Genomic DNA, 143,636 nt, shown 5'->3' with positions numbered 1-143,636 from the left:
GAAGTCAGCGTGCATGCGCCCGGCCGTCACAAGGAGTCAATGGAGCGCGATGGGACAAGGACATCCAAGCCGGCCAAACCTTCCCCGAACGATGCTGGGCCAATTGTGTGCCGCCTCATGGGTCTCCCGGTCGCGGCAAGCTGTGACACAGCCCGTGATCGAACCCAGATCTGTACTGACGCCTCTAGCACTGCGATGCAGTGCCTTAGACCGCTGCGCCACTCGGGAGGCCCCGTATCAATATGTTTTGCCTATGACTGTTTACAATCCAGGGTTAATCCTAGCAGTTTAGTCACCTGAACTTGCTCAATTTCCACATTATTTATTACAAGATTTAGTTGATGTTTAGGGTTTAGTGAATGATTTGCTCAATTTCCACATTATTTATTACATGATTTAGTTAAGGTTTAGGGTTTAGTGAATGATTTGTCCCAAATATAATGCTTTTAGTTTTTTAAATATTTAGTACTAACTTATTCCTTGCCACCCATTCTGAAACTAACTGCAGCTCTTTGTTAAGTGTTTCAGTCATTTCAGTCGCTGTAGTAGATTATGTGTATAGTGTTGAGTCATCCTTATATACACTGCTCCAAAAAATAAAGGGAACACTTAAACAACACAATGTAACTCCAAGTCAATCACACTTCTATGAAATCAAACTGTCCACTTAGGAAGCAACACTGATTGACAATAAATTTTCACATGCTGTTGTGCAAATGGAATTGACAAAAGGTGGAAATTATAGGCAATTAGCAAGACACCCCCAAAAAAGGAGTGATTCTGCAGGTGGTGACCACAGACCACTTCTCAGTTCCTATGCTTCCTGGCTGATGTTTTGGTCACTTTTGAATGCTGGCGGTGCTCTCACTCTAGTGGAAGCATGAGACGGAGTCTACAACCCACACAAGTGGCTCAGGTAGTGCAGTTCATCCAGGATGGCACATCAATGCGAGCTGTGGCAAAAAGGTTTGCTGTGTCTGTCAGCGTAGTGTCCAGAGCATGGAGGCGCTACAAGGAGACAGGCCAGTACATCAGGAGACGTGGAGGAGGCCGTAGGAGGGCAACAACCCAGCAGCAGGACCGCTACCTCCGCCTTTGTGCAAGGAGGTGCACTGCCAGAGCCCTGCAAAATGACCTCCAGCAGGTCATCGGTTGTGCAGCCAGACTTATTTGCCATTCCTTTTGCCTCATCTCTCTCAACCATGCAATTTTGTAATTCCTCATCAATCCATGGGGATTTAAGTTTTTACTGTCATTTTCTTAATGGGTGCATGCTTCATGCTTATTAGTAACTGGGATAAGCAATTTCATAAATGTATCACGTTCAACGTCTGTTTGCTCCTCATTACACACCACAGACCAACAAATATTCTTTACAACATAGAAATAGTATGGAGGCATTGTGGTGTTTCTTCTTTCTTATCACCTAAGGAACTAGTATCTATCATGCCTAAAAGTGTGCCATTGAGAGTAGGGTTCATATTAATCAAATCCATGCTGAATTTGTATGGTACAAAATATTAAAATTATATGGCATACAGAGGCGGTCTTTGAACCCCAAAACATGACAGAAGAACAATGTGCAACCAAAAGTGCATGACGTTAAACGTGCAACGGAGAATTATGAGATTTGACCTTTGCTTCTAGCGGTTTTGTACCATACAGTATGTACAACAAGTTCTTGTCCCTGCTACAGACTTACAATGTTGTCCTTGATAAGCTGCTGATAGCGCAGAAAGATCTGTTGGCGTGCCAAGATGGAGGTTTCAGACCAGGAGTGGTAGGACTGTGAGCAGGAGTCCACAGCAGCCAGCATCTCTTCCTGTGTAGCCTTGGGGACGTGTGCTATCACCTCGTTGGTGGCCTGTAACAGTCAGAGGGAAGAACACATTAGTGGGTGAACTGTAACCTGATTATAAAAAAAACATATTTGATTGGTATGAAGTGTGCTCAGCTTGAGCAGATAACTTCAACACATTATGATCTGACACACACTGACAAAACCATCAGATCGGGCCATTTCATCAAAAATATTGCAATTTCTTTGACTCTTGAGTGAGAATTAATCTCATTCTAAATCCCGATGATATGAGTAAACGGAAAGCAAAGGAAGGCCGAAGGAGCAGTGCCAGCTAACTGACCTTTGAACTTTAATGCAAAAGCATTCTTGAGAATTATAACAACTTGAGATGGATCTCAAGAAAACAGCACACCAATTTATTGCACACCTACAGTACCAGTCAAAACTTGACACAACTACTCATTCAAGGTTTTTTCTTTATTTTTACTATTTTCTACATTGTAGAATAACACATACGGAATCATGTTGTAATCAAGAAAGTGTTAAATCATGTAGTAATCAAGATTTTCTTTTATTTGAGACTTCAAAGTAGCCACCCTTTGCCTTGGTGACAGCTTTGCACACTCTTGGCATTCTCTCAACCAGCTTCATGAGGTAGTCGCCTGGAATGCATTTCAATTAACAGGTGTGCCTTGTTAAAAGTTCATTTGAGTAATTTCTTTCCTTCTTAATGCGTTTTAGCCAATCAGTTGTGTTGTGACAGGGTAGGGTTGGTATACAGAAGATAGCCCTATTTGGTAAAAGAACAAGTCCACATTATGGCAAGTACAGCTCAAATGAGCAAAGAGAAATGACAGTCCATCATTACTTTAAGACATGAAGGTCAGTCAATCCGGACAATTTCAAGAACTTTTAAAGTTTATTCAAGTGCAGTTGCAAAAACCATCAAGGCGCTATGATGAAACTGGCTCTCAGTACAGGAAAGGAAGACCCAAAGTTACCTCTGCTGCAGCGGATAAGTTCATTAGAGTTAACTGCACCTCAGAAATTGCAGCCCAAATAAATAATTCAGAGTTGAAGTAACAGACACATCTCAACATCAACTATTAAGAGACTGCATGAATCAGGCATTCATGGTTGAATTGCTGCAAAGAAACAACTACTAAAGGACACCAATAATAAGAAGAGACTTGCTTGGGCCAAGAAACACGAGCAATGGACATTAGACCGGTGGAAATTTGTCCTTTGGTCTGATGAGTTCAAATGTGAGATTTTTGGTTCCAACCGCTGTGTCTTTGTGAGATGCAGAGTAGGTGAATGGATGATCTCCGCGTGTGTGGTTCCCACCATGAAGCATGGAGGAGGAGGTGTGATGGTGTGGGGGTGCTTTGCTGGTGACACTGTCTGTGATTGATGTAGAATTCAAGGCACATGTCATGTTCCTGACCTTATTTGCCTTTGTTTTACTTTGTTTAGTTGGTCAGGACGTGAGCTGGGTGGGTAGTCTATGTTATGTGTTTCTATGTTGGGTTGAATGTGTTGCCTGATATGGTTCTCAATTAGAGGCAGGTGTTTGACGTTTCCTCTGATTGAGAACCATATTAAGGTAGGCTGTTCTCACTGTTTGTTGGTGGGTGATTGTTCCTGTGTCTGTGTCTGTTGCTCCACACGGGACTGTTTCGTTTGTTCGTTCGTTTGGCTGGTCTTTCCTGTTCGTGCGTTCTTCGTGTCTATATGTAAGTGCTCAAGTTCAGGTCTGTCTACGTCGTTTGTTGTTTTGTAGTTTGTATAAGAGTTTTCGTGTTTCGTCTTGTTTAAATAAATATTCCATTATGTCTGCATACAACGCTGCGTTTTGGGCCGACCCTTACTCCTCCTCCTCATCCGAGGAGGAGGCATTAGACAGCCGTTACAGCACACTTAACCAGCATGGCTCCCACAGCATTCTGCAGCGATACGCCATCCCATCTGGTTTGCGCTTAGTGGGACTATCATTTGTTTTTTCAATAGGACAATGACCAAACACACCTCCAGGCTGTGTAAGGGCTATCTGACCAAGAAGGAGAGTGATGGAGTGCTGCATTAGATTACCTGGCCTCCACAATCACCCGACCTCAACCCAATTGAGATGGTTTGGGATGAGTTGGACTGCAGAGTGAAGGAAAAGCAGCCAACAAGTGTTCAGCATGTGGGAACTTCTTCAAGACTGTTGGAAAAGCATTCCTCATGAAGCTGGTTGAGAGAATGCCAAGAGTGTGCAAAGCTGTCATCAAGGCAAAGGGTGGCTACTATATTTTGATTTGTTTAACACTTTTTTGGTTACTACATGATTCCATATGTGTTATTTAATAGTTTTGATGTCTTCACTATTATTCTACAATGTAGATATAGTAAAATAGTAAAAATTAAGAAAAACCCTTGAAGGTGTGTCCAAACTTTTGACTGGTACTGTATATGTATACTCATAAAAGTCTAGCTCTTTTTCTTTTACATAATAGTAATGGACCTATAACCTTGGCATTGCTGAAAACTTGGGACAATTTTGTGCAGAAACTGGATAAACTGGTCAAAACTCAGGTAACTGATTAACCAGCTAAGTAGACCTTAATTTAGAAGTGCATGCCCATCCAAGGTGTTGTTGGTGCATTATTCTATGCATCAACTAATAAAATGCGATGGGTAATAGAATTTAGCAGACTATATTTGAGCTCTTTAATGCCTAGTTACTTACCGGATTGTGAATATCTAACCATTCTGAAGTCTTGGATTCAACGAACTTCCCATTAATAAATAACTTTGTGGTGGGCTGCGGGGAGACATTTTTAACATGTTCAATTTCTATCAGAAATACAGATCTGTATGACAGTTAATCCTCTAGTGGTAAACTGTTTGTAGTCATATACAACCACCATAATTAAACTCTATTATTAAACTGTTATTACTAACCACTGAGGAGGAGTAACACATGTTCCTGACCCGAAGAGGTACCTGCTGAGAGGAAGCAAGTGGTTAGCTGTAAAGAATCATTAATCCATGAGTTCATGCATTTATTATGAATAGTATCATATCAAATGTCAGTTATATAGCATTAGAAGGTAAGGCCTACTACCAGGCCTTCTGTTAGGACGGAAGATTAATTTACAACTATGGCAATCCCAAATATCATTGAAGTGCAACTGGGCCGTGAAGGTGTACCTGGGGATCAATTTTACAGTGATTGTAGGAGGGATTACTAAAAGCCAAAAATGTATCAATTAAACAATGTAGCTGGAGAGCACACATGGGAGTCATAGAGCTGCACAAAGCTTGACAGGCAGCTGCATATGATAAGCACATACAAAGAGCAGGAGTCTAAGGAGGAATGGTTCCTTAAATTTAGTGACCCGGAGAATAGTTGAGAACAAGACAAGAGCCAAGCCATATGGCATCTATCACTTTGTAAACAATGTGAAACATTTTGAACACAGGAGGTTGGTGGCACTTTAATTGGGTAGGTCGGGGTTGTGGTAATGGCTGGAACAGAATCGGTGGAATAGTATCAAATACACCAAACACATGGTTTCCATTCTTGACATTATTATGAGCTGTTCTCCCCTCAACAGCCTCCTGTGCTTTCGAAAGCTGTTAGTGTCTTCATTAACTCTTGGGTAAAGCATTATAACATGAGTTCTTACCCCTTTCTTCAACAGTGATCTCATTACAGTCGTTGCCATGATGAAAATGTGTTTATTGTTTGATTTATCCCAAAAGAATGTCCCAAACCCCCTTGCATGACCGTGGCCAGGAGACGCACTTTAAACTTACTCTCTCACCTACATGGATTTCAAATAAGGAAGGGTCTAGAAATATCTGGTCACTTATTGGCTTAGAATAAGACCGCTCACAAAAATATACATCTTATTGGCTGAAACTACAACGGTATTAGCCAATCTCTATGTACAATTAAAGATAAACCGCCTTTATTAGAAAAAACGATCTCAAAGCAAGTATTTCATTGGATACAACGCGGATCAGTCTTTTTGACAACTCAACTGGTTCATTTACGTAATGTCTGTCAGAGTTTATCACCAAATGTTATAATATAGCTACATTTATGAAACACGGTGGAATTTATAATACGCGTGATACAGGAAACGGTTGCCAGTTTGTATCATTGCGCATAGGCAAAATCGCATAACTGCCAGCCGTGATCGAAGAATCAGAGTAGATTCTGTGACATGTCATTGTCAAAGTAGTTCATTTGCACAACATTAATAGTTTATTGTCTCTAGCCTACTTATAACCTGCAATGCGGCTCTCACTCGCATGCCTCACAAAGGTATGCCTATTCTATCAATTATTGCTTGCAATTAGACACGTGTGCGATACTAAAATGTGGAAATATTTGCAGAAAGTTACTGGGAGAGTGCTTAGTCATAGACCAAAAAAAAACAAGGAGGAGGGGTATTTGAGAAAGCATTCTATTGGCCGCTAGAAACTGCTTTATTAGCGTTAGGAACTTGTAATCGTTGAACACCAGATCTGTCTGAATACTATGGCAACTCAAACAAAGGTGAATCAATGAGCAAAGTTCAGTACGATATGATAATATTGTATTGTTATCACGTGAACTGATTTATTTTTCTCCCCTTTAGCCCATACTTCATGGATATTTCAGGAGTTCATGTTCTTGGAGGGTTCGAATTGGTAAGTTCCTATGTAGTCTTCTACGTCTCTGCCTACTTTACAGCATTAGAAAGGTGTCTGGCTTTGACCCTGGAAAGAAATAACCTACTTTGCTTCTTCCAGCTTTTGCTCTGAAAGGTATTGAATTTGACCAAGTTCCAGTCAATCTTATCAAAGATGGGGGTCAGCAGGTAACTTCGTCATACATCATGCTTTTTCATCGGGTAGAGGTAATTAACCTCTATAATGGTATATTAGATATAATGTCCTCACACTGTACCTATTGTATATTTCAGCTTACAGACCAATACAAGGCATTAAACCCTATGCAACAAGTGCCTGCTGTCCAAATTGATGGCATCACCCTGTCACAGTCGGTGAGTCCAATAATGTTATTGGTTTGTCACTGTTAACAGTTATGTACTTTTGAGATACTGATAAAAGTCAAAAGAACCTCAAATCTAGCTCCATATTCCCAAAATATAACATTGACTACTGACAATAATGATAAGACCTATCCACTCACACTCAGCTGGCAGTGATCCAGTACATTGAGGAGACCAGACCAGGACCCAGGCTTCTCCCTGCAGACCCAAAGAAGCGTGCCCAGGTGCGCATGATCTCTGACCTCATCGCCTCCGGGATCCAGCCTGTGCAGGTGAGGGAATTACAGCACAAAGAATGTGGGTAAACGAGAGAAAAGAATACAACAAATTGAAAGCACACCAGTCCACTGCAGATCTCTGACCTTGTTTGCAAAACAAACTAGGTTTACTGTATGGAAGGAAAGCAAAATCAAATGGCAGAACCTCAGACATGCTGACATCATGGTTGAATGACCATTGCAACAATTATGATGGTGAAGACTGTAGAGGTACTCAGTCATGACTGATAATTTTGTATTTCAGAATTTGTACGTGCTACAGAAGATTGGAGCAGAGAAGTTGCAGTGGGCGCAGCATTTCATCCAAAGAGGTTTTGAAGGTGGCTAGAATAGCCTTACATTCAACATGCCACTATAGCTCATCTCCAGACAGCCATTACAGGCCTGACTCCATGTCACTGTGTGTTTCTCCTCAGCCTTGGAGCCAATTCTGAAAGAGACGGCTAGCAAGTACTGCGTAGGGGACGAGGTGAGGGGACACTCGTTCATCACATAAAAACACAGTGGCAGTGTTAAGCTAAGTATCTCAAGTTAGGTTTTTTATTTTCACACGCACAAGTAGAGTGAAATGCCTTTCTTGCTTGCTCATTCCCAACAATGCAGTAATCATTATCAGTAGTACAAAAAAAAGTAGAACAAAAATACACGAGAAATAGAAATAAGAACACAAGAAAGTAAGCTATATACAGGGTCAGTGCCAATACCATATTTACAATGTGCAGGGATACTGGAGTGATAGGGTTAGATTTGTATAGGAGTAAGGTGACTAGGCATCATGGATATGATAAACAAGAGTAGCAGCAGCATACAGTGCCTTCAGAAAGTATTCATACCCTCTTGACTTATTCCACATTTTGTTGTTACAGCCTGAATTCAAAATGGATTAAGTAGATATTTTTCACACCCATGTACACACAATACCAAATAATGACAATGAAAATGTTTAGACATTTTAGCAAATTTATTGAAAATGAAATACAGAAATATCTCATTTACTTAAGTCAATACATGTTAGAATCACTTTTGGCAGTGATTACAGCTGTGAGTCTTTCTGGTTAAGTCTAAGAGCTTTGCGAACCTGGATTGTACAATATTTGTACATTTATTTATTTTTATTCTTCAAGCTTTGTAAAGTTTGTTCTTGATCATTGCTAAATAGCTATTTTCAAGTCTTGCCGTAGATGTTCAAGCTGATTTAAGTCAAAACTGTAACTAGGCAACTCAGGAACATTCAATGTCGTCTTAGTAAGCAACTCCAGTGTATATTTGGCCTTGTGTTTTAGGTTATTGTTCTGCTGAAAGGTGAATTTGTCTCCCAGTGTCTGTTGGAAAGCAGACTGAACCAGGTTTCCCTCAGGGATTTTGCCTGTGCTTAACTCAATTCTGTTTTTTTATCCTAAAAAACTCCCTTGTTCTTGCCGATGACAAGCATACCCATAACATGATGCAGCCAACACCATGGTTGAAATATGAAGAGGGGTGTGTTGTATTTGCCCCAAACATAACACTTTGTATTTAGTACATAAAGTTCATTAGACTTTTTTTGGGGCAGTTTTACTTTTAGTGCCTTTTTGTAAACAGGGTGCATGTTTTGGAATATTTTTATTCTGTACAGGCTTCCTTTTCACTTAGTATTGTGTAGTAACTAGAATGTTGTTGATCCATCCTCAGTTCTCCCATCACAGCCATTAAACTCTGTAACTGTTTTAAAATCACCAATGGCCTCATGGTGAAATCCCTGAGCGGTTTTCTTCCGCTCCAGCAACTGAGTTAGGAAACACACCTGTGTCTGTGTAGTGACTGGGTGTATTGATACACCATCCAAAGTATAATTAATAACTTCACCATGCTCAAAGGGATAGTCATTGTTTACTCCTGATCTTATTTAGGCTTGCCATAACAAAGGGGTTGAATACTTATTGACTAGACATTTAATCTTTTAATGAATTTCTAAAAATGTCTAAAAACATAATTCCACTTTATATTATGGGGTATTGTGTGTAGGCCAGTGACACAATCTCAATTTAATCCATTTTAAATTTAGACTAATAACAAAATGTGGAAAAAGTCAAGGGGTGTGAATACTTTCTAAAGGCACTGTATATGATGATTGTACTGTATGTGAATGTGTCTAAAGTCAGTATGGATGTGTGACGTTGTTCTACAGTAGACCTCACTAAGTTGAGGAATTCTTGATTTAACTAAATAATGTTTACCTCTTAGATCTCCATGGCAGACATCTGTCTCGTCCCTCAAGTCTATAATGCTGAACGGTAAGGCACCCTCCATCATTCAGTCAGAACTGGAACAGAAAAACACCACTGCATGAGACAAATTTTACACTGAACATACAACCCAAATGAAGAGACTTTTTACATTTGCCAAACAGGTTCAAAGTGGACGTTGATCAGTTCCCAACTATCAAAAGGCTAAACCAAACCTTAATGAAGGTAGATGCTTTCAAAATGAGTCATCCATCTTGCCAACCAGACACACCTGCTGACATATGTACATGAGAACCCCTCTGACATCTACAGGAACCAGTAGTGCCATCATCATTGAATACTTCAATAAAATTCTTTGATATGAATCATTTGGTTTCAATCTCGTGACTTGAAATAAGACTAAAATAAAGAATGTTTGGGTTAAGACCATGTATTACTTGTATGATGAGAAGTTGAGTTTGAATATGTACATTTTAACCTGATACAGCACGTTCCCCCATCTTGACGTATGCCCAACATGACACTGGAACATAGTGGATTTGTGAAGATAAATACAATAGAAAACATGAAAGTGCCCAATACCAGCCCACTGGTATACACATGAGGAAAGTGGAAATGGCTGTCTGCTCTTTGTTTAATAATTGGTTTAGCAAAATAGCTCAAGTTCAACTAATATCATGCAGAAGTTCATTAACCCATGCTTAAAAAATGTAAATGAAATAGAAAGTTCTTTGCTTTCAACACACATTGGTGAGAAAATATCTAGAACACAGGAGAGATGTTTGTTAGATCTGGTGCCTATACCATTTCTCAGATGGGGAGAATGCCACTTAAAAAATCAATATAAAAAAGTTAACAACCCATAATGTAATGTCAGACACCTGACAACAGTGTGATTAAAAAGCCATAACTTGCACCATAATTGACAATCAAAATCCCCCTCCAGGAAAATAGCAAATCAGGCTAGACTACAGCCTTCAGTGGCCACAATAAAACTGTTACTGAAGACTTAATTACATCTAAGCCTAATGTAACAGAGCCATTACACAGAAGAACAAATACAAAGGACTCAACAGTCCCTGTATTAGTTCTGCCCATGATACATTCACTCATATCATTCAGAATTTGTATGCCAGACACAGGGATAAAAAGTCAAATTTTCCCCTCTTATTCCCCATAAGGCTGTTATAGTCTCTCCTTAAGGGCCAGTCTCTTATCTCCAGAGATCTCCACTGTGCACTTCACTGTGTCATTGAAGAAAATCCCGGCGCAGTCTGAGCCCCCAAACACCAGCAGAGTGCTGTGGGTGTTGGTATGCTCGCCCTGCTTCTGTTTGACAGTGTCTGGGAGGACAGAACCTCCCAGGTTGATCATGCTGTGTCCGGCACGAGGCTTGGCGCAGAGCAGAGGGGATACCACTGAACTCCACATACTGGTGTCTGAAAAGAACCTAAAACAGATTTTTATTCATAGAATTTGAAAATGAATGATGCTGGATTACCATTTTAACTTTCTTGAAAACAAGATAGGGCTGGTTGAGGGTGTATTCACCCACATTGAAGATATGGATGTCCTGCAAGGCACCAATAGCACTAGAACCTCCACTGACCAGCATCCTGTTGTCTGATACTGGCAGTGCTGCATGATATCTGATCACACAGACGAGATAGGGCAACGTTATCAAAGTAAAAAGGCATTTCTACATCAATCTAGACATCATTTGTGGATTACAGTAATAAATATAAGATTAACAAATGGCATAGAATTAAATCAGTCATTTAAAAAAGAATGGTCACAATATTGGTCTGTGTGGCAATTTAGAAATTGTTTTTCCTCATAGCAAATACATGTTGATGTCCTAGATATCCAAAAGATGAAGAAAATCAGATAGGCATTGCGTTTACATATTACAAGGTTGAATAAATATGTTCTCACCCTCGAGGCAGTGATGGCATGATCTCATATTTCACAGCTGTGTACTCCAAAAAGCCTTTTGCTAAAATAAAGAAAATTGCATTTGAAGATTAAGTTGTAACTAGCTTTGTGTAGAGTAATCCAAATCACCACTCTTTGTCACAGCCTTACCGAGATGCAAAATGTTGAGGTTGTTCAGGTAGGTTGCAGTCTTCCTGCCACCAAAAATGAGCAACCGGTTGGACAAAAAAGTAAACATAAAATGTGTTTGTTTAAACACTGTCGTCCTGTAATGGTTAAATACATTAAGCAAAGTATTGTAATAGCCCAATGCCTCTACAGAAATATAATCAAGGAACATTGACCCAATCCTAGGTAGAGGTCAGATCCCTCCACAATGGTTTGGTACCAGAGCTCAAACTCTGGGTTAAAAATGTACAGAGCGTTACTGTAGGCCTTGTCTCCAGGACAGCAGCTTGGATGGCACGGGAGAAAATAGGGCATTTTAATAAGATGGCACAGGACAAAATCTGTCCCAATTGTTTTATACAAGTTATCAATATTAGGAAACAGTCGACTCATCTCACCTATTTCCATTTTCCATAGGGAGTCCTCACAGCGGGTTTGGTCATACGCTCCTCCAATGACAATGACCATCTCGGGATCACTCAGACACATGTTTTGGCTTCAGCGCTTTGATGGACAAACTGAAAATAAAATATCCTTAATGTTTTATATACAATATAATATCTGGCATTTGAAATAAATTACTTATTTGATTGAGAATTCTGACCGTCTCTGCAATTTGTCTTCATCATTCCAGTCTTCTCCACAACACTGTTCTCTCTAGATAGTTTCCTTTTCATGGGACTAGATGTCACGACTTCTGCCGAAGTCGATGTCTCTCCTTGTTCGGGCGGTGTTCGGCGTTGCCGGTCGACGTTGCCGGTCTTCTAACCATCACCGATCCATTTTTAATTTTCAATTTGTTTTGTCTCGTTTTCACACACACCTGGTTTTCATTTCCCAATTACTGGTCATGTATTTCACCCTCTGTTTCCACCATGTCTTTGTGTGTGATTGTTATTTGTTGAGGTCGGTACGTTTCAGGCTGGTTTTGTCTGGGTGCTGTTTTCACCCGTGTTTTGTGGCAACCGTTATTGTTCGCACATTGGTACTGTTACTTGTGCTATTTTTTTTAAGTAAAGTGCGTTGTTCACTCATCGCTGTTCTCCTGCGCCTGACTTCATGCACCAGCTACACCCACCGCCTGACACTAGATGCTTAAGCAGTGTCCTTCTGAGGGGTAATAACAGCTTCAGGGGTCCATCCGAAGCGACCCCTTCCCAATCACTATCCGTCTGGGGGTCTTATTTGTCAAATACCATGAAGATAAACGCACAGGTGCAATTTCTCTCCCCTACTTCATGGCCGTGGGAAGATGTTTTGGGTGCTGTCGACAGTCTGCTGATTAGTATTTTTCTCCACTCATACAGGAATAATAAATGCCTAGTGCACCAATTTGGTGTGATTTGTTTAATTGTATTGTTTTTTTGTTATATACAGTACCAGTCAAAAGATTGGACACCTACTTATTCACAGGTTTTTCTTTATTTTTACTATTTTCTACACTGTAGAATAACACATGGAATCATGTAGTAACCCAAAAAGTGTTAAACAAATCAAAATATATTTTAGAATCTTCAAAGTAGCCACCCTTTGCCATGATGACAGCTTTACACACTCTTGGCATTCTCTCAACCAGCTTCACCTGGAATGCTTTTCCAACAGTCTTGAAGGAGTTCCCACATATGCTGAGCACTTGTTGGCTGCTTTTCCTTCACTCTGTGGTCCAACTCATCCCAAACCATCTCAATTGGGTTGAGGTTGGGTGATTGTGGAGGCCAGGTCATCTGATGCAACACTCCATCACTCTCCTTCTTGGTCAAATTGCCCTTACACAGCCTGGAGGCTGTTGAAAAGAGATGTTACTCACCAATGTGTCCTGCGTCCTGTTGAAAAACAAATGATAGTCCCACTAAGTGCAAACCAGATAGGATGGCGTATAGCGGCAGAATGCTGTGGTAGCCATGCTGGTTAAGTGTGCCTTGAATTTGAAATAAATCAGACAGGTTCACCAGCAAAGCACCCCCACACCATCACACCTCTTTCTCCATGCATCACAGTGGGAACCACACATGTCGAGTTCATCCATTCACCTACTCTGTGTCTCACAAAAACACGGTGGATGGAACCAAAAATCTCCAATTTGGACTCATCAGACCAAAGAACAGATTTCCACCGGTCTAATGTCCATTGCTCGTGTTTCTTGGCCCAAGCAAGTCTCTTCTTATTATTAGTGTCCTTTAGTAGTCGTTTCTTTGCAGCAATTTGACAATGGCCTGATTCAAACAGTCTCTGAACAGTTGATGTTGAGATGTGTCTGTTACTTGAACTCTGTGAAGCATTTATTTGGGCTGCAATTTCAGAGGCTGGTAACTAATGAAGTTATCCTCTGCAGCAGAGGTAACTCTGGGTCTTCCCTCCCAGTGGTGGTCCTCATGAGAGCCAGTTTCATCCTACCGCTTGTTGGTTTTTGCGACTGCACTTTCAAAGTTCTTGAAATTGTCCGGATTGACTGACCTTAATGTCTTAAAGTAATGATGGACTGTTGTTTCTCTTTGCTTATTTGAGCTGTTCTTGCCATAATATGGACTTGTTCTTTTACCAAATAGGGCTATCTTCTGTATACCACCCCTACTATGTCACAACACAACGGATTGGCTCAAACACATTAACTTCTTATGGCTGCAAGGGGCAGTATTGAGTAGCCAGTTAAATCGTGCCCATTTCAAACGGCCTCGTACTCAATTCTTGCTCGTACAATATGCATATTATTATTACTATTGGATAGAACACACTCTCTAGTTTCTAAAACCGTTTGAATTATTTCTCTGAGTGAAACAGAACTCCTTCTGCAGCACATTTCCTGACCAGGAAGTGGAATGTCAGAAATCGATGCTCTGTTCAACTTCATGCCTATACATGGGCAATGAACGTAAGAGTCTACGTACACTTCATACACCTTCCCCTGGTTGTCAAGAGGCGATGAGAGAAGAAATTTCGTGTCTATCTTGGTCTGAGGTGGAATTAAAGCTCTTTGTATGACGTGACCGTCCATTTCCTGTTTCTGGAGCGCGCGAAAGAGGACATGGATTTGCCTTCTGTTTAGCTGTCGTTATGGAAGACTAACATTTCCGGTTTAGATTTTATTTGATACAAGTGACCATATCATCGTAAAGTATGTTTTTTCAATACAGTTTAATCAGATTATTGAAATTTTTTCGGGAGTTTTGCCGTGTTCCGTTCTCTGACTTTATTGACGTTGGAGAGATCCGTGCCACTTGGCAAGTGCCCATGCTAAATCAAGAGGGAAATTTGCCGTTCCAGATCCAAACAACGACTGTTCTGGACAAAGGACACCTTGTCCAACATTCTGACGGAAGATCACCAAAAGTAAGAAACATTTTATGATGCTATTTCTAATATCTGTCGTGCATGTGAACTGGTCGTCGGCGCCCAAGTGTTTCTGGCTATTGTGGCTACGCTAATATAGCGCTATATTGTGTTTTCGCTGTAAAACACTTGATAAATCGGAAATATTGTCTGGAATCACAAGATGCCTGTCTTTCAATTGCTGTACACTATGTATTTTTCAGAAATGTTTTATGATGAGTATTTAGTTATTTGGCGTTGGTGTCTGTAATTTGTCTTTCTGCTTTCGGTGCATTTCTGACTGTAGCTGCAATGTAAACTATGATTTATACCTGAAATATGCACATTTTTCGAAAAAAACATATGCTATACAATAAATATGTTATCAGACTGTCATCTGATGAGGTTGTTTCTTGGTTAGTGGCTATTTATATCTTTATTTGGTCGAATTTGTGATAGCTACTGATGGAGTCAAAAACTGATGGAGTAATAAAAGTGGAGTCTTTTGCTAACGTGGTTAGCTAATAGATTTACATATTTTGTCTTCCCTGTAAAACATTTTAAAAATCGGACATGTTGGCTGGATTCACGAGATGTGTACCTTTCATATGCTGTATTGGACTTGTTAATGTGTGAAAGTTAAATATTTAAAAAAAAAATCTTTTGAATTTCGCGCCCTGCACTTGAAGTGGCTGTTGTCATAAATGTACCGACGTCGGGCTTGCACGCCAAACAGGTTAAGAAGAAAAGAAATTCCACAAATTAACTTTTAAGACACACCGGTTTACTGAAATGTATTCCAGGTGACTACCTCATGAAGCTGGTTGAGAGAATGCCAAGAGTGTGCAAAGCTGTCATCAAGGCAAAGGGTGGCTACTTTGAAGAATCTCAAATATAAAATATATTTTGATTTGTTTAACACTTTTTTGGTTACTACATGATTCCATGTGTTATTTCAGAGTTTTGATGTCTTCACTATTATTCTACAATGTAGAAAATAGTCAAATTAAAGAAAAGCCCTGGAATGAGTAGATGTGTCCAAACTTTTGACTGGTACTGTATATTAATTATATTTTAATTGTGATTTATCAGGGGGTGCTGCAGCACCCTCAGGTAAAGAGATTGATTTCTGTCTTGTCAGCTTTGAGCTAGGCTTAGCAAATGCTGTCTCCTAGATGTGAGGAGTTGGGGGTGGTAATCTGCAAAGAGTGAATCATACATACACTTTAGTATCCTGTTTCATTTAATTACCATGCCGTCCCTAGGAGGGGTGCGTCACTGACATGATCTTCCTGTTCGGGTTGGCGCCCCCCTCCGGTTCGTGCCGTGGGGGAGATCTTCGTGGGCTATACTCGGCCTTGTCTCAGGGTAGTAAGTTGGTGGTTTGAAGATATCCCTCTAATGGTGTGGGGGCTGTGCTTTGGCAAAGTGGGTGGGGTTATAGCCTGCCTGGTTGGCCCTGTCCGGGGGTATCGTCGGACGGGGCCACAGTGTCTCCCGACCCCTCCTGTCTATTCTGCAATAGTTTATGTGTCGGGGGGCTAGGGTCTATGTTTATGTGTTGGGGGCTAGGGTCAATCTGTTATATCTGTATTTCCTCTGTCTTATCCGGTGTCCTGTGTGAATTTAAGTATGCTCCCTCTAAATCTCTCTCGCTCTCTCTTCTCTCGGAGGACCTGAGCCCTAGGACCATGCCTCAGGACTACCTGACCTGATGACTCCTTGCTGTTCCCAGTCCACCTGGTCGTGCTGCTGCTCCAGTTTCAACTGTTCTGCCTGCAGCTATTGAACTCTGACCTGTTCACCAGATGTGCTACCTTGTCCCGGACCTGTTGTTTTCGACTCTCTCTCTCTACCGCACCTGCTGTCTCTAACTCTGAATGATCGGCTATGAAAAGCCAACTGACATTTACTCCTGAGGTGCTGACCTGTTGCACCCTCTACAACCACTGTGATTATTATCATTTGACCCTGCTGGTCATCTATAAATGTTTGAACATCTTGGCCATGTTCTGTTATAATCTCCACCCGGCACAGCCAGAAGAGGACTGGCCACCCCTCAGAGCCTGGTTCCTCTCTAGGTTTCTTCCTAGGTTTCTGCCTTTCTAGGGAGTTTTTCCTAGCCACCGTGCTTCTACATCTGCATTGCTTGCTGTTTGAGGTTTTAGGCTGGGTTTCTGTATAGCACTTTGTAACATCGGCTGATGTAAAAAGGGCTTTTAAAAATACATTTGATTGATTGATTGACAATGTAGACCCCTATAAGGATAAATGCCACAGAAAATCAAAAGTAGTGACAGGTCTCGATAAATCCATAGCAAACTAGTAGAAACCCCTGCCTTTGGAACCCCTGTAACTCACCCTCTGACTCCCAGAGGTGTTGAGTAGAGTATGGGAGAAATGGCTGTTGTGCTCGACTGGGCTGGAGTGTTTTCTTGGTACAAGCTGAGTATTGCTGATGAAACTGGCTTCATTCTTTTTTAGGAAAGAATTGAAGATACTGGTACATTATGTAGGTACTGTTTTTATCATTCCACATACCTGCCAAGAGGAATGAAGTACCTGGTCAGTGTTTAATTCATAATGTGACAGGTGTCACAATAACAAAACTGAACAAAAATATAAATGCAACATGTTTTATGAGCGGAAAGAAAAGATCCCAGAAATGTTCCATATGCACAAAAAGCTTATTTCTCTAAAATGTTGTGCACAAATTAGTTTACATCCCTGTTAGTGAGCATTTCTCCTTTGCCAAGATAATCCATCGAGCTGACAGGTGTGGCATTAAACAGCATGATCATTACAGGTGCACCTTGTGCTGGGGACAATAAAAGGCCACTCTAAAATGTGCAGTTTTGTCACACAACACAATGCCACAGATGTGTCAAGTTGAGGGAGCATTCAATTGGAATGCTGACTACAGGAATGCCCACCAGAGCTGTAGCCAGAGAATTTGGCCTGGTGCAATTGGGACAATCTGGAGTTTTTTTGTGGATAAAAGATGGTACGCCAAACCTTTTTTGTCCTCTGGTCCTTTTGCGAGTCACCCCTTCAGTTTTTCAAGTAGCTATCAGGTTTTTGGTTGTTTCATTTTTTTTGTGGGCATGCAGCAAACCCCCAATTTCAGCTAACATTATTCCCAATCTTTATCCTTGCAGTTCACAGCAGAAATGTTTTCGGTGTCTTACCCAATATTAGACCTCTGAATTAATCCGAGGTCCTATATTGGGTTAACCCATCTGGACAAGAGGAATACCTATGTAAGAACGCTGTTTAATGACTTTAGCCCAGCATTCAACACCATAGTACACTCCAAAATCATCATTAAGCTTGAAGCCCTGGGCCTGAACCCCGCCCTGTGCAACTGGGTCATGGACTTCCTGACGGGCCGCCCCCAGGTGGTGAAAGTAGGAAACATCACCTCCACTCCGCTGATCCTCAACACTGAGGCCCCACAAGGGTGTGTGCTCAGCCCCCTCCTGTACTCCCTGTTCACCCATGACTTTGTGGACAAGCATGCCTCCAACTCAATCATCAAGTTTGCAGACGACACAACAGTAGTAGGCTTGATTACCAACGATGAGGAGACAGCCTACACGGAGGAGGTGAGGGCTCTGGGAGTGTGGTGCCTGCAAAACAATCTCTCACTCAACGTCAACAAAATAAAGAAGATGATCGTGGACTTCAGGAAACAGCAGAGAGTGCACCCCCCTATCTACATCGATGGGACCGCAGTGGAGAAGGTGAAAAGCTTCAAGTTCCTTGGCATACACATCACTGACAAACTGAAATGGACCACCCACACAGACAGTGTGGTGAAGAAGGTGCAACAGAGCCTCTTCAACCTCAGGAGGCTAAAGAAATTTGGCTTGTTACTTAAAACCCTCACAAACTTTTCCAGATGCACAATTGAAAGCATCCTGTCGGGCTGTATCACCGCCTGGTACGGCAACTGCACCGCCCGCAACCGCAATGCTCTCCAGAGGGTAGTGTGCAACGCATTACCGGGAGCAAACTACCCGCCCTCCAGGACAACTACAGCACCCGATGTCACAGGAAGGTCAAAAAGATCATCAAGGACATCAACCACCCGAGCCACTGCCTGTTCACCCCGCTATCATCCAGAAGGCGACGTCAATACAGGTGCATCAAAGCTGGGACCGATAGACTGAAAAACAGCTTCTATATTAAGGCCATCAGACTGTTAAACAGCCATCACTAGCACATTAGAGGCTGCTGCCTATAGGCATAGGCTATAAATAACTGGCCACTTTAAGGAATCGAACACTAGTCACTTTAATAATGTTTGCATATCTTGCATTACTCATCTCATATGTATATACTGTTTTCTAAACTATTCTACGGTATCTTAGTCACTTAACGTTTACATATCTGGAAGTGCTCCAAACAGGTCAGGGACAAAGTTGTGGAGAAGTACAGATCAGGGTTGGGTTATAAAAAAATATCAGAAACTTTGAACATCCCACGGAGCACCATTAATTCCATTATTAAAAAATGTAAAGAATATGGCACCACAACAAACCTGCCAAGAGAGGGCCGCCCACCAAAACTCATGGACCAGGCAAGGAAGGCATTAATCAGGGAGGAAACAAAGAGATCAAAGATAACCCTGAAGGAGCTGCAAAGCTCCACAGCGGAGATTGGAGTATCTGTCCATAGGACCACTTTAAGCCGTACACTCCACAGAGCGGTGCTTACGGAAGAGTGGCCAGAAAAAAGTCATTGCTTAAAGAAAAAAATAAGCAAACAAGTTTGGTGTTCCCCAAAAGGCAGAGACCCCCAAACATATGGAAGAGGGTACTCTGGTCAGATGAGACTAAAATGTAGCTTTTTGATCATCAAGGAAAATGTTATGTCTGGCACAAACTCATCAGCCCGAGAACACCATCCCCAAGGTGAAGTATGGTGGTGGCAACATCATGCTGTGGCGATGCTTGCCATCAGCAGGGACTGGGAAACTGGTCAGAATTGAAGGAAATGGATGGCGCTAAATACAGGGAAATTCTTGAGGGAAACCTGTTTCAGTCTTCCAGAGATTTGAGATTGGGACGGAGGTTCACCTTCCAGCAAGACAATGACCCTAAGCATGGTTTAAGGGGAAACATTTTAATGTCTTGAAATGGCCTAGTCAAAGCCCAGACCTCAATCAATTGAGAATCTGTGGTATGACTTAAAGATAGCTGTACACCACCGGAACCCATCCAACTTGAAGGAGCTGGAGCAGTTTTGAAGAATGGGTAAAAATCCCAGTGGCTAGATGTGCCAAGCTTATAGAGACATACCCCAAGACACTTGTAGCTGTAATTGTTGCAAAAGGTGGCTCTACAGAGTATTGAGTTTGGGGGCGATGAAGAGTTATGCAAGTTCAAGTTTTCTGTTTTTTTTTGTCTTATTCCTTGTTTGTTTCACAATAAAAAATATTTAGCAAATATTGTGTAAATCAAATGATACAAACCCCCCCAAAATCTATTTTAATTCCAGGTTGTAAGGCTACAAAATAGGAAATATTCCAAGGGGGGTGAATACTTTTGCAAGCCACTGAATATAAGGTCTATATTGCCTGTTTTGAAGGTGTATTACTTGGGAGGGAGATTGGAATGCTGACCTTGTCCAAGAGGCAACAGAGAAATGGAGGAGTGGAGTGTATGGGAAGATTTTGCTCACTGTTTGTGAGATATGGTCTCCAGCTTGTCATTCTATACATTTTCAATATATGCTGAACAAAATAAAAGTAACATGGAACAATTTGAAAGATTTTACTGAGTCACAGTTCCTATGAGGAAATCAATTTAATAAATGTATTAGGCCCTAATCTATGGATTTTGCATGACTGGGAATACAGATATGCATCCGTTGGTCACAGATACCTTTAAAAAAAAAAAATGGGCCTCAGAATGGACCTCAGGATCTCATCATGGTATTTCTGTGTATTCAAATTGCCTTTGATAAAATGCAATTGTGTTTGTCTGTAGCTTATGCCTGCATGCTGACCACCGCTCGTGTCGCAAAATAAATGTACACATAAATCATTGCACCCACTGCTTGCGCGTTTGAACGAGTGTTTGGGTAGCCAGGCGCTAAAATAGAACTTGGGTCTATTTGTGACACATGATGCGCTGCAAGTCCTGCCTCTCCCATCTCCTCATTGGTTTTGAAGAGTTTCTACCCACGTGGGTGATTGAAAGATGAACTTAGGTCCACACTTCACTCCAGTTGGCAGTGGTAATGCACCTCAAAATTAGTTGCCAACCGCCATATAAAGTCCAAAGAAGAAGCATGAAAGTGAGATTACTAGAAACATACTCAGTTTACCATTATCTGTGGATTAATTGTCAGAGTAGAGGACCTTGTTTATTTCAGGTAAAATAACAACCCAATGTTTATATCCCAGGACAAATTTGCTAGCAGCAGCAAGCTAGCTAGCAAAATTGCCATAAATGTTTAATGCTTTTCAACCTGTCCCCAAATTAATATAGTTGGTTCAGAGTTCGTTTTGATATTTCAACCTGCGTGTCCTTATCGTGTCTGGTGTGGGTGGACAAAATCAACATGCGCACAGTCTGGTCAGCATGTACACTGCTCGCACGAGCGTTGCAAAATAAATGTACACATACATGTTATTCAATCATTGTACCCACACTGCTCACACACGTCAACAAGCATCTGCGTAGCCAGGCACTAAAATAGAACTTTGTTCTATTTGTGATGCTTGACACGCTTACAAGTCCCGCCTCTCCCATCTCCTCATTGGTTTTTAGGAGCGAGGTCCATACAGAAATGGTTTGTTGAGATTGGTATGGAAGAACTTGACTGGCCTGCACAGAGCTATGAACTCAACCCAATCGAACACCTTTGGGATGAATTGGAACACCGACTGCGAGCAGGCCTACTCACCCAAAATCAGTGCCCAACCTCACTAATGCTCTTGTGGCTGAATGGAAGCAAGTCCCCGCAGCAATGTTCCAACAACTAGTGGAAAGCCTTCACAGAAGAGTGGAGGCTGTTATAGCAGCAAAAGGGGGGGACCAACTCCATATTAATGCCGATAATTTTGGAATGAGATGTTCGAAGTGTCCACATACTTTTGGTCATGTAGTGCATATGCTTTCAGTTCAGAGGGTTGTTGCACTTAGGTATACACCAATGCTTTCACATAAAGCCAGCCATTACTGTAACAAACATATGCACCCCAAAAGCTTTGATCAATATAATTGGCTGAGACCAAGCTCTCTATACTTGGCTACTTCATAGTACCATGACACAAATGAGGCAGAGCTGTAGAAATGTAACATACTGTAATGCAAATGAGACTCTTTATTGTGAAAACTTATAACAGAAACACATACTGTATAATACAAAGCTGAAACTTATTTTCAGTTGCCTTATATTTTAGCAGCACAATTCATTATCTTTGGAAACATGCACAACACAGACGGATGAGGTACAAACATTTTTGGAAATTACGTGTTGGCGGCTATAATCAAATTTAGAACATGATTAGGTGCATACAGCGCTACAACACATATGCACAACACAGAAACACTCAAAATGATCTTCCGTTACAGAGATTGGTACATAACATTTCACTCTAAAAAAGGGACAATCCAAGTCACACATACTAACAGATTCAAAATATTTCTCTATCTACAATAGTCTCATGTGATTGTCCACCAAGATTAACCCATCGCCTGACAACCTGCTAACTAAATAGGGCTTTGGCAATGTAAATATTAAATCAATTTTACATAAAATAACCTTTTGTGCTAGGGAGGGCTTTTATTTGTCAATAAGACAGGCGGTAACCATTTGCTTTAGGATTGGACTCAGAAAAACCTCCAATACACTTTCATTAACATAATTACTCATTCCAATCACAATATGCAGAAAAATAATGGAATTGTTGTACAGGAATATTGTTTAAGATACTGCATTGGGATCATTATACAATTCAAGGTGACAAAAAAAAAAAAAACTGTTTGGCAAAAAATTGACATACATGAAGTACACACCAACATTATATGATATCAAACAATGTGTAGACACAAAAAGAAAACCTCCCAGTTCTATGGAGCACCTCTCCTGTTTATGCTTTTGACCGAGCAAATCCTCTTTCTATCAGTGTTCCCTGATTGCTGCCACCACTGAAATTGTGTCTGAATAAAATCTATACTATATATATAGAATATATATCTTGAAAATATGGGCAATTTGCCTTAACTCACTGCACAAAACTTTTAAACACACCAGAACATGGCACAAACACAAAAGCTTCATAAAATATTGCTCTATAAACACAGTAAAACACATGAAAAAGTAAGTAAAACACATAATTCTCTGGTCCTCTCAGATTTTAAATGTAGCCTTAGAGCGAGCAACACCAGCTGATTGTGATAAAAAATATATGCACCTATAATTAACCCTAAATTATTCTATGGAATCAAAAATAGATATCATAATTATTTGAAGCGAAGTCATACATTCATATGCAATAGTGGACTGGATCCTCAGGCACTGTAATACACCCTATAGTACAGAGTCTTATTTCGCCATAGTGAGTAGGAGTTATCAAACTTCAGAAGGTAAGTGCCCTCGCCTGGATACTCATGACTGCCACCTTGCACTGCCATGTGACTGTCCTGACGATACACAGGTAAGATTTCCCCTAGGTTGGAGTTGGCCAATGATTTGGACCCCTTCTCAACATCCCCTGTGTTGACAGGTCCTGCAGGAGTCAACAAATAGTCTTCAAGACAACAACCTCAACTAGATAAATTACAGATCTGAGATCAGTTATCATCAAAGACATTGCCAAGACTTTCAGATTATGAAATATAAAAAAATGTGTTGGTAACTAAACAATTTCTAGCCAAAAGGGGAGATGCTTACTGACCTTCTAGCTCATCTTCCTCATCTTCATCATCACTGGATTCGCTGATGTGGACCGTGATGGCCCGGCTGGTAACAGGGGTCCAGTCAAAGTAGATTCCAAAGCCTATGTCATAGCTATCTGTGGCAAACTCCCAGCACACCCGCTTTCCCTCAGGGACAGTTGGCACATGTACTGTCATAATGTCTCCTCTGTACACTGCCACCACACTGTCCTTCTCCAGTCGCAGCTTGGCCTTAAGCTCCTTCATTGCCATGGACGTCCACGTGGAAGGAGGCTTTAGCGGGGGCATTTGGACTAGAGCAACAACCATAGACTATATGTGAGGACAACATGTGAACCAAACCTGAGCAGTGTTCAAAATGTGTGTGATAGTGGAGTATCACACAATTAGAGATGCTTTGTCAAATGTACATTTTCAGCATGATCATTATTTTATCAGTAAGTTGCAATACAAACATCAGACTCCAGAACATGGATGAAAGATATGAGTTATCTTAAGTGTCAGGAGTTGTGAAACACTAGTGTGTCACCTTTTCTCTCTCCAGGGTTTTGACTATTCCCACTTCGGCTGTTCTCCTCAACATCTCCCCCCATGGCCTGCTGCCCACCAGGAGCCTCCTGATTAACCTGAAAACACACACATGCAACAAGTCTGTAGGTGCTTGCAGTATATTCATTATTGCCAATTAATTTCATAGCCATGTCATTTTTTAGGCAGACATGATGTTTACCTCAGCTGGCTGGTTGAACCCCTCTGTGTCATTCCTTACATCCATATCAGGGTTGCTTATTGGGTGGTTGGAGTTATTTGAGAGATCTGTGCTCTGGAGCCTGTACACAGACAGATGACCATTCTAATAAAACGTTTAATCACAATTCAACATGCAATACAATTGTGCTTTGTGAGGCATACATAAAAAAACTCGAAATGCATTACAAATATTCAACATTTTTGTAATGTATTTAAATTGCATTTAGGTATGTCACATGTTTCAGGAATGAAGTTCTGTAGCTAAAAAGCTAAATATCAGAGTAGGTATATCAGCAACAGGTGAGTTACCTGTCTAGAGGATTGGTCTCCCAGTTTTTCGACGTTATCCCAGGGAAAGAGGAAACGGACAACGCTGTCAATCTGGATTGAAGCTCCGACGTAGCCTCTAATTTCTCCATCGCTAAAATGAATGCATAAACACTTTTCAGTCTCGCTCTAGGGGTGTGTTCGTAAATTCACTCTGGCTATCTTCACTTTTCAGAGCTCTCGTCTGTGTGTCAGAGCGCAGAATAACTGACGAATTTACGAACGCTCAACATCCGTTGAATATGTCCGGTGTCAGTAAACATAGGCAAAAAAATGCGTCATTAAAATGTTTCCAGTAGCAGTTAGTCACCAACGCTCTGAATAACCAGCTCTGCTAGGGCGAGTAAAATGGTCAGAGTGATGTGTTCTCTCATGTGTCTGGAAGTAGCTAGCAAGCTAACCAGTTAATTTGCGAACGCGGAGGGCACATTGATCCCACCCTTGTATTCCACATAGAATTTAGGAAAGCACCCTAAATCGCGTACTGTATTCCCTCCTCCCTATTGCACATACCTGTCTTCAGCACTAAAATGCGGGTTACCATCATATTAGAGGAGAATGTCTGGAAAGCATTCAGTTCATGCATCAAAGAAAAACAAATACTGGGCGTGTCTGCCGGTTTTGACCAACAGAAGTGACTTTTCGTAACAGGATAACATACACAGCAGGTTATGATAATTAGGTTAAGTTTAGGAAAAGCGTTAGCTAAAATTGTCCCCGACGCGACTCGGAACATATAGTTACAACCAGGTCTGCCCTGAGAACGGTTTCCACTAATACGATGCTGCCTAGCTAACGTCAAAATCCGACTGATGCGCGCCTGGTTACAAAGTTACATTGCTAGCTATCTGTTTGGTCACATAATTTCAACATTTGTAACCAATTTGGTTGCTAGTTGCAAGCTGCGGAGCAATGTCTGCACCCTGCTGAGCTGGACGTATGCTAGCTAACTAGCTAGTATAGCTTTCTTGAAAATTGCTAGTTAGCTGGTCGGATGATCTTCTGACATTCTTTGACACATTGTCACTTGTCAACAAGTTTTTAATAAATAAATAAAAAACCTACCTCAGATAATCATGTGATAATGATTTGTTGGATTCCTGCTTGGTTAGTTTCAAGGGTTTCTCCGGAAATGTAGCTAACGTTATGTCAACTCCGTTCAGACTGCGCAGAAAAATCCCCGTAGGGAAAATAACAGATTTTGGTACTTCCGTAATTTAACGAGTGTTAGCGGAATTTGACGATGTTAATCACATGATTAACATCATGTGACGTGATTAACATCATGTGATTAACATCGCACCTGCGGCTACAGTAATATTACCGTGACTGACAGTCAAAATGTTAATTACACTCAGGGAAAATACTAAGATTTTGTTGAGGGGAAAACTTAATAATTTCGTGTCCAGACCAAGCCACGTCAACTAGGTCTACAGCTTGATGATTATGATGATGAACACTGAATAAAGCAGTGGAGAAATTATTCCCTGGTGTTGGTTGATGATGGATGGATAGATATGTGGATGGTCCCCATCCTTATTCCTATGCCCTGATGATAACCTGAGATTGTTATACATTTTGAAGGGTACATTAATTGATCTGATAAAAAATATATTCTCAATCCCTTTATTTTATTCTGTTACAGTTTGAGAGTAAATCAACATCACACAGATTTTTTACAATGACTTGGTGTTATGACAGACAGAGTTCCAATTTTCGGTTTTCCTGTCTCTTTCTTTCCCTTCAGTGGATCCACCATTACTGAATTGTATAGAGCAGAGAGACAACCCTGCATACTGTTATTTCTTGATATGAAGCATGATAATGGTGTCTCCTTAGACTGAACATCAACTAAATTAATCCAGGGGAAAGACCTTGACAACATGGGAGACAAATTAAAAAGTATGGTTAGTTAGCCTAATCAATCATTTGTGTTTAAAAAAGTATATGTTTGTCTTTCTATTCCTCTGTGTTTGAGTTTCAACACAGGTTACATTAAACATGTAAGTTAACTTTTCTCATAAGAAAAACCCTTTGTACAAAATGTGTGCAAAATGAAAACTCACTCATCTGGTGTCAGGGAAGATGCATAGGAGGAATTGACAAAATTATTCAGGATGAATGCCACAGTGCCTGGACCTTTTAACTGGAACAGCTCATTGATCAGCCTAAGAGCTTCAGTGGATCCCACATTTGCCGCAGTGCACATGTTCAAGAGACTGTACAACAACCCAAACAGCCACTTTGGATCCAGACAGAGGCCACCTAAATATGAAAATGTATCAGATATCTTATCTTGTATGTCTCAAAATACCATCAGACATTTACATTTCGTACAGTAAATATGCAGTAAGTGTTCACACCAAAAAATGACCTACCTCTCATGGCAAGAGGACAGGATGCATCTATTACTTCTGGGTCTTTCAACGCCGTGGTCACATGACCTCGGAAAAGCCACATGTTGACAGAGTCACAAGCCACAAACTCATACTGTGGTTTGAGAATGAAGCTGTGACCAAGAAGCTGTGCCAATCTTTAAAAAACACAACATAATATAAAATCCAGCGGGTGTTGATGGAGTTATACAAAGATATGAGTTTGAGGACATTTTTTGGGGACAATGATTTGAATAGCAGGTAATATTTCTTGCCAATAACACAAGGGTTTTGGGGATTTTTTAAATTTGTTTTTACCTGTTTAAAGGTACGGCAGAGAGGAAGCTGTACACCAGGCAGTGCTTTGGTAGGTGGAATTGGAGCTCTGCACACACCTTGGGTAGGTGAGAGGGAAGACAACAGAGGAACAGCACATCTGCCCAGGCCACCAATCGCTGGTTGTCAAAGTAACACATGATACCCCTCTTCACAAATTCCTCTGTTATTTACAAGATGAAAATATATTACATTCAATACATTGTTATATTTGTAGTTCATGCCATTTGTTCCTTTCATGTTTCAATTACCTAGAGTTTCAGGCCTCCTTGAGGAAATGTTGATTTGTGACGGTTTTAGGCCATTCTTTTCAAGAAGCACTTGGACCAGCTGTTTTCCAATGTGTCCCCCTCCAAGCACACCAACAGTCAGACCTTTTCCTTTTTTAGATACATTTGATGGCAGTAAAACCATATCTATATCTTCAATTTGTCTTGGTAGGCCAATGCTTTCTCAACAAAAAAGAAAATGGATTTTACTGTTAGACTATCTCATATATACAGTACCAGACAAAAGTTTGAACACACCTACTCATTCAAAGGTTTTTCTTTATTTTTTACTATTTTCTACATTGCAGAATAATAGTGAAGACATCAAAACTATGAAATTACACATATGGAATCAAGTAGTAACCAAAAAAGTGTTAAACAAATCATAATATATTTTAGATTTTTCAAAGTAGCCACCCTTTGTCTTGATGACAGCTTTACAAACTCTTCGCATTCTTTCAACCAGCTTCATGAAGAATGCTTTTCCAACAGTCTTGAAGGAGTTCCCACATATTCTGAGCACTTGTTGGCTGCTTTTCCTACACTCTGCGGTCCAACTCATCCCAAACCATCTCAATTGGGTTGAGGTCGGGTGATTGTGGATGCCAGGTCATCTGATGCAGCACTCATCACCCTCCTTCTTGGACAAATAGCCCTTACATAGCATGGAGGTGTGTTGGGTCATTATCCTGTTGAAAAACAAATGATAGTGGCACTAAATGCAAACCAGATGGGATGGCGTATCGCTGCAGAATTCTGTGGTAGCCATGCTGGTTAAGTGTGCCTTGAATTCTAAATAAATCACAGTGTCACCAACAAAGCACCACCACAACATCACACCTCTTCCTCTATGCTTTATGGTGGGAACCACACATGTGGAGATCATCCGTTTACCTACTCTGTCTCTCACGAACACACAGCGGTTGGAATCAAAAATCTCCAATTTGGACTCATCAGACCAAAGGACAGATTTCCATTGGTCTAATGTCCATTGCTCGTGTTTCTTGGCCCAAGCAAGTCTTTTCTTATTATTGGTGTCCTTTAGTAGTGGTTTATTTGCAACATTCGACCATGAAGACCTGTTTCACGCGGTCTCCCCTGAACAGTTGATGTTGAGATGTGTCTATTACTTGAACTCTGTGAAGCATTTATTTGGGCTGCAATTTCTGAGGCTGGTAACTCTAATGAACTTATCCTCTGCAGTAGAGGTAACTGGCTCTTTTAGTCTTCATGAGAGCCAGTTTCATCATAGCGCTTGATGGTTTTTGTGACTGCACTTGAAGAAACTTTAAAAGTTCTTGAAATTTTCCAGATTGACTGACCTTCATGTCTTAAAGTAATGATGGACTGTCATTTCTCTTTGCTTATTTGAGGTGTTCTTGCCATAATATGGACTTGGTCTTTTACCAAATAGGGCTATCTTCTGTATACCACACCTACCTTGTCACAATACAACTGATTGGCTCAAAACACATTAAGGAAATAAATTCCACAAAATGAACTTTTAACAAGGCACACTTGTTAATTGAAATGCATTCCAGGTGACTACCTCATGAAGCTGGTTGAGAACACCAAGAGTGTGCAAAGCTGTCATCAAGGCAATGGCTGGCTATTTGAAGAATCTCAAATATAAATATATTTTAATTGGTTTAACACTTTTTTGGTTACATAGTTTCATAGTTTGTGTTCACTATTAATCTACAATGTAGAAAAAAGTTTTACATTTAAATAAAATAAAAAAACTTCAATGAGTAGGTGTCCAAACTTTTGACTGGTACTGTGTATATATATAAGTTTACATACACTCAATTAGTATTTGGTAGCATTGCCTTTAAATTGTTTAACTTTGGTCAAACGTTTTGAGTAGCCTTCCACAAGCTTCCCACAGTAAGTTGGATAAATGTTGTCATATTCCCTCTGACAGAGCCGGTGTAACTAGCTTTAAGCACCAGCTGTCAGAGCAGCTCACAGATTACTGCACCTGTACATACCCCATCTATAATGTAGCCCAAACAACTACCTCTCCCCCTACTGTATTTATTTATTTTGCTCCTTTGCACCCCATTATTTCTATCTCTACTATGCACCTTCTTCCACTGCAAACCAACCATTCCAGTGTTTTACTTGCTATATTGTATTTACTTTGCCACCATGGCCTTTTTTTTGCCTTTACCTCCCTTATCTCACCTCATTTGCTCACATTGTATATAGACTTATTTTTCTACTGTATTATTGACTGTATGTTTGTTTTACTCCATGTGTAACTCTGTGTTGTTGTTTGTGTCGAACTGCTTTGCTTTATCTTGGCCAGGTCGCAATTGTAAATGAGAACTTGTTCTCAACTTGCCTACCTGGTTAAATAAAGGTTAAATAAATAAAATAAATAAAATAAAAGGTAACTGAGCCAGGTTTGTAGGCCGCCTTGCTCGCACACGCTTTTTCAGCTCTGCCAACAAATTTTCTATGGGATTGAGATCAGGGCTTTGTGATGGCCACTCCAATACCTTGACTTTGTTGGCCTTAAGCCATTTTGCCACAACTTTGGAAGTATGCTTGGGGTCAGTGTCCATTTGGAAAACCCATTTAGGACCAAGCTTCAACTTCCTGACTGATGTCTTGAGATGTTGCTTCAATATATCCACATAATTTTCCATCCTCATGATGCCATCTATTTTGTGAAGTGCACCAGTCACTCCTGCAGCAAAGCACCCCCACAACATGATGCTGCCATCCCCGTGCTTCACGGTTGGGATGGTGTTCTTTGGCTTGCAAGCCTCCCCCTTTTTCCTCCAAACATAATGATGGTCTTTATGGCCAAACACTTCTATTTTTGTTTCATCAGACCAGAGGATATTTCTCCAAAAAGTATGGTCTTTGTCCCCATGTGCAGTTGCAAACCGTAGTCTGGCTTTTTTTATAAAGGCTTTGGAGCAGTGGCTTCTTCCTTGCTGTGCGGCCTTTCAGGTTATGTCGATACAGGACTCGTTTTACTGATGATAGAGATATTTTTGTGCCTGTTTCCTCCAGCATCTTCACAAGTTCCTTTGCTGTTGTTCTGGTTTTGATTTGCACTTTTCACACCAAAGTACGTTTATCTCTAGGAGACAGAACGCGTCTCCTTCCTGAGCGGTATGACGGCTGCGTGGTTCAATGGTGTTTATACTTGCATACTATTGTTTGTACAGATGAGCGTGGTACCTTCAGGCATTTGGAAATTGCTCCCAAGGATGAACCAGTCTTGGCTGATTTCTTTTGATTTTCCCATGATGTCAAGCAAAGAGGCACTGAGTTTGAAGGTAGGCCTTGAAATACATCCCATTTGACTCAAATGATGTCAATTAGTCTATCAGAAGCTTCTAAAGCTATGACATCATTTTCGGGAAATATCCAAGCTGTTTAAAGGCACAGTTAACTTAGTGTATGTAATCTTCTGACCCACTGGAATTGTGATACAGTGAATTATAAGCGAAATAATCTGTCTGTCAACAATTGTTGGAAAAATGACTTGTGTCATGCACAAAGTAGATGTCCTAACCGACTTGCCAAAACTATAGTTTGGTAACAAGAAATCTGTAGAGTGGTTGAAAAACGAGTTTTAATGACTCCAACCTAAGTGTATGTAAACTTCCGACTTCAACTGTGTATATAATATATCATTATTTTTTAAGTAGGCCTAACAAAATGATTGCCTAGACATAGTGGTCGCCAACTGGTCGATCTTCAAGGCATTCATAGTCAATTACCAAATATTTCTGTAGAAAAGCCAAAGAACGATAAAGGCTTGCGCTCCTTTTTAAAAATCGTGTTGCGCTGTTGTGGTAGGTGCACTTGATTCAAAAGTCCTGCGCACCGGGTAGAAAAGTGTTCCCATGAAACAAACTCCACCTACCAAACAGACCGGTAAATCTGTGACTAAATTGAGTGCATCTATGCTCTGCCCAATCGGATAGCTCAAATCACCGTGGCTACAGAGCTTCCATGACCACAGCGAGGTTTAATAGGCTACTAGCCTACGTACGATTTAATAACGTTTAAAACCATGACCACAGAGAGACTGTCAACGAATACAGCAAAGAGCTGCTGTTTTTATGAGTGAGTTCATTTTTTTATCATTTTTTTATTCAACACTGTTACAAAACGCCCTTCTCCGTACTTCCGCTCGGCTTGCAGCTGGAATGAATGAGTAGCTAAGTTTCGATAGCCCTGCGTTTTATTATTATTAGCAGCTCGTCGTGTCGATTTTAATATTAAGGAATATTTAACTTTCTCTCGTCATAGGAACAACATTAATTTGTGCATGAGGCAGATGCGGTGCGACTCGAGTTTCGCCATCAGGTGGAAGACGGTGTCCTCTCTCTCTGGTCAGTCTCACCGGAGGAAAGGAGAGACCAGGGACGGTGAGAGGCGGTTGGGAAAAATCGTTTTGAACGGTCATCCAACTCGGAATTCCAAGTCGGACACTCGGGCTCTTTCTAGAGCTCCGACTTTTCGACCTGAAGATCACCGACGTCGTGATTTGATGTCGTTGACCATCAGATGCAGGTACCATAAGTCCAGTAAAATAAAAAAGCAAATTATTTTAATTCACGCTTCACAGTGCCTCAATGTGCTAAACTTAATTATTTTGGTATCAAAGCTCCCGTTTTGAAATATAATATGGTCTGATTAACAATATTGGCAGGCCAATCATATAGCCAATATGCTGTGATAATGTATTAGGCCTACTACCCAAACCTCATTATTACAAAACTGTTTGTGTGAGGTTAATGTAAAAAAAAAAAAACCTGAGCAGTAGAGCTCAGCATGCTTTTTGACTGCGACGGTGATCTTGACTCAGACAAGGTTGGTGACCACTGGCCTAGAGTGTTGTACTGTATTGTGTGGGATGTTGTGAGTTTCCAAGCATACCTCAATGAATACGCAAGTTTGCATAAGAATGCTGCATGTACACATCCACATACAGTCAATCCAGTTGCGCGTGCACGAAGGAATATGAATTCTTTTTCATATTCACTTAATCCACTCTCGAAGCCAAGGCTGTTAAGATTTACAGTGAAGTCGAACATCATCTGAAAAGTTCTGCAGAGTGGAGGATAAAATCAATGTTTCAGTGTTTACTCGACACATTGTATGACATGACAGTGTAATGTTACAATATTGTATCATTATTTACAGAACGATATGGAGTGCAACAAACTTACCAACTCTGTCCGGTTTGTTGCTTCCCAACTATTTCTATGGTAACCAACCTGTGGGTGTGTCCTTTTTTTTGTTGCCTCCACTGATGCCTACAAACAATATTGCAAACATGGGCATGATATTTAAGACTAAGTAGCAGACAGCACCAGCGGATTTAGGGAAAAGTATAGTGACAATTATGTGAAATGTGTCCATCTATATTACAGACTGCTTCTCAATTTTATATTTATAAAATGTCAATTTAAACATGACCCCCAAAAAATTGCTTCATAGACAATTGTGCCACAGAACAGTAGCCTGCAATGCTCGTATAATGTATTTCAGAGTCACTAAACAGCCATAATCAGCAAAAAGTCTAACACCCCCATTTTACTGTAACTGAAAATGCAGATCTATATATTTTAACCACAACACATTACACAATACTGAGAATGTCTTTTAGGATTCTGTCTGCAAGAAATGTTACATAGAATAGTTATGAAGCCCACACATATACATGGTACACTGTACAAAATGTTAGGGGACATACACTTCAATAGCTTACAGCATCTCGTTGAGATATTAGTATTATTTGACACAAATTAGGATAAGCGAATGTTGAATATGACAAACTACAGACGTGCTGTACTCATCTCTTTCTGACACCACTCCTCATCTCTGTCCCATGTTAGGATATGATGCACTACTGTTACCATTATGGAAAGATTCTCAACATTCAAAAAAAGCCAGTCCTATCCAATAGCCAAGGTAATCAATTATGATCTACAGTATGGCACAGTGACCTCTGACTCTGCACACTAGCTGCTCCTACGAGTCCCTCTGTCTAACATATGGTAGTACAACAGTATAATATTACCATGAAGGCACTGCAAGAGAAAATGTGATATAAAAGGTAACACAAGCTGATTCACACTAGCTCTAACCGCCACAAGTCTAATTGTGTTTCATTTACACCAGCGCTGACTTTTCAGCGACACTCCATTTTACCTCAAAATAATTACATCTGCAGAGCCAGATCCTTCCAGCTTGTAATACTCATTTGGCCTTGCAAAAAGTTGAGGGAGTGCTTTCTTTGAAGGAAAATACACGGCCCTCTGATTCTGAACAACTATCAGTTCAGTAATTGGAAAGCCGTCGGCCATCACTCCTCCCCTTGCCGCCATTTCTGGGATTCTTCCTGGCGTGCATCTGGGTGAATCTGGTTCCTCATGCCCCCCAGCACGTTGGAGGTGGCCTCGTTGGCCATGACGATAGGCTTGACCACAGATGGGGGGGAGCTGTCGAAGGACCCCATCCACTGCCCCGGTCAACCCACGCTGCTCGTGCTCACGTATGGCCGTGTCATAGATGGTCAGAGCAGTGTCCGTGATTCCCTGTGGGGAACACGAATATTGAGCATGATTTATTACAGTCCTGACAGGTAACTTCATCCTGTATTCAATCTTGAAGTGTGTAACACTAAGCAGCACTACAAGCAGATGAGATGCAAAATGTTAGCATCATGCAAGTTACCTCTTTTACAACACTGTAAGCGTTGGCTACACCTTCCCGGAGATCAACTGGCTGAGACAATCTCTAATGAGAGAACCGTGTTATTCTCTTTGTCTTCCTCTCATCGGATCCTGGAGATACCATGTCATAGGTTGTCTCTACTGCTGCCTGAAGAGCACAAATCAAACAAATTGTTTTGCATTACATGGAGCCTGATAAACTTGTAACACAGAAGTTGAAAAGAGATGCAGGACATTTACAACCTATACATGTATTTCTGGACTGGGGTGAGTTTTCTTTACTTGGATAGTCCGCACCATGCGATTGGTAAGTTCCAGAGCAGCCATAGCTGTGGAGGTTCCAAAGGAGGCAGTACCACGCTGCAATCCCCGTACAACCCGACCATCCTTCCGGTACTGCTCTATTGGGAGCCACACCAGGTCCCTAAATCCCTGGACTGAACACGAGGAGGAAAAGGAAAAGTGTGTTATTATTTGGTTAATGCAAAAAAGGCAGATTAGATCAGGATTTCTGATTTGACTTTGGTTTATTAAGACATCTACACATTAACACACTCAGATATACACTGAGTGTACAAAACATTCGACCAGTGGTCGAAAATGGGTCATTGATAAAAGAGGACAAAGGAGACTCCCACGAATTGTGCAGAGCAACTGATGGGCTACAGTTAGTCAACTGACAGGCCAGTACAACATTGGTGCCCAAAGACCCATAAAAGAATGCACAACTCATCATACCTTGACACGAATGGGGTATGGCAGCCGACGACCTTAGTTTCACTTCTTTCAGCAAAAAAACAAGAAACTGTAGTTGCAGTGGGCTAAGGAACGAAAACACTGGACACTGGATAATTGGAAAAACATTGCCTGGTCTGATGAACCCTGGTTCCTGCTGTTTCACACTAATGGGAGGACTAGGGTATGGAGAATGAACATTGCAGGCTGGTGTGATGTGTGATGTTTGTTTTCATGGCACACATTGGGCCCCTTGATAAAAGTGGAGCAATGTTTGAATGCCACAGGATATCTGAACATCATTGCCAATCAGGTGCATCCCTTCATGGTAGCAGTGTATCCACCTGCGAATATATTTTTTACAGAAGGATAATGCCCCATGCCACAATGCTAGGATTGTCAAGGAATGGTTCCACGAACATGACAGTGAATTCAGCTTACTGCAGTGGCCTACCCAGTCACCAGATCTCAATCCAATTGAGCTGTGGGATGAGACAGAACAAGCAAGTCGGAGTGGAGATCAGCTACCAGCCAACTTGACAACTGTGGAAAGCATTGGAGTCAACATGGGCCAGCATCCCTGTGGAACACTTTCAACACCTTGTAGAGTCCATGCCTCAACAAATTGAGGCTGTTCTGAGGGAAAAAGGGGGTGCAACTCAATATCAGGAAGGTGTTCCTAATGTTTTGTACACTCAGTGTATGTATAACAATAGTCTTTAGGTTGAACCAAAAGCTTAGACTCATTTCCATTGTGGACCAATTGGCCAAAACAAGCATGACCTTAATCATAATATATTGTGTGGTTCTGAGAGGCTTAGACAGAATCTTCTTACAAAAAACAGTTAGTATTTTTCCTGTTCCTGAAATTACTGTCTGATTTAATAGGTAAATACATTACAGTGCTTCAACACCAGTTTATCAACTTACACATGTCCTACTTACCCAACTGTACCAGCGAGTGGATAGGTTCCACGCCACCCAACAGTCCTGGCAGCTGGTTCTTTTTGATGTCGTTCAGCCACTCATTTATTGCATAGGAAAAGAGCTTATCCACTCTCAACAGTCTGGAAGAAAACCAAGAATGTTCTTATGGTTTCTGCATACTGTATTCTTTATACTAGACAATGGATTGTGTGTCATCATTTAACACCAGGAATAACCCAATTAAGTGTTGGTATGTCCTGTCATAACAAATCATACGAATATGAAGGGACTGTACTGATTAAACCTACCCTTGTCTGTAGTATTATCTCCTTAGTTTCAGCTCGGAGCAATTCAACTGTGTCAACCCAATCACAATCCCAGCAAATGTTCCCAGAAACAGAGGAGCAGTGCAAGAAACATGAGCATGTACTACTGTGAGAGTAAGAAATGCACATTCTTCATAAATGGAGCTACTGTACATCATCGGTGCTTGTTAACCAAAATATTGCACAGTATGTTGGCTGCACAACACCAGTTGTCAAGTCTGTCAACACTGGAATCCCTGATTACAAAACTGAATGTTTGTATACAGTATGTTTTTAGAGATTGTTAAAACAACATACTTGCTCCATTGAAACGTGTTTTCCATGGTAATCCAGACGAATAGGAACTTCAGAGGTAAACCAAAACTCTGAGGGAAATCAAACAAATATTTCATAATTTGCTAGCAAAACTCAAACACTTAATTATTTGTGTGTAGAACACATATAGTAAGATGAAGATAAGTTATGCCTTAACCCAAATGACATCAGGTGCCTGTCCACCTCTACAGAGTAAGGGACACCTACCTGAAGAAGATGGGCTGGTCAGTGAAGGATGATGCAGTGGCAGCCTCAGCTTCCCCAGTGTCGCTGTTACTGGATAAGGTGAGGCCGTTGATGCGGCTCTGGGCAGGCACAGAGATGATGGGCGCAGAGTCCTGGCTCCCACCTCCATGCTTAGTGAAGCTGCAGGACACCTCTGGGGCAGATGGCTTCTTCATTGAAACGCACAGGGCTGCAGACCAACAAATGCATCATTGAGGGTCAACATTTTGCTCGGATACAAATCATGAAATAACCTATGATTAAAATCTACTCAATAAGGCCTCCTGGGTGGCGCAGTGGTCTAGGGCACTGCATCGCAGTGCTAGCTGCGCCACCAGAGTCTCTGGGTTCGCGCCCAGGCTCTGTCGCAGCCGGCCGCGACCGTGAGGTCCGTGGGGCGACGCACAATTGGGCTAGCGTCGTCCGGGTTAGGGAGGGTTTGGCCGGTAGGGATATCCTTGTCTCATCGCGACTCCTGTGGCGGGCTGGGCGCAGTGCGCGCTAACCAAGGGGGCCATGTGCACGGTGTTTCCTCCGACACATTGGTGCGGCTGGCTTCCGGGTTGGAGGCGCGCTGTGTTAAAGAAGCAGTGCGGCTTGGTTGGGTTGTGCTTCGGAGGACGCATGGCTTTCGACCTTCGTCTCTCCCGAGCCCGTACGGGAGTTGTAGCGATGAGACAAGATAGTAATTACTAGCGATTGGATACCACGAAAATTGGGGAGAAAAGGGGATAAAATTAAATGAAAAAATCTACTAAATATGCTACATTGTTCATAATGTACAAGCCTCTAGCCAAGGATATTTTACCTTCTTGATCAGGTGGAGAAAATCTCAACTTCACCAGCAAGGTTGGAAAAGAAGTATTTCAAGAAAAACAATGCATCCTACAAGAAAATAAAAAAGCCAGGGGTAATTTCAAAGGGATCAATAGTATAACTGAAAATGTGTTAAATGAGAGCATATGAAAGCATTACATTTCTATGGCTTGAAATCTTTTGGAAACCTCAGAAAGAGGTATGATTAACTGGATAAAACCAGCACGTTTATCTCTGGCTCACCTGGTCGATGTTGAGACGAAGGGGCATGAGTGAGACTCGCAGAGAGCATTCCAGGGGTGCTTGACCTGTCTCTGGACACATATGCAGAGCCCCAACTGTTAGCTGCAAGAAAACAAACAAAAATATACACTGCTCAAAAAAATAAAGGGAACACTTAAACACAATGTATCTCCAAGTCAATCACACTTCTGTGAAATCAAACTGTCCACTTAGGAAGCAACACTGATTGACAATCAATTTCACATGCTGTTGTGCAAATGGAATAGACAAAAGGTGGAAATTATAGGCAATTAGCAAGACACCCCCAAAAAAGGAATGGTTCTGCAGGTGGTGACCACAGACCACTTCTCAGTTCCTATGCTTCCTGGCTGATGTTTTGGTCACTTTTGAATGCTGGCGGTGCTTTCACTCTAGTGGAAGCATGAGACGGAGTCTACAACCCACACAAGTGGCTCAGGTAGTGCAGTTCATCCAGGATGGCACATCAATGCGAGCTGTGGCAAAAAGGTTTGCTGTGTCTGTTAGCGTAGTGTCCAGAGCATGGAGGCGCTACCAGGAGACAGGTCAGTACATCAGGAGACGTGGAGGAGGCCGTAGGAGGGCAACAACCCAGCAGCAGGACTGCTACCTCCGCCTTTGTGCAAGGAGGTGCACTGCCAGAGCCCTGCAAAATGACCTCCAGCAGGCCACAAAGTTATTTTTTTTTGAGCAGTGTATAATATTTAGCAAACGTTTTTATCCAAAGTGACTTACAGTCAAGTGTGCATCCATTTTAAAGTATGAGTGGTTCTGGGATTAAAACCCACTATCCTGGCGTTGCTGTAGCCATGCTCTACCAACTGAGCTACAGAGAACACATTCAGCATAAACATACATGCATTAACCACTATCATGTCTTTAATGTGACCACAATCACATGGACATTACTCTACATCAATCAAATTTATTTATAAACCCCTTCTTACATCAGCTGATGTCACAAAGTGCTGTACAGAAACCCAGCCTAACACCCCAAACAGCAATCAATGCAGGTGTAGAAGCACGGTGGCTAGGAAAAAGGCCAGAACTAGGAAGAAACCTTGAGAGGTTCCAGGCTATGAGGGGTCCTCTTCTGGCTGTGCCGGGTGGAGATTATAACAGAACATGGTCAAGATGTTCAAATGTTCATAGATGACCAGCAGGGTCAAATAATAATAATCACAGTGGTTGTCGAGGGTGCAACAGGTCAGCACCTCAGGAGTAAATGTCAGTTGTCTTTTCATAGCCAATCATTCTCTCTATATGCATAATGTCTCTCACCATGTTATAGTGGGCAGTGCGGGGCATCTCCTTGCTGGAGTAGAGGTACAGGAACTTGTTCATCTGGGAGGGGGCCAGTCTGTCTCTGATCTCCAGGTCCTGGATGATGAACACCTGCCGGGACTTAGGCTGAGGCCACTGAGGCCTTGGGGTAGACTTCATGCTGGAACCGCACCTGGGAAAAGAGCAAGAGGTCCTCAACTCTAGCTTCATACTAAAGGAAGCACTTATCATCCCATTTGGCATACATAGCCTACATGTTGTATTGTTACAGGAGAGGGCTTGTGAAGTCCTCTTACCTTGCTGAGCTGGATCTCCATCAGGACGTCAAGGTTCCTGCCCCGTCCTCCACCCCTGCTCTGTCTGACTGGGGTCTGGGAGGGGGAGCTGTGTGGGGTACACCTTCAACATAACCCAAACATTAACAGAGGACACTTGATCATCTGTTGCACCTTTTCACCATTACTCTACATCCTTTTTTCTTTTTCCATCTTGTCATTTGACACAATTTCAGTTCAATCACATCTCCTAGTATTGTTGTTGTAATAAAGAACAGTTGAACAGTCCAATGCACAAACACACTCACCCCCGACTTCTAGCAGGAGAGGAGGTGAATGTGGCGCTCCCAAAGTCCTTCCCTCCGTAGAGGTGCCAGATGACAGAGATCTCCCTGATGAGGTAACGCACCTCTGGGACGGGGAACCTCAGGGCTCCCCCGCTGGAGTCCCTGCTGTCCAGGGGCTGGCCAAAGTGGTTGTCTTTGATCTCAATGGAGTCTGGGATCAAGTTATTCACCACTGGCTCCTCGTCCCGATCCTGAGGCAATAAACACACCTTTCACACCAATGCAATAGACAGACTAAATGTACTAGTTATCCAACATGCTGAGTAATTAACTGTATAAGATGCGTACTCCTACGTCTGTTCTGGAGCCCGGGTTCTCTAGAATAAAGAAGTCGTCGTTCTCTGTGGCCAGGTTAGGGGCAGCGGTGATGAGGGGGGAGTGGACGTGAGGTACATGGGGCTCGGCTCCTGCGGCAGATTCCCGCTCTTGTCCGGGAAAAGGAAGAGGTCAGAGCGAGACGGGTCGAGGTCCTGATTCTGCTCCTCGTGTATTCCTGTAGCGGTTGAGGGGGGAGTGGGACCAGTTGAGTCTAGTCAAATTAACTTCTATACATTAAGTGAATGTTAAATAGTTGTGGTTGTATATAGTCTCACCGTTGCGCTGCAGCGCCAGGGTGTGCTGACTGTCTGCCTCCATGGCCTCACTCATCAGGTCCTGCAGCATCTGCTGCTCAGCCTCAGGGAGAAGAGGAGCCTGGGAAGGGGGCCGGCTTGGAGCCTCCGGCTGGCCAGACATAAACAACATTTTAACTCAGCAGACAGCAGAGTCCATATCCTCACTACAGTATTTAGAATCACAGTTCAGACTGTTCTACTCTCTCAAAAGAGTTTGATATACTGTAATTGTAATGGCTTTGTTGTGTCAAATGTGCCTCACAATATACAGATACAACAAATTCTCCACTGACCATTCACTGCTCATCACTCAAGGCTATGATGAGTCCTAAATGTATCTGACGGGTATAAAAGCTGACCTTTGCGCTCTGTTTGGAGCTGGTGCGCTTGGCCTCTGGCCCAGGAGGGGGCAGTAGGTCTCCATAGCTGGCCACGTACTGGATGAGGTTCATCAGAGCAGCACAGGAGTCTGAACACGTTCTGATGTGGATGACATCACTGGAACAGCGCAGCTCAAATCTGGGCTCAGTCTGTCAAAAGACACAGTGAGAAGAATGGCTCAACGGTGACGTCTTGTTGTTGGAAATAGGTTTATCATAGATCAACAGAGTTTGTCAGCTCTTACCAATTCTCTGTCCACTCCAGGTTTGACCGCAGTGCTCCTCAGCTCTAATGTTCCCATGTCTACCACCTGCACAGTCTGGGAGATAACGCACATGGGTTACTGGTCAGAGCGTCTAAAGCAGGGGTGTCAAAGTCAAATGGACGGAGGGCCAAATAAAAAATTTAGCTACAAGCCGAGGGCCGGACTGTTCGAATGTTCATTGAAATTTTTTTAAATGACGCATATAGTCTAGTGAACCTAATTGAACCTACTGAAAACCTAACAAATATATTCCAATATGATCAGATAAATAAAGCAATATTTTCTTATGGCTCTGTCAGTAATCTTTAATTTTCAACAGACACAAAAGACAAATTTCCTTTATATAAAAATCCCCATAACATGAACATTAAATGAAAGAAACCAGTATTCAAGGCACCATCAGTAGCCTATATTTTCTATTTTAGCAAAAGTGGGCTAAATTTACTTCAAAGAAAAAAACAATAATAGCAATTTTCTATCATCCACTCAACTGAAATATTTTTAAAATATAATTGGATTGAAATACAATAAAATAAAGTGCAAAAATCTATTAATCAAAAACAGCACTTTGTTTAAGGAGAAGTAACATGCAGTGAAAACAAATATTAAACTTTAACTTTTAAACTTGAACTGAGTAAAAACTCTAAATATGTGATTGCACAGTAATGTTCACTTGTTTGAGGTTGAGGGTGATACTTGGTGGTGTCCCATCTTTTCCACAAGTTCATCAATGTTCGGGGTAAGGCTCTGAGCTGAGGAAATCCTCAGAATTGAGTGGAGGTGTTCAGCAGTAAGTCGACTTCTGTGTGATGTTTTGTTCAGGTTCATCAAAGAAAACAGTTGTTCACACAGGTATGTGCTGCCAAACATAGACAACGTTTGAGCAGCCTGGATGCGCAGCTGGGGCATTGTGTCGGGGAGGAAACGGGCGAACTCCGCAGCACCCACTGCCGCATATTTTGCCCTCAGTGCATCATTGCATTGGAGGTCAATCAACTCCATTTGGAGGTTTGGTGGTGAGCTTTCCACGTCAACAGCAAATGGGTTACCGAGCAGTTCCAACCTGCTTTTTTGTGCTTCAAAGTCAGCAAATCGGCGTCGAAAGTCAGCGGCAAGCATACCTATTTTATCAGCCAACTGTGCGCTCGGGAACGCACTGGTAGAGAGCTTCTCTTTCATGGTCTGGCAGCTGGGAAAGTGGCTCAAATTTTCTTTCCGCATCTGCGTCTCCCACAGAGTCAGTTTGGTTTTAAATGCCTTCACTGTACTGTACATATCAGAGATGACATGATCCCGACCCTGCAGCTGCAAGTTCATTGCATTCAGATGACTCGTAATGTCACACAGAAAAGCCATTTCACACAGAAACATTTCGTCTCGGAGTTGTGTTGTGTCTTTCCCTTTGCTGTCCAAGAACAGACAAATCTCCTCACGAAGCTCGAAACATCTTTGAAGCACCTTTCCCTGGCTTAGCCATCGCACCTCTGTGTGATAAGGCAAATCACCATGCTCCGTTTCTAACTCCGTCAGAAATGCCTTGAACTGGCGGTGATTCAAACCTTTGGCTCTGATAAAGTTAACTGTGCGCGTGATGATGCTCATTACATGCTCCATTTTCAAGGCTTTACCGCACAACGCTTCCTGGTGTATGATACAATGATAAGCTGTCAGCTCACCTGTCGCGTTTTCCTCTTGCATCTTTTCCCGTATCTTCGCCACCAGTCCGCTCCTGTGTCCACACATCGCAGGTGCTCCGTCGGTTGTCAAACCCACGAGTTTTTCCCAAGGCAGCTCCATCTCATTTACACATCTTGACACCTCTTCATACAAATCATGCCCCGTAGTTGTGCCATGCATAGGACGTAAAGCCAAAAACTCCTCTGTCACGCTTAGGCTGGAGTCCACTCCGCGGATGAAAATTGACAACTGGGCAATGTCAGAAATGTCGGTGCTCTCATCCACAGCCAAGGAATATGCAATGAAATCTTTTCCCTTTTTCACAAGCTGCTCTTTTAGATTGATGGACAACTGGTCTACTCTCTCGGCAATGGTGTTTCTGCTCAGACTCACATTTAAAAAGAGTTGCCTTTTTTCTGGGCAAACTTCGTCACAAACTTTAATCATGCAGTTTTTGATGAAATCCCCCTCCGTAAATGGCCGGGCTGATTTAGCGATCTCTTCTGCCAAAATAAAACTGGCCTTGACAGCAGCCTGGCCTTGTGATTTGGCTTTTTTGAACAGAGCCTGTCGAGATTTGAGGCCTCGTTTTAATTCCTCTGCCTTTTGTAGCCTTTGTTCCATGTCCATATTCTTGTTTTTGTCCGTGTGTTTCGTTTCATAATGTCGTCTCAGATTATACTCTTTCAGTACCGCCACACTTTCTCCACACAGAAGACACACAGGTTTTCCAGCTACCTCCGTGAACATATACTCCGACTCCCACCTTGTTTGAAACCCCCGGTTCTCAGTGTCCACCTTCCGTTTTGCCATTTTTGATGGGTATCTGAAAGTTAATTTTACTGTGATGCTGACGACTGCTGTGCCAATAAATATTGAAATGAAGCAGCCTACTGCTCGGTGCGTCACCGTTGCATTGTGGGAAATGTAGTATTGGTGCGTGTAAAAGATCTGCGGGCTGCCGGCTTGCTGCGGTCTGCGGGCCGGTTCTAATAATAAATCAAGATCATCCCAGGGGCCGTAAAAAACCTTCTCGCGGGCCGGATGTGGCCCGCGGGCCTTGACTCTGACATATGTGGTCTAAAGGATCTTTGACAATCAAATTGAAAATGTAACAGAAATCGTCTCACCTCGCAATAGATTTACAGAGACGGCATTGCTCTTGTCAGAGAGGAACAAAGCTGCTTCATCCAAAATGATCCTAGAAACAACACAAAATACAGAAACATCCAGTGATACGCCACTGCTGATTTTATTTCAATGACATGACCAGTGCTGCAACAGTACCTGAGAGAGGAGGATGAGTGGTCTAAGGAGACACTACTGGAGATGCTGAATGTCTCCACTACCATCAGAGACCTGAGTGGGAGATACAGGGGTCTGCAGAGGGAATATAGCATGTTAAAATACAAACACTGAATACATAGAAAATACAGATGAATTAAGTCATGAACGTGACATACAGTACATTCGGTAAGTATTTCAGACCCCTTGACTTCTTCCACATTTTGTTACATAGCAGCCTTATTCTAAAAAATAATTAAATAGTTTCCCCCCTCAATCTACACACAATACCCCATAGCGACAAAGCAAAAACAGGTTTGTTTTAAATATTAGCAAATTTATTAGAAATATTAAACTGAAATATGACATTTACATAAGGATTCAGACCCTTTACTCAGTACTTTGTTGAAGCACCTTTGGCAGTGATTATAACCTCGTCTTCTTGGGTATGACACTACAAGCTTGGCACACCTGTATTTGGGCAGTCTCTCCCATTCTTTGCAGATCGGATGGGGAGCGTTGCTGCACAAATATTTTCAGGTCTCTCCAGAGATGTTCGATCAGGTTCAAGTCTGGTCTCTGGCTGGGCCACTCAAGGACATTCAGAGACTTGTCCCGAAGCCACTCCTGCATTGTCTTGGCTGTGTGCGTAGGGTCGTTGTCCTGTTGGAAGGTGTTCTGGAGCAGGTTTTCATTAAGGATCTGTCTGTACTTTGCTCCATTCATCTATCCCTCGATCCTGACTAGTGTCCCAGTCCCTAACACTGACAAACATCCCCACAGTATGATGCTGCCACCACCATCCTTCACCGTAGGGATGGTGCCTGGTTTCCTCCAGACGTGACGCTTAGCATTCAGGCCAAAGGGTTTAATCTTGGTTTCATCAGACCAGAGAATCTTGTTTCTCATGGTCTGAGAGTCCTTTAGGTGACTTTTGGCAAACTCAAGCAGGCTGTCATGTGCTTTTTACTGAAGAGAAAGGCCTGATTGGTGGAATGCTGCAGAGATGGTTGTCCTTCTGGAAAGTAATACCATTTCCACAGAGGAAGCTCTGTGCTCTGGAGCTCCGTCAGAGTGACCATCGGGTTCTTGGTCACTTCCCTGACCAAGGCCCTTCCCCCCCGATTGCGTAGTTCGGCCCGGCGGCCAGCTCTTGGAAGAGTCTTGGTGGTTCCAAACTTCTCACATTTAAAAATGACGGAGGCCACTGTGTTGTTGGGGACATTCAATGCTTCAGAAATGTTTTGGTACCATTCCCCAGAGCTGTGCCTCGACACAATCCTGTATTGGAACTCTGCGGACAATTCCTTCAACCTCGTGGCTTGGTTTTTGCTCTGACATGCACTGTCAACTGTGGGACCTTATATAGACAGGTGTGTGCCTTCTCAAACCATGTCCAATCAATTGAATTTACCACAGGTGAACTCCAATCAAGTTGTAGAAACGTCTCAAGGATGATAAATGGAAACAGGATGCACCTGAGCTCAATTTCGAGTCTTAAAGCAAAGTGTCTGAATACTTATATAAATAAAGTATTTCTGCTTTTTATTTTTAATATATTTACAACTTTTTTTTACTTTCGCTTTGTCATTATGGGGTACTCTATGTAGATTGAGGAAGAAAATATGGCTGTAACGTAACAAAATTAGGAAAAAGTCAAGGGTTCTGAATACTTTCCGAATGCATTGTAGTCAGTCAACAGCACATGTAATCTAGTGAGCAGCTCCACAGGTGGAGATGAAGGGTGGTGACTGAGGCAGGGGGGGGTGTAACCCAACACAGGCTCATCAGACACATTCAGGAAGTCTACGATCTGTTACACACAAGCAAGAAACACTGATCAGTCAGGAGTATGGTTCATCTGTTCAAAGGGATGCTTAAGATATGATTAAGATAAGTTGTGGCGTTGATCTGTACACAAACAACACCTTGGATTAACAGGTGTTGAGTTTACCTGGTCATACCAGCCCAGTTTGGGGGGAACCACTCGGTGCTGGAGTGTGGCCCCTTTCATTCCCACTGCAATCAGGAACTCATGCAGAGGAAACCCAGACCAACAGTGAGGAAATACAGTTGAAGTCGGAAGTTTACATACACTTAGGTTGGAGTCATTAAAACTCGTTTTTCTACCACTCCACAACTTTCTTGTTAACAAACTATAGTTTTGGCAAGTCAGTTTGGACATCTACTTTGTGCATGGCACAAGTCATTTTTCCAACAATTGTTTACAGTCAGATTATTTCACTGTATCACAATTCCAGTGTGTCAGAAGTTTACATACACTAAGTTGACTGTGCCTTTAAACAGCTTGGAAAATTCCAGAAGATGATGTCATGGCTTCAGAAGGTTCTGATAGGCTAATTGACATAATTTGAGTCAATTAGAGGTGTACCTGTGGATGTATTTCAAGGCCTACCTTCAAACTCAGTGCCTCTTTGCTTGACATCATGGGAAAATCAAAAGAAAGGCCCTAAAAATTGCTTGAAGTTCCTTGGTGTCCACATCACCAACAAACTAACATGGTCCAAGCACACCAAGACAGTCGTGAAGAGGGTACAACAAAATATCTATTCCCCCTCAGGAGACTGAAAAGATTTGGCATGGGTCCTCAGATCCTCAGAAGGTTTTACGGCTGCACCATCGAGAGCATCCTGACGGGCTGCATCACCACCTGGTATGGCAACTGCTCGGCCTCCGACCGCAAGGCACTACAGAGGGTAGTGCGAACGGCCCAGTACATCACTGGGGCCAAGCTTCTTGCCATCCAGGACCTCTATACCAGGCGGTGTCAGGGGAAGGCCCTAAAAATGATCAACGACTCCAGCCACCCTAGTCATAGACTGTTCTCTCTGCTACTGCACGGCAAGCGGTACCGGAGCGCCAAGTCTAGGTCCAAGAGGCTTCTAAACAGCTTCTACCCCCAAGCCATAAGACTCCTGAACATCTAGTCAAATGGCTTCCCAGACTATTTGCATTGCCCCCACCCCCTCTTTACACCACTGCTACGCTCTGTTGTCATCTATGCATAGTCACTTTTATAACTCTACCTACATGTACACACTACCTCAAATAACCGGTGCCCCCGCACATTGTCTCTGTACCGGTACCCCCCCCCCCTGTATATAGTCTCGCTATTGTTATTTCACTGCTGCTCTTTAATTACTTGTTACTTTTATCTCTTATTCTTAAATGTTTTTTTTTTTTTAAACTGCATTGTTGGTTAGGGGCTCGTAAGTAAGCATTTCACTAAGGTCTACACCGGTTGTATTCGGCGCATGTGACTAATACAATTTGATTTGACATATGCAAAATGGGGTTGAATCAGTCAAGTTACTAAGGAGGTAAAGGAGATTCAAAAATATTAACAGACAATGTCAATAAGATCACCCGAGGTGGTCGTAGGGGCAGGCTTCATCAAAAGCTGCCCTAAACTGGATGAATCCGTCTGCAGGGAGCTGGTGAGAACAGACCATTCTAAAGAAGTCAGCAGCCATGAGGGACAGGGGGCTGGGGGCAGCATCCGGCAGGGGGTCAATGTGGAGAACACATACAGCCAGGTTCCCCAGTGTCAGCCTGAAGACCAGCTCTGGCCTGGACTCATCACTGTATGCTTTGGTTGGGTGGGCTGACACACAGGACAAAATGTGTGAATTAATGACTTGTAAACATAAACACTACCATGACATTTCTGTTTTCTCCGGCGTCAAACAATGTTAGATTAAGAAGTTACTGTCTTAAGAACTGAATAGGAATACTGACTCAAACAGCTTTCTTCCTTTAAAAAATAATGTTTATTTGTCTGCTCAATTTATGCTAAATGGTAGTGAGTGAGAGTGCATGATGCTGGTTCTTAGGCTGCGTTCACACAGGCAGCCCAATTCTGATCTTTTTTCCACCGATTTTTCTTTTGACCAATCACATCAGATCTTTCACATCAGCTCTTTTTCAGAGCTGATCTGATTGGTCAGAACAGCAATTAGTGAAAAAAAACATCACAATTGGGCTGCCTGTGTGAATGCAGTATTACAGGTCTGTCTCAGCAGTTTGTGTTAGAGTGGTGAGTCCCGTGTCAGGAATGGGCTTTCCTGGGACTGCTTCTCCTTCTGTCTGGGCACGTCCAGGTAATCGTTCCAGAGGATCTTAGTACATTTCTTTGTTCTTTTGTCCTCTGTTACAATCCCCATACCATTAGGTTAGGTTATGAGGCATACCGTGGTATTGCCAGTAGACTCTCCTAGGGAGGGGGAGTAGTTACTGTTGAGTGACAGGTCCAAGTCCACAGTGGGAGGTTCCCCCAGGGGAGGGAGGGATGACAGGCTATGAGACATGTCCATGTCAGTCATGGAGAAGAAGACATCCTCTGTGCCAACAACAAAGAAGCTAGATCAAACAATTGTTAATGATATCAAGATATGGGCCTACAAAAACAAAAAGCTCAATCCAAATCACCAGGTTATTAAACATAGTAGGTGCGGGTAACAGTTCATCCGAACCTTGGCTGGACACAGTTCTGGTGGTCTGGCTCACGAAGAGGTCAGGGTCGGACTCCTTCTTCAGCCAGCGATTTAGCTCCATATGGAGCCGATACTCATCCTCCTGCTGCATGGGACGGTTCCTCTTGTCCTTCCCCCAATCCGGCCCAGCTTCTCACACAAAAGCAGACGATTTTAGTGTTTCACTCACCAACGTCTGACGTGGCTCCTTTTAAGATATCATCATTCAATTACCATAATTAAACCAACCTGAGCTTGAAAAAACTCCAAACATGTCCAAGAGTAGGTGAACTTGCCGTGGAGATAGCAGCACAATCATTTTGCTTATCTGTCCATCAACATCCAACTGAAAAACAAAAATACCGTTGTAAAGACCCAAGACAATAGACATTTTGTGCATTTCAGTGTGTCCAAGTTTCACAGTTGCTGTGCCATTTCAATCATGTGAGGATGCTGTACTAACCTTTGCTCCAGGCATGGTTTGGTTCTGTTTCAGGACAAGGGACAGTTCAATTCTGCCACTAAGGTGACCAATCTGCATGGGTTTAAAGAGTGTTGCTGAGGAAACAGGCTCTGTGAACTGGGGGTGTGTCTCACAGATGATTCTAGTGTTCCAGCTGGGGGATAGCTTGGCCTCTGTCTCCTGGGGGGGTGCAAAAAGGGGGTGCGTTAGTATATGTTCTCTATGCTTCCAAACTACACAGAGGATTATTTTAATGTTCTCACTGTTGGGGTGGGTGAGGACTTGAAGCCGGCTCTGGCCGCCTTTGAGAACTCGCCCCAGAAGACGGTGACTCCCTCCAGCTGCAAGTTTTTATGTGCAAATGTGGTGAGTTGGTGCACATTTACGCTGAAGCTCTCACCAGTCTCATCACAGTAAACAATCCTGAACAACACAACACAGATAAGGATGTAAGAGCTCATGTAGTGTAAAGGTATTGAAAATGCTAAATAAAATCAGAAATACCTAAGTTATAGGTATTGGGCACTACTTCAAGATAAATGTGCAAGTAGTTCCCCACTTGTAACCTCAACTTACTTGTTGATGCGCAACTCAAGACTGATTCCCGTTTTGGGATTTTCTGGAAAATGTTCGATTCTGATAACAGTGTCCAAAAAAGTAACCTTGACCCTTCTCAGAACTAAAGAAATGACAAAGAAGACATTGTTATCAATCCTCTGATGCTTGGAAAGAAAGCCCACTCAAGTGTTGTTGTATGGTAATGATCTACCACACCCATCTCTATGGTCTCTGCAAACTTCTCCAATCCCTCCTATGGCTGGAAGCTCTCCCTCACGTCATCTGTTAGTCTCTGGCTCAGACACTCTTTGGCAAGCTGCATGTCATGAAGCTGGACCGAACATGGGTTCCATACCTGAGGCTAGTGGCACACAAGGGTCAACATTGTCAACATGGTTTATTTATCTGTAGTCGATGTGGAATCGCTAGCTAGTTAGCTGTGTGTGCACAAGTAGCAGCCATAATGCAATGATGATGATGAAGAGACAAACAGAGATGGAGGTAATCCTTCTGACCCCCCCCCCCCCTTAAAAGATTTAGATGCACTGTTGTAAAGTGGCTGTTCCACTGGATGTCATAAGGTGAATGCACCAATTTGTAAGTCGCTCTGGATAAGAGCGTCTGCTAAATGACTTAAATGTAATGTAAATGTGAGGTGATTGAGGTGTCCCCTCACCCATACGTGGTCTGGGTCTGAACACCATCTCCAACCCCTTGACCTCCAGGGCACAGTTCTCCTGCAGCAGGGACGCCCATGGTACGGTCAGAGAGATAGTCTGGATGAAGCCCTCTATTACCTCGAAGGGGGCATCCACTGACTCAAGGATCTCATTTAAAGACTGAGGGGGGAGAAAAAGCTCTCAGGCAAAGGTACACTGTCAGTATGTATGTCAATACAAATCCCATTACCGGTATTAATATTTGCTTAGCTACATAAAAGGTTGAATTTACCCACTTGTCCAATGGCACTTGTGCCAGTGATCCAGTTCCTTGATAGAGGTCTAAACTTAGCTGATCTAAGCTCAGCTTCTCTTGTAGGAAATTGCCCAAATACCGATGCAAAAGGTATCTGCATGCCCGCTTCTTTATAGATTCAGAAAATGGCCAAGGCATGTTGGTCTGATTTAATTGTGGTGGCTTCCAAATGGCTGTTGAATTCAGTATTCAACAAATATGTTGTATGGAGAAAAAGGATGTTGGATAACTATATATTTCTCTTCAAATAATTTAGCATTGGCAGTATCAGTCTTGTCATTCTGAAGACTTCCAAAAGACAGGAAAACATCCTTTACACACAGGGAGGAGATATGTGGCAATAATTTCAACTTCAGTTTGCTGTACCTGCCAATGAGATGGAACATAACATTGAAACTCTCAACTATACATTTGATCACCACACTAGATGACAAGTTATTCAGTACCAGTAAGTTACCATGTATAGTAGCAATATTATTGTCACTCCTAGGAGAGGTAGACAGCATTACTGTTAGTAGCTGCATGTTAGGTACACCACCCTCACCCTTAATTCTAACATTCGGGCTAAAATCTAAACCGAATGAGTTGCATTATCAGCTAGCTAGCCAAAACTGTCTCTGGCATCACGTCATTGCTTGCTAACGCCGGGTGTCTGCTCACTTGATAATCCTGTCCATACCGCTAACTGAAAAAATCCGACATCTAGGTTTCTGTTAATGGTTTGACAATACTGCTAGCCCCAAAATAATCTTACAGTTTGATATCAAGGATGTAGTTAGTACGACAAGCTTGGGGGGTATGTCAATGGCTATAAAATGAAATCCCCACAGCATCGATTGATTGTTTCTCGTCTGGGATTGTTTATTAGTTAGCACCGAGCTAGCATGAACCTCTTTAACATCTTGAATATAGCTCAACTGACATGGTATGGCAGTATGTTACATGTCATATAATGGGTTCTATATAGCAATTTAATCACAGAATAGCTTTAATTTCTCTTGTTCTGTATGAATTGTTTACAAACAATTTCATGACGCTCCGCAACGTCGACGCTTTCCACGTTCCGCTGTACGTAAAAAGACAGACGGAAGTACACATTCAAACTCCACCCCCCTTCTGCGTAAATCAACTAAAAGTATTTACTGCGCATATGCTTCTAGCAAAGCCTTTTCATCCACGAGCCATTCTACTTGAACTTTTTCGCGTGACTTCTGAATAATTGCAATGTTGAAAGAGAAGGTGTTATCACAATGTTTAACTACGGTGGTGTTAAAACAGAACAACTGGCATTGATCAGAATATTTTGATAGTCGTTACTACCCAGACTATTTGCATTGCCCCCACCCCTCTTTACACCTCTGCTACGCTCTGTCGTTACTGATTGTCCTGTTTGTGACAATCTTGATTATTATTATTATTTTAAATTATTTTGTTATTGATATTGTTAATGAATAATTTCCAAAGTACGCTTTGGAAATATCTACATTGTTACGTCATGCTGATAAAGCAATAGAAATGGAAATCTTCATGACAGAAATCTTTGTTGATCACCCGGAAGTACAGTAAAAACAACCACGGAGGAGGTGAGTAACGCAGCTAGAAAAACTAATTTGACAAAAATGACAATATTTCCTGGTACTGTTGAAGTTTACATATATTCATGATTATGTTTATGTCATTGTCAAAACAATTCCTACTACAAAGAGAACCCATAGCCACGGATATTGGCTGCTATTGGCCGTAAGCTAGCTAGCAAGCTAACATGGTGATGATGGTGGACTGTCTTGTCAATGAATGATAAGTGGTAAACAGTAATAACTATGTTATTGGATACTAGCGCTAGTCATACTCTAACTCATCACAAAAGTTTTCACATTATTCATGAATGAATTCAAAACAATCACAACACACCAGCCTTTAAAGCCCTACTAATGTTTGTTAAAAATCACAGACTGGGCCTACCCACCAAAAAGTAAACCCTTGAGCTAACGTTAGGTGGATTCCATGATGGTGGAACTTGCTTGTATCATCTACCTCCTTGGATATAGTGCGAGGAACGTTCGTTTGAAGCTTTACATCTTAGTTTACAATGTATCCGATGACCACGAAAACACATTTATTATTGTATGATAACACTTGTAGTTAAAACAGTTGTACTTAGCTAGCATTTAGCTACTATACTTCATTTTCTGATTGCACCTTTAACCTCACAGTTGTGTCTGGTGTTTTTGTGTGTGTCTGGTGAAGAAGATGGAGATAGACTACCAACCAGAGGACTCGCCTGTCTCCTTATTCGATGAAGACTGTATTGATCATGTGAAGGACATGAGGTTGGAAGCAGAGGCAGTGGTCAACGATGTGTTATTCGCTGTGGCTGAAATGTATGTGTCCTCAAATTTGGACAGTGCTTTGGCTGTGGCCTACATCAACGTGGAAACAAGAGAGGGCAATCGCTATTGCCTTGAGCTCAATGAAGCTGGACTAAGGGTGAGGGATATCAACACTATTTAATTTGTGCCATTATTTCATTTGTGCTGTTCAGCTGTTATTCTGTGTAGGCCTACTGGTATATGATTGACCACTCTCTATTTTATCTTACAGGTGGTTGGCTACGTCTTTGACCAGGTGGATGAGAGCTTGAGCACCCAATACTTTGAGACTATTTATTCACTGCTGGATACCCTCAGCCCAGGCTACAGAGAAGCCTTTGGGAATGCCCTGCTACAGCGATTGGAGAGGCTGCAGCAAAATGGACAATGAAAGACAAAATGGAGCTAATGATGTGGAAGTGAAACAAGGGTTGTAGGGACATCAATTGTACTATACGAATACAAACATAGCAACCTTTCTCATCAGGTTATTGACCAGACATCTAGCTACTACTACAGTACTAATGTACTACTAAAAGCATCTGCGTGGTCAATCCGACGTCTGCAGTGGCCATACTGCATTTATTGCAATACGGCCACTGCAGAAGTCAGGGCATTTATACTTTTTGCGCTTAGAGGAGTAGAGCAGAGCTGTTATGAAGGAAGTGAGTTTATGTATATACAGGACCTCCCGCCCCCACCTAGCGTCAACCAATTATGTCAATGTGGAGCTATACGGAGCCCTCCGCATTGGGTTTAATGTTCATGTTATTCACAACAATGATTTAGACCTGCTGTGTCAGTCTGTGATCAGGATTATCTTCTGTCATCATTCACATTCAGGTTTGTGGCTTTTGTAAAGAACTGTCTGTCAATTTTGACAATATTTCGCAGTGTTTATCCCCCCGGAACTCCCACACTTCATTAACCCTGCTCTACCTCTACATAGTTAGATTATACTTTAAGTATGTTACTTAAGGGCCTCCCGAGTGGCGCAAATGTCTAAGGCACTTCATCTCAGTGCTAGAGGCGTCACTACAGACCCGGGTTCGATACCAGGCTGTGTCGCAGCCGGCCAGGCGCATGCACGCTGACTTCCATCGTCAGTTGTACGGTGCGGCTGGCTTCCGGGTTAAGCGAGCAGTCCGGCTTGGCAGGGTCGTGTTTCGGAGGATGCATGGCTCTCGACCTTTCGCCTCTCCTGAGTCCTTACGGGAGTTGCAGCGATGGGACAAGACTGTAACTACTAATTGGGGAGAAAAAGTACTAAAAATATATAAAATATATACAAATTCAAAATATATGTTACTTAATAAAGTTGTTCTCTGCCGTCCACTGAAATAAGTGTATTTGGCCTTCTATGTACATCAGCGAGTGCATGTCTCATTGAAACAGCCAAAGAGAGAGATGTGGGGATTGTTTTCAAAATCCATCAACCACCCCCTCTGATGTTATGACTCATAAACTGCCTTAACGATTGACCCATGGTATGCTCTTTGGCAAAATAATGTACAAATCATTTACATAACCCATGTCTTAGTTACTGAAGTGTTCATTGTTGTCATGGTAGTTAAACATGTATTGTTTGTCACTTTTCATTTAACACTCCTGAGTTTTGAATAACATTGAGAAGGGTCAAATATTATTCAAAACAGTCAAGTGGCCATTATTAGAAGGGTTTCAACGTCTGCTTTTGTTATTTGGGCAAATATAATTTATGCATTTCAAACAAGGAAATGCATTTTCATTTACTATTCACATTACTGTTATGAATACTAAATACAGATGTTGGTATTGACCTGATAGTTTGAGAAGAGGTCAGATGAGGGAGACATTTTATGAAAAATATGTGAGCTACAGTTTTGTGTGGTTGAATTAAGGACTTCCTGGTGTCTGTCATATTATAGTATATTTTCATTTATGTTTCTCTGTTAAGTACCCCAAGCTATCATACTCTTTAGGCAAACAATTAAAGCACCTGAAGATGAGTTGAAAAGGATGTATCATTGATTAACAAGCTGCTTTTAGTTCCTCAGTAAAAAGCACAGAAGATATGAGCGTTTACTACTGATTCCACAACTGAGAGTCAACAGTATTTTAATTCAGATTTTGGGAAGATGCTTCAGGATGTTGGCTCCAAGTCCTATCAGTTTTACAGTTCTGGTAATTTTCCACAGTTACCGTAATTTGTGTTGAGAATTTAGTTGTGTGTGAAATAAATGATCGTCCATTGTAGTGTAATTTAAATTTACTTAGTATCAAATCAGTTTACCCTGTGAATGTCATTAGAATTTTTACTCATTGTTTGATGCTGACATTATTGTAGACCAACAAAAGTTAATTAAATACGTTTCATTTCCTTGTAATCTGCAATTTTGTTGCCCTTATTGCTTTTGCAATGAGTGATGTGTGTACATCGGTTTTACCAAGGTGAATGAGTAAACCCAGTTATCCCATGTAATAAATTCTTAGGATCTTGAAAATGCTGAGGTATGTGTTATGTTCTTTTATTTGGTTATGAGCTTTGATAGTTCAACAGCACACAACAGCATTTTATTTTGAGACATTTGCTTGTCCTTAATGTTAATCAGATGTGAAGGCAAATTACCAAAAAAGGTAATACTATAATAATACAAAATGTAAGATTAAATAAAGACTATTAGATGGAACTATTTAGACATCTTGATTTTAATATCTAGCCATTGCTGTTTGACAGTACAGAAGAAGAAAGAATCCCCTCCCAAAGTACTGAGTTACAACATATTTAGCAGTCAAAAGGAAATACAGTACATGCCAAATAGCAGACCACACAGCAGCCAGTAAAAAATAAGCAAATATCTAGAAAGTTGCACCGCACTGCAATGTAAATAAAGTCTAGGAATTGATTGTTCACAGAAACATTAACAGACTCATTCTGATCAACCATTGACACTATTTGGCAGATGACTGAGTAGAATTTAGCAATACTTGGGTCATTCCATCAAATCAGTACCTTTTGGGTAGCGTAACTTTGTCAATATTTTTATTTTATTTCACCTAATTTTAACAGTCTGTCATGAAGAGCACATGTTCAACTTAATAAATCAAGTTTTTCCCCATCTCAAAAGGTTAAATAAAGTATATGACTATAGTAAGTGCCTATTAAGTGTCAAATAAAGTAACAGGGTTGACGATTTCATCTTAAATCAGCCATAAATCCGGTTGTAACGGGGAATGGAAGCCTGTTGTGTGCAACAGGGAGGAAATTGTCAAAGACTCCAGCCACCAAAGTCATAGATTGTTCTCTCTGCTACTGCACGGTAAGCTGTATCGGAGTGCCAAAGACTGAAGAGCTCCTTAACAGCTTCTACCCCCAAGCCATAAGACTGCTCTGATCAGTTCATCAAATGGCTACCCAGACTATTTACATTGACCCCCTTATCTTATTCTAATCTATTCTTATTTTTTGCACTGACTCTCTTGCACAAGCTCCACTGGACTCTAACCACATACTCACACACTGACACTCCAACAACACACACACACATACATTCACATTCCTTCACATATGCTGCTGCTACTCTCTGTTTATTATATATGCATAGTCAATTTACCCCTACCTACATGTACACATTAACTCGACTAACCCGTACCCCAGCACATTGAGTCGGTAGCAGTACCCCTTGTGTATAGCTTTGTTATTTTGATCTTATTGTGTTACTATCTTTAGTTATTTAGCAACATTTTTAAAAAAAATTGAATTTTTTTACTCTGCATTGTTGGTTAAGTGCCCGTAAAGTAAGCATTTCACATTAAGGTCTACTACACCTGTTATATTGGCACATGTAATACAATTTGATTTGATACATTTGAATGCAAGCTTCACAAGACAAGTAATTGTTCAAACATTTCTAGCCTGTCTATCTATGGGCAACAGGGTTGATGTGTTATGCCCGACCTGCTCTGTTTTCCACCACAAAACACCAGAAAAATGTCCAGAAAGAGTAGAACCAGCTCTGGTTTTGCGCCCACTCGGGCTCGTGCGGTGGAGGAGATCTTCGTGGGCTATACTCAGCCTTGTGTCAGGGTAGTACGTTGGTGGTCTGTTGATATCCCTCTAGTGGTGTGGGGGCTGGATTTGGCAAAGTGGATGGGGTTATATCCTGCCTGGTTAGCCCTGTCTAGGGGTATTGTCGGACAGGGCCACAGTGTCCCCCGACCCACCCCTGTCTCAGTCTCCAGTATCTATGCTGCATTAGTTTATGTGCCGGGGGCTAGGGTCAGTCTGTTATATCTGGTGTAATTGTCCTGTCTTATCTTGTGTCCTGTGTGAATTTAAGTATATACGGCAACAAAAATTGGCTAAGAAATTAATACTGAATACAAAGCGTTATGTTAGGGAAAAATCGAACAACACATCACTGAGTACCAGTTCATATGTTTCAAGCATGGTGGTGGCTGCATCATGTTATGGGTATGCGTGTTATCGGCAAGGACTAGGGATTATTATTTTTCTTAAATAAAAAAATGAATACAGCTAAGCACAGGCAGACAAAATCGTAGAGGAAAACCTGCTTCAGTGTTCTTTCCAACAGACATTGAGAGAGGAATTCTCCTTTCAGCAGGACAATAATCTAAAACACAAGGCCAAATCAACACAAGTTGCATCAAGATGGCATTGAATATTCGAGTGGCCTAGTTAGTTTTAACTTGAAAATGGCTTTCTAGCAATAATCAACAACCAACCAGACAGAGCTTGAAGAATTAAAAAAAGAACTAGATGGTAATCTTCCATGAACAAAAATTGGTGGGACTTGCTTCAATTCTACAAGTATTTTTGTAGTAGTGGAAGCCAAGCAGTTAAATATAGTCAAAGTTCAATTTAGTAAAATAATTGGTCTGATTACTTTGATAGACTACACTATCAATCTTATTACTTTGGATTGTGGGGTAGTTAGATCACATATTTCATCACAAATAACTACACTCAGACTAGCCTACTACACTTTTATACACTCTCCTACTAGAATACCACAGTATATGCAAACTCTATTAATAGAGTACAGAAGACAAGGAGGCGTTGTTGAAGTACAGTATATGTAAACTGTAATAAGTGTACGACAAGGTAGCATTGTTTAAAATAAATTAAAATCTTTAATTGTATACCGAGGAGGGAAGGTAGCGATTGGTAGTAGTTATTACTGTTCTTATTTCAGATTTGAATATCAGAGAAGTAGACCAAGGTGCCATGCCCTTTATGTTATCTACGATGCATTGTTGGGAAAAGTGATGTGACAAAAGTCACAATGTTTACTCATTATCTCATGCTTAGAATGTGCTCCCTCATTGCTATAATTAGAAAGTTCTGAAAAGTTCCATGGTGGGAAGTTAGCTAAATTAGTTGATGTGGTTACAAAAACTGCTATACCTTGTTATTGGTAGTAGATATCTGTTCTTATTTCCAGATTTGAAAAGCAGAGAAGTAGACCAAAATATCATACCCTCTAGCTGTTTGTCTAACTTGTTGGGAAAGTGGTGAAAGTAGCTGATTTGTGTCAAACGTTACATTGTTTACAGTGAATGTTGAAGCCATGATTGCACAATGGGGAGCTTTAGAATGTTGAGGAAATCCCACGACAGTGAATGGAGGACAAAAATATGAATAGTTTAAAAGGTACAAAATATATAAAAAAGTGAAATGTAAGCAACTCAATCCATACCAGTCTGCACATTTTAATCTTTGAACTGCGTTTCTATCTTAAATGGTGTAAGTGTAATGGTCATCGTTGCATGAAGAAGGATCGGACCAAAGCACAGCGTGGTAAGGGTTCATGATATTTATTAACACTGAACACTAGAACAAATAACAAAGTGAGAAACGAAACCGAAACAGTCTTGTCAGGTGCAGAAAACACTGAACAGAAAATAACTACCCGCAAAACACAGGTGGGAAAATGCTACCTAAGTATGGTTCCCAATCAGAGACAACGATAGACAGCTGTCCCTGATTGAGAACCATACCCGGCCAAAACAAAGAAATACAACACATAGAAAAATGAACATAGAATGCCCACCCAAATCACACCCTGACCAAACCAAAATAGAGACATAAAAAGCTCTCTAAGGTCAGGGCGTGACAGTAAGAGGAGTAGTGTGCGGAAGAATAACAATAAGTATGATGAAGATTTATTTTGCTTCGCAAGTCCCACCTAATAATAATGGGCAAATATTGTACAATCCAGGTGTGCAAAGCTCTTAGACGTATGCAAAAGACTCACACCTGTAGTCAATGCCAAAAGTGTTTCTAACATGCAATGTCTCAGGGGCAGTGTTGCCAACTCAAAGTCACTAGAAGTCGCTAAATGACGCTATCACCTAATTTGCATAATTGGCCATGTGCATGTAATTGTGATGGATGCTGTAGGAGAGAGGAATAACGTCATGGGAGAGACAAAAAGTGAGTAAAAAACACTAAATATGTTTAGAACTACAAATGAACTTTCTTCTGTTGATTGTTGGGGGTTTTTATGTCACAATTCCAACCCTCCTCCTTTATCTGGGCTTGGGACCGGCAAAAGAGACACTCTGGCAGAGTTACTTAGTTTTTTATTTTATTTTAAATGTTAAAATGTTTACATTTACATCCCTCCCTGAATGTAAGCCATGGTGGGATCAGCCAGCGGCGGCTTCCCGCATGCGCGATTCATTTGCAGTCTGGATGCGGAGGGGTGAACATCTCCTGCTCTGACTGCAGCTGGGAGGGACTGCTGCGCGATGACTGGGCCGCCTGTGAGTGCTTTGGGACAGGGGTGGGGCCCACGGAAGCACCCGCTGCTCGTTGAGAAGAGTAAGAATGATTCGTGCTTTCACGTCAGAGTTTCCAAAAGTCTCCAATAACACCAGAAAAAGTCGCTAGATCATATTTCTCCACTCCTGTTCTTTCAGCCTGGTCTCAGACTAGACGTAATGTTGTAAACATAAACTCAAATTAGAATGATATGTTACCTTTGGTATGGTTACATTAGACAGAAGATTACTTAAGGTGAACATCTAGCAACCTTAAGGTTGCGTGTTTGAATCTCATCAACCCCAGCATTTTAGAATCTCATTAACTTTAGCAACTACTTACTACTTTTTAGCTACTTTGAATGTAAGCCAGTGGTGACCCATCATTCAGGGCAGGTGGGGCTGAGCTCCGCCTGTTTTGAGCACCACCTGTTTAGCTAAAAAAATATCTATAAATATTTGTTGTTGTTTTTGTTGCCTGTATTGCATGTTATTTTGGCAATAATATGTGTCACATATCAGTTTGCATACAATGTAAAAAAAAAATATAAATAATGTAGTTAATAAAACCGCATACAAACATGGTCTCTTTTTTGCTTTCTTGAGTAAGGCAGCTCCAAAATGCAGCTGTTTCAGCCTAGCTTAGTGCTTTCTGTAGTGATGGTGGGGCAGCCAGCAGAAAATATGGAGCGTAGAGGTTGGTAATGTTCTCTAGTTGCACCGTGATTGGCTCAGTGTTCTGTCACTCATGGGGACACTACATCACAGCAACATCTATGGGGAGAGCTCGAAAATTCAAGCCCCTTGGGTGCTGCCATAGAGTTACATTAGAAGTGCCCATCCAAGAAGACTCAAGGTCATTGCCACAGATATAATGACATCAAATCACGTTTTATCTACCGTAGCTTTGATTGGACTGATCATGTCAACATCACACTTTCAAAATATTAGCTAGCAAGCTAGCAAGCAGTCATCATTTTGAATCACATCGACAATCTACTGGCAAATCCTTTTCAATTCTTGTCATGTGAAGAGAAATTATAGATAAAATCTATCGGTGCTCATCGGTCATTGGACATAAACATTACACAACAAGTTAGAAATTGCAAATTCAACAATGAGTGGTTTGGAAGGAATCAGTAGCTAACTGCAAGCCTTGCAAAAGCACTGACTAACCTACTATTCAGTGGAGTAGGTGTGTGGTCCAAGTCTGGGTTTAAGGGTCTCTTTTCCAAGCTTAAAAGGATAAACATTCAACACCAAGAGCCAGAGAAGGTTGAATACATTGGCCATGCTGTCAATCCAGCATGACTTCTGCCGCGTTCAAAACAATGAGTTCAAGACAACTGAGAACTTGGGAAAAAAAGAGAGTCTCTTTCTCGAGCTCCGACCTGAAGATCACTGACGTCATGATTCAACATTGTTTTTTTCAGACTTCCCAGTCGTCTGGAAAGCACCATAAATCCAGAGAATGCCACATTTTGATCACAAAGTTTGATGACAAAATTTGCCCACAAGGACCGTCGCTCCACCTTCCTGTTCAAGTGAGCACAGCATAACAAGGTGAGTCCAAAAATGTCTTCTATGCTACTGAATAAATGATGTAATATGCCAGGGAAATATGTATACTGTAGCTAAGAAAGTAATACTAAGTGTATGTTGTGTAGTAAGCTGTTAGTAGCCCATGTGTCTCACCCTAATAATTTGGTCCCTTTCCCTCTCATAACTTAGCCTATTGTTCTGACTTGTTGGTGCACAAGTAGCGTATAGCCTGTGTTTGGGAAATGTAATCATCGAATATTGTAAGCGCTTTCATTGTCTGCTTATATCCTCTTTTATTTATCCCACAGCTCTGACAGCAAAAGTCCTGAACAAATAGTTATATTGACTACATCCATCCTATCTTGCTCATTAATGTCTTAATCGAAATTACGGATTGCCTCTTATCTGCTTGTTTTTCGCTTACATGCTGACAACACCGCTTGCGTCATTTGCGCTCGCATTGCAAAATAAATGTACATATACATGTTATTCCATTGTTGCACCAAAACTGCTCGCACGCATCTGCATAGTCAGACACTAAAATAGAACTTGATTCTATTTGTGACACTTGACGCGCTGCAAGTGCTGCCTCTCCCATCTCCTCATTGGTTTGTAGGAGCATATATGATTGAAAGATGAACTGAGGTCCACACTCCAGTCCAGTTGGTTGTGGTAATGCACCTTAAAGTTGGTTGCCAATCGTCATATAAAGTCTAAAAAAGAAGAAGCCTGGAGGAGAGATTACTAGAAACAAACTCAGTTTACCGTTTTATCTGTGGATTGTCAGAGTAGAGGACCTTGTGCATTTCAGGTAAAATAACAACCCAATGTTTATATCCCAGGACAAATTAGCTAGCAACAGCAAGCTAACGAGCTAAATGGCCATAAATGTTTAATGCTTTTCGCCTGTCCCCAAATGAATACACTGCTCAAAAAAATAAAGGGAACACTTAAACAACACAATGTAACTCCAAGTCAATCACACTTCTGTGAAATCAAACTGTACACTTAGGAAGCAGGAGGTCATGGAGGTCATTTTGCAGGGCTCTGGCAGTGCACCTCCTTGCACAAAGGCGGAGGTAGCGGTCCTGCTGCTGGGTTGTTGCCCTCCTACGGTCTCCTCCACGTCTCCTGATGTACTGGCCTGTCTCCTGGTAGGGCCTCCATGCTCTGGACACTACGCTGACAGACACAGCAAACCTTTTTGCCACAGCTCGCATTGATGTGCCATCTTGGATGAACTGCACTACCTGAGCCACTTGTGTGGGTTGTAGACTCCGTCTCATGCTTCCACTAGAGTGAAAGCACCGCCAGCATTCAAAAGTGACCAAAACATCAGCCAGGAAGCATAGGAACTGAGAAGTGGTCTGTGGTCACCACCTGCAGAACCATTCCTTTTTTGGGGGTGTCTTACTAATTGCCTATAATTTCCACCTTTTGTCTATTCCATTTGCACAACAGCATGTGAAATTTATTGTCAATCAGTGTTGCTTCCTAAGTGGACAGTTTGATTTCACAGAAGTGTGATTGACTTGGAGTTACATTGTGTTGTTTAAGTGTTCCCTTTATTTTTTTGAGCAGTGTATAATTGGTTCAGAGTTCGTTTTGATATTTCAACCTGCGTGTCCTGATCGCGTCTGGTGTGGGTGGACAAAATCAACTTGTGCTTGATGGCGCGCGCGGTCTGGTTAGCATGTTATGCCATAGTTTGTACATCTCAATTTTCAGTATAAACCACATTTGTTTAAGCAAATCAGCCATATCAGCTATGCTTTTTTAAAGGCAGTAAATGAGGCTGAATGAACTGTTTTGCTGCCAGACAAGGCTCCGCCAGGTGTAGCAGTGGTAAGGATTCACTCTATGATTCTGAAAAGAAAGCCCTGCTGTTAGGACAGCTTTATGTAGGCCCTAACAGTTTGTGGGCACCGTTTGTCACTGTTATAGTGCAACTAATGTATAATTTAGTGTTGTGTAGTGGGTTTGCTGGCATGCATCTAAAAATGTTTTGGGGAGTTTGCTTAACCAAGATTGACATGCTAAAATTGCCACTGATGTTAGCTAACCCTTCCCCTAATCATAACCCTTTTAGCTAACCATTCCCTTAGCCTTAATCCTTTAACCTAACTCCTAACCTTAACACCAGCTAATGTTATCATTAGCCAACTAGCCACCTTTCACAACAACAAATTGGAATTCCTAACATATTGTATGAATTGCAATTAATATATTGTATGAAATGGATGATATCCACCAATTAATACATACCATACGAAATATAAAATGTAGTGTATCGGATTTACGTACAGGATAATCTGAAATGCGCTTAGATCAGATTGGTTCCCCAGTCAAAATGTACATTTGGTGTATCATTTTACAGCAAGAAATGCTTAATTCAAAATGTGGAAAAAGTCAAGGAGTGTGATTACTTTCTGAAAGCACTGTATACACACACACACACACACACACACACACACACACACACACACTGCTGCTTCTGTGCTTTATTTTTTACTCTTATTATCTATCCTGATGCCTAGTCAGTTTACACTGCCTTTATGTAAATATCTACCTCAAATATCTTGTACCCCGGCATATTGATCTTGTACTCCCTGTATATAGCTTAATTCTGGTGTATTTTATTCCTCGTGTTACTATTTAACTCTGCATTGCTGGGAAAGGCTCGTAAGCAGGCATTTCACAGTAAAGTCTACACCTGTTGTAGTCGGTGCATGTGACAAATAAAATGTTCAGTGTTTCTTTTGAAAACATTTGTTAAAGGAATAGTTTCCCAATATTAAAAATGAGAGTTCAGTTCAAGTAAGATGAATCACTAATCACATTAAATAATCATCTTCAGAAATAACTTTGTCAAAGCAACAAAATAGCAAGAGCTTTACAATGAGGGTGAAAACTTGGAGAAATGTTGAGTTTAAGTGGGTTAAAATCTTCCTATAAGTCACAGAGGGTACACAGAGGGACATGACAAATGCTGAATTGTCACTTTAGCAAGTCTTTATTCATATTAAAAATCAGATTTATTGAATTTTCCATTTAGTTTATTTTAAAAAGGGCACTTCACTTCATTTATAACAGGCTTTCACAAATCAACATTGGTGCACAATTTCTACCTAGTGGTTAGAGACTTGGGCCAGTAACCAAAAGGTTGCTAGTTTGAATCCCTTAGCCGACAAGGTGAAAGAAACTCAGGAGTTTGGATATGCAAAAAACACATTTCCAATTCACACATGCGTATAATACACACTTGTACATGTATGGAATTGGAAAAATATAAGCACCCACAGTTATTAGGTACTCATTTGGTGGAATGACCCACTTATGCAGTTATGAGTAAATAGTCAGCCACAACATTTCAAAATGCCTGTATGGGAAGTTAAGTTTTAAAACGACTGAAAAAGCTACAGTATACATTTAAAACCTACAGAATCAATACTTAAAAATCTGAATTCTTAAATTATAGAATAATTCATGAAATGTGTAGGTGGGTTATTCTCAGTTTAAGCAGTTCACATTAGAATCCCTTTTTTTTTTTGTTATCCCTTCAGGTGGTACTGCAGATAAATCTCAGCTTACAATCTGGACTGGGAACTTTATGCAGAACAAGTCTTTGCCAGTGTCATCTCTCAGCTCCCATTCAACAACCAGCTTGATCTAGAAATTAAGAAAAATTGAGATTTTGTCCAGTATTGGAGACATTGGATCAGTAATGCACACAAATGCTTCCCTTTTAAATCGACATCTTTGAGGCTACCTTTTTATACTTTAAGGTCACATTGAGGAAATGAAAAGAGGAACATCTTGTTTTCAGCATTCTCAAGAGTATTAAAATGGTGTGTTCAATTATTTCAGGCATACTTACAGAGGGGTACTCAGACTTCACTGGAAGCTGAGTCACATAGTGATAGCTCTGTGCCTTCTGAATGGGGCACTCGATCCCAGACTTGCAGCCGTCTTCAATGGGGATGGGGAATGGGATGGGAACGCCAGCGATCACACCGTGGACAATTGCTTTACTCGTCTGGCTCTCAACCGCTAAACAAAACAGGCACAGGAGGGATTAACAAAAATGGCACATTTACTTTGAATGAACAAACATCTGTTGATTACATACTTACCACTGTTGAATGTCACATTGACAGCATAGGCCTGTCCTTTATGGAGCTCACATGGTTGTTTAGGACAAGGTTGGATGTCAACAATCACCACTTTACCAACATCAGAGCCTGGAGATAACAGAAGACAGATTCCATTGTCACTCATTCTAATAATGAAACCAAGCCAAAGATTCACACCTTGTAAAATCTGCAATTTTGGTACACTACCCTTGTAACTAATAGGTTATACATCATCACCTGACAAGATGACCAAACCAGTCAGTAAATTAAATAATTTTTCATCAAAGTGCCAACACCTCAATCAAAACTTACCACAATCTGCAAATTTCACAGGTTCTGCGCAGGTGAGAGCAATAAGGGAGAACAGAACAATGATGGAAGCAGCGTGAAAATCCATAACTGCAATCTGGCCCTGAAAGATGTTTGAGAAAGATTCTTACAGCTGCGGTTTCACAAACTTGAATGACTACAAGTTAGGAAAGCACAGAGACCAGAGCCATATATAGCCATACAGACCGTCTCAACAAGCAAATTCAGTGAGCAAAAGTATTCTCAGTTCATTCAATCAATATGACTCGTGTGACTAATACTATATGTCTACTTAGCTAGCTAACTCTTCCCAGGAAAAACACCCCGGATTAGTACATTGTGTAGTCCAGAGGGATAGACTACAAAACAGGATTAATGAGTTAACCAATTTACTTTGATAAACAACCAGAAAGAACTATTCATTTTCTGGTCTATTAAGAAAGCAACGTTTAGATATGCGTTTTTGGTTGTTGAGTCAATTAGAGCGTGCCCATTTTTATACTCATCTTCCTAAAAAATAAAGTTATTTCAGAATATTTTGGCAAAGTTAGTTGGCTAAATCATTGATCTTGCTTTTTAGTGTTATTGTAATGTATACAGTAACAAATAAATATTCACTAGCTAACTACCTTTCCATCTTCGTTTGGTGAATATACACCGATACAATATTTAGTGAAAAATATATATTAGGCGAACAAAACTTTTAGATACAGACCTCTCTTCTATGCTTCAGGTGCAGGCTCACAGACACTCCTTACTTCCTTGTCACGAGAAAATTACGTGTATTTACGGTGGTGTAATATTTAAGGTTCGCTGACTGGCATGGAAAGTAACGAATCAGATATTTTATATATTGCAAGAGTAGGCGATTCTTATGACGTTATAAGACAGTCGATTTCCTAACCAATCGTTTTGCGTCTCTTGATCTGACACCGCAGTTTCCATTGGGGGCGGCTTTTGTAGAATGTTATGGAAGATGTTTTTCGTACTACGGCGAGGAGCAATGTTGAGTGCAACAAAGACAATGTCATGGACCCTTGCTAGGTATACAATGGGTATTTGAATATAAAGGAATTGCTTAAGAAGGGATATAAACAACTTAATTATATCAACAAGACCGCTGTCTTCATATTGCAAAGAAGAACAGCGTAGCTAGCTAACGTTAACTATTAGCTTTACATTGGCTATCACTGTGGGGTCAAGCTTAGCTAGTTTAATATAATTTTGATTGCTGTTTAAAAAATATTATTGTCATATTATCTAATCAGACAACTTTGTTGGACTTAGTCAACACTGTATGTGTATTGCTTTAACGTTAGTTACAATTGGGTTTATTCAGCTGCCATGAATCGCTGAGCCTTTACATGACCCATTCCTTACACCCAAGTAGTAGTAGCCAGTAACGTTACCTGTCACTGTAAAGTTAGGCCTTATGAATCAATATTGTAGGCATAGAGTTGCATTACTTTGTTATTAGCTGATTAACATTAACTAGATTCGTTTTTATTTGAATGAAGAAATTGTAAGTGTGAAAGTGATGTGAATGTCTTGTGGCTCTTTGATTTTCTGTTTTGACAAGGCTTTTCTTTCAGGGCCTCATTTCCCCTTCTCACCAATGTGGGCCAACCAATATTGCTGAGATGTCCCCAAAGGTCTCAACCCCTCTACACAAGTCTCTCACGCTTGAGCAGCAAATCAGCCCAGGAGAAAACAGCAGAGTCCAGTCCAGTTGAAGAGAAAGTATACCTCAGTGCATCATGTGTTAAGGTTAGGGTAATTATTCACACAAAAAAGTATATATTGCCCTCTATAAACAGTATAATGTAACTTCTTATTTAAATCCATCCCCATATGTGTGGGCTATAAAGCTCTAGTGTATTTCTCTGAGCACTTACTTCCTCTTTCATCAACAGTGGTGGATAATCAAGGGATACTTGGATACTCCATGTCAAGTACTGACCTAATTACCCTATTCTCTGTCTGTGTCTTCAGAGGCTAAGAGAGATCATGGATAAGGGACAGTACCTGAGAATACAGGTGGAAGGGGGAGGCTGCTCTGGGTTCCAGTACAAGTTTGTCATTGACAGTACCAAGAACGAGGAGGACAGGTAATTGTCATTGATTAATCTGTCGCTCTGTTGTCATTCAAGAGTGAACTCATTATTGAGGAACTGAATGAATGGCATGCAGCAGTAACACAATTATTTGTAGTAACACAATCATTGTTATCTGATCATATCTCTTTGTCCTCAATCCCTTCCAACACCCTTTTTTTATCCATTCTAAACTCTTTCTCTCCCTCTCTCTCAGGGTGTTTGAGCAGGGAGGGGTAGGGGTCATTGTGGACCAAGACAGCCTGGAATTTGTGAAAGGCTCTACACTGGACTATACTCAGGAGCTGATTCGCTCCTCCTTCCAGATGCTGAAAAACCCTCAGGCAGACCACGGCTGCTCCTGCGGAACCTCCTTCTCAGTCAAGTTATGAGACTCTGGGTCTGAGACTTGCAGCTTTCAACCCCTCTATCCCTCACTAAGTCATAATGTAGGCATTTTATTTGAAATTATATATTCAGAAACCGTGTATTCACAGGTGAATAAGTTATTCCACAATTCACAGATGATCCTCATATCAACTCTGCAACTGACAACATTTAAAGAATGCTGTAGCCTATTTTTTGGGAAAGTATGCTTGGTTACAAATTTAACAAAGTTGATGAGAATCAGACGTGCTTGGATGTATTTACAAATTGATGGATTGGTTTTCAGCGTTCTGTTTCACTACGATATTAAAAACGATGTTATATTGGTTATATATTTATACTGAATGAAGATTATGCTTTGGAGTAGTTTGAATGTAAAAGACTGCATCCCATAAAGAATGTAGGTCATGTCTCTATGAATAAAAGTGTCAAAATGACAGCAAATGTATTTGTCTTGGAATCAAATGAATACAGTTAAATTTAGGTCATGATGTATTTACCAAATAAATTAGGAGCTTTCTGATTACATCATAATAATGAAAGAGCAGCTACTGTGGGAAGTGAGGCCAGTCACCAACTATCATAAGGCATTACCATTTCAAAATGTTAGTGAATGATTAGTGAATTTCTCATTCTTAATAGGTGTGTCCAGTGTAGACGGGCTATCATATCAACATAGTTTGATTATCAAGCTCATCAAACCCTCAAATTCACATAGCTTAGATCGCTGGGTGTATGCAAATAGGATTGATATAGGTTGTTGAGTTAGTACCCCATGCCTGATAAAAGATTGACAACAGAAGTCTTTATTTTTTTTATTAAAATTTGATTTAAGAAAGATTTCACAAAAAATATACAAAACAATATCTTTACAAATTATATTTACATTGATGTAATATAAATCAAAATATGCAGTTAACGCATTTAATCAATTTAACAGAACTATCATAAAACGAGGGAAAACATTTTGCATGTTTCATATTTTCTATTTACTCAGTTACATTCCAGTTGAGCAATATCATATCTGGTTACGAGAAACATAAATCTATATCCTTGTAAAAATAGCCACTCCCTTTTAAACGTATATCAATATGTATGCTCTTAATAATGTTACGCCATAGCAGCACACTGAAAAGTGATCAAAAGGAGAAATGCAACAGTGCATTGAAACATTTTCAGCTTTTTTCCTTAGTTTTTTTGAGGAATTTGGTTGGACAGGGAATCAGGGATTGTCTTTTGATAAGCCATGCATTCCCATTACACACATACACAAAACCTCAAACAAGTATACACACACATTGTATGTTATGGAGGGTTACTGCACAAGCTAAAAGATCACTACATTTGAATCAATGCTGGGGGTTTGAGGTTCAACCAGTGGACAACATGGTCACATACACAAACCATCAGGGTAACACAGTGACCCAGTGTCACAGTGTCAGGTGTACAGTGCATAGTATGCTTTGGCATGCTGACATCCAGAACATAACTGCGGATGTTACATTCATGAGGAAGGCCACAGGAGTTTAAATAATTTGTAAAAAATAAGTAAGAAAACAAGAACTTGTATTAGTCAAAAGAAAAACAATGGAATTATATAAAACAAACATCAAACCATTCCAAACCTCATCAGTCACTCAGAAGGAGATTAAGGCTAAATTAGTTTGCTGCAAGTTTTAAAAATGGCATTTTTATCAGTCACACTAACTCCTGCCGACTGGCAAAACTGCCATTTAGAACATTGACACAAACATTCATACTAAAAATAAATAACCACCACCATCAAAATCATGTGCAGGTGATATGAAAGAAAGCTTTACAACTGTGATGTGATGTTTTGGAGGGATATTTTGCAACGGTAGTGGTATGATGTCTTCCACCTCGTGGAAGAACAATCAGGGCTTATACTGTAGTGTAGATGAGGCTCACGCTGATGCCCCGAGTGTTGAGGCAGTGAGTCATGTTCACTAGCTGTGTAGTTATCCCACAGCGGAGTGGAGAGGGTTCTTCTCTCTGAATAGGCATGCTGGGAAAAGCCCATGCAGACCCCTGGACTGGACACAGTGGTGGATGGATGATGTGTCACTCCTGGTGTGCCTCTCAGTGAGGGGCATGGACGCACCTCCAGACAAACAGGCTGCAGAGGACACAGAAAAGGGAGAGGAAAGACATTTATTAAGTCAGCAGTGTAACACCAAGGCATTTCATACAATATTCAAATGTTTATTTAATTGTCAATTGCTACAATGAACTGAAAACACCACTAATGACAATGTTGTAAAATTGAGACACAGTTTCAGAGGAATACTGTACTAATAGAAACTGGAGTTCTACCTTCTATCATCCCCACCAGCACTAATGACGAAGCGATCCCCACTTGTGAAGCGAATATTAGTCAAGTGGGCTGAGTGGCCCAGAAAGCGTTTGTGTTTGGCCTGCAAAGAACAATAAGTGTGTTATTAAAATGGCTACCCCAAAATAACTGTAGCTGAGCATCATTTAGACAGATAATAGATGCATAGGTTAGGTGGAACTGTAGTTACAGTATATCTTCAGGGTCAATAACATACACACCAACATTACAGAGACACATGAATGGTACACATGAAACACAAACATAAGTCTGAAAGTTCACCAATAAAATAAATATCTCCATTCATGTCAATGCTGAATGCTACTATAAGTCAACGTGAATATGGAAGCTACTGTACAATATGATACAATTCGTGAGTCATATTTAACATGCTATAATCAATCCAACAAGTATTAGCAGTTATAAACAATTATCAGTATTTAATTTTTATAAGTGACATAAATAAATAGAGCTCACTATTCTACGGCAGCAATGTATGAATTTATAGTTATTTTGGATTGATGAGGTACAAACATCAAACAGAATCCAATATTCACACAGAGACACAGATCAGCATCATAGAACACAGATTATACTTACAAACTTTTCTGGACATGGAAAGTCAAACAGCTTTACCATTCCAAAGTCATCGCCTGTGACGATGTTCAGGCCAGAGTGGGAAACACAGGCACAGGTGACGTCTGCTTTGTCAGTGTTACGGGACCAGATCCCCACAACCTCATCCCCCAGGACACTTGCCAGACAGTGAGACATCACATGTTAGTTAGACAGGAAGTAACTCCAATGATCACGTGGTGCTTTGACTTGGTGTAACCTAGGGGTTCCACAATTTTTGTTGAGTTCAGGCAATCATTTTATATGATCAATTTCTTTTCTGTGTAGAAAAGAACATCATAATTAATGATGTTATTTCCCCCCGTCTGATTTAGTGCCCGGTCAGCTCCACTCTGTTCTAATAAGTCCTACGCGGCTTGTGGGCATTGTAGAGGGACACGTGTGTTCCTGAGAGTCGTATCTTTCCGTGATGGGGTAATAATATTTTGTAGCTTAAACCGTTCAAAAGATAGAGCCACATTTGTGGGAGGAAAAGAGAAACTGCTTTGTTTACTGACGTAACGCTGGTTCTAAGAACCAAGTGCGATTTTTAAAATGTAATTTCAGAGTTTCTCTTGTGACCCCGTTTTCAAATCAGGCGACCCCACTTGGGGTCGTGGCCCCCAGTTTGGGAAACACTAGGGTAACCCCTGTGTCCCCAGTATTGATTTCATATGGCCCTGTCAGTAGTGAGATTACTATGGAGACCCCAACATAAAACACACACTCACCTTGTCCATGTGGCCCAGGTTATCCTGTCTATGACTGACTGCTCAGTGACATGCTTTCCAGATGGCACCTCGTACACCAGCCGCTTGTAAGCACCAGTCGATATCTGTTGGAGTAATAGTAAATAATAGTCAAATAATACATTAAAACATGATTATTGTGAGTCTTGATTTCATATTGGAGAGTTAATATGCATTTACACAAACAATCATAGATAAACAGATCTCGTGCCTCTACCTGAACATAGCAGCTGTCTGCAGAGAAGTCCATCTGCATGACAAAGCTGGGGATGTCCCTGCAGCAGTTAATGCGGTTGAGTTGTGGTCCAAGAGTCAGGTCGTAGAAGTCAACCGCACTCTCACTGGAGCCCACTGCCAAATAGCGTGAATCTGGACTGAACCTGAGGAAGAAACAGGTTCAGTTCAAAATGTGTCCTCTGAGACTCAGTACACTCATGAAGGATGAGTTTCCCCCATAAAAGGCTCTGGGTGATTTTGAGAGGGATTCCCCCACCTGATATCTTGGATGGGAGAGCGACGGTCCCTCTTCTTGCCCCAGATCTTGAGTGAGGTGACCAGCAGGATAATGAACTCTCCATTCTTCATGCCAATGGCCACCATGTCCCCCTCGGGGCTGTAGGCCACTGTACGAGCTGGGTGTCCCAGGTTCACCTTGTTTAGCATCTTCTGTTACCCCAAAACAGATTCAACATAGAGAAAGTCAACACACAAGGTTCTTCTAGTGCCTCACATACAACACATTAGCAGAATCAAGTATAATACATCCATAAGAAAGATTCCATCAAATTAAGTTAGCTCCTTATAAACTGAGACTAGCTGGCTGGCTAACAAGTCATAGTAAAGGGGCTCCTGACCTTCTCTGGGATGTCCCACAGCCTCACAGTGCCATCCTCTGCAGCAGAAAGGAACACGTCCCGTGTGGGATGGGTGCCAACGCCCCAGATCGGACCATCCATGTGGCCGTTCACCAGGATGTTGCACGCTGCATTCTTTTCCCCCACCTCAATGATCTCAGCATTCCGGGTTCCTACCAGAATTTTACCCTAGAACAGCAACAAGGGAAATGTGGATGAGGAATACAAATATAGACTTGCATGGCTCGTTACCCTATTCTTTATACCCACTGGATGGTGGAATGTCCCACCTTTCCTCTGCATACGGAGCGCACACAGTCTATGATCTGTCCTGTCTCCAGGCGAAAGGCTCTGCAACGCTTCAGCTCCTGGTCCCACAGCTTCAGAGCACCTCCTTCCTTTGACCTGTAGGGGGCACCAAACACAACACTATTGCTGTATACTGAAATCTGAGTTTCCATTCAAGTTTCATACTCTCAGTCCGAAATATGTTTATGTAGAAAACGTTGATTAATGAATCCATGTCAGTTCATTGATTTCACACGACTAACAGCAGTGGTAGCTGGTACAGTGAGGAGAGGAGCAATACTTACGGTCTTTCCTTGCCTCCCGTAACGATGAGGCCATCTCTTAGTGTGGTGTACATGGTGAATACAGGGCCTGTGTGGGCTTTAGCCACTACTCTCACTAGAATGTGCTCCTTCCACACACACACATCCCCACTAATGGTACCTGTAAATGTCAAGTTATTCTGAAACAAAAAAAAACAAACCTGCACTAATCTAGTGACCTAAAAGAGCAGAGGAGCATTGCACAGACAATCAAGCAGTATAATAATCAATTAAATTGCATCGTTAACCCTAATCGATAGGCTTTATACATGTAATTACAACATGTATCATATCTGTACACTGTTGTCATACCATTGAAATGTAAGGTAGATTATATTTAAAAAAGTTTCCAACATTAATTCAAGTTATCATTCATAAGATAATACATAAAATAAAGTATAAGTACATCTTAACAATAAGTACAATGTCAAACACATTCTAAGTATACATGTTCCATAGGGAAACTGCAAATGTAGTAACTGTACTGTCCGATTGGGTATCATATGGCAATAACATAGAGAGTGGGGAATGGACTTACAGCTCCAAATGCTACAGAGAGCATGGTCTGCATGCGGGCGTCCTCTATGGAACTCATCACACCCTTCTTGCACAGCAGAGCCCGGCCCGCGAGCGTCCAGAACCTCACATGTTTTATCCCAACAGAAACAAACTGGGTGTCCGAGTCCGGACGGAACTCTGCCACAAAGATCCGTTGAGTGTGACCCGACCGGCTGGCCACTTTGGCACCTTGAAAATAATGGTGCATTGATAGAAGCTCTGTAGGGGACCTATCTCCCTGTATTCATTGCAGCTGGGCACTTACAGGTGCACCGTGATAAGGTGAATAGCCTGTAATGAGTTGGTGTGAGGTGTTTACCTTCTTGCCACTTCCAGATGGTGATGGTGTGTTCTGGGTCCAGACCCACAGAGAGCAGCAGCTTCCCAGTGGCACTGAAGCTGACCGAGCAGACGCCCCGGGAGTGGAAACAGCGCAGCACAGACAGCGTCTGCTTGTTCATGGCGTCCCACACGTGGATGGAGGGCGACGTGGCTGAGGGACGGAACAACAGCAGTGTAGATTCAAGCTTCATGTATGCTGGATGAAAAGAGGCCAGAAACTTTAGGCCCCAACTAAATCCACAAATAATGAAATTCAATGACTGTGACTTCTTTTAAATATGAGGTTTTTACATTTGCCGGACCATACGACATAAGTTAAAATGGATATTGAATATCAATGGTACATTCATATAAAAAAAACTTGTCTTGAAAAGAGTACCAATGTATGTGGGGGTCAAACAAGAGCTACAGGGCTACAAGCAACTGAAGCAATCAAGCACGTTTGTGTGAGGTGCACACCTGCCCTTCCCATCTAACCCACTAGGTCGCAGTCTATCAATATAGCACACTGTGGATTTTATTTATTTATTTTTTATTTTACCGTTATTTTACCAGGTAAGTTGACTGAGAACACGTTCTCATTTGCAGCAACGACCTGGGGAATAGTTACAGGGGAGAGGAGGGGGATGAATGAGCCAATTGTAAACTGGGGATTTTTAGGTGACCATGATGATTTGAGGGCCAGATTGGGAATTTAGCCAGGACACCGGGGTTAACACCCCTACTCTTACGATAAGTGCCATGGGATCTTTAATGACCTCAGAGAGTCAGGACACCCGTTTAACGTCCCATCCGAAAGACGGCACCCTACACAGGGCAGTGTCCCCAATCACTGCCCTGGGGCATTGGGATATTTTTTTTTAGACCAGAGGAAAGAGTGCCTCCTACTGGCCCTCCAACACCACTTCCAGCAGCATCTGGTCTCCCATCCAGGGACTGACCAGGACCAACCCTGCTTAGCTTCAGAAGCAAGCCAGCAGTGGTATGCAGGGTGGAAGGTACCTGGAAAGCTGTCAATCAATATTATCTATGAAGAAGAGAAAGCTATTCTCAATCTACCATAAGAAAAACATCATCAAGGATCCTTTCAAAATGATATCTTTTTTTCCACTAGTGCACCGAAACACTCTCAGTCAGAACAACATCCTCTGCTATATGGGACAAACCAAAACTATTGAAATGGCAAAGTTCTTACCTGACATATCACCAGTATCACCTGTATGGAACAAATGTAAAGATTAATTAAATAATAGGAAGATCAATGGCACTAGTAAAACTCTAAAACACTATTTTACGCAGTCCAAGTGTTAATTAGAATATTGACAGAATACTGTATTGTAGTAGTTTTCCTCATAAAGAGCTAACATGTGCATGGGAATTGTACAAGGACCTCCCACATGCAGCTTTCGATTCTCTCTTTAGAGACTGTTTACATAGCACGTGTTTTTGGTAGGTTTCTGTGGATTGCAAGGGACACAGCAAGCATGCATGAATGATAATTACTATTTTATTCAACTGTGTGGAGTTTGTGATTATGCAGGTAAGTTGCATCAAAGCACAGATGGGGGGGGTACAGTAATCCCCCAGTAGAACACACAGTTACAGCACATAGGGAAGAAAACATGAGGTCAACCTCTCACAAACATACCTACTTGGCCAGTTGCCACCACGTTGGGGAATTTGGGGTGTTGATTGATAGTCAGGCACAGAATGTCATCACTATGTTCTGTATAGAAGCTTTGGCAGGCTGCAAGGAAACACATACACACAGACACACGCACGCGCAACCACGTGCTCACGCCATGCACACACATACAAATATGTAAATCCCTCGTAAGAACAGTAAAGGACAATCAACATATTTAGGATTTCAAAGAACAGCATTAAGGCTCATTCAACAACTGTAAAACCCTCTTCAGATGAATACAACTCAGCTCATCCCTTCTCTACTCCAACCCCTCCCACCTGTGGTTAAGTTGAGGACGATACCGACAGAAGCTGTGTGGTAGATGATATCCGTCCCCTCATTCAGGTAGTGGACGTTGTTGCGGCAGTCATTGCCACGGTAACCAAAAACCAGATCCAGCACCAGGTCCTGCGGAAGAGTTATGAAAGGGTCAGGATCAAAATCATCTCTATTACAACTGAGGGAGATGAGACCAATTTATTTTTGAAGGTACAGCAGGAACATCAGGAACATGTGCTTCCTCAAGATGTGATTATGGTTAAATGATGGTCCCTGAAGAGGATGTCTGGAGTGGACAAAGCAGAACACAGTTCTTGACTCTAAATTATTGCATTACCAAAACAATGACCAACCCTTTTGCTGCATGACAAATACTAATGCAAACATCTAAGTTGATGAGATATGTGGGTTAATGTAGGTTGCATCAATAGCTAACATCCATAAAATATTATTTGGATGGGTGTGTTTGTCCTAAGGTAACCCCAGTCTCACCTCAATGGGCCGCTTCTTCTTGCCCACATTGTTGGTCTGCAGCTTCTCAGGCTGTGGCAGTGCCCTGCTAACAGGAGGTCTGAAACAGACAGCTAGAATAATAGGAGGTACTGTGTATGACCCCATCGTCCCCTCAATCTTTCTCAAGTCAAAGATACAAAATACAAGTCAAGACTTTTATGAATCATGTATTTGGAGAAGACGTTTCTTGAGCTATAAGTGCTCAATAAGTGAAATGTGGGTCTGAAATATTCAATCAGAAGAACTTAATATGGAACATAGGGGATGTGTCTTACCTTGACCCTCTTCCATGGCAGCAATAACAAAGAAAAATGGAACATTAGAACAGGGGTTCTGACAGCACAGCGTTCACATCTGCCCCACCGACACAGAAGCATAACACAACACTGACAAGGCAGCCACTGAGGACATACAATACACCCCATTCAGCGCCATGGAGTATCTATAACAACCAGCACCTTTAGCATCTCTTTGATAATCACTAACCGGCACCCACAGATGCTGCATGGGTTGTCAAACCATAGTGTGAAGCATACATACTTATTATTATAAACTCTTCCACACAGTTCACCAAACAGAAAAACATTTCCAAAACCCAAGTAAAGACGTTCTGTACGGCTTATTTGGACCATCATTTCTGTAAAATACCAGATATTAACATGCTTTATCATTTGAGATATTTGATATTGAGATATCTCAGGGTTTATATTGTGCCTAGCAAGAGGTACATTTCCCTAAAGTAATGGGGATGTCTTGTGTAAAGTCTCTTACCTGATTACCCCCTGCCTTCAAGTAGAATGAAAGAGGAGAGCAGGACAGACAGAGACAGAGGGACAGCCATTGAAGAGAGAAGAAGAGAGAGGTGAGGTTATCCTCTAAGGGACAGTATGAATTCACGTAACGGCAAAAAAAGAAACGTGATTGAGGAAATCTGGATTTACACAAATTGGGTTGGTGGACCCTTTGGTCTCACTTTGACATATTATCAGATTTCAATTGGGTTTGCTTTCACTACACCATGTTTCAGTTTAAACTGATTGCCTTAAATATTTTGTGTCCATCATATGCCCAATAAAGAAAGCCTCAAATGAAAAATAAATGAAAAAGAGATTTGAACCCTTGGGTGTCTCTCCACAGCCCTGTGGTCTGTTACCTCTCGTCCACAGATGGCTCCTTCAGCTGCAAGTGGGGTTTGACCCCAGTCATGGGTCGCACGTTGGTGGATAAGGCCTTGATGGTGTAGTTCATCTCATTCTCCCTCGTCACATCACTGTCATAACCTGGCCAATGACAGAAAATATTAAGATACTAGATCAGAACACATGCTGCCTTTTGTACCATCTATGAGAGGCTAAACATGATAAAATATGAGAGGGAGGCTATCTATATCAGTAGAAAGTGACTACATGATGACTTGTGTGTATTTGTGTGTATTTCTCACCCCCATCATCCTCGCTCTCGATGTCCGACTCTTCACTGTCACAATGTCTGGCTTCCCTGTGCCCCTCGGCCTCGTGGGTCCAGATCATGAGGCATGTGTCACCCCCACCAACCGTCACCAGGAGACCATCGTCATGCGTCCACCGCACGTTAGTCACATGGGTGCTATGGGCCACATAGCGCTTGAACTTTGCATACTTTCCCTGTGGGCATTGTTTTAACATTAGTATTAACATAACAGTGTAAATGTAATACATTCTAGTAAGGGCAATGAGAAGACATAAATATATAATTATAAGTGTCTTACCTTGACAGGATACCTGAATAGCTTGACGTATCCCAGATCATCCCCCGTTGCTAACACGTTTCTGTTGTTGCTAAGGCAGGCAGTGGTCACCTCGGTAACCTCACTGACCACAGGCCAGATCCCCTCACAGGACGTCCCGAGAACACAGGTCCATGTGCTCCAGTCTATCTTCTCTACCTGAAGGAGAGGACCAGGAGAGAGGAGAGGAAGGGTGGGGGGAGGGTGGTGAGGTGGACAACAGTGGTTCCAATGAGATTTGACACAGCACCAGCCTGACTGCATCTATGATATCTAACCCCCATCTCTTTAATGCCCCCCCCCCCCCCCCCCCCCGTGCCTCAAAAGGTGTCTGAATGTCACACAGTATAAGAGGTCCTAAAAACACTTTTCAATTCCCATTGCCAGAATTAGAATGATGCTGGAGAAAAATGGGTTGTGTTAATGCTTTAGTGCTGTCCTGTGACATCTCGGGTGGAAAAGTAGGCCAGCGCCACTATAGCCACAACAACGCCATGGGCCATGGCAGTCAGCAGTGTATGTGATGTGCTCTGCTTACGTCTGTAGCAAGAATGGTCTGCTTCTTTCCCCGTGGAGCTTCGAAAAATAACTGTTCTTTAGCACCAGTGTTCACTTGCAGTAGTTTTCCTGTGAATGAGAGAACACAGTTAAGACTGAATCTGATATTAAATTAACCCTTTTGTGGTTTATAGTAGGGTCGTTCCACAAAATGAGTGCCTTTTGCGTCCTTTGATATTTTAAGTAGAAATTGTGCACCAATATAACATTTTAAAAGCCTGTTATATTAAATGAATTGCACTCATGAATAATTAAATCAATCATATTTTTATATGAATAAAGGCTTGCTAAAGTGCCAAAATTCAGCATTTTGACTTGTCCCTCTGTCAACCCTGTGTCACTACTAGGTAGATTTCAACCGACTTAATCCAAAAACGTATCCAAGTTTTCACCATCATTGTAAAGCCCTCGTTAATTTGTTATTTAAAATTATTATTCATTTCATGTGATAAGTAATTCATTTACGTATGTCCCTCATTTTAAGATCAACCCTTTTACTTGAACTGAACTCTCATTTTAATATGGTGAAACTATTAATAAAAAAAATATATTAAAAAGTAACATTGAACATCTAATAGTCAAATCATAATGTAAAAGCAGGTGAGCTGGTTCTACTATTTTTGGCCATTATCTGTCCACTGGGCACAGACTTCCGTTCAACATCTAGTTTTGATGTACATTTGGTTGAGTTGTCAACTAACTTGAATTCAACATGAGATCAACAAAAAATTAAATGTCACCATGTCATTGTATTAAGGCTAAAAGTGAAAAGGTGTGTAAAAAAAAAAAAATGTACTTAAGGCTTTTCACAAATCCAATCAGTTTTCCACATAGATTCAATGTCATTTTGCCCACTGGGTGGTGTTTTGTGCTGGAAAACTGAACGGATCGAGCGTTGTACTTCAACTCTTACCCATAGATAGAAAGGCAAAAAATATTTTAGCAATTACATTTTTGGGGTGAAGCTTGCATTCAATTGCCACTCCCTGATGCACACAACAAGCTTCCATTCCCCCTTTCAAGAGGGGATTTATAGCTGATTTAAGATGAAATCATCAACCCTCTTACGGTCAACCCCATTACTTTATTTGGCACTTGATAGGCACTTATATAGTCATTTTTTAATTTAACCTCTTCAGATGGAAAAACGTGTTTTTAATGAGGTTGAACATGTGCTCTTTATGACAGAAAGCTCAAATGAGGTGAAATCAAAATATTTTACACTTCTCAAAAGGCACTGAATCGGTAGAACAACCCAGTAGCATTATCATTATCATTCAGTTATCATACTTGGAATAACTAAAACGACTATTACTTTACCTGGAGGTTTAAAATGTATTTCCACACATTGTGAATGAGCCAACAATAAGAATAGCCTGAAATACAATGGCATTGGTCCAGATCAACTGTTACCTGCAAAGGTCACTGCCACAATCAGTGTAGTTGTTTGACCAACATGTTTACCTCTCTTGTCCCAGTCCAGATGGGTGATATAGTTGAGGGACCCCTTGCACACCCCCACCCTCTTGCTGCTCATCACATTATAGATGTCCACAAAGCTGTCAACCGACGCCACCGCCAGGTACTTCCCTGCACCTGTGTAAACACAGCAGCCATGTTTCAAAAGGGTTTCCTTATCTGTTGTTACAAGTCTGTCAGGCCTTCTGGTCAGCAGCCAAGATAACAACACAAATAAAATAAACTCTGACAACAAAGAGGCCTCCATATTTACAGTATGTATACGGACGTCACAATTCTTTAGAAAAATAAAACTACTATCTGCCAACACATTGAACAGTGTATAAGAGTGCAAACATCTATATTGTATAGAGAAGCAATTAGAAGCACTATCAGTGATGTGTTGGGAAACTGGATCCTTAGTATTGCAGACTAAGGTTAACTGGCCATGAGATAGAGAGTTTAGTTTCTAGGTCTCACTTTATCCTCCCCCACTACTCTCTTCCCACTCAGACAGACTGTGTCTCTCCCTGCCTGGCCTTGTTACATACATCAGTGTATTTGGGTCAAGCCTGCAGCAATACCTCTTCTCACAGCAGGGGAAAATATGAATACCTGGCAATATCTCATATATTTTTTCTCTTTCTTTTTAAGACAAAGTAATTTTTTTCACTTTGTCTTTATTTCTTCAGGAAAGAATATGTGGAGGGAATTTGTAGGGATGGAGGGATGAGAGGAGGGAGGGATGGAGGGAGGACAATGTCTGACCTGGTGAGAAGCGTATGTCTGAGATGATATCCTTGCGGTGGTGGAAGGACACTAGGTCCTCCAGGGTGTCTGCGTTGACGATGAGGAAGCTTCCGTCATTCAGGCCCACCGCCAGGGCCTTGCCCTCAGGGGAGAAGCAGCAGCAGCGCCCCCCTATGGAGGAGGTCAGTTAGTACCTCAGAGAGCAATGCACCTAATGACTATAAGAATGCACCACAGAAAGGAAAAAAGGAAGTGAATAAGTGTAGGATAGACCTTTCTATTTGAGTGACTCACCTTTCTTGAGCTTGCGTACAGCCAGCATACAGTGGCTGGGGGACAGGTCCCATATGCGCAGGGTTTTGTCATCGCTGACAGTGGCACAGAGAGGGAGATGGGGATGAGTGGCCAGGCCCCATACCTCACCCTCCATGTGACCCTGTGGACCCATCAAATAGATAATACCATTCACTCAGTGCAACTCAATTCAATCTAATCAAGGTACGACAGAGAGGGGTTAGGAACCACATTTTATATCTTCTAAATAAAATATGTGATACACTTAGTAAAATAAATACATGGACTATATGTCTAGCACAGCGTAGCATTTTGCGAACACGCAACCATATTTGTTCTGAGAATTTTTAAGTGCACAATGAAAATCAATGGAGGAGCCGAGCAAACAGAAGCCTCAGAGCTCATTCCATATGTTTCTGTTGCTCGGCTTCACCCATAAGAAATTGCTCATTTGCTCTAGAGCATTTCACAAGAAAATCAATAACATTAGATCTGGGTTTCCTATGGGTCAAATGAGGCCTGGGGAGATAGTAGAAGCACTTGTCTTTGCAAAATTAATTTACAAAATTAAAAGACTGCAGGGCTCATTCATCAGTATTATAAACAGTTTCTGCAATGTTATTCCAGGTACTGTACAGTATAACATAGCTCTACAATGGTTTCCAAAGTGAAGAGACAGTTCCCCTCACTGCCAGTCTCTCAGTACAACCTTCAACCCAAAATAATGTGCCCCCAGCTGACGCCTTCATTACTGACACCTCATTGGTTCCCACCTAACCAAGCTACAAAAGCCAGGCTGCCACATCCCCGCCAGCCTCAGTTAAGCACAGCTGGTGCCTGTCGTGTGTGCTGTTCATTGTGACATTTGTGACAGACTGTTGACTTTATAATTACACTGTATGTAACTCAGTGTAACCGCTCACCTGGACCAGCAAGGTGATGGGTCCACTCTTATCCACCTCCAGAATCTCTCCGTTCTTTGTCCCCACTAGTATATAACCATGACCAAGTGATATGGCACGTATGGAAGGGTTGTCCTCCAACAGTAACCCTATAGAGTGAATTATAGGATAAGGACTTAAATTTAACCAGGGGCAGAGGAAGCAATCTTCATTAAAGCTAAATGGATTGAGTGTTTAAATGGATTTCCACTGAATGATTCCTTTGGCGTTGGAGCTATGAGCCCAGTATGTAATGTGATTGGCTTCACGGCAGTGGTAGGGTGACCTTTTACCTTTGGAGCCTGGAGCGAGGACTGCTCTCTTGATGGCGTACGTCTTGAGGCATCTCTCAAAGGTGTCATCCCACAGAGCTACTATGCCGTCCTTCCCTCCTGTCACAAATCCCTACAGAGTGGGACATAATGAGAGAACAGGAGATAGATTAGAATATATTTTCTTTAATCACTCACACTGCATCATTGTATAAAACTGACATCTGAAAGAATACAATCCTACTCTATTCATTGACAATACTACACCATCAGAATAGTAATAGCAAAAACAAAGAGAGAAACAGCGAGAGGGGAAGAAAGAGAGAGAGGTGTCATCTCTATTTCACATTTCAAATGGCCAGTGTTTAAACCCCTTCCTTTCCCTTCCAGTACCTTCTCCAGGGCGTGCATACTGAAGACTGGGCCATCATGGGCTTTGACTGTCTTTACCAGGAACATGTCTCTCCAGATACAGATGTCTCCTGTGCACGTCCCCGAGAACACCATCTCCTCTGTCCAGCCATACACAGCACACATCATTGTCTCGGTCTTCCCCATATTGCCCTTACGCCCAATCAGACCACCACCTGAAAGAGAGGTTGTGTCATTAACTCACATGACAACACATCACATCATTCTTTGAGACATTGCTGAGTCAACTTTTGTTTAACTTTGGGGTCTCTTACCTGCTTTATGCCAGAACTTCATATGCTTTACCCCTGCTGTGATGAGCTTGTCTGAACAGTATGGATTCATTTTTATGACAAAGATCTTATCCTTGCTTCCCCTAAAAAATTATTGCAAACATTGCATTAATTCCATTGCACAAAAATACATGGATCTGAAATAGAAGTGGAATAAACTTAGAAGACAGTTAGTTTACAGGGAATCATATTACACCCAATGCGTCTGCACAGTTTGGCTGCCTCCCTCCCATATGAACAATAAGGATCAGTGGCCTTTCCTGTCTGATCCAATGGAGCGTAGTGCACACTGGGCTGGGTCCATAATCACTGGCCTTTGTGCTGCTGCATCACTACATGGCACTCACTGAGGCCAGAGCAGTACTGATACCTACTTCATCTCTCTATCACTTTCAAGCTTTCTCACTCTCCTTCTCTCCCACTATTTTCCCTCCCCGTCTCCTATCGGTTTCCTCCCCCGCTCATCTTTCTTCCTCCCCCGCTCATCTCCATCTTTCTCTCCTGCCCCCTCTCCCTCTAGTCTATCTCTCTGTCTCACCATGCTCCTCTCCCAGCTGAGGACTAGGCAGTGCAGTGCACAAGGCAGGCTCTGTCAGGCCCCATTTACCTCTGCCCGCCTCACTGCACTGTCCACCAAGGCCTGCAAAGGAGATTAGTGCAGCTCCAAGCTGTCTCTGAGCTGCCACGGGAGCACAGTACACAACAGCTACAGCACGCAGGCTCTAACTAGCCTGATAGAATTCCAAAGGACTATTTTACCGCTATGAATATCAAGTGCAAAGCCATAGAGAAATAAGACCAGCATTGGGAGAAATCAGTGTCCATATAGATGCTAGACAACCATATTTGAATTCCTGGATATTTGATATTTGCTAGTTTGAATTGCCATTCGATTTTACATAGTTTTCTTTTTTTAAATGGCCACTTTTAATTTGAGATTATACTCACAGTGAATGTAGCCTAAACCCAGGTTGAGATGGATGGACCAGAGATCTGCACCAGACATACACTTTAATCATTCAGCTGTGAGTTGGCAGGGCCAAGTGTTCTCTATTCAGAAAGGAACAGCTTTAAGAGTCTGCAGGGTAGTTCCCCTCCCTCCTCTCTTCACGAGAACCCAGGACAGTGCAACTATATCAATGTTGCCCTCATATAAAAATGTCCACATTTAAAGTGGAGGTGCTCAAGCTGTCTAGGGAATTAAAGGGAAGGTTTAGATCAGGAGTACTTGTTGTTATTCTCTTGGCTCCGGAGCTTGTACAATGGCCAAGGGGTGGTTTTGATGCTGGACATTGCATGACTGGACATTGCATGACTGGACATTGCATGACTGGACATGTATTTTTGTGAATCAGTGTGGGGGTGGATAACTGATTTATGGTGCAGGAACTACTGACCGGATCATAGCTTGTGGACAAAGACCTCTCATTTACATGATTAATACCAAACTGAATCTGGACCAAAACTAGTATTATTAGGTCAATCTACAGTAACAGTCAAAAGTTTGGACACACCTACTCATTCAAGGGTTTTTCTTTATTTTACTATTTTCTACATTGTAGATTAATAGTGAAGACATCAAAACTATGAAATAACACATGTGGAATCACTAAGTAATCAAAAAAGTTTAAACAAATCCAAATATATTTTATATTTGAGATTCTTCATAGTAGCCACCCTTTGCCTTGATGACAGCTTTGCACACTCTTGGCATTCTCTCAACCAGCTTCATGAGGTAGTCACCTGGAATGCATTTCAATTAACAGCTGTGTCTTCTTAAATGTTAATTTGTGGAATTTCTTTCCTTCTTAATGCATTTGAGCCAATCAGTTGTGTTGTGACAAGGTAGGGGTGGTATACAGAAGATAACCCTATTTGGTAAAATACCAAGTCCATATTATGGCAAGAACAGCTCAAATAAGCAAAGAGAAACGACAGTCCATCCTTACTTTAAGACAGGAATGTCAGTCGATCTGGAAAATTACAAGAACTTTGAACGTTTCTTCAAGTGCAGTCGCAAAACCATTGAGCGCAATGATGAAACTGGCTCTCATGAGGACTGCCACAGGAATGGAAGACCCAGAGTTACCTCTGCTGCAGAGGATAAGTTCATTAGAGTTACCAGCCTCAGAAATTACAGCCCAAATAAATGCTTCACAGAGTTCAAGTAATAGACACATCTCAACATCAACTGTTCAGAGGAGACTGCGTGAATCAGGTCGTCATGGTCGAATGCTGCAAAGAAACCACTACTAAAGGACACCAATAATACGACGAGACTTGCTTGGGCCAAGAAACACGAACAATGGACATTAGACCAGCGGAAATCTGTCCTTTGGTCTGATGAGTCCAGTTTTGAGATTTTTGATTCCAACCGCCATGTCTTTGTGAGACTCAGAGTAGGTGAACAGATGATCTCCACATGTGTGGTTCCCGCCGTGAAGCATGGAGGAGGAGGTGTGATGGTGTGTGGGTGCTTTGCTGGTGACACTGTCAGGGATTTATTTAGAATTAAAGGCACACTTACCCAGCATGGCTAACACGGCATTTTCCAGTGATACGCCATCCCATCTGGTTTGAGCTCAGTGAGACTATCATTTTTTTTTTCAACAGGACAATGACCCAACACACCTCCAGGCTGTGTAAGGGCTATTTGACCAAGAAAGAGAGTGATGGAGTGCAGCATCAGATGACCTGGCCTCCACAATCACCCGACTTCAACCTAATTGAGATGGTTTGGGATGAGTTGGAAAAGCAGCCAACAAGTGCTCAGCATATGTGGGAACTCCTTCAAGACTGTTGGAAAAGCATTCCAGGTAAAGCTCGTTGAGAGAATGCCAAGAGTATGCAAAGCTGTCATCAAGGCAAAGGGTGGCTACTTTGAATAATCAAAAATATATTTTGATTTGTTTAACACTTTGTTGGTTACCTCATGATTCCATATGTGTTATTTCATAATTTGGATGTTTTCACTATTATTCTACAATGTAAAAAATAGTAAAAATAAAGAAAAACCCTTGAATGAGTTGGTGTTTCCAAACGTTTGACTGTTACTGTATATTTATCATGAGCTAACTCACTGAGAAACATTTTCTAGTCTTGTTTTTCATCAGTAAGTGGAGCGTTCCTGAAGTATGTCAACCCTTAGGACTTATCTTGAGCTTTGATGTCTCTAGTCTGCCTATTGAGGAGACACCTGCTGAGATCTGAATGGATCATCTGAGATGCCATAACAGCTACTGTACTGTACTAACCTGATGGCTGAGAGCTTCTCTCCCTTCCTCCAGTCCCAAAGGACAATGGTGTGGTTGTCATCCAGCCCGACCGAGGCCAGCCGCTTGCCATCCGCTGAGGAAGAACAACAAAACACAACCTCATTCAATTCAAAATTCACACAGAGAGCCTCTCTATTTACTCTTGTTTTGTGAGGAACATTAAACTAGCCTGGTATAGGTTTGATCCATGGCAGGTAATGGCAGCTACGCCTCTGTCTGTGGCCAATTATCAGGAGAAAGATGAGAGCCTTTGCCTTGATGCTGCCAGCCTGCCACAGTACACAGACTATCTCCATAAAAGGGTTGTTCAGCGCGATGCTTCTAAATTGGAACACATTTCAACTTGCCCATTTCCTGTGTGAAGGAAGAATTATTTTTCTCCATGGCTGACTGAGAATGTCAGGCTAGGTTAAAGCAATAATGAGTTGTTGTTGTGTTCAATGTGTTACATTATCTGGAGAGTGTACGGAAAGCATCTGTAAACAGCCGTGGGGTACTACCTGAGAAGTCTAGGGCACACACTCCCAGCTGGTGGAATCCTTTCAACACAGACATGGCTTTCAGCATCTCTGTGTCCCATATATGGATGGAAGAGTCTCGCCCCACCTGGACAGACAGAAGAAACAATTAGCTTCCACTCATCCACAGCAACTTCCACACCCACACAGGGCAATGCAACAGTTCCAGGTCAGTGTTAGTAGTAGGACATTATCTTTAGTTACTTTGCACCATAAGCATATACAGAAGACCCTCCAGCTCCCAAAGGCATCTTTAGAGGTCAGCCTCTATACCCTTAGGCCCTAGCTACTCTATCCCAGTCTCTGAATATATATAACAAAATGTAATCTACCACCTAAAAGGGGAAAAAGGTATATACGTATATATACAGTATATACACACACACACTACACTACCGTTCAAAAGTTTGGGGTCAAATTGATCAGAAATACAGTTCAGAAATTGTTAATGTTGTAAATGACTATTGTAGATGAAAATGTCAGATTTTCTATGGAATATCTACATAGGCGTACAGAGGCCCATTATCAGCAACCATCACTCCTGTGTTCCAATGGCACATTGTGTTAGCTAATCCAAGTTTATCATTTTAAAAGGCTAATTGATCATTAGAAAACCCTTTTGCAATTATGTCAGCACAGCTGAAAACTGTCGTTCTGATTAAAGAAGCAATAAAACTGGCCTTCTTTAGACTAGTTGAGTATCTGGAGTATCAGCATTTGTGAGTTCGATTACAGGCTCAAAATGGCCAGAAACAAATAACTTTCTTCTGAAACTCGTCAGTCTATTCTTGTTCTGAGAAATGAAGGATATTCCATTCGAGAAATGGCAAAGAAACTGAAAATCTCGTACAACGCTGTGTACTACTACCACCTTCACAGAACAGCACAAACTGTCTCTAACCAGAATAGAAAAAGGAGTGGGAGGCCCCGGTGCACAACTGAGCAAGACAAGTACATTAGAGTGTCTAGTTTGAGAAACAGACGCCTCACAAGTCCTCAACTGGCAGCTTCATTAAATAGTACCCGCAAAACACCAGTCTCAACGTATTTCTGATCAATTTCATGTTATTTTAATATACAAAAAATTTGCTTTTCTTTAAAAAATATGGAAATTTCTAAGTGACCCCAAACTTTTTAACGATAGTGTATTTATTTCATTGTTAGCAGTGCTACCTACCTGGCCCGTTGCTACAAAGTCCTTGAGGGGGTGTATGGCCAGGCACAGGATGTCATCGTCATGGCCCATGTAGAAGCGCTGGGTGTTCTGTTGTCGATTGTACACCACCCCCACGGCCGCCACGTGGTACACTATCTCCCCTGTCTGGGTGTAGAACAGGTTGCTCCTGCAGTCGAAGCCTCTGTAGCTGGAGCACAACAACACAGGAAACAATGAGGAAGAACACAGCGTTCACATTTTGGACCTTTTGGCTGTGGGGTTTTGTTGGTAGAAAAGATGGTTAGATAAAGACTATACAGATGTTGAATTATTGTGTGTGCTTTCCGGTTTGCTTGGTGTGAGAATATTTTACACAGGTTATTATTTGTTTGTGTTATGTTTGGCGGTGGTATGTGGTGCTGCCTGAGGTCTCCTAACCCGTGGATGAAGTGTAACTTCACCCCGCTCCCTGGTGTTCTCTCTCTTTTCTTCATGGCCATCGCACGGTGCTTCTCCTTGGACTGCTCTTTGAGCTGAGGTAGATCTTCTTTGTAAACCTGGACATGGAAATACAATATAAAGCATTCAACTCTCTGACATCTGTTAACTTCTACTTCATCACAATCCCGGATCCGGGAGCACCCCATCAGTAAAAAAGCTGACTAGCATAGCCTAGCATAGCGTCACAAGTAAATACTAGCATCTAAATATCATTAAATCACAAGTCCAAGACACCAGATGAAAGATACACATCTTGTGAATCCAGCCATCATTTCTGATTTTTAAAATGTTTTACAGGGAAGACACAATATGTAAATCTATTAGCTAACCACAATAGCAAAAGACACAACTTTTTTTTCACACCATTTTTTTCCTGCATAGGTAGCTATCACAATTTCGACAAAATAAAGATATAAATAGCCACTAACCAAGAAACAACTTCATCAGATGACAGTCTGATAACATATTTATTGTATAGCATATGTTTTGTTAGAAAAATTTGCATATTTCAGGTATAAATCATAGTTTACCATTGCAGCCACCATCACAACTCTCACCAAAGCAACTAGAATAACTACAGAGACCATCGTGTATTACCTATACTCATCATAAAACATTTCTGAAAAATACACAGCGTACAGCAAATGAAAGACAAAGATCTTGTGAATCCAGCCAATATTTCAGATTTTTTAAGTGTTTTACAGCGAAAACACAATATAGCATTATATTAGCTTACTACAATAGCCAACCACACAACAGCATTGATTCAGGCCAACAATAGCGATAACGAATAAACCAGCAAAATATATTAATTTTTTCACTAACCTTCTCAAACTTCTTCAGATGACAGTCCTATAACATCATATTACACAATACATATAGAGTTTGTTCGAAAATGTGCATATTTAGCGGCACAAATCGTGGTTATACAATGAGAAAAGTAGCAAAGCTGCCAACAATATGTCGGGAGAAATCTTGGGAGAGGCACCTAATCTAATCAGTAACTAATCCTAAACTTGACAAAAAAATACAGGTTGGACAGCAAATGAAAGATACATTAGTTCTTAATGCAATCGCTGTGTTAGATTTTTAAAATTAACGTTACTACGACATACAGCGTGCGTTAAAGCGAGACCGCACCGAAATTAATGGCGGAATATGAGTTTAACATTTTTCAACAGAACAACGAATTAACATCATAAATAGTTCTTACTTTTTGATGAGCTCCCATCAGAATCTTGGGCAAGTTGTCCTTTTTCCAAAAGAATCGTTGCTCGGTTGTAGATTGTCGTCTTCAACGTTGGAATTAGCAGTAAACATTAGCCATGTGGCAAAGACGTGTCCAACTCACTATAACGCAGCACTAATAAATATCCGAAAATCGCAATATACTGATATAAACTGATATAACTCAGTTTAAAATAACAACATTATGATGTCTTTAACACCTATATTGAATAAAAACAGAGCCGGATATATCTAAGGGCTATAACGGGAGCTTTCTAGAACGACATCCAGAGGTCCTTTTTGCGTCATGGCGAAGAAAGGAAGGACCCCACGTTGCCAGCCCATTTATAAGCTCTCAGATCTGCCTAGCAACACCATTTCAATTCTCACTATTCGCTGACATCCAGGGGAAGGCGTATGCAGTGCATCTCAACCAATAGAAGACAGGCAAATTAATAAACGGACCTCAGAACTGCCTGCAGATTTCAGCATTCTCACATCCTCATAGGAAAATTGCTCCAACTCCAGTTCTGTTTTACTCACAGATATAATTCAAACGGTTTTAGAAACTAGAGAGTGTTTTCTATCCAATAGTAATAATAATATGCATATTGTACGAGCAAGAATTGAGTACGAGGCAGTTTAATTTGGGAACGAAATTATTACAAAGTGCAAACAGCACCCCCTATTGAGAAAAGGTTTTAAGGTTTGTACTTAATCTAATATCGGTTGTTTTTCATATGCAACGTTCATAATGTGTCATTTTCAAAGAGCAGAACAGGTGTTGTGTCGCTAACCTGCCGCCGATATGTGAGTTGTGTCTCCTGCTCGATCTCTGAGTCCATCTCAGGCACGTCTGACTGGTCCGAGTCCGACTCCTCACTGTTGGAGTCGCCCAACGTCTCTGCAGGAGAGAAGAAGACGACTTCATCAGATCTATTCTACCACCCAGATGCTCCCACAACAGTGTGTTTAATAAGGTTAAACACACTAATCCAGAACTAGTAGACAACCAGTATTGAGTCCCATTTTAGACAAGACCAAGATCACAAATGGTCGAAGATGACAGCTCATATTCATCAAGCAAGCCTTTGAAAAGTCTTAAGTGGTGGACTGCTTGCCCCGTTCCACAGCCCTATTACTCAGACTAAGACATAAAAATACTGATGCAGTGAAACTCGGTTGGCCGTGCCAAGACCAGGCACTGAGTACCCCTGGCACCGCTAGGCTTTGACTTGCTGGGTCCATTAGGAAAATGAAATGGAATGGCAGTTAGTATGTGGTTTAATTTCACAAAGCGCAGCACAGCTCTGTCTAAGACCATTTAGTTGAGAAACATGACTTACAAATGAGGACAAGGTTGTAGGAGCTGAATACAAACACAAATGTTTTCTCCCAGCTAGTATCACTTCAAATGTATACTTGTGGATCTATGACCTAGAGTAGAAAGCTTTTAGCTTGGATAAGGAACATCGTTCAAGGGGAAGGGTCACGGAGTCTACTAGACTTGTCTGCACTTCAGAGTCATATTCACATTGGGGTAGAATAGAATGGGTCAGTCATCGAAATAGGACAGTCATGTACCTTGAGGTGCTATGTGAAGAGCTTCTTTCGACTTTCTGTCTGAAACAAACTTCCACTGGAACACTGAGTGGTCAGCTCCACCAATAGTTATCACCCACTGGTAGTCATGTGACCACCTGGCATTGGTTATATGGGCAGAGTGACCTAAATACTTTTTAAACTTTGCCCCTGGGATAGAGAGAAGAGTAGTTTTTTGTTAAATTGTAAATGCATAAACATCACATGAACGAATTGATTGACAACATCACATCAACGAACAAAGGAACCAATGGAAATCCTTACCTTTTCTTACACACGGGTACCGTAAAAGCTTCACTAATCCATAATCATCTGCTGTTACTAAAACTTGATTATTAAAGTTGGCATCAACAGAGTTGATGTCATTGATCTCTGAGTATTTGGGCCATATTCCGTTGACCTCGGGGCCCAACACACACGTCCATGAGGACCACTGCACCAGCTTCAACTCTTCCCTGTTGGTGACCTCTTTACCGCCTGTGTAGAAAGACAATAATAACTCCATCATGTGCAAGTAAAACATCAAATGAGCAGCACATTAGTCATCATGACATCTTGTCTCATGGCCATACGTCACTGTTGTCACAGCAAAGCATAAAGTACATGACACACATAGCAGCAAAATATAATTAAGCAGCAAAATACAATTAATAACGGTGAGGTAATGACACAAGAGAAATCCTGACTTCCTTCAGACAGCAAGACTCTTCACAGTGTCATTTATCTACATGCCGAGACGTCTCATTGACAGACTTACTTGGCATCCTGTAGAAGAGCCTCTTTCTGTTGCCGTCATTGGTCTGCAGATACTTGCTGTCTGTGGACCAGTCCATGTGTGTGATGAAGCTAGTGGAGCCAATGCACTCTCCCACCTTCTTATACCTCTGCACCACGCTGTAGATGTCCACAGAGTTATCATTGGAGCCCACGGCCAGGTGAGCTCCATCAGGAGAGTACTTCAGCTCATGGATGGCCTCCTTCCTGTCCTTGATGTGGACCACCTCTGTCATGTCTCTGTGGAGCGGGAGAGCGTTACTGGAAAGGTCATTCAATACATTCTTTTAATAACCCTCATTTAATTAAATTGAATATCCATGCATTCACTAACTGGCATTTTGTTAATGAGTAATGAAATTGCAAACAAAAAAGGAAGTTAACATGAAGTTCATATACCAAGCTAATCAGAAAGAACTAGAAGTGCCCTTTGACATCTGCCCTGTACTCACCTGACCCGTAGGACAGTAAAGGAGCCATCCTTCATGCCAAGTGCCAGGTGAATGCCGTCTGTGCTCACAGCTGCACAGCGAATAGGCTCCTCCATATTACAGCGAGCTATCAGCGCATGATCTATAAGGCTCCATATTCTACAGAGGCGGGAGACAGAGACAGAGGGAGACACAGAGGGAGAGACAGAGGGAGAGAGGGAGAGAGAGAGACACAGAGGGAGAGACGGAGACAGAGGGAGAGACAAAGGGAGAGACAAAGACAGAGGGAGAGGGATAGACAAAGGGAGAGACAGAGACAGAGACAGAGACAGAGACAGAGGGTGAGACAGAGACAGAGACAGAGACACAGAAGGAGAGACAAAGGGAGAGACAAAGACAGAGACTGAGACAGAGGGAGAGGGATAGACAAAGGGAGGGACAGAGGGAGAGACAGAGACAGAGGGAGAGACAGAGACAGAGACCGAGGGATAGACAACTTTGTTAGCAATCACGTGGGTCCAATTCCCTCATGAACCATTTAAGTACCTGAAGTGAATGTGTGTACCTATATGCAAACATTTATTTGGATATACCAGATAATTTCAGTGACTGCATTTGTGTAAGGGACACTGTGGATATAATAAGTATAGACTAGCCCTGGAGTTTGACAGTGGTTGTGCTTGGTCACCCACCTGACAGAGCGATCATCACTGCCGGTCATGGCCAGGGGCTTGGTGGGGTGCACAGCCAGCGCCCACAGCTCTCCTTCACAGTGACCCTGCATTATGAGGAAGGGCTTGGTGCGATCGTGGACCACCACCTCAAATATCTCACTGTCCTGGGTGCCCACCAAGATATGATCCCCCCGCCAACACACGCTGCGCACTGACAACCCTGTCAACACACACATGCATACACAAACAGTTAAATGGATAAAAACATGCAGACAGACAGACATACAAGATGACTACACAATATGGTGGTTGTTATGGAGACAGTATAGTTTGCTGTCTCTTTGGTAAGTCACTGTAAGAAGGAATGAAAGTATACATATATTCATACATGTATACATGTTAATATACGCACATACAGTAAATATGTAGGCAACACTTTGGGCTGAAAAACCAACAAGTGGGATGGAACAATATAATACAGGGACTTCTATGCACATAAGGACAGGGGTAGTACTCTGATTGTCCAGTGCCCTGCGCACTGTTACCCACCTCTGCTATTTTCACCTCTAGCTACTGTTAGGCCCAAGACCACAAATCAAACAAAAGAAAGAAGAAAGGAAAAAACTATTAGTGACCTAGAATACATCCTCTAGATGTAATAGAAAAGAGTCTAGCGGTATACAAAAGGCCTGTACTAAAGAACAACATGAGAAGAACACCCTGGTTAATTTATCCACTCAGTGCACATTGACATCCTGTGGACTGGCTCTGTGTGGGAAAAGAAGATGAGAAGAGGGGGGAGTTGTATGTCACCTTTATATCCCTGGTCTGTTTCCCTGAGATCGATGACAGTAATTGGTTTGAAGTTGAGATCCCATAGCCGGACGCAGCCGTCCCGGCCCCCGGTGGCAAAGCCCTCTTCACAGGCATTCATGCTGAAAATCCCTGACTGGAGGAAATTACAGTTTGTCAGTGGGGAGGTGCACAATAAATGAGCAAGACAGACTTGCGGTACAGCAACTAGCAACAGCTCTGCTGCAGCAGACACGTCTAACAAGGCTTTCACAATTAAACCGTTGCTGCTGCGTGAAGAGATAACAACGGTGCATTACATAAAGCGTTTGAACCATTGTTTTTTTCCCTCATATCTTTTTTATTGGCAGGCTCCAGGAGCCTCCTGCTGTGGAACACAGTGATTGGCGGGAAGGATTCCTGTGGTTGAGCCAGCCAGAAGTCTCTTTGGAGAGCAAAGCACAGACATGGACCACAGTAGAGTCCCCTCCCCCACCCGACCAACACTGCATTCAGCTGTTGAGCTCACAGATATAATTTAATCCCAAGTAGTAAACTGCTGATCCTTTCCACTGAGCAAAATAAAAGAGAGCCACAGGGGCTACATGGCACACCGTCACCTTGCTAAACATGTCCTCTAGTATGCTTTCATCAGTCAAAATTAACAAAGCTCTATGGATGGAGGAGTTGTTCAGTCGCAGGTGTGTGAGTTGAACATGGATGATGACCTGTTTAATCATTCACTGGATGGATGTAACGATAGCACTAAGGTGGGTGTAGGCAGGCAGGCAGTGTGATTGAGTGAGTTTTGTGTCTGAATGTGAATGCAGGTCTGTGGCAGATGTGTGGGGGCTGGCTGTAGGGGAATGAAAACCAGCCTGCGCATGAGCCGCAGAACATGACATCTCTTGATCTGAGAGAGCCTGCTGCTTAGCATTCCCTAAGCTACAGCCCACTACTGACGCATAAACAAGAGACGCCACCAGGAAGTGTGGCAGAACTAAGGCTGGTTGGAACCAGCTACCACACACACTTACCCCGTGGGCCCCTTGAACTGTCCGGATCAGGTTGATGCCCTTCCAGACGTAGATGTCCCCGTTCAAGGCACCTGAATATGTGACCTCGTCTCTGGCACAGGCCAGACAGAGGATGGTTTGGAGATCTCCCGTTTTGCCAAAAACTCCTCGCTTAGGGGTCAGGGCGTTGCCGCATAAGCTCCAAAACTGAACCCAGAAACATACATGGGAGACAGGAGAGAAGAATGAGTTTAATGTGGTGGTTAATAAATAAATAAACCAACCAACTCATCGGTCACTGAGAGTCTTACATTAATAATATCATTCAATACTTGATATGTTGGATTCACGTCTCCATTTCAACAAAAAATACAAGTTAAAGCAGTGGTCACTTCCACTAAAGCCACAACCAGCACTGCAGCTGTAATGAATGAGTACAGCAAAGTGTTTCCATAAGCTTGTGTTGTTATTATTAGCGGCTTGTGTCTTTTTTAATATCAAGGAATATTTTACTTTCTCTGGTCCCAGGAGTAACAACATGAATTGGTGCATGAGGCAGAAATAATGCAGTGCGACTTAAGTTTCGCCATCAACTGGAAGACTGTGTCCCCTTTTCTCAGCGAAGGGAGGGAGAGAGGAGGGATGGTGAGTTGGGGTGAGAGGCAACCTCATCACTGTTCTCTCCCTCCCCTCAGACTGACCATCAGATGCAGGCCAGTAAAAAAAATAAGCAAATTATTATGCTTACTCAGCTGTGCCTCACAAGTAATACAACAAATGATCTATACTGAACAAAAATATAAACGCAATAAGCAACAATTTCAAATATTTTTACTGAGTTACAGTTCATAAAAGGAAATCAGTCATTTGAAATAAATAAATTACTCCCTAATCTATGGATTTCACATGACTGGGAATACATATATGCATCTGTTGGTCACAGATACAGTACCTTTAAAAAAAAGGTAGAGGCACGGATCAGAAAACCAGTCAGTATCTGGTGTGACCAACATTTGCCTAATGCAGCGTGACATCTCCTTCGCATAGAGTTGATCAGGCTGTTGATTGTGGCCTGTGGAATGTTGTCCCACTTGTCTTCAAAATCTGTACAAATTTGCTGTCTATTGGGAACTGGAACGCGCTGCGTACACATCGACCCAGAGCATCCCAAACATGCTCAATGGGTGACATGTCTAGTGAGCATGCAGGCCATGGAAGAACTAGGACATGTTCAGCTTCCAGGAATTGTGTACAGATCCTTGCGACATGGGGCTGTACATTATCATGCTGAAACATGATAATGGTGGATGAATGGCACAACAATGGGCCTCAGGATCTCATCACTGCATCTCTGTGCATTCAAATTGCTGCATCTCTGTTGCACATTTTAGAGTGGCCTTTTATTGTCCTCGGGACAAGCTGCATAAGGTGGATCTTTGTAATGATCATGCTGTTTAATCGGCTTCTTGATATGACATACCTGTCAGGTGGACGGATTATCTTGACTAAGGAGAAATGCTCACTAACAGGGATGTAAACACATTTGTGCACAATATTTTAGAGAAATAAGATTCTTGTAAGTACAAAAATTGCAGGGATCTTTTATTTCAGCTTATGAAACATGGGACCAAAACTTTACATGTTGCGTTTATATTTTTGTTCGGTGTATTACCAGTGTGATGAAATACATCAAATGTTTAAATATATTTGGTCTGAGAAGAACAACGTTGGTAGGGCAATTCAAGCATAGCCAATGTGATAATGTATTGGGTCTATAGCCTACTGAACTAACCTTATTGCTACAAAACTGTTTTAGTTGGTTAATGTTGCAAAGGCTTACGTTTTCTAAGTCATGTCTTAAAAAAGTGATCTTGACTCAGAAAAGGTTGGTGACCACTGAGTTAAAGAATGCGATTACTCCCAGTGGCGGAAAAAGTACGCAATTGTCATACTTGAGTAAAAGTAAAGATACCTTAATAGAAAATGGATCAAGTAAAAGTGAAAGTCACCCAGTAAAATACCACTTGAGTAAAAGTCTAAAAGTATTTGGTTTTAAATATACTTAAGTATCAAAATTAATGCAATTAGTGTGTCAAAAGTAAAATTAAAAATCATTTCACATTCCTCATATTTAACAAACAAGATGGCGTCATTTTCTTGTATTTTTTTATTTACCGATAGCCAGCGGCACACTCCAACATTCCGAACTTTATTTACAAACTAAGCATTTGTGTTTAGGGAGTCCGCCAGATCAGAGGTAGTAGGGATGACCAGGGGTGTTCTCTTGATAAGTGTGTGAATTGAACCATTTTCCTGTCTTGCATTTGATATGTAAGTACTTTTGGGTGTCAGGGAAAATGTATGGAGTAAAAAGTACATTATTTTCTTTAGGAATGTAGTGGAGTAAACGTAAAAGTAGTCAAACATATAAATAGTGAAGTAAAGTACAGATACCCCCCCCAAAATACTTTAGTACTTTAAAGTATTTTTACTTAAGTACTTTACACCACTGATTATGCCAGTGACTCAGATGGAACTATTCAAGCAGTTACATCTTCTTTAAATGTTTTGAGGTTACTGTAAATATAAAAGTTTTCTTTTGTAGTCATATAAAGCGTGCATGTTCAAGATACACTACATGGCCAAAAGTATGTGCACACCTGCTCCTCAAACATTCATTCCAAAATCATGGACATTTGGTCCCTCTTTTGCTGCTACAACAGCATCCACTCTTCTGGGAAGGCTTTCCACTAGATGTTGGAACATTTCAGCTAAAAGAGCATTAGTGAGGTTGGGCACTGATGTTGGGCAAGTAGGCCTGGCTCACAGTCAGCGTTCCAATTCATCCCAAAGGTGTTCGATGGAGTTGAGGTCAGGGCTCTGTGCAGGCAAGTCAAGTTCTTCCACACCGATTTCGCAAACCATTTCTGTATGGACCTCGCGTTGTGCACGGTGGCATTGCCATGCTGAAGCACGAAAGGGCCTTCCCCAAACTGTTCCCACCTTGTTGGAAGCACATAATCGTCTAGAATGTCATTATATGCTGTAGCCTTAAGATTTCCGTTCACTAAGGTGCCTAGCCCGAACCATGAAAAACAGCCCCAGAACATTATTTGTCCTCCGTCAAACTTTACAGTTGGCGCTATGCATTTGGGCAGGTAGTGTTCTTCTGGCATAAGCGAAACCCAGATTCGTCCGTCGGACTGCCAGATGGTGAAGTGTGACTCATCACTCCAGAGAACGCGTTTCCACTGCTCGAGAGTCCAATGGCGGTGGGCTTTACACCACTCCAGCCGACGCCTGGCATTGCACATTGTGATCTTAGGCATGCATGCGGCTGCTCGGCCATGGAAATCAATTTCATGAAGCTCCCAACAAACAGTTATTGTACTGAATTTGCTTCCAGAGGTAGTTTGGAACTCAGTAGTGAGTGTTTGCAAAGAGGACAGACGATTTTTACGCACTATGCGCTTCAGCACTCGGCGGTGCCGTTCTGCGAGCTTGTGTGGCCTACCACTTCACGGCTGAGCCGTTGTTGCTCCTAGACGTTTCCACCTCACAATCACAGCATTTACAGTTGACCGAGGCAGTTCTGGCAGGGCAGAAATTTGACGAACTGACTTGTAAAAAAAAGTGGCATCCTATGACGGTGCCACGTTAAAGGTCACTGAGCTTTTCAGTACGGGCCATTCTACTGCCAATGTTTGTCTATGGAGATTGTATGGCTGTGTGCTCGATTTTATACCCCTGTCAGCAACGGGTGTGGATGAAATAGCCAAATCTACTAATTTGAAGGAGAGTTCACATGCTTTGTAGCATGCATAGTTTGTCACAGGTCTTTGGAGATCTTCACAATTGCTGTAATAATCTGTGCAGAATCTCAAACGGCATTGGTCTCTTGCACCATATTATTTTATTTTTTTATTTATTTTTATTTTACCTTTATTTAACCAGGTAGGCAAGTTGAGAACAAGTTCTCATTCACAATTGCGACCTGGCCAAGATAAAGCAAAGCAGTTCGACACATACAACAACACAGATTTACACATGGAGTAAAACAAACATACAGTATACTATACTATCATATACTAACTAACTAACTAACTAACTAGTATAGTAACATATACTGTTAATGTAATCTCAACTGCAATCCAGGTCATTTGGTTCTGCTAATAGATGAAGAAAAGTGATAACACTTTCTGTTGCATAAATAAACATAATATCTGACATTGTATTCCCATTTGAATGTTGCTGTGCTTTTAAATGTTTGAAAGCAATGTGACAGACATTTGGGTAACAACTGTAACGGTGGTCCTCCTCCTATTCAACAAAAGAGGAGGAGTAGTGATGGACCCAAGGCGCAGCGGGTTGTGAATACATAATTTTAATTAACAAGACGGAAAAAACACGAAACGAAATACACTTGAATGATTAACAAAATAACAAAACGGAATAGACAGACCTGGACATGGAACTTACATAAAACACGAAGAACGCACAAACAGGAAAAATAGACTACACAAAATGACGATGTACAAAAACAAACCGAACAGTCCCGTATGGTGCGACAAACACTGACACAGGAGACAACCACCCACCACGAACACTGTGAAACAACCTACCTAAATATGACTCTCAATTAGAGGAACGCCAAACACCTGCCTCTAATTAAGAGCCATACCAGGCAACCCTTAAACCAACATAGAAACAGAAAACATAGAATGCCCACCCAAACTCACGTCCTGACCAACTAACACATACAAAAAACTAACAGAAATAGGTCAGGAACGTGACATAACCCCCCCCATAAGGTGCGAACTCCGGGCGCACCAGCACAAAGTCTAGGGGAGGGTCTGGGTGGGCATCTGACCACGGTGGTGGCTCAGGCTCAGGGCGAGGTCCCCACCCCACCATAGTCAATCCCAGCTTACATCTCCCCCTACAAATGACCACCCTCATATTACACCCACTAACTCTTTTAGGTAACATCGACACAAGGGGCAGCACCAGGATAGAGGGATAGCTCAGGACAGAGGGATAGCTCAGGACAGAGGGATAGCTCAGGACAGAGAGGTAGCTCAGGATAGAGAGTTGCTCAGGATAGAGAGGTAGCTCAGGATAGAGGGGCAACTCCGGACTGAAAGGCAGCTCCGGACAGAGAGACAGCTCTGGACTGAGGGGCAGTTCTGGATAAATAGCCGCTCTGGGCTGAGGGACAGCTCATGGCTGGCTGACGGCTCTGGACGCTCATGGCTGGCTGACGGCTCTGGACGCTCATGGCTGGCTGACGGCTCTGGACGCTCATGGCTGGCTGACGGCTCTGGACGCTCATGGCTGGCTGACGGCTCTGGACGCTCATGGCTGGCTGACGGCTCTGGACGCTCATGGCTGGCTGACGACTCTGGCAGATCCTGTCTGGTTGGCGGCTCTGGCAGATCCTGTCTGGTTGGCGGCTCTGGCAGATCCGGTCTGGGTGGCTCAGGCGGATCCTGTCTGGTTGGCGGCTCTGGCATATCCTGTCTGGTTGGCGGCCCTGGCAGATCCTGTCTGGTTGGCGGCTCTGGCAGATCCTGACTGACGAATGGCTCTAGCGGCTCCTGACTGACTAACGGCTCTGACGGCTCGGGACAGACGGGCGGCTCTAATGGCTCGGGAAAGACAGATGGCTCAGACGGCGCTGCGGAGACGGATGGCTCAGATGGCGCTGGGGAGACGGATGGCTCAGATGGCGCTGCGGAGACGGATGGCTCAGATGGCGCTGCGGAGACGGATGGCTCAGATGGCGCTGCGGAGACGGATGGCTCAGACTGATCCTGTCTGGCGGAAGGCTCTGTAGGCTCATGGCAGACGGACAGTTCAGGCGCCGTTGGGCAGACGGCAGACTCTGGCCGGCTGAGACGCACTGTAGGCCTGGTGCGTGGTGCCGGAACTGGAGGCACCGGACTGGAGACACGCACTTCAAGCCTAGTGCGGGGAGCAGGGACAGGGCACACTGGACTCTCAAAGCGTACTATTTGCCTGGTGCGTGGTACCGGCACTGGTGGCACCGGGCTGAGTGCACGCACATCAGGACGAGTACGGGGAGAAGGAACAGTGTGTACAGGGCTCTGGAGACGCACAGGGGGCTTAGTGCGTGGTGCCGGAACTGGAGGCACCGGGCTGGAGACACGCACCATAGAGAGAGTGCGTGGAGGAGGAACAGGGCTCTGGAAACGCACTGGAAGCCTGGTGCGTGGTGTAGGCACTGGTGGTACTGGGCTGGGGCGGGGAGGTAGTGCCGGAAATACCGGACCGTGCAGGCGTACTGGCTCCCTTGAGCACCGAGCCTGCCCAACCTTACCTGGTTGAATGCTCCCCGTCGCCCGACCAGTGCGGGGAGGTGGAATAACCCGCACCGGGCTATGTAGGCGAACCGGGGACACCATGCGTAAGGCTGGTGCCATGTAAGCCGGCCCAAGGAGACGTACTGGTGGCCAGATATGTAGGGCCGGCTTCATGACATTTGGCTCAATGCCCAATCTAGCCCTACCAGTGCGGGGAGGTGGAATAACCCGCACTGGGCTATGCACACGTACAGGGGACACCGTGCGCTCTACTGCGTAACACGGTGTCTGCCCGTACTCCCGCTCTCCACGGTTAGCCTGGTAAGTGGGCGCAGGTCTCCTACCTGCCCTTGGCCCACTACCTCTTAGCCCCCCCCCACAATACATTTTTGGGTGGTACTCACGGGCTTTTCGGGCTTCCGTGCTAGACGCATCCCCTCATAACTCCGGTTCCCTTCTCCGGTTGCCTCTGCTCTCCTCAGTGCCTCCAGCTGTTCCCATGGGAGGCGATCCCTACCAGCCAGGATCTCCTCCCATGTGTAGCAACCTTTACCGTCCAAAACATCGTCCCAAGTCCATTCCTCCTTCTTGCGCTGTCCCTTCCTCCGATTACACCGCTGCTTGATTCTGGATTGGTGGGTGGTTCTGTAACGGTGGTCCTCCTCCTCTTCAACAAAAGAGGAGGAGTAGTGATGGAACCAAGGCGCAGCAGGTTGTGAATACATAATTTTAATTAACAAGACGGAAAAAACACGAAACGAAATACACTTGAATGATTAACAAAATAACAAAACGGAATAGACAGACCTGGACATGGAACTTACATAAAACACGAAGAACGCACGAACAGGAAAAATAGACTACACAAAATGACGATGTACAAAAACAAACCGAACAGTCCCGTATGGTGCGACAAACACTGACACAGGAGACAACCACCCACCACGAACACTGTGAAACAACCTACCTAAATATGACTCTCAATTAGAGGAACGCCAAACACCTGCCTCTAATTAAGAGCCATACCAGGCAACCCTTAAACCAACATAGAAACAGAAAACATAGAATGCCCACCCAAACTCACGTCCTGACCAACTAACACATACAACAAACTAACAGAAATAGGTCAGGAACGTGACAACAACTAAACCAAAAACCAAACATTGTTTTTCCATTGGAATTTGGTTGTGCTGGTTCAAGATGGTTCAAAGCATACTGATAACCCACTGGAAATTCAACTAACTTTTGGCTGTCTTTTTGAGTTGGTGAAGATAGGTTGTAAACTCATTGATCAAATAGTCAATTATCCACATTGAAATGACGTAGGGTTCCTGCATGTAACATCTCAATTGTAAAAACCCCCCCCACCACAAACACGCAGATCCATCTCCATACACAAGCTAAAATCTAAGCCTTCACCATTTCCACAGTTGTGAACCCATGCTGGAGGTCAGAGCTGCAGTCAGCTGATCAGCATGCAGACACACACCCTGCCTCAGGACAGATATCACCATCATCACAAAGTCTCCACCACCACCGGTCACTATCAAGCCCCACAATGGTTTATGAACAAGGTAATTGGGATGCATGGGCACATTCCAGACTGTGGACAAAGTCCATAAACCAGAGAGCCGTTCTGTCTGCATGACGATAAGATCACAGGAGAGATGAGTGTGTGTCGTGTTTCCCATGTCAAGACACTGGCACCACTGGCACCACTGGCACCACGGCACGTAACAGAGCACACAGAGAGATTAACGTTTTCATTTCTTGCCCATGGAGGATGTCTCCCCTGGCAATATTTATTCCTCTAGCTTTAGCTAGAGCCTGGATCTCTGTTAAATTGTAAAACGCCTACAGGTGTAATCATACTGCACTATACAGTTAAAGTCTGAAGTTTACATACACCTTAGCCAAATACATTTAAACTCAGTTTTCACAATTCCCGACATTTAATCCTAGTAAAAAAATGCCATGTCTTAGGTCAGTCAGGATCACCACTTTATTTTAAGAATGTGAAATGTCAGAATAATAGTAGAGAGATTGATATATTTCAGATTATATTTCTTTCATCACATTCCCAGTGGGTCAGAAGTTTACATACACTCAATTAGTATTTGGTAGCATTGCCTATAAACTGTTTAACTTGGATCAAACATTTTGGGTAGCCTTCCACAAGTTTCCCACAATACGTTGGGTGAATTTTGCCCCCTTCCTCCTGACAGGGCTGGTGTAACTGAGTCAGGTTTGTAGGCCTCCTTGCTCGCACACGCTTTTTCAGTTCTGCCCACAAAGTTTCTATAGGATTGAGGTCAGGGCTTTGTGACGGCCACTCCAATACCTTGACTTTGTTGTCCTTAAGCCATTTTGCTACAACTTTGGAAGTATGCTTGTGGTCATTGTCCATTTGGAAGACCCATTTGAGACCAAGCTTTAACTTCCTGACTGATGTCTTGAGATGTTGCTTTAATATATCCACATAATTTTCCCTCCTCATGATGCAATCTATTTTGTGAAGTGCACCAGTCCCTCCTGCAGCAAAGCACCCCCACAACATGATGCTGCCACCCCCGTGCTTCATGGTTGGGATGGTGTTCTTTGGCTTACAAGCATCCCCCTTTTTCATTCAAACATAACGTTGGTCATTATGGCTAAACAGTTCTATTTTTGTTTCATCAGACCAGAGGACATTTCTCCAAAAAGTATGATCTTTGTCCCCATGTGCAGTTGCAAACCGTAGTCTGGCTTTTTTATTGTTTTTTTTTGTAGCAGTGGCTTCTTCCTTGCTGAGTGGCCATTCAGGTTATGTCGATATAGGACTCGTTTTACTGTGGATATAGATACTTTTGTACCTGTTTCCTCCAGCATCTTCACAATGTCCTTTGCTGTTGTTCTGGGATTGATGTGCACTTTTCGCACCAAAGTACGTTCATCTCTAGGAGACAGAATGCGTCTTCTTCCTGAGCGGTATGATGACTGCATGATCCCATGGTGGTTATACTTGCGTACTATTGTTTGTACAAATGAACGTGGTACCTTCAGGCGTTTAGAAATTTCTCCCAAGGATGAACCAGACTTGTGGAGGTCTACAATTCTGTTTCTGAGTTATTGGCTGATTTCTTTTGATATGCTTATGATGTCAAGCAAAGAGGCACTGAGTTTGAAGGTAGGCCTTGAAATACATCCACAGGTACGCCTCCAATTGACTCAAATGATGTCAATTAGCCTATCAGAAGCTTCTAAAGCCATTCTAAAGTAATTTTCTGGAACTTTCCAAGCTGTTTAAAGGCACAGTCAACTTAGTGCATGTAAACTTCTGACCAACTGGAATTGTGATACAGTGCATTATAAGTGAAATAATCTGTCTGTAAACAATTGTTGGAAAAATTACTTGTGTCATGCACAAGTAGATGTCCTAACCGATTTGCCAAAACTATAGTTTGTTAACAAGACATTTGTGGAGTGGTTGAAAAACGAGTTTTAATGTCTCCAACCTAAGTGTATGTACATTTCTGACTTCAACTGACCTCATTTAAGATTTTTTCTTTATTTTTACTATTTTCTACATTGTAGAATAATAGTGAAGACATCAAAACTATGAAATAACACATATGGAAACTTCTGACTTCAACTGTACATGCAGGTTTTAAGTAAAGTATTCTCCAAAATCCAAACAACTTTTGAGTCTGTAGATAGTAGAAATATCTCAAGTATAGCATAGTGTGTCCGACGTATCAGAGAGCTGTACCTCTGCAGAGGTAAGACAGGAGCCAGGGATGGGCTCCAATATCAGCCCAGTCAGCACAGTGCTTTGGTGCTACAAGGGCTAGTGTGTTAACAGGAGAGATCGATTATCACAGGCCAGCATCATCTCAGCCTGTGTTGGAGCCAGGCAGTGGGGATGGGTGTTTTCGGTGCTGGGTCTGATAAGACAGGGAGACGCGGTATCCCGCTAATTCCCGAAATGCTCTGAATTACTACTGAGAGGAGACGAGAGGCTGGAAGGTTTATGATGAGGCTAGAGGGAGAGAGAAGTGAGAGAGGGAGAGAGGGAGAAGAGAGAGGAGAGAGAGTGTGTGTGTGTGTGTGTGTGTGTGTGTGTGTGTGTGTGTGTGTGTGTGTGTGTGTGTGTGTGTGTGTGTGTGTGTGTGTGTGTGTGTGTGTGTGTGTGTGTGTGTGTGTGTGTGTGTGAGAGTGAGCTGTAGTGACAGTTCAGTGAAACACTTAAATTCTGCTATAGAATAATAAGTAAAACCAGTGTCTTTTAAAGTAGAGAGAGCAGCAAGCCCAGCCGATGCTCCCCAGCCAAGACTTGAGTTGAGTCACATACAAGAGGAAGGGAAAATAAAGACTCACCAAGCTGTCCCTTCACTTTCTAATCTGTTCCACTCATTCAATTTATTTGGCTAAAAAATTTCAATTAATTTGCCGCGTTTTTTTACGAGTCATGGTCAGAAATTGCTTAGGGCATCATGTCTTGTATGTTATTTGAAAAATTAGAAAAATTTGGTCTTAAAAGAAAAACGCCTCTGGCCGGGGAAATGTTTATGTCCTTTGTTCCTTAGTGAATGTGATTAGAAGTAATGCTAAACAGGTGGGAGTTATTAAAGTAAGGCTGCTAATGCCACTAAAGACCATGGCAGAGCTGTCTTATTGAATAGAACAGAGGGCCAAAGTGTGTCCAGAGGAAAGAGTAGAGGCGGAAGCTCTACCACACTATGTGCCTAGCCATGGCTCTGCAGAATGTCAGTCAATCAGTAACATGTACCACAGCACTTCCCTGCACCACTACTCAAGGGAAAACCTTGTAATGTAATCAACGTGGAAAGGGTGTAATTCATCATCCAGGCCAGGCAGGCATCAACTCCCCCTCCTCACCACACCATTCCCCCTCTCTGCCTGCCACTCATAACCACCACAGTGACTCTCAATGTCATGGTACTGAGCATTATGGAAATGAATGACTTATTCTCAATGTTACAGCAATGACTGAATCTCAGTGTAAAGATACTTGCTGACGGATTGGTGCCAGGGTACTATCGGAGGAGGCTTTGAAAGCATCCCTGTTTGCATGCCTCTCGTCTGCCTGTCTAAATCCTCCAAATATAAAGTTCTCCGTAAAAGCTCAGCACAGAATGTGTGTATGAATGTGCTTGAGTGTATAAGAATGTGTGTGTGCCACCTATATGACCTGATGTGTCTATCCAGCTAACACATTTGGTCCCTTGGAAGTTGTGGAAACATACATTTTTGGTTTCCCATTGGTTCTGGGAATAAATCCATACATTTCTGACATGTAAAACAGAAAGTTTTTAAAACATTTTGTGAATGGAATTGAACATTTAGTCTGTTCTGGGAATGTTCATTTTTAGTTGCAGGGAGGTTCTGAGAATGTTTTACTATGGTTCCCTGAAATTTTTCCTGGGAGGTTTAATTAACGTTCTGAGAATGGAAATTTTAGGTTATTTTGAGTTTTTTAAATAACTTCCTTAAAACTTTCACTGAAAGGGCTTCCCGAGTGGCGTAGCGGTCTAAGGCACTGCATCGCATTGCTAGCTGTGTCACTAGAGATTCTGAGTTTGAGTCCAGGCTCTGTCGCAGCCGTCCACGGCCGGGAAACCCATGGGGCGGTGCACAATTGGCCCAGCGTCGTCCGGGTTAGAGGAGGTTTTGGTCGGCAGGGATGTCCTTGTCCCATCGCGCACTAGCGACTCCTGTGGCGGGCCGGGCGCAATGCACGCTGACATGGTCGCCAGGTGTACGGTGTTTCCTCCGACACATTGGTGCGGCTGGCTTTCGGGTTAAGTGGGCATTGTGTCAAGAAGCAGTGCGGCTTGGTTGGGTTGTGTTTCGGAGGACGCATGGCTCTCGACCTTCGCCTCTCCCGAGTACGTACGGGAGTTGCAGCTATGAGACAAGACTGTAACTACCAATTGGATACCATGGGGAGAAAAAGGGGTAAAAAAAATATATTAAAAAACTTACACTGAATGTTTCAATAAGACTTTTAATTACACTGCTAGCTTAGTTTGAGTTAACTGTTTTGAGTTATAACCACAGATAGGACACATGGAAATTCATTTGCTAAGGCATTAATCATACAAACAATGTGGCACGATGTCAATGAGATTTGAACTTCTGTTCTTTATCCATGGAATTAGTCCACTGCACCACCAGGATGGAGCGAGCTTGCCCTGTTGTTTTTTTAAACTCATACAAAGCTGTTTATATTAGTCTATTCAAACAGACCCCATTTCAAAGGAAACAAGCACTCATTAAGATCAGGTGTGGACAATTAGTGGGTGTGGCAAACACACCTGATCACACTTAAAAAGATAGATGATAAGAGAGTTTTGTTGATTCTGAGAACGGAATGTATATGTTTTCAATAACATTCTTAGAACATTCTTTGAATGTTAGTCATGTTTTCTTGTTCTGAAAACATGAGTTTAAATAGAACCACGAGGAAACCTGGTGGAAATGTTATGCTGAAGTATTGAAATTCCCACAGGAGGATGTATAACGTTCTCTGAGCTATTTGAGAACATTCACAATGCCAAGCCTGTTGGAGAACATTCCTAGAACATTACCAAAAATACAATTAAATTTAACCATGTTTGAACTTTTAGGAAACATTCTGATAATGTAATGAAATACCCAACAAAAATTGCGTTCTTTTGTCAAATTCCTTAAATGTGCTGAGAATTTTCCAAAGCCAAGCAACTATCCTGCACCATTCCCAGAAAGTTGTGGGAAGGTTGAACAGTATGCAAAATAACCATAGGACAACCACGCTCTCACCAAGCTCTAAGAAACATATGGTTTTCAGAATGTTATGTGTTAGCTGGGTATCACCTAATGGTGATAGACATACGTGAAGGAGCTGCTTAATCAGCTATAGAGGCAAACTAATCATCTTTCAACCAGACGTGTGCGTGTCTGCAAGTCCCAGGCACAGGGCTGCCACGCAAGATCACAGTCAAAGCCAAATCAAATGACCTACTGATTGCAAAATGATTTTAGCTAATGGTGGATCCTCTTGCTTCCCTCTTGTCTTTTGTGTTGAGGTGGAAGCGGCAGAAGTAGTCCCAGAAACTATGTTTTCCTGGGACTGTAGTGAGGGGATTATTGGGGCTAAATCTCCTGGATGCATTGAGTGCTATAATCGCTGAGTGAGCACAGGGCTGCAGAGCAGATGTCACACGGTCCGCAGGGTAAAGGCTTGGGAATTATGTGGGATGATTGCTGGATTGCCTTGGCACCAGGAGATAGAGCGGGAGACAGACAAAGAGAGAGACTTAGAGAGAGAGGATTGCTTTGCTGCATAGGGGTTCTAGCGCAGGGTAGTGGGAGAGGGGTATATTATCATGAGGGATGGGGGTGGGAGCACCTTCACATTACAGATAAGGTAGACAAATGCATATTTCAATGATAAACACACAATCACACACAGAAGCTCACTCAATTAAATGGAAAAGATATCATGAAAGCAGAAGATCCCTGTAATATGATACTTATCTAAAGACAACAATTTGGTCTAAATTCCATTTGGGGAATAAACATCCTCTGCGGTATAGTGTTTAATGACCATTCAAGTGGAACACCATGAATCTAATAAAGAGCACCAAGGCCTTGCAGAGATATGGGTGCTTTTTTATATAAGATCTCCTTGATGAAAAAAGTAGAAAAATAAGTAGTCTTTAAACAGGATTGAATGCAGCAGGAACGCTAACCACGTTTTCATTGGCAGTTTTTCTGAGAGTAAAGATGTATTGTTTTTTTTATCACGACAGGTGTAATGGAAACAGGAAGTTTCCGTACAATTTTATAAATCTCGACCAATCATTTGTTCTTTCAACATGGTGGGATCTTTTAGTGCTGGTAAAATGAATAATGCAAGAAATGGCGGTGGAAATATTGTCGTGACTTTACTTTCATTAATCTGATGACTGTTATTTATTGAATCAACTAACTATGTTTAATTGTTACCCAATTAAATTAATAATGTAACAATTAACTCAGTAGGAATTTGGGGCACCACGAGAGCGGTTGTTTAAAGAGTTACCATCTCACGAATTAATATCTAAAAAGGTCTTTACCTATCACATCCATAAAACAGTCAACATATTAATCATAGCCTCTAATCATATCATCATTCTGAACAGTCTTAACCTCCTATATCTGCAAAAAAAACAGCCTTACTCATGATTCAGTACTACAGAAATTGGTTTAATTATTGATTCCTTAGCTAACTAAATGATAACACAAGATAAACATACACACTTAATACATTAAAAAGGTCCCTAGCGGACTGACACAACATATGGCGGCTTGTTACAAAGAAGATGAAGAGGGAAGGAGAGAGAGAAAGAGACACTTATCGTTGATACATTTTAGGAACTACTGTCACAGTAGTTATATATTTTGCACATGAACCTCCGCCTGTTTGGAGTAAGAAATCCTTAATGTCTTTACACGTGAATGCCTTCGTTCGACATTTTTTCCCTGTCGGAACCAGGCCATCTTAGGAAGGGTGTTGGGCCTTTTCGCGGGAAGATTGTAAGGCTCTGATTGCCCCAAAAGGGGTCCCCCTACCCACCTGGTCTAAATGTGAATGTATTTATTTGCCAATCCTTTTATGCACTCTGGTCGAAAGGGATGGTTCAGTCAGGCTGACACGCTCTTCGACCTCACTCAGAGTGTGGCTACTTACTATGCAACATTTATAGGAGACAAATTATCTCATGGCTCCTAAAATCACATTCCAATCTTAACAAAAATACTTTCATAATTTTTATATTTCATATACAACACTTCGTACATGTAGTGTATATACTTTTCAAGTTACAGTATTTCCCTTATAACACTTTTAATGACATCACAAAATAACAACCCATATGAAAGCATTATTCTTTAGCTCGCCTCTGACCATTCCCCACATTCTCTGTTAGGAATATTTTTCCAGTATTCGCTTTAGAACGTGTTAAGAGTTTTGGCGGAAAAGGTCTCTGGAGATAAAGGAACATTGCTGTGTTAATTTGGAGAGGGTTGTTCTCTGAATCTCCTCTCCTTTAATTTATGACAGGGTGTGAGCTGTCAACCCCCACCAGCTCCGTCCTCCCCTCCCCTCTGTGGGTGAGAGATGGTCTGGTTACTGTCATCCATTGCCAAGCTGATCTGACCCATTTTGATCCTCACAGGACAGTCATGACAAAGCCTTTATGTGCAAATGTCAATATAATAACCATCATATCGAAGTAAAATTGGAGTCACGCGATGATATGGTGTGTGGTCCTCCCACTACTACTCAGAAAAGCATGCAGTTTATTAGGCTACATGAAATAAGTTATGATGAACTTCACAGGGTGCTGAAAGTGCACGGTGATGAGCTTGATGCTCCATTCCAATAAATATCGAGGGTCTTATTCTGGTGACCGATGTTTGACTACCGTTTGACCTTATCATGTAAACAGACTATACCTGCACTGTATCTACCAGCTGTTGGCTAGAACGCACGTGCCATGTCCAGAGTATGCACATTTGCTATTTAACGCAACAGCTTTTCTGACAAAAGTATTGGTAGAGTTGAAAATGAGATGGAAACACTTTGAACATTACATTTTTATTCGGAACATGAAAACTTAAGCGAAAAGCTACATTTTCTGTTCACTACATCATCACGCACTGATTTTTATCCACAACAAGTCTCTTTGGTGGAAACACACCACTAGTGGGAAAATGCACATATTATCTTTATGCAGATCTTTTTATATTCACATGAAAATCTCGCCAATTGGATGGAAACCTAGCTACTGAAAGGGTATGTCCACACAGCCGAGACACTGCTTAATTCTCCTTTAAAATACTAAATTTTCCCTCTTCTGCAAACAACATCCGGGACATCTATATCAGGAGGTGTGGTAGGAAGGCCCTGAAAATCGTTAATGACTCCAACCCAAGCCACAGACTACTATTTCTGCTTCTGCACGGCAAGCGGTACCGGTGCATCATGTCTGGCACCAACGGTCTCTTGAACAGTTTCTATTCCCAAGCAATAAGAGTCATAAATAGCTAACGACGTAGCTACACGGACCGAGTTAACCTTGTATCCTCATTGGCCTTTTTTTGTGCACACATACATGGCCCTAGTAGGCCCCCCACACACACATTCACTCCATCCATCATCTTCTCACTCACACATAACATGCACATACATTTATACTGTCACGTTCCTGACCTGTTTTCCCTTGTTTTTGTATTTGTTTAGTATGGTCAGGGCGTGAGTTGGGGTGGGCATTCTATGTTGTGTGTCCAGTTTGTCTGTTTCTGTGTTCAGCCTAATATGGTTCTCAATCAGAGGCAGCTGTCAATCGTTGTCCCTGATTGAGAATCATATATAGGTGGCTTGTTTTGTGTTGGGGATTGTGGGTGGTTGTTTCCTGTCTCTGTGTTTGTGTTCTGCACCAGATAGGACTGTCTCGGTTTTCACGTTTGTTGTTTTGTATTGTTGTAAGTGTTCACAGTTCGTTAAATTAAACATGTTGAACACTAACTGCGCTGCATTTTGGTCCTCTCCTTCATCCCAGGAAGAAAGCCGTTACATATACTGACTCTACACACCCACTCACTTACAAGCTTACTCTCTTTATCTTATATCCTGATGCCTAGTCACCTTATCACATATCTACCTCCATCACTCCAGTAAAAACATTTTTTTACATACAGTACCAGTCAAAAGTTTGGACACACCTAAAGTTGAAGTCGGAAGTTTACATACAACTCAGCCAAATACATTTAAACTCAGTTTTTCACAATTCCTGACATTTAATCCTAGTAAAAATTTCCTGTCTTAGGTCAGTTAGAATCACCACTATTTTAAGAATGTGAAATGTCAGAATAATAGTAGAGAGATTTATTTATTTCAGCTTCTATTTCTTTCAACACATTCCCAGTGGGTCAGAAGTTTACATACAGTGAATTAGTATTTGATAGCATTGCCTTTAAATTGTTTAACTTGGGTCAAACGTTTCGGGTAGCCTTCCGCAAAATAAGTTGGGTGAATTTTGGCCCATTCCTCCTGATAGAGCTGTAACTGAGTCAGGTTTGTAGGCCTCCTTGCACGTACATGCTTTTTCAGTTCTGCCCAAATTTTCTATAGGATTGAGATCAGGGCTTTGTGACGGCCACTCCAATACCTTGACTTTGTTGTCCTTAAGCCATTTTGACACAACTTTGGAAGTATGCTTGTGGTCATTGTCCATTTGGAAGACCCATTTGAGACCAAGCTTTAACTTCCTGACTGATGTCTTGAGATGTTGCTTCAATATATCCACAACATTTTCCATCCTCATGATACAATCTATTTTGGGAAGTGCACCAGTTTTGCTCCCAAGGATGAACCAGACTTGTGGAGGTCTACAATTGTTTTTCTGAGGTCTTGGCTGATTTCTTTTGATTTTCCCATGTCAAGCAAAGAGGCACTGAGTTTGAAGGTAGGCCTTAAAATACATTCACAGGTACACCTCCAATTGACTCAAATGATGTCAATTAGCCTATCTGAAACTTCTAAAGCCATGACATCATTTTCTGGAATTTTCCAAGCTGTTTAAAAGGTACAGTCAACTTAGTGTATGTAAACTTCTGACCCACTAGAATTGTGATACAGTGAATTATAAGTGAAATAATCTGTCTGTAAACAATTGTTGGAAAAATTACTTGTGTCATGCACAAAGTAGATGTCCTAACCAACTTGCCAAAATTATAGTTTGTTAACAAGAAATTTGTGGAGTGGTTGAAAAGCAAGTTTTAATGTCTCCAACCTAAGTGTATGTAAACCTCTGACTTCAACTGACCTCATTTAAGATTTTTTCTTTATTTTTACTATTTTCTACATTGTAGAATAATAGTGAAGACATCAAAACTATGAAATAACACATATGGAATCATGTAGTCACCAGAAAAGTGTTATACAAATGTAAAAATATTTTATATTTTAGATACTGCAAAGTAGTCACCCTTTGCCTCGATGGCACGTTTGCACACTCTTGGCATTCTCTCAACCAGCTTCATGAGGAATTATTTTCCAACAGTCTTGAATGAGTTCCCACATGTGCTGAGCACTTATTGGTTGCTTTTCCTTCACTCTGTGGTTCAACTCATCCCAAACCATTTCAATTGGGTTGAGGTTGGGTGATTGTGGAGGCCAGGTCATCTGATGCAGCACTCCATCACTCTCCTTCTTGGTCAAATATCCCTTACACAGCTTGGAGGTGTGTTAGGTCATTGTCCTGTTGAAAAACAAATGATAGTCCCACTAAGCGCACACCAGATGGGATGGCGTATTGCTGCAGCATGCTATGGTAACAATGCTGGTTAAGTGTGCCTTGAATTCTAAATAAATCACTGACAGTGTCCATGCTTCCATGCTTCACGTGGGAACCACACATGCAGAGATCATCCGTTCATGTACTCTGCGTCTCACAAAGACAGCGTCTGGAACAAAAATCTGAAATTTGGCTCATCAGACCAAAGCACAGATTTCCACCGATCTAATGTCCATTGCTCGTGTTTCTTGGCCCAAGCAAGTCTCTTCTTATTATTGGTGTCCTTTAGTAGTGGTTTCTTTGCAGCAATTCCACCATGAAGGCATGATTCACGCGGTCTCCTCTGAACAGTTGATGTTAAGATGTGTCTGTTACTTGAACTCTGTGAAGCATTTATTTGGGCTGCAATTGCTGAGGCTGGTAACTCTAATGAAGTAATCCTCTGCAACAGAGGTAACTCTGGGTCTTCCTTTCCTGTGGCGGTCCTCATGAGACCCAGTTTCATCATAGTGCTTGTTGGTTTGTGCAACTGCACTTGAAGAAACTTTAAAAGTTCTTGAAATTTTCCGCATTGACTGACCTTTATGTCTTAAAGTATTGATGGACTGTCATTTCTCTTTGCTTATTTGAGCTGTTTTTGCCATAATATGGACATGGTCTTAAACCAAATAGGGATTTCTTCTGTATACCACCCCTACTTTGTCACAACACAACTGATTGGCTCTAACACATTAAGAATGAAAGAAATTCCACGAATGAACGTTTAAGAAGGCGCACCTGTTAGTTATAATGTATTCCAGGCAACTACCTCATGAAGCTAGTTGAGAGAATGCCAAGAGTGTGCAAAGCTGTCATCAAGGCAAAGGGTAGCTACTTTGAAGAGTCTTAAATATAAAATAACACTTTTTTGTTATCTACATAATTCCATATGTGTTATTTCATAGTTTTGATGTCTTCACCATTATTTTACAATGTAGAAAATAGTAAAAATAAAGAAGAACCCCTTAATGAGAAGCTGTGTCCAAACTTTTTACCTGTACTGTATATCTCTTGTAAGGCTTTGATATTATCACTGCGATACAGCAAAGAAGGCCAAGAGAAAAGGAGCGCATTACCGTTAAATTCTCTACAGAACTTTCTGAAATATTATGGTAATCAGACACAGGACATCATACCTTTTCAAAAGAAGAGTAGTCTACGATGGACACCATATCTGTGCGTGCTAAACATCCAACATATTCTAGATTCTAACACACTTTGATAGCTTGAGGGCCTTCAGTAAGCTAGTTTTGTAAGGTAACTTAATTTAAACAGTACCTTGATATGTTTGACACCACAGCTAACAAGCTTGCTTGGCTGGTACAAGTCCCACGATATGTCAAATATCTGTGGAAAAGATCACATAGTAAGTTTAACTTTCAAGTTTAACTGGCATCTTCAATTAGCATTATTGTACAAGATCTAACACAAACACTTCAGGTGTGTTAGTGTGTGTAGGTATGTGTCTTTGCGGATTTTGGTTGAATAAAAAGACAGCTGCATACATTTAATCTTTTGAACATTTCTTTTCATTAGCTTAGTGTCTCCTCAGCCATTGTCGGGAATGCTAATGATCAATCAGGCCTAACTTGTTTATGTGCGTCTCCTTTGGGCTCATCCTCCTTCCTGCTCCATCCTGGCTGCATTTCTAACTACAGTAATTGAGGAGATCGACCCGGGCTTGGTGCCTGAGACAGAGAGGGGAGGATGGTGTTGTATAGTTACCCTGTCAGTGTGGCCAGGAGCTGCTGCCAGCACCTTGCCCCTCCTCCAGTCCCACACACAGATTGTGTTTTTGGAGTCCAGACCCACTGAGACCAAACACTGCAAAGGAAAAAGCATTTTATAAAACAGAATGTATGGTACAGACCACAGCCTACTCTAAACAACACTATTTTACTTGACACTCATAGGACAAGAAAATATAACATTGGCTGTATACAGTAAAAGTATGATTCTGCTGGAAGAGGCTCCTATAGCCCAGTGAGTAGGCAGCAGCAGCAGGAGAGGGGATGCTTATGGAAATCCATCTCTACTCTGCTGTACCTTGCTCTGTTTGGTGGTGGGAGGAAACTTTGATCTGCCATTGAATCAACGTTTGGGCAAATCCACGTGAGGGGATGAGAAGTGTTTGAGAATACTGTATTTTAATGAAGGGTAAATCTTCACCCTATGATGAAACATTGTGAAACTGTGGGTATTCATTCAGCAAAGAAGGGTGAGATTATCTGGATCAAAAAGTTTGCATGTGTTACACCCTAACCTGTTTCACCTGTCTTGTGTTTGTCTCCACCCCCCACCAAGTGGCTCCTATTTTCCCCATTATCATGTGTATTTATACCTGCGTTTTCTGTATGTCTGTCGCCAGTTTGTCTTGTTTTGTCAGGTCTTACCAGCGTGTTTCTTCATTTCTCTAGGTCTTGTTTTCTAGTCTTCCCGGTTACGACCTTTCTGTCTGCCCTGACCCTGAGCCTGCCTGATGTTCTGTTCTTTTTTTTGACTCTGCCTTGGACTACGAACCTCTGCCTGCCCTCGACCTGCAATTTTGCCTGCCCCATTTGATATAATAAATATTCTGAGAACCGAACCAGCCGCCTCCTGTGTCTGCATCTGAACGCTCAGATGGATCCTGACAAAGATGAGAGCGGTGGTAGATTGGCTGAGTCGTGATAGCATGAAGCAATTGACAAATGATTCAGAAGGGCTGTTTAAGCATTGTGGATACAGCAGGGATCTTACTTCTGTTTGTTATCAAATAAATGGTTGGCCGCACAGCCCACGAGTAGTTTACGGCCCGCAAAATAGTTTACAAAGTTGATATATTTTTTTTCTAACAGTAGCTCCGATAATATGAGTCATAACTTTCTAACGGTTTGACCTAGAGGCAATCTTTTTGCATGGTGCAACGATGACACGATCACAGAGCTGTGCTCTCTTCAGAGTATATATATAATATATTATGGTAGGCTACTCCGCAAACAGCAAAGCATGTTCTAACAGGTGAGGTGCAAAGGGGAGTGAACACTAACGCGCTCTCCAGTGAAGAGGAAGTTCAGTAAATATTGTAGGACAGTGGAATGTTGATAAAACTGCTTCTTTATTGTTGAAAGTAAAAATGCATTACGGCCCTTATCAGGGGTTTACAGCTTGGTCTTGGCGGGGTAGCTCAAAGGATTTACAGCTTGGTCTTGGCGGGGTAGCTCAAAGGGTTTATTGCTTGATCTTCGTGGGGTAGCTCAAAGGGTTTATTGCTTGGTCTTCGTGGGGTAGCTCAAAGGGTTAATTGCTTGGTCTTTGTAGGGTAGCTTAAAAGGTTTATTGCTTGGTGTTCGTGGGGTAGCTCAAAGGGTTTATTGCTTGGTCTTCGTGGGGTAGCTCAAAGGGTTTATTGCTTGGTCTTCGGGGGGTAGCTCAAAGGGTTTATTGCTTGGTCTTCGTGGGGTAGCTCAAAGGGTTTATTGCTTGGTCTTCATGGGGTAGCTCAAATGGTTTATTGCTTGGTCTTTGTGGGGTAGCTCAAAGGGTTTATTGCTTGGTCTTTGTGGGGTAGCTCAAAGGGTTTATTGCTTGGTCTTCGTGGGGTAGCTCAAAGGGTTTATTGCTTGGTCTTCGTGGGGTAGCTCAAAGGGTTTATTGCTTGGTCTTCGTGGGGTAGCTCAAAGGGTTTATTGCTTGCTCTTCCTGGGGTAGCTCAAAGGGTTTATTGCTTGGTCTTCGTGGGGTAGCTCAAAGGGTTTATTGCTTGGTCTTCGTGGGGTAGCTCAAAGGGTTTATTGCTTGGTCTTCGTGGGGTAGCTCAAAGGGTTTATTGCTTGGTCTTCGTGGGGTAGCTCAAAGGGTTTATTGCTTGGTCTTCGTGGGGTAGCTCAAAGGGTTTATTGCTTGGTCTTCGTGGGGTAGCTTAAATGGTTTACAGCTTGGTCTTCGTGGGGTAGCTCAAAGGGTTTATTGCTTGGTCTTCGGGGGGTAGCTCAAAGGGTTTATTGCTTGGTCTTCATGGGGTAGCTCAAAGGGTTTATTGCTTGGTCTTTGTGGGGTAGCTCAAAGGGTTTATTGCTTGGTCTTCGTGGGGTAGCTCAAAGGGTTTATTGCTTGGTCTTTGTGGGGTAGCTCAAAGGGTTTATTGCTTGGTCTTTGTGGGGTAGTTCAAAGGGTTTATTGCTTGGTCTTCGTGGGGAAGCTCAAAGGGTGTATTGCTTGGTCTTCGTGGGGTAGCTCAAAGGGTTTATTGCTTGGTCTTCGTGGGGTAGCTCAAAGGGTTTATTGCTTGGTCTTGGCGGGCTAGCTCAAAGGGTTTACAGCTTGGTCTTCGTGGGGTAGCTCAAAGGGTTTATTGCTTGGTCTTCGTGGGGTAGCTCAAATGGTTTATTGCTTGGTCTTCGTGGGGTAGCTCAAAGGGTTTATTGCTTGGTCTTCGTGGGGTAGCTCAAAGGGTTTATTGCTTGGTCTTCGTGGGGTAGCTCAAAGGGTTTATTGCTTGGTCTTCGTGGGGTAGCTCAAAGGGTTTATTGCTTGGTCTTCCTGGGGTAGCTCAAAGGGTTTATTGCTTGGTCTTCGTGGGGTAGCTCAAAGGGTTTATTGCTTGGTCTTCGTGGGGTAGCTCAAAGGGTTTATTGCTTGGTCTTCGTGGGGTAGCTCAAAGGGTTTATTGCTTGGTCTTCGTGGTTTAGCTCAAAGGGTTTACAGATTGACAAATGAAAGAGGCTTTTATACACTGAGTATACAAAAAATTAGGAACACCTGCTCTTTCCATGACATCAAATCAAATTGTATTTGTCACATACGCCAAATACAACAGGTGTAGACTTTACAGTGAAATGCTTACTTACAAGCCCTTAACCAACAATGCAGTTTTAAGAAAAATACGTGTTAAGTACAAAATAAAATAACAAATAGTTAAAGAGCAGCAGTAAATTAACCATAGCGGGCTATATACAGGGGGTACTGGTACAGAGTCAATGTGCGGGGGCACAGGTTAGTCGAGGTAATTGAGGTAATATGTACATGTAGGTAGAGTTAAAGTGACTATGCATAGATAATAACCAGAGAGTATGCAAATAGACTGGGTAGCCATTTGATTAGCTGTTCAGGAGTCTCATGGCTTAGGGGTAGAAGCTGTTAAGAAGCCTTTTGGACCTAGACTTGGCACTCCGGTACCGGCTGCCGTGCGGTAGCAGACAGAACAGTTTATGACTAGGGTGGCTGGAGTCTTTTTGACAATTTTTAGGGCCTTCCCCTGACATCGCCTGGTATATAGGTCCTGGAGGGCCGTACATCTAGGATTAACCTAGAATGACCAGGTGAATCCTTTTGAAAGCTATGGTCCCTTATTGATGTCACTTGTTATATCCACTTCAATCAGTGTAGATGAAGGGGAGGAGACCGGTTAAAGAAAGATGTATAATCCTTGAGACATGGATTGTGTGTGTGTGCTATTCAGAGGGTGAATGGGCAAGACAAAATATTTAAGTGCCTTTGAACGCGGTATGATTGTGGGTGTCAGGCGCAATGGTTTGAGTGTGTCAAGAACTGCAATGCTGATGGGGATTTCACTCTCAACAGTTTCCTGTGTGTATCAAGAATGGTCCACCACTCAAAGGACATCCAGCCAACTTGACACAACTGTGGGAAGCATTGGAGTCAACATGCTCCAGCATCCCTGTGGAACGCTTTCGACACCTTGTAGAGTCCATAACCCGATGAATTGAGGCTGTTCTGAGGGCAAAAGGGGGTGCAACTGAATATTAGGAAGGTGGTCCCTAATGTTTTGTAAACTCAGTGTATATTCCTACTGTGATTAATCACTGAACCCATAGAGACCATTTTGAAACAAATTCTTAAAATGTAAATGTGGAACTTTTTATTTGCATTAGATGAGAAATAAGTGCTTTTACCAATGCCAACTGTCCTCAGAAGTTTCTTCACTGTCATCTGGAAGGGGCATTTTTTTTTTAAACCTTTACTTAACTAGGCAAGTCAGTTGAGAACAAATTCTTATTTACAATGACGGCCTACCCCAGCCAAACACAGACGACGCTGGGCCAATTGTGCGCCGCTCTATGGGACTCCAAATCACGGCTGGATGTGATAAGGCCTGGAAGCGAACTAGGGACTATAATGACACCTCTTGCACTGAGATGCAATGTCTTAGACCGCTGAACCACTTGGGAACATAACACAGTCCAGACAATGTTGACATGAGCAGATCCATAGAGAGGACAGAGAGAGATCAGGAGACCCAGAGAACACAGAGGCATTCAGAGCCAGAGCCTGTTATAGTTTTAGACTGTCACATCCTATCTCAATCCCCAGACGACTCTATCCAACCAGGAAAATGCATGGACTAATTTCCATGGTGTAGCTCTGTAAACAGTGGAGGTAGAACTGCTCTGAGGGGCCCTATGGGAGACTCAGAGGGGCTTACCAAGATACAACTGAGTGCTTGATCCATGAAATATAGATTTTTGAAACTCCGAAAAATACTAGACAGCAAACGACTGTAAATAAACCCTGAAAAGTATTCCTCTGTGGAGAGTTGGCAACAAGCTAACATTTCAGTGGAAGGAGTATACAGGAAGTTGTTATAACACCTATCAAGAATGCCTAATGCAAATTATACTAGTTCCTCCTATACTGTAAGTAACATATATGAAAATGCAATGGATGGGGGGTGGGGGGTGCAGAATGTTAAATATGGCATGAAGAGCTGAAATACATAAGCAATAGTTTGCACAGAGAAAACAACACCATAAGTAACTATACACTCTTCTACTGTAGTACATTGCTACTCCAGTCATCAAAGCTCTGGCCCCTGTACTGTTTGTGATGCTCACCTTAACATCACAACGTGCTGCCAAACTCTGTGAGTCAGTGGATGAAAGAGATTCCAGCTGACTCTTAACGTTAAACCGCTCTCTCACACTCTCTCTGTCTCTGTATAGCCTTCCTGCTAAAACCACTGGAGTAATCACAGATGTGTCATTTTGAAACGCAACCCAGTGGGCGACCCGAGCAGGAGCGCCACTGCCATGCCAGAGCAGAGGAGGCGCTAACAGTCATGTAGCTGCTATATTCATTTCTTACTGAACTATTCATGTTAATCTAATCATCTGCAATTATCCTGAGTCTTTTCCCCTACATCTGTCACTTGAAGTAGTACAATAATACGGAAATCTAGCAAAGTAGATTTCCGTATTTTGTATGAGCACACAGCATGGATACGCATAAGGAAGTGTTGTCTCATAACTGTACCTGTCCATCGAGGTCAAAGGCCAGGCAGGCGATTCCGTGTGTGTGCGTGTCCTTGAGGATGGACACGGTCTGTACGGTGTAGGAATCCCACACACAGATGTAAGGCTCCTTGCCCACCTGTCCCGTGGCTACCAGCACACGCTCCGGATGCAGAGCTAAACTGTAAGGAGAGAGAGATAGTCAGAAAAATAAAGAGGCAGAGAGAGAGAGAGGGGGGAAGAGAGAGACAGAACCCACATTCTAAAAGAGACCAGTGAGTCTATATTCTATAGACCTAATGATCAGTGATTATCCTTCTCACGACAAGCCTGGGTGTGGACAGAGCAGAGAAAGGCCCGGCGTTATCAGAAAGCGGAATCTATTAGGCTGAGCTGCCATGTTGGATCTGTGACAGGCCAAGGCAGGAACATGGTGAATCAGAGGGGCAGCTTTACCCCCCGGAGGTGCAAGTGTTCTAATTAACCCCTTCATGCTCAGATACACTCACATTGTCATCCTTAATCGTTGGATGTTTTACACTCCAGGGCATGGCAGGAAATAGCCTACCCACTGCCCTATTTCAGGATTAATCATCCTCTGACCCTAGCCGTTTGCCCCTTCACCTGTATGTCACTCTGGATAAGAGTGTCTGCCAAATTCCTAAAATGTAATACTCACCTGCCCAACTGCTCCTTCCCTCTCCCTCCCCTTGCCACTCTCTGCTCCCTCCACTTTCCCCCTCCCCCCTCCATCGGGGCACGCTCCACATCTGAGCAACAGCCTGCCATCTGATGTATGTAGCATCCCCCTTCCAGCAGCCGCCAGTCCCGTTCCAGGCAGGACTGAATGATTCACTGGGCAATTCTTCCCCTTGCCTTGTCCTGTTATATATTTCATGGTGCGACGTAGCTCCCTACATTATAATCAGGGCTCCTGTTTTGCCAACTGCACTCAACAACTTCTAATCCTGTATCTTTGTATTCAGATAGCAGGCCAGAGATCTACCGCACCAGCATGCTGCTGACTCCCATCAGCTCAGAGGGGGGAGGCGCCAGGCGGTTCTCGGTTTCTTCGGGTTTCTCTGGAAACCAGGGTTCTCTGTGTCAGGAGATTATTTTTCATATTTTATTGTGACACTCAATTTGCATTTGAAATGTGCTCCCGCGACTATTCTGCTCGCTCTGTCACAGCTCTGGAAATCAGTGACGGTCGGTACCTTTTTTTCATGAGCCTGGCCTTATTTCTATTACAACATATCGGATGACTGTCATTCATATTCCATTCACCCACTTCAATGTAACAGCGACAGGTCGAGAGAAAATGTTGTGTGACATTCAATACCGCCTTGCACACTCTTGCCTGCATCTAGCTGATCTAGGATGTAATCATTAGTCCAACAGTAGCAAACTAGACTTTCTATTGGATCACGAGGAGCGCAGCAGTCTAAGGCACTGCATCTCAGTGCTAGAGGGATCATTTTAGACCCTGGTTCGATTCCAGGCTGTATCACAACCGGCCGTGATTGGGCGGCGAACAATTGGCCCAGCGTCATCTGGGTTAGTGTTTGGCCGGGGTAGGCCTTCATTGTAAATAAGAATTAGTTCTTAACTGATTTGAGTGGTTAAATAAAATTAAAGAAATGTTTATCCCCGTTCCGTTTAAGATACATTTTTCAACAGAATCGGCGGAATGAATAAACCCCTGATCAACCGTAAACACAGTTCACTTTCATAGCAGCTACATTGTATTCCTTCTCGCATCTACGCACTCTCCTCCTCTCACCTTTTCCCTTCGCTTGTGAATTTCAATGCACAACACATCAGCTGTATGTGAACAGGCAAAAAACCTTTCCAAGCCAAACCATATCATAACAACTACACACAGCCTACATCGTTGTCACCATATTAGCTACAGTAACTTCCTAGTCAACATTGCTGATAGAACTAACATGTTAGTAAACCTGCTAAAATCATGCAGTAATGTTACAATTTACAGTCAGTAAGCAGTTTAGCACTTACACCGTCGGGCCCCAGTGGCAATAAGTTATTAAAACCAAAAGCTTACCTTCACTTGGAAGAGTTCCAGTGTTGTGTTGGATAGTCATAGCCAGGTAGCTAAGATAGCATCCCTCTGTTTGAGCAGAGTAGGCTAAATTAGCTATCTGCATTTGCTAGCTAAGTAAGTGAAACTCTTTCTCTCCCTTTGAGTCAACTACTCACCACATTTTATGCACTGCAGTGCTAGCTAGCTGTAGCTTATGCTTTCAGTACTAGATTCATTCTCTGATCCTTTGATTAGGTGGACAACATGTAAATTCATGCTGCAAGAGCTCTGATAGGTTGGAGGACGTCCTTCGGAAGCTGTCATAATTACTGTGTAAGTCTATGGAAGGGGGTGAGAACCATGAGCCTCCTAAGTTTTGTATTGAAGTCAATGTACCCAGAGGAGGACGGAAGCTAGCTGTCCTCCGGCTACACCATGGTACTACCGTAAAGAGTGATGTTGAGGCTACTGTAGACCTTCATTGCAAAACAGTGTGTTTAATCAATTATTTGGTGATGTGAATATATTTTGTATAGTTTTATCTAAAACGGATAACTGTTTTAGTGTAATTCCTCTATTCAGCTGTGGTGCCGTGTTAGTGATAGGCCAGGGATGGGCTAAGAGTCTTAAGGAACAGGGCAGTGTTTAATGTTTTTCTCACCCCTCACCCTCTCATCTCCCTTCCCTCCCCCTCCCAATTCTGGGAACACAATCCAGCCTGGCATCACTTTTCAACTCCTCTTGTATGAATTACATAATCACCTCCAAGCAGCTAGAAATAGTAGTCAGAGGAAGATAATATGATTGGTGCTCTTTGAGATGCAGGAGAACAGCACATGAAAATGCTTTTCAAACTGTATGTGTGATGTAGTCATCAGATGAACAGCACACTGATATCAATACCATACATTCAGTAGCTTTATTCAGTACACAAATTAAACAAAGAGAAGGACATTGTTCCCAAAGCCTAGGACCAAGAGGCATGGAGAGGCAGCATTTAGTTATGCCCCCAGCCTCTGGAATAGCCTGCCAGAGAACTTGAGGGGGGCCGAAACTGTGGACATATTTAAAAGAGATCTTAAAACATATTTTAAGCTTTGCTTTTCCTTTTAAGTTGTTCAGTTTGTCATTCTTTCGTTTTTTATCTTGTTTGTTGTGTAGTAAATATTTCAGATTTTATTTGAATCGTTTTTTATTATTTCCTGTAAAGCACATTGCGTTGCATTCCATGTCTGAAATGTGCTGTATAAATAAAGCTTGATTTGATTTGAATTAACCTTTGTACATTGTACCTTACATTTCTGAATGCAAACATTGCACTTTGCATTGCTGATTACAAACTGTGCTCTGAATATCACACTGTGCCTTGTATTCCTGAATACGCAAGGTCAGGAACAGAAAAAAAACAATAGTGATTCAGAAATTCTACATTTCCTACAGGGAGGTTGCATTACTCTAGCCAAATGGAACTATGACTCACTGTCTTTCTACACAACAGACTCAGAGAACCTCAGCTGCAGGGACAGGGGACTTTCGTTTCTACATCTGAGGGTGGAGAAATGTCCTTATTAAGGAAATCCCAAGCAGAGGTCTGTGTTTTCCTCAGAGCAGCTGGAGAGTGTGTGGGGAGACGGGGGACCCAACGCCAGTGAAGGCTGTCCCACACTGCTTTTTCATTACCAGTGACAGTGAGGGTTGAGACAGGTGCATTAATCTCTCCTCCTCCCAACTCTATCCACATAGCTGTGGACAGATGGGACAGGCCAAATTGCAACCCACCCTGTGAAGGCAGAGGTTAGCTGGGGCACACCACATCAATCAAGACTCAGCCCCTAGGGTTGTTCTACTAGTTTATAAAGATAGGGCATCTCTTGTCTCATAGATTCAGTTTTATTCCTTAGTCGATTTACAGTCAAACCTCTCAGAGTTTTCCTTCTCCTGTACTGACATAATGTGACAAACAACTACAGACAGTACAATAGAAAAACTCATCCCAGTCCTTCCGGCACAATAACGTCACCGCTTCAATTGCATTTCTATCAACTAATGAGATAATGTACAGGGCTGGATGGTAGTGCAGCGCTGCAGTGCTCTGGTTTGACAAATGGCTGTTTGATGTTGATGGCTCCCACTTGCCAAGACCACTCTGAGTGGAGGAAGGCAGGCGGGCGTGTTGGGCTGGATAACTGCAGTCATTGATGTGGGTGCTGGGTGTCACTGCTATACTGTTGGGATGGAGGAAGTGAGTATGGCATGTTGAGAGGAAGCAATGTAAACCCCAGGGATAGTGACAATGGTTTAGGGACTTGGTATAGTTGATGGCCCATCATCATGGTGACACAGAGCTACGGCATGGGAGGAGTCAAAGATAATTCAGGGCCAGCCAAGGGATCATTTAACTTAAGCGTTTGATCAGTGGCTCGGCATTCATTAGGAAAAAGGGTTTCACTGAACCACGGTGTGCATACTTGTTTGCGTGTGTTTTGTTTCGTTACACAGTAAGTCTGCTAATTGTATAAATCTTCATTCATTCCCCTCAAATAATTATTGTTGCTTAGGGACAACTCAATTATATTGACATGGCTAATAAATTAACAAATTATGCTGTCAAATCAGCAACTACATCAACCTATCTTTCTTGATCCAGGCCCCTACATTAGTAGTTTACTTCAAGCAAATTGTATTTATCAAATAAAACATTTGTCTCTTGATTGATAGAGTACAAAATGATTATTAAGGTATATTAAAACGGCAGATATGATGCTTCACAGCCACCAACACACGCACCACTAATCACGACTTGGTTAGTTTCCAAGTCAGGTTTGATCCACACTGAAGGAGCAGTCACCTTGCCTGCTCTTGTCCAGGATTATAAGGAAGTGGAGGATTAGCACATTTTAAAAAGTCAGTATTTATCTTCCTTGGCTTCTACAAAGCATGTTTAATCCGTCTGCCAATAATACACCATGTACTGCACCTGTCTGTCTGTGGCGAGGCTGCTCTAAAGTATAAATAAAAAAACAGGCAAAATTGAGTCTTTCCTATTGATTGAGATCACAGTTTGTGGCACAAACTCAAGACAACACCTCAAAACACAGTTTATCTATCATATTTTTATTTTTCTACAGCTTGGTGTAGTTTGGGGAAGATGCTGGATCATGCTATTTTCTAAATAAACAGTCCAGCATTCTGGAGGATCTTAATTGGACTAGACAGACATGCTCTTTAGAGTACACAATGGCATTGTCCCACCAACAGCCTCAGACCTGTCAATCCACACAAAGCACCTGAAAATAACACTCAACTTCAGAAGCTTTTCTCTTGTGCAGACATGCATCAAAATCAGATACTATGATGACAAGGATTTAATTATGTATGTATGCATGTGTGTAGGGGAAGGGGGTTCAGGATGTGCTCGAAGAGGGATGCCGGTATGGGGGGTTGAAAATACTTGAGCATTGTAGCAGCACTAGCCAAGGTAAGCAGCTTTGGATAATAAACGAATAGATGACTGTAGTACTAGCGTAGGCATTGGGATTTTGAACAGGGGTGCACCAACCAGGATACAGAAATGGATAGCCAACTTGATGAGTGTGTGCTGGAAAACCAGTAAGAGAAAATGGCTTGTCCCCAGCTATTAGCATCAACGTAATAGGCTCAAGCACATACGCATGACTTCACCCACATAGTGTGTGTACCATATGTGCTGAAGCTGTAATGAACCCGAGGGGAGACAGAGAGATGGTTTCAAGCGCAGGGCGCAGCAGGTGTTTTTTGAAAAGGACCACAGGAGGAGGCAGGTAGCTGGGTTCATGGGCAGGCAGAAGGTCATACACAGGGGGTTCAAAAGGGCAACAGTACAGGCAGGGATAAGGCTAGTAACGTAGTCCGGGAGATCAGGCAATAGGTAGATAACAGGAAATCCGATAGGCTAAAGTACAGGCAGGGAATAGGCGTCATTAGTGAGGCAGGCAAAAACTATCATACACAGGAGGTGAAAACCATAGCTCTGAAAGCTGTGTGTCACAAAACAAACAATACCTCACAGTGATGGGGTGCAAAGAACTGAACTAAGTAGTGTGTGATAATGACATACAGGTGTGTGAACAGTTGATTAGAATTCAGGTGATTGGGATCTGGAGAGTGAGCTGCGTTCAGGGGATCTACGTGTTTGAGGGTGTGAGTTGGAAGCAGACGTTATGGAACCTATGTGTTGTTTTATATACAGTATATCACAAAAGTGAGTACACCCCTCACATTTTTCTAAATATTTGAGTATATCTTTTCATGTGACACCACTGAAGAAATGACACTTTGCTACAATGTAAAGTAGTGAGTGTACAGCTTGTATAACAGTGTAAATTTGCTGTCCCCTCAAAATAACTCAACACACAGCCATTAATGTCTAAACCGCTGGCAACAAAAGTGAGTACACCCCTAAGTGAAAATGTCCAAATTGGGCCCAATTAGCCATTTTCCCTCCCCGGTGTCATGTGACTCTTTAGTGTTACAAGGTCTCAGGTGTGAATAGGGAGCAGGTGTGTTAAATTTGGTGTCATTGCTCTCACACTCCCTCATACTGACTGGTCACTGGAAGTTCAACATGGCACCTCATGGCAAAGAACTCTCTAAGGATCTGAAAAAAAAAATTGTTGCTCTACATAAAGATGGCCTGGGCTATATGAAGATTGCCAAGACCCTGAAACTGAGCTGCAGCACGGTGGCCAAGACCATACAGCGGTTGAACTGGACAGGTTCCACTCAGAACAGGCCTCGCCATGGTTGACCAAATAAGTTGAGTGCATGTGCTCAGAGTCATATCCAGAGGTTGTCTTTGGGAAATAGACGTATGAGTGCTGCCAGCATTGCTGCAAAGGTTGAAGGGGTGGGGGGTCAGCCTGTCAGTGCTCAGACCATACGCCGTACACTGCATCAAATTGGTCTGCATGGCTGTCGTCCCAGAAGGAAGCCTCTTTTAAAGATGATGCACAAGAAATCCCGCAAACAGTTTGCTGAAGACAAGCAGACTAGGACATGGATTACTGGAACCATGTCCTGTGGTCTGATGAGACCAAGATAAACGTATTTGGTTCAGATGGTGTCAAGCGTGTGTGGCGGTAACCAGGTGAGGAGTACAAAGACAAGTGTGTGTTGCCTACAGTCAAGCATGGTGGTGGGAGTGTCATGGTCTAGGGCTGCATGAGTGCTGCCGGCACTGGGGAGCTACAATTCATTGAGGGAACCATGAATTCCAACATGTACTGTGACATACTGAAGCAGGGCATGATCCCCTCCCTTTGGAGACTGGGCCGCAGGGCAGTATTCCAACATGATAACGACCCCAAACACAGCTCCAAGACGACCACTGCCTTGCTAAAGAAGCTGAGGGTAAAGGTGATGGACTGGCCAAGCATGTCTCCAGACCTAAACCCTATTGAGCATCTGTGGGGCATCCTCAAACGGAAGGTGGAGGAGTGCAAGGTCTCTAACATCCACCAGCTCTGTGATGTCGTCATGGAGGAGTGGAAGAGGACTCCAGTGACAACCTGTGAAGCTCTGGTGAACTCCATGCCCAAGAGGGTTAAGACGGTGCTGGAAAATGATGGTGGCTTCACAAAATATTGACACTTTGGGCCCAATAAGGACATTTTCACTTAGGGGTGTACTCACTTTTGTTGCCAGCGGTTAAGACATTAATGGCTGTGTGTTGAGTTATTTTGAGGGGACAGCAAATTTACACTGTTATACAAGCTGTACACTCACTACTTTACATTGTAGCAAAGTGTCATTTCTTCAGTGCTGTCACATGAAAAGATATACTCAAATATTTAGAAAAATGTGAAGGGTGTACTCACTTTTGTGATATACTGTACATACTGTATGCATAGCAAACCTATCCTGATAAAGAATGATACATTACATTTGTACTGCACAACTACTTCTCTATAACCTCAACTATCACTGTGTGAGCATAATCACTTCAATCTCACCACATCCATCACAAGGACAACACATCTGAAGTCAGACAGATGTGTCAGGCATTCCTGCTTTCAAGCTGACGCTTGCTCCAAAAAAGGCAGCAGCCACACCCGAAGTTGAGAGTTGCAAGCTCCTGCTAATAAGATAATGGGTTCAAGAAGCGCTGAAATACAGTATATCCTATTGTTGGTGGAACAGAGAAATGAGGCAAGATGAGAGTGAGTAGCTAGTCATTGCTCAGAATGACTATAAATCCTACACATCCTCAGACAGAGCCAAGTAGTCCTGCAGCACCTTCTCATCAGAATAAAGAGCATCACGAATCAACACAGATTAACCCTTACACTCGTGCGAATTGGCCTATATGAATTGTTTCTTACAGAAGAAATGCATAACCACGGTAGCAATTAAAAGGGAACAGTTTGGAGATTATGGGGAAATTATTAGACTAAAGGTGAGGACACAAGAGTTCACCTGACACAAGACTGAATCCAAACATTTACTGTACTTTTCCCCGCATTTGTTCATAACGAAAACCTGAAAACACTCTGGATACATTCAGTAACATGATAAGAATATTCTTGGAAAATTTGAGGTAGGTGTAACATAAGACAAAAAAAATACAAGTGTTTGAGTGAAACGTCTATCTCATGTTTCCAAGTGGCCATACACCACTCCAAACTATGTCATTTCAATATACTTTATTTGACTCAAAGAGTCTTCAACTATAAGGTGCCGTTGAGCTCTCCTAGCTGTGCTGTTGAGGAACTAGAGCAAGCAAACTTGTAGTTGTTTTGATTGGAACACAGTCCTGCATCCCTGCCTTTACACAAGTACTGTTGTTGCTTATGCAATCCAAATACAGTCCATTACAAATCGCAATCTGGGTCAGGTGGGCATCATTTGAAAGGTTGCTCTATTGCCAATATGAATAGCTACATTACAAACTACAATCTTACAGTATTAGGCTTTCAGAAGGCAATTCAGAGAAGCAGATGGTCATTTTGGTGCTCATAGAATGGAGTTATGAGTGCATTCAGATGTGTGGTCCACAGAAAATGTTCCTCACAATACAACTAAGTAGGCTCATTCTGTTCAGGACAACCCAGGGTATAACGTCATGTCATCTTGTAACAGTACATCAAACATAGCGATCATAAACATTGACCCTGTATATGACATGAGTTTTATGACATGTGAAGTGCACATTTGGATTCACGGGTGTTTGGCTTGCTTGTATGACATCAAATCGGTATTCATTATAATTATCAAAGTATCGTCTTTCAAAATACATCAAGTTCTAGGAATTTCCAGAATTTCCCTCACTCAGACATCAACATTTTTTCAAAAGTTTACCAATTGATGGGGGCAACTTCTTGTTGCGCATAGTGCTCAAGTTCAGAACGTCTGTCAGTCAAAATCCATACAGAGCTGTGAAGCAGAGACCCTGAGCTCTGACATCATGTATAGCATGTTACTGTACAGCCACTGCATTCTAATTTAGGAGCTTATCAGTGTCCAAATCTGCCAATTTCAACCCGTATAAGGGCACGAGTGTAACGGGTTATGGATAACATTAGAAATGAGTGCATACACATGGTAGATGGCCACACAGAGCACACATAAAGTATGAATGGAAGGTAGAGAGAAAGAAGGTAGAGAGAAAGAATGACAGCAAGACAGAGACAGAGACAGAGACAGACAGAGACAGAGACAGAGACAGAGAGAGAGAGAAAGAGAGAGATGAAGTGGAGTGGTGTAGTGAGAAAGGGGTAGAATAATGGAGAGAGGAGAGCTTGCCTCTGATAAATATTGTGTGGCTAACCGAGACACAATGCTTGCCCACCCCTCCCCCACCCTGCTCTGTGCTAACATGTCACTCACAGCTGATGTAATCTAATCCTGCCAACACCGTTCCTTTAAATTCCTCTCCTTCACTCTGAAAGAGATCCTAGTCTAGTGTGTTTAGTATTTCAGTGACTGCAACGGATGCTCTGATGAACCCCGGAAAAATCCATTCCTGACTTGAAATTCCTCTCCATGCCTTGTGCTATAGTTCACCTTCTTCAAGAATCACTTTAGGGGATTACACCACCAACCTGTCTTTATCTTTGAACACATCTGCTTGTAATTCAGCTTAGCGTGTGTGTGTCCGTGGGAGATGTTTTTAGGTATGATTCCCTAATAATATATAGTTGAATAAACATATTAAACAAGTTTAGCAAGCATTTTAAGTTTACTGAATTTTTGCCTACGCTTTCTCAAGTTGGAGCTAAGTTTGGGCCAACTATTTTTTGTTTTGTTTAGGTAACACTGAAAAGTTTAATAAACTATACTGAAAAAATATATAAACCCAACATGCAACAATTTCAAAGATTTTACTGAGTTACAGTTCATGTAAGGAAATCAGTCAATTGAAATAAATTCCTTCGGCCCTTACCTATGGATTTCACATGACTGGGCAGGGGCACTGCCATGGTTGGGCCTGGCTCCCCAGTGGTTGGGCCTATGCCCTCCCAGGCCCACCCATGGCAGTGCCCCTGCCCACTGGGGAGCCAAGCCCAACCAATCAGAATTCGTTATTACAGACAGAAATACTTCTCAGTTTCATCAGCTGTCCGGGTGGCTTGGCCATGAAACATGGAACCAACACTTTACATGTGCGTTTATATTTTTGTTCAGTATAGTGAAAGTCTGTGGATCCAGCTAATTAATAAAAATGTGTGAAACAACTAGATTTTTATTTACAGTCCAGTTATGTTGGAGAAGGTATTCCCAAACTGGGGTCAGCATTATAAAAATGTGATTCACGTGTAAAAAAATATATTAAAGATACACCTTAGCCAAATACATTTAATTAAACTCAGTTTTTCACAATTCCTGACATTTAATCCTAGTAAAAAAAATCCCTGTCTTAGGTCAGTTAGGATCACCACTTTATTTTAAGAAAGTGAAATGTCAGAATAATAGTAGAGAGAAGGATTTATTTGAGCTTTTATTTTTCATCACATTCCCAGTGGGTCAGAAGTTTACATACACTCAGTTAGTATTTGGTAGCATTGCCTTTAAAGCGCGTGAAGCGCATGAAGGGACTGTAAGCTGTCGTTATTTATTTATTTATTTCACCTTTATTTAACCAGGTAGGCAAATTGAGAACACGTTCTCATTTACAATTGCGACCTGGCCAAGATAAAGCAAAGCAGTTCGACACATACAACACATAGTTACACATGGAGTAAAACAAACATACAGTCAATAATACAGTGAAAAATAAGTCTATATACAATGTGAGCAAGTGAGGTGAGAAGGGAGGTGAAGGCAAATAAAATATAAATATAAATAAAAATATAAAAAAAGGCCATGGTGGCGAAGTAAATACAATATAGCAAGTAAAAAAAAAACACTGGAATGGTTGGTTTGCAGTGGAAGAAGGTGCAAAGTAGAGATAGAAATAATGGGGTGCAAAGGAGCAAAATAAATAAATACAGTAGGTAAAGAGGTAGATGTTTGGGCTAAATTATAGATGGGCTATGTACAGGTGCAGTAATCTATGAGCTGCTCTGACAGCTGGTGCTTAAAGCTAGTGAGGGAGATAAGTGTTTCCAGTTTCAGAGATTTTTGTAGTTCGTTCCAGTCATTGGCAGCAGAGAACTGGAAGGAGAGGCGGCCAAAGGAAGAATTGGTTTTGGGGGTGACCAGAGAGATATACCTGCTGGAGCGCGTGCTACAGGTAGGTGCTACTATGGTGACCAGCGAGCTGAGATAAGGGGGTTATGGTAAGCTGTCGTTATGGACGGCTAATATCTCCGGCTTTGATTTTATTTGATACATGTGACAATATCATCGTAAAGTATGTTTTTTCAATATAGTTTTATTAGATTATTGAAATTTATTCGGGACGTTAGGCGTGTTGCGTTGTGTGCCTTTGTTCAGGAAGGAGAGCTTAGCGCCACTTTGCTAGCTTTTCGTGCTAATTGACTGGAGAAGAGGACATTCTAAATCCAAACAACGATTGTTCCCGACAAAGGACCCCTTGTACAACATTCTGATGAAAGATCATCAAAAGTAGGACCCATTTTATGATGCTATTTTATATATCTGTCGAACATGTTGTACTAGTCGTTTGCGGACAGGTTTTGGGTACTCTCTCGCCATAACGTAAACTGCATATCGTAATGAAGTTATTTTTAGAATTCTAACACGGCGATTGCATTAAGAACTAGTGTATCTATCATTTCCTATACAACATGTATTTTCTAGTAACGTTTATGAATAGTTATTTGGTCAGAATAGTTGGAGTGTCATAAAAATATCCGCACATTCTGGGAAAAAGATGCTACGTTAGCACAATGTATAACCACTGATTTCAGCTCTAAATATGCACATTTTCGAACAAAACATAAGTGTATGTATAACCTGATGTTATAGGACTGTGTTCTGATGAAGGTTTATGAAGGTTAGTGAAAATTAATATCTTTTGCTGGTTTATTCCCTATCGCTAACGTGCCTATTGCTATCGCTAACGTGCCTTGATGAATGAATGCGGTAGTGTGGTAGGCTATTGTAGTAAGCTAATTTAATGCTATATTGTGTTTTCGCTGTAAAACACTTTAAAAAAAATCGGAAATATTGGCTGGATTCACAAGATGTTTGTCTATAATTTGCTGTACACCATCGATTTTTCAGAAATGTTTTATGATGAGTATTTCGGTATTTGACGTTGGTGTCTGTAATTACTCTGGCTGCTTCGGTTCTATTTCTGACGGTAGCTGTGATTGTAGCTGCAATGTAAAACTGATTTATACCTCAAATATGCAAATTTTTCGAACAAAACATAGATTTATTGTATAACATGTTATAAGACTGTCATCTGATGAAGATGTTTCTTGGTTAGTTTGGTTGGTTCTTGGTTAGTTAGGTTGGCTTTGTGCATGCTACCTGTGCTGTGAAAAATGTCTGTCCTTTTTTGTATTTGGTGGTGAGCTAGCATAAATACATGTGGTGTTTTCGCTGTAAAACATTTTAAAAATCGGACATGTTGACTGGATTCCCAAGATGTGTATCTTTCATTTGCTGTATTGGACTTGTTAATGTGTGAAAGTTAAATATTTCTAAAAAATATCTTTTGAATTTCGCGCTCTACCTTTTCAGTGGAATGTGGGAGGAGTTCCGCTAGCGGAACGCCAGAGCCAGACAGGTTAAGCCATTTTGCCACAACTTTGGAAGTATGCTTGGTGTCATTGTCCATTTGGAAGACCCATTTGCAACCAAGCTTTAACTTCCTGACTGATATCCACCTAAATTTCCATCCTCATGATGCCATCTATTTTGTGAAGTGCACCAGTCCCTCCTGCAGCAAAGCACCCCCACAACATGAAGATGCCACCCCCGTGCTTAATTCTTCCTAATGCCGCAGATATGGCTGGGACAATGCTGGGGGAAAAGGCAAACAAAACTATACAGACAATGCCTTCATCAAACGACACTGTTTCACAATGCATCAGTGACATGGCAGGAGATGTTGTGAAACAATTACTGCTTCGCATACAAGCCAGTTATATGCGTTACAGCTGGATGAGTCAACAGACGTGGCGGGCCTGGCAAAACTCCTGGTATATGTCCGTTATGTTTATGGGGGGTTAATTAAGGAAGACATCCTCTCCTACAAACCACTGGAAACCAGGACAACAGGAGAGGATATTTTTTCATTACTGGACAGCTTTGTGACATCAAATGGACTTTGGTGGTCAAGATGTGTTGGTATCTGTACTGATGGCGCAAAAGCCATGACAGGGAGACATAGTGGAGTGGTAACGAGCGTGCAAGCAGTTGCTCCTGCTGCCAAGGGAATGCCTGACAACTTAAAAAATGTTTTGGACACGACAGTGAAAATTGTTAACTTCGTTAAAGCAAGGCCCCTGAACTGTCGTGTATTTTCTGCACTATGCAATGATATAGGCAGCGACCATGTAATGTTTTTACAACATACAGAAGTGTACTGGTTATCAAGGAGAAAAGTATTGGCACGTTTTTTTAAATTGAGAGACGAGCTTAAAGTTTTCTTTACTGACCATCATTTTCACTTGTCTGACCGCTTCATTGATGACGAGTTTCTCATACGACTGGCCTATCTGGCTGATGTTTTATCTCACCTGAATGATCTGAATCTAGGATTACAGGAACTCTCCACAACTATATTCAATGTGCGGGACAAAATTGAATTAAGAAGTTGGAGATCTTCTCTGTCTGCATTAACAAGGACAACACACAGGTCTTTCCATCATTGTATATTTTTTTTGTGTGCAAATTAACTAAAAGTTACGGACAATTTCAAATGTGATATAGCGAAGCACCTGAGTGAGCTGGGTGCACAATTAAGCAGGTACTTTCCCGAAAATGGATGACACAAACAACTGGATTCGTTATCCCTCTCAAGCCCTGCCTCCAGTCCACTTATCGATATCTGAACAAGAGAGCCTCATCGAAATTGCAATAAGCGGATATGTGAAAATGTAATTTAATCAGAAGGCACTGCTAGATTTCTGGATAGGGCTGCGCTCAGAGTTTCTTGCCTTGGCAAATCGCGCTGTTAAGACACTGATGTCCTTTGCAACCACGTACCTATGTGAGAGTGGATTCTCGGCCCTCACTAGCAAGAGAACTAAATACAGGCAGAGGCTGTGTGTGGAAAATGATTTAAGACTGAGACTCTCTCCAATACAACCCAACACTGCAGAGTTATGTGCATCCTTTCAAGCTCACCCTTCTCATTAACCTGAGGTGAGTTATTCACAATTTTTGATGACCAAATAAGTTTTTATATGTAAGATGGCTAAATAAAAAGCAAAATTAACGATTATTAAATTATTTGTGCCCTGGTTCTATAAGAGCTCTTTGTCACTTCCCACGAGCCTGGTAGTGACAAAAACTAACACTCATTCTTATGTTTAATAAATGTATTGTTTAGTGTTTGTGTGGCAGGCTTACAATGATAGCAAAAAAACATTTGAAAGTGCGCTGACCCTGGTGCTAGAGGGGTAGGCAGCTGACCCTGGTGCTAGAGGGGTAGGCAGCTGACCCTGGTGCTAGAGGGGTAGGCAGCTGACCCTGGTGTTAGAGGGGGTAGGCAGCTGACCCTGGTGCTAGAGGGGGTAGGCAGCTGGAGGTTGAATGTTTGAAGGGGTACGGGACTATAAAAAGTTTGAGAATCACTGCGTTAGAGAATAGATAACACTTATACTGGAGTGGATAGACAAGACGGTACCACAAAGTACTATGCTGGGTGCGACTCAGTGAGAGTGAACAGGGTCACAGTCAGTCCAATGAAATGGCCTGTCATTCATGTTTCAAAACATTAGCTAGCTCTCCTCGGTCAGTCAGTCAGACTGGGAAACCGGCAGACAGAGGACGCCACAAGGCAAGATAACATCAGGAGGGTGAGCAATTAATTCATCCAGCACACAAAACACTAACAAATCTAAACATACAGTAGTTACAACACAAACAAACAGAAGAACTGAATCAAGTCTGAATTACACACAGACTGACTTCAAGTAATGAAAGTTAGACTCCCTTCACTGTAGAGAGACCTGTCTCTCTTGTGGCTGTTTCTTCTGTAGAAAATGAAAACACAGCACAGTGAGGAAGGAGATGACTCCCAATGCTATTTGAGGAGTCTGCATCTTTACCACATGGCTTCGTGCAATGTTAGAGAGAGCAGTTCTGTCTTCTGTGTCTGCTCGACATTGCTTCCCCTGAGCCCTCACCTCTGAGGCAACCAAAACACAGTCCTCTGCATACCCCACGACTGTATTACAATCCAAAGTCAAATCTAGAATTGGCTTCCTATTCCGCAACAAAGCATCCTTTACTCATGCTGCCAAACATACCCTTGTAAAACTGACCATCCTACCAATCCTCGACTTCGGTGATGTCATTTACAAAATAGCCTCCAAAACCCTACTCAATAAATTGGATGCAGTCTATCACAGTGCCATCCGTTTTGTCACCAAAGCCCCATATACTACCCACCACTGCGACCTGTACACTCTCGTTGGCTGGCCCTCGCTTCATACTCGTCGCCAAACCCACTGGTTCCAGGTCATCTACAAGACCCTGCTAGGTAAAGTCCCCCCTTATCTCAGCTCGCTGGTCACCATAGCAGCACCTACCTGTAGCACGCGCTCCAGCAGGTATATCTCTCTAGTCACCCCCAAAACCAATTCTTCCTTTGGACGGCTCTCCTTCCAGTTCTCTGCTGCCAATGACTGGAACGAACTACAAAAATCTCTGAAACTGGAAACACCTATCTCCCTCACTAGCTTTAAGCACCAGCTGTCAGAGCAGCTCATAGATTACTGCACGTGTACATAACCCATCTACAATTTAGCCCAAACAACTACCTCTTTACCTACTGTATTTATTTATTAATTTATTTTGCTCCTTTGCACCCCATTATTTCTGTCTCTACTTTGCACTTTCTTCCACTGCAAACCAACCATTCCAGTGTTTTTTAGTTTCTATTTGACTTGCTGTGTTGTACTCACTTCGCCTCCATGGCCTTTTATATTTTTATTTATTTATACATATATTTGTTTGCCTTCACCTCCCTTATCTCACCTCACTTGCTCACATTGTATATAGACTTATTTTTTTTTTCACTGTATTATTGACTATATGTTTGTTTTACTCCATGTGTAACTATGTGTTGTTGTATGTGTCGAACTGCTTTGCTTTATCTTGGCCAGGTCGCAATTGTAAATGAGAACGTGTTCTCAATTTGCCTACCTGGTTAAATAAAGGTTAAATAAATAAATAAATAAAAAATTAGCTCACCAAGCTAAAGTCTAAACATTAGTCTTCAGGTCTCAGACAAGGCCACTCATGGCATGAGCTTATTTCACTGAATTACCTCCACTACTTCTGATATGTAATATGAGATGGATCAACTCCTCTGTAGCTCAGTTGGTAGAGTATGGTGCTTGCAAATTCAGGATAGTGGGTCCAATTCCCGGGACCACCCATAAGTAAAATGTATGCATGCATGACCGTAAGTAGCTTTGGATAAAAGTGTGTGCTAAATGGCATATATTATATTATTATATTACTCCTCACGGTATTTGAACTGAAGCACTTCACAGAAGGCAAGGCAAGGTCTGTCTCTCTGTTGACCAATGAATAATGGAGCAGCAGAACAGCTGACTAACGACACTACAGTATATAATCCTAGTCATCTCCAGGCCAACCCACACAATGACAACACAGCCACTGGAGCAGTGGACACAGGTAATTCAGTACATGGTCATTCATTGTATGGAGCAAGCTGCTGCAGTTTTTCCCTAGAAGTAAAAGAGGGGTAATTATAAAATTATAATAAAGAATCTTTCCTCAAGAGGTTGGCTGAGTTCCTCCCCATTGACGTGAATGATTGGAACGATCACAGGGATGTGGGTATCTGTGTCCATTCAAGTTTACCTGACCCACCAACAAAAATATCTATTTGCAAATCGCAGAATACAGTGTTTCAAACATTCCCTGAAAGACCTTAAAGTCCATCCATTCCCATTCATCCTGAGAGTTATGATGGGTCGCTGAGCAGTAATCATAGGTTTTAAGGGTGGAAGAGTGAATGCAGAGTGGAGTTACTGTATTTCACGTTCCACTGTGACTAGCAAGAAATGCACTATATAAACAAAAGTATGTGGACACCCATTCAAATTAGTGGATTTGGCTATTTCAGCCACACCCATTGCTGACAGGTGTATAACATCGAGCACACAGCCAAGAAATCTCCATAGACAAACCTTGATAGTAGAATGGCCTTACTGAAAAGCTCAGTGGCTTTCAACGTGGCACCGTCATAGGATGCCACCTTTCCAACTAGTCATTTGGTCAAATTTCTGCCTTGCTAGAGCTGCCCTGGTCAACTGTGTGCTGTTATTGTGAAGTGGAAACATCTAGGAGCAACAGCGGCTCAGCTGCAATGTGGTAGACCACACAAGCTTACAAAACAGGACCTCCGAGTGCATAAAATTGTCTGTCCTTGGTCTTAACACTCACTAACAAGTTCCAAACTGCCTCTGGAAGCAACATCAGCACAAGAACTGTTCGTAGGGAGCTTCATGAAATAGGTTTCCATGACCAAGCAGCCCAGACACAAGCCTAAGATCACCATGCGCAATGCCAAGTGCCGGCTGGAGTGGTGTAAAGCTCGCCGCCATTGGACTCTGCAGCAGTGGAAACGCGTTCTCTGGAGTGATAAATCACGCTTCACCATCTGGCAGTCTGGCGGACGAATCCGGGTTTGGCAAAAGCCAGGAGAATACTACCTGCCCGAATGCATAGTGCCAACTGTAAAGTTTGATGGAGGAGGAATAATGGTCTGGTGCTGTTTTTCATGGTTCAGGCTATGCCCCTTAGTTCCAGTGAAGGAAAATCTTAATGCTACAGTATTCAATTACATTCTAGACAATTCTGTGCTTCCAACTTTGTGGCAACAGTTTGGGGAAGGCCCTTTCCTATTTTAGCACGACAATGCCGCCATGTAAGAATTTGTTCTTAACTGACTTGCCTAGTTAAATAAAGGTTAAAAAAACAAAATGCACAAAGAGAGGTCCATACAGAAATAGTTTGTCGAGATTGGTGTGGAAGAACTTGACTGGCCTGCTCTGAGCCCTGACCTCAACCCCATCGAACACCTTTGGGATGAAATGGAATGGCGCCTGCGAGCCAGGCCTAACCGTCCAACATCAGCACCCGACCTCGCTAATGCTCTTGTGGCTGAATGGAAGCAAGTCCTCGCAGCAATGTTCCAACATCTAGTGGAAATCCTTCTTGGAAGAGTGGAAGATGTTATAGTAGCAAAGGGGGAACCAACTCCATATTAATGCCCTTGATTTTTGAATGAGATGTTCGACGAACAGGTGTCCACATACAGCAAATAACTTACCTCAAAAGCCATAAGTTATGCAAAATAAATCCAGTTTAGAATCATGAGATAAAATGTCTCACCTCCCCATAGGAGGACCCTTTGAAGAACCCCTTTTGGTTCCAGGTAGAGACTTTTGGGTTCCATGTAGAACCCGTTCTACAAAGGGTTCTACGTGGAACCCAAAAGAGTTCTACCTGGAACCAAAAAGGGTTCTCCTATGGGGACAGCCGCAGAACCCTTTTGGAACCCTTTTTTCTAAGAGTGTATTGTATCAGATATGATACAGTAACTGAATCTTCTCAAAACAAAATTATTACATCATTAATCCCACCCAAGCCTCTACTTTTAATGAAGTTGCTGTCCATCCAGTAGGTGCTGAAAGGCGGTTAGCTCACAAGTTGAGCTCAGTGTGATGTTTTCACAAACTATATCATTTTGACTCGTTTGAAACTGTATAGTTATATATTACAACTCATAACCTCGATTCAATATAGACTTGTAGGCAAAGTATCTCCTCGCCAGAAATAGAAACTTGATCAGTTTGGTGTTTTCATCCCTGCCACCTCCTCGTGTTTTATTTTGTATCTCGGCATATCTGTGAATGAATGAGTTTCTGCAAGTGCGATTACCTGATTATATCATCGTTGTGGCCCAAGTAAAATTTTTGCTTGTGTTCCCGTGTGTTGTACACTACTCCCACACCGGCGACAAAGTACACTATTTCCTTGGCAGCTGTGTAGTACAGGTTGTTGCGGCACTGATGTCCACGATAACCGTAAACCCACTCTAGTCGCAGGTGACAATTCGGAGCGGTCCTGTCAGCCATGTCCGTACTTCTTCTCTGTCTCGAGTATTTGATATTTCTTCATTCACCGAGAAGGATTTCATTCAATCCCATATCTCTTAGTTCCACTGGAAATGCATAGTATCCGGTACAAGCGGTTATAGCGGGCATTTGTGTTCCATGTGCATAATAGTCTCACTAAATCTAGTTTTACTTTGAGATAATATGCTTACCTTTAATTCAAAATAGTTAACTATGCAGTTCTTTTCATAGTAAAAAGCAAATATCTACCTCTACTTCAGCCTTTGGCTAGTTGCCCCGCTCGAGACAGGTCGAAGCTCTAGTCAAATCCTATAAGATGGAGTTTTCGCGTTTATTTACAAGCACCACCCCAAAATGTGATATACATTTGTGATAGATCAACTATCTGTCCAATCACATCCCCAAATATCTATTTAGCGTTTGAAGGGATGTTCACGGACCAATGGCAATCATTAGAAAGGGATAAACGTCAGCCCCTAAATAATGCACTTTAACCAATGGCTCTAACCCTGGCTAACCAATGGTGTGTAGACAATACCAGGAAGCTTTTGACAGCTGTCAATCCAAGTAGGCGCCGTTGAATATTTTACCCGTTTGCACATTTCTTTAACATTCTAATAGTAGTTCCTCTATCCATGCATAGGCTTTAACCAACAGAAAGAAGGTCTACATACGTGTTTATGAGACTATAAATGATGTTGTTGTCATAAAAATGGAGATTTAAAAAATGAACTGTATTATATATTCACCAACTGCATGTTTTTTTTCAGATAACACATGCGTTCAGGTATGCTACTTTTGCTTGCCATCCTCTCAGCTTCTACTTTTTATAAAGTCGCTGACCACTCGGTGGGTGCTGAAGTGAAGGTCACAGAATGTAGCGCTCTCAAAGCATTTTGTATTATTCTGTATGTAAATTCTGCCAAACTAAATGTAGTATATGTTACGTTTCGTATGGTATGGATTAATATATGTTATGCTTCGTATGGTATGGATTAATTTGTAGGTGTCCATCACCCATTTCGTATGATATGTTATGAATTACAATTCGTATTATATGTTATGAATTTGCAAAAGTACTATATGTTACGAATTCGCAAAACGTACTTTAAGTTACGAATTCGCAAATTAATGATATGTTACGAATTCTAGCTAGGTGGCTGCAAGTTCCCAGACATTTCTGGGGGGAATGGCCCTAGCCCTCAGCCTCCGATCCAACAGGTCCCAGACGTGCTCAATGGGATTGGGATCTGGGCTCTTCGCTGGCCATGGCAGAACACTGACATTCCTGCCTTGCAGGAAATCACGCACAGAACGAGCAGTATGGCTGGTGGCATTGTCATGCTGGAGGGTCATGTCAGGATGAGCCTGCAGGAAGGGTACCACATGAGGGAGGAGAATGTCTTCCCTGTAACGCACAGCGTTGAGATTGCCTACGAATCCAACCATTACCCCTGGTGAGACAAACCCGCTACTCGTCAGTGAAGAGCACTTTTTGCCAGTCCTGTCTGGTCCAGCGATGGTGGGTTTGTGGCCATAGGCGACGTTGTTGCCGGTAATGTCTGGTGAGGACCTGCCATACAACAGGCCTACAGTCCAGCCTCTCTTTTGTGCATTCCTGGTGTAACTTGGGCAGTTATTATTGCCATCCTGTACCTGTCCTGCATGTGTGATGTTCGGATGTACCGATCCTGTGCAGGTGTTGTTACATGTGGTCTGCCACTGCGAGGACGATCAGCTGTCCGTCCTGTCTCCCTGTAGCGCTGTCTTAGGCATCTCACAGTAAGGACATTGCAATTTATTTCCCTGACCACATCTGCAGTCCTCATGCCTCCTTGCAGCATGCCTAATGCACGTTCACGCAGATGAGCAGGGACCCTGGGCATCTTTCTTTTGGTGTTTTTCAGAGTCAGTGGAAAGGCCTCTTTAGTGTCCTAAGTTTTCATAACTGTGATCTTCATTGCCTACTGTCTGTAAGCTGTTAGTGTCTTAACAACCGTTCCACAGGTGCATGTCCATTAATTGTTTATGGTTCAGTGATTTAAACACTTTACAATGAAGATCTGTGAAGTTATTTGGATTTTTACGAATTATCTTTGAAAGACTGGGTCCTGAAAAAGGGATGTTTCTTTTTTTGCTGAGTTTAGTTACAAAGTAGCTAAAAAGTAGTAAGTAGTTGAATAGTTGCTAATTAGCTAAAGTTGTCCATGATGAGATTTGAACTCACAACCTTCTGTTATACGTCCACCCGACCAACCACCCTGCCTTAAGTAACCATCTGTCTTATATAACCATACCAAACGTAACATATCATAGTAGTTAAAGCATCCCAGATATACGTGTACTATGTTACATCTAGTCTATGAGACCAAGCTGAGTGCATACCCCTTGAAAACAAAGACAGGCAGTACA

The 143,636-nt window shown here is 42.1% G+C and overlaps 8 protein-coding genes and 1 pseudogene across 14 annotated transcripts in view; 3 read left to right on the top strand and 6 right to left on the bottom strand.

Annotated features, from left to right (window-relative positions):
- Positions 1-5,614, bottom strand: part of aldh6a1 (aldehyde dehydrogenase 6 family, member A1) — a 12,462-nt gene extending 6,848 nt beyond the window's left edge. Inside the window, exons 1-4 of one of the 2 annotated variants that reach the window (XM_055863176.1) lie at positions 5,476-5,614; positions 4,748-4,792; positions 4,533-4,607; positions 1,703-1,864 (exon numbers count right to left, since the gene is read on the bottom strand). In XM_055863176.1, coding sequence (XP_055719151.1) covers positions 1,703-1,864; positions 4,533-4,607; positions 4,748-4,792; positions 5,476-5,514 — 321 coding nt within the window. In that variant the 5' untranslated portion in view covers positions 5,515-5,614. The remainder of the gene's footprint in view (positions 1-1,702; positions 1,865-4,532; positions 4,608-4,747; positions 4,793-5,475) is intronic. The other variant, XM_055863177.1, reaches the window with a different exon arrangement.
- Positions 5,615-6,247: 633 nt separating this feature from the next.
- On the top strand, positions 6,248-9,720 carry gstz1 (glutathione S-transferase zeta 1). The gene is made up of 9 exons (XM_055863183.1): positions 6,248-6,353; positions 6,436-6,487; positions 6,590-6,657; positions 6,763-6,843; positions 6,999-7,124; positions 7,375-7,450; positions 7,547-7,599; positions 9,354-9,403; positions 9,520-9,720. Exons 1-9 carry the CDS (start codon positions 6,336-6,338, stop codon positions 9,644-9,646), a joined length of 651 nt encoding a protein of 216 aa, XP_055719158.1. The 5' UTR covers positions 6,248-6,335; the 3' UTR covers positions 9,647-9,720.
- A 12,356-nt stretch (positions 9,721-22,076) lies between these two features.
- tmed8 (transmembrane p24 trafficking protein 8) lies at positions 22,077-25,959 on the bottom strand. The gene is made up of 6 exons (XM_055863182.1): positions 25,819-25,959; positions 24,736-24,847; positions 24,407-24,506; positions 24,206-24,302; positions 23,676-23,969; positions 22,077-23,507 (listed from the first exon to the last, which is right to left on the bottom strand). The coding sequence occupies exons 2-6, from the start codon at positions 24,843-24,845 to the stop codon at positions 23,290-23,292; spliced, it is 819 nt and encodes a 272-aa protein (XP_055719157.1). The 5' UTR covers positions 24,846-24,847; positions 25,819-25,959; the 3' UTR covers positions 22,077-23,289.
- Positions 25,960-26,363: 404 nt separating this feature from the next.
- Positions 26,364-29,460, bottom strand: noxred1 (NADP-dependent oxidoreductase domain containing 1). Its single transcript, XM_055863180.1, has 5 exons — positions 27,716-29,460; positions 27,447-27,627; positions 27,132-27,286; positions 26,820-27,018; positions 26,364-26,627 (listed from the first exon to the last, which is right to left on the bottom strand). The coding sequence occupies exons 1-5, from the start codon at positions 27,876-27,878 to the stop codon at positions 26,417-26,419; spliced, it is 909 nt and encodes a 302-aa protein (XP_055719155.1). The 5' UTR covers positions 27,879-29,460; the 3' UTR covers positions 26,364-26,416.
- Positions 29,461-31,701: 2,241 nt separating this feature from the next.
- LOC129811685 (GSK3-beta interaction protein-like) lies at positions 31,702-55,516 on the top strand. 6 transcript variants are annotated; one of them, XM_055863191.1, is made up of 3 exons: positions 31,702-31,825; positions 52,912-53,151; positions 53,266-55,516. In XM_055863191.1, the coding sequence occupies exons 2-3, from the start codon at positions 52,915-52,917 to the stop codon at positions 53,422-53,424; spliced, it is 396 nt and encodes a 131-aa protein (XP_055719166.1). In that variant the 5' UTR covers positions 31,702-31,825; positions 52,912-52,914; the 3' UTR covers positions 53,425-55,516. The 6 variants fall into 6 exon arrangements, with proteins under 6 accessions (XP_055719166.1, XP_055719167.1, XP_055719162.1 ...); XM_055863192.1 differs by having other exon boundaries at positions 31,703-31,825; positions 52,915-53,151; XM_055863187.1 differs by lacking the exon at positions 31,702-31,825 and adding an exon at positions 31,868-32,275 and having other exon boundaries at positions 52,915-53,151.
- On the bottom strand, positions 33,210-51,717 carry LOC129811211 (autophagy-related protein 2 homolog B-like; annotated as a pseudogene).
- Positions 55,517-64,330: 8,814 nt separating the features above from the next.
- npc2.1 (NPC intracellular cholesterol transporter 2, tandem duplicate 1) lies at positions 64,331-66,605 on the bottom strand. The gene is made up of 5 exons (XM_055863185.1): positions 66,498-66,605; positions 65,786-65,885; positions 65,474-65,581; positions 65,218-65,390; positions 64,331-65,009 (listed from the first exon to the last, which is right to left on the bottom strand). Exons 2-5 carry the CDS (start codon positions 65,868-65,870, stop codon positions 64,923-64,925), a joined length of 453 nt encoding a protein of 150 aa, XP_055719160.1. The 5' UTR covers positions 65,871-65,885; positions 66,498-66,605; the 3' UTR covers positions 64,331-64,922.
- Positions 66,606-66,699: 94 nt separating this feature from the next.
- On the top strand, positions 66,700-68,710 carry LOC129811683 (iron-sulfur cluster assembly 2 homolog, mitochondrial-like). The gene is made up of 4 exons (XM_055863184.1): positions 66,700-66,826; positions 67,375-67,549; positions 67,775-67,890; positions 68,093-68,710. The coding sequence occupies exons 1-4, from the start codon at positions 66,747-66,749 to the stop codon at positions 68,265-68,267; spliced, it is 546 nt and encodes a 181-aa protein (XP_055719159.1). The 5' UTR covers positions 66,700-66,746; the 3' UTR covers positions 68,268-68,710.
- A 353-nt stretch (positions 68,711-69,063) lies between these two features.
- Positions 69,064-141,540, bottom strand: LOC129811676 (echinoderm microtubule-associated protein-like 5). The gene is made up of 44 exons (XM_055863175.1): positions 141,028-141,540; positions 121,468-121,627; positions 115,942-116,040; positions 115,495-115,563; positions 95,553-95,738; positions 94,537-94,672; positions 93,742-93,943; positions 93,071-93,208; positions 92,602-92,858; positions 92,109-92,321; positions 91,827-91,994; positions 91,040-91,146; positions 88,953-89,071; positions 88,536-88,722; positions 87,341-87,446; positions 86,820-86,913; positions 83,548-83,648; positions 83,255-83,448; positions 82,883-82,994; positions 82,572-82,699; positions 81,649-81,790; positions 81,373-81,525; positions 80,611-80,742; positions 79,127-79,215; positions 78,571-78,747; positions 78,265-78,466; positions 77,977-78,103; positions 77,595-77,609; positions 77,099-77,107; positions 76,803-76,881; positions 76,310-76,439; positions 75,993-76,091; positions 75,540-75,560; positions 74,322-74,495; positions 73,983-74,191; positions 73,427-73,584; positions 73,124-73,238; positions 72,834-73,022; positions 72,473-72,645; positions 72,197-72,359; positions 71,962-72,065; positions 71,216-71,369; positions 70,597-70,697; positions 69,064-70,399 (listed from the first exon to the last, which is right to left on the bottom strand). Exons 1-44 carry the CDS (start codon positions 141,222-141,224, stop codon positions 70,363-70,365), a joined length of 5,925 nt encoding a protein of 1,974 aa, XP_055719150.1. The 5' UTR covers positions 141,225-141,540; the 3' UTR covers positions 69,064-70,362.
- Positions 141,541-143,636: the final 2,096 nt, after the last annotated feature.

The sequence above is a fragment of the Salvelinus fontinalis genome, chromosome 15 (assembly GCF_029448725.1).
Source record: "Salvelinus fontinalis isolate EN_2023a chromosome 15, ASM2944872v1, whole genome shotgun sequence".
NCBI lineage: Eukaryota > Metazoa > Chordata > Actinopteri > Salmoniformes > Salmonidae > Salvelinus > Salvelinus fontinalis.
Note: the sequence above shows the minus strand (reverse complement) of the source record. Positions and strands in the feature narration are given on the sequence as shown.

What these genes read in the sequence shown, in the direction of transcription:
- gstz1 (XM_055863183.1), top strand. An exon ending in TTCTTGGAGGGTTCGAATTG is followed by an intron (nt 6,488 to 6,589) that starts GTAAGTTCCTAT and finishes TGCTTCTTCCAG; the next exon opens with CTTTTGCTCTGAAAGGTATT. An exon ending in TCAAAGATGGGGGTCAGCAG is followed by an intron (nt 6,658 to 6,762) that starts GTAACTTCGTCA and finishes TGTATATTTCAG; the next exon opens with CTTACAGACCAATACAAGGC.
- tmed8 (XM_055863182.1), bottom strand. Translation starts at nt 24,845, where the DNA reads ATGGAGAAATTAGAGGCTACGTCGGAGCTTCAATCCAGATTGACAGCG. An exon ending in GAGACCAATCCTCTAGACAG is followed by an intron (nt 24,507 to 24,735) that starts GTAACTCACCTG and finishes GTCTGTGTACAG; the next exon opens with GCTCCAGAGCACAGATCTCT. An exon ending in TGAGGAAGATGAGCTAGAAG is followed by an intron (nt 23,508 to 23,675) that starts GTCAGTAAGCAT and finishes TGACTCCTGCAG; the next exon opens with GACCTGTCAACACAGGGGAT.
- noxred1 (XM_055863180.1), bottom strand. Translation starts at nt 27,878, where the DNA reads ATGGTTTTACTGCCATCAAATGTATCTAAAAAAGGAAAAGGTCTGACT. An exon ending in AAGGAGGCCTGAAACTCTAG is followed by an intron (nt 27,628 to 27,715) that starts GTAATTGAAACA and finishes TGTAAATAACAG; the next exon opens with AGGAATTTGTGAAGAGGGGT. An exon ending in TCTGCCGTACCTTTAAACAG is followed by an intron (nt 27,287 to 27,446) that starts GTAAAAACAAAT and finishes TGTTTTTTAAAG; the next exon opens with ATTGGCACAGCTTCTTGGTC.
- LOC129811685 (XM_055863186.1), top strand. An exon ending in TCAATGAAGCTGGACTAAGG is followed by an intron (nt 53,152 to 53,265) that starts GTGAGGGATATC and finishes TTTATCTTACAG; the next exon opens with GTGGTTGGCTACGTCTTTGA.
- npc2.1 (XM_055863185.1), bottom strand. Translation starts at nt 65,870, where the DNA reads ATGGATTTTCACGCTGCTTCCATCATTGTTCTGTTCTCCCTTATTGCT. An exon ending in TGTGAAATTTGCAGATTGTG is followed by an intron (nt 65,582 to 65,785) that starts GTAAGTTTTGAT and finishes TGTTATCTCCAG; the next exon opens with GCTCTGATGTTGGTAAAGTG. An exon ending in CAATGTGACATTCAACAGTG is followed by an intron (nt 65,391 to 65,473) that starts GTAAGTATGTAA and finishes TGTTTTGTTTAG; the next exon opens with CGGTTGAGAGCCAGACGAGT.
- LOC129811683 (XM_055863184.1), top strand. Translation starts at nt 66,747, where the DNA reads ATGTTATGGAAGATGTTTTTCGTACTACGGCGAGGAGCAATGTTGAGT. An exon ending in ATGTCATGGACCCTTGCTAG is followed by an intron (nt 66,827 to 67,374) that starts GTATACAATGGG and finishes CTTTTCTTTCAG; the next exon opens with GGCCTCATTTCCCCTTCTCA. An exon ending in ACCAAGAACGAGGAGGACAG is followed by an intron (nt 67,891 to 68,092) that starts GTAATTGTCATT and finishes CCTCTCTCTCAG; the next exon opens with GGTGTTTGAGCAGGGAGGGG.
- LOC129811676 (XM_055863175.1), bottom strand. Translation starts at nt 141,224, where the DNA reads ATGGCTGACAGGACCGCTCCGAATTGTCACCTGCGACTAGAGTGGGTT. An exon ending in ACTTTGTAGCAACGGGCCAG is followed by an intron (nt 87,447 to 88,535) that starts GTAGGTAGCACT and finishes CTGTCTGTCCAG; the next exon opens with GTGGGGCGAGACTCTTCCAT. An exon ending in CGTCCTCAACTTAACCACAG is followed by an intron (nt 76,092 to 76,309) that starts GTGGGAGGGGTT and finishes GTTTCCTTGCAG; the next exon opens with CCTGCCAAAGCTTCTATACA.